Consider the following 105,200-nt stretch of genomic DNA (forward strand, 5'->3'; position numbering starts at 1 on the left):
AATTGACCTACGGTGCTTATTTTAAAATCCACTGCATGTCAATTTATCTTGCGTTTTCCGCTTGTGAATTGTACCTGATTAGTTCTAAAGAAGAACGCGCCAAAACCCGCAGCATGAAAACGAACTGATTTATGCATCAAAAAGTAAAAACCGCACCTAAAAATGCATGGAAAAATTCACGATTAGGTGCAGTTTTTACCTGCAAATTTCCTGCATTTTCCTGCGGTTTTGATTCATATTTTGTGCCGCAAATTACACAATGTGTGCATGTAGCCTTGAAGTGTACTTCCACTTGTGATCTGACATCGGACATTAAACTGTGCTGCCCAGCATGCAGAAGCGTCTCTCTATGCCCAATGTCTGATTGGGTGGCAGAACACAAGTGGAGGTGCACTTAATTAATTCTCAGGTCATATCTATTGAAATTCAAAATAGTTTGCTGTAATTTGATTTAGTGGCCTTCGTCCCTAGTTCCTCCATGAGTTGTCACTCAGATTCTTAGGACAGCCTGCTTAAGACCACTTTTAGATGGCTGTAATATGGCGGCATTTTAACATCCCTATTACAGTCGCAATATATGGACCGCTCATGGTTCTACTAAACCGGACTTTGTTTACCATAGAATTTTATGGTGATCCAAATCCAATTGAGTAGGGCCGTGGGAGGTGTGGGTATTTTTGGCATAATGCAAACACTAAAAGCGCCCATTTCACGGGGATCAGAAAGATCACTTGACAGAGGTTGCACGGTTTCTAGAAAAAGAGCAGACCCTCTTCCATGTCCTTTGTGGACTTATGTGGTGGTATGGTCCTATCTTAGCTGTACAGATTTCTGTTTGTGCCATATTATTTCAAATATTGAGTAATTTACAGCATTTCTTTAATAAGTCTTCTTCCTTTCCAAAACATTATCATAAAATGTTAGAGCATTTTTTTGTTTTCACTTTCTTATCTTTGCCAAAAAAACGAATTACAGGAGTTGTTCTATTAAAATATTGTTTTTAATTAAATCTAGTCTTAAAGAGGCTCTGTCACCACATTATAAGTGCCCTATTTTCTACATAATCTGATAGTCGCTGTAATGTAGATAACAGTGGTTTTTATTTTGAAAAACGATAAATTTTGAGCAAGTTATGAACCATTTTAGATTTATTCTAATTAGTTTCATAATAGACAACTGGGTGTTGTAAAGAGAAGTGTATGACGCTGACCAATCAGCGTCATACACTTCTGATCGTTCCAGCCCAGCTTCTTTCACTGCGCACACACAGCGTGATCTCGCGAGATCACGCTGTTCTGTCATTCACAGCGAGATCACGCTGTGCTGTGAGTTAAGTCCCACAGAAACTTTACTGAAGTGTCGGGAGTTTGAATAGACATCGCGTCCTGGCTGGAGGTGATGTCTATTCACTCTCAAGACAATTCGGTAAAGTTAATGTGGGAGTAAGTGACAGCACAGCGTGATCTCGCGAGATCTCGCTGTGCTGTGAGTACAGCTAATCATGAATGAAGAGAAGTGTATGACGCTTATTGGTCAGCGTCATACACTCCTCTGTACAATGCCCAGTTGGAAAAAGTAAAAACACGCATAAATCTAAAATTGTTCATAACTTTGTCAAAAATTATAGTTTTTCAAAATAAAACCCCCTGTTGTTATCTACATTACAGCGCCGATCAGATTATGTAGGTATCACTTATAATCTGGTGACAGAGCCTCTTTAAATGATGAAAATATTTAAAATTTACACTTATAAAAAAAATTCTTATTAGCAGATATTCCAGGAATAATGTTAGCACAGCGCCAGAGGCAGCCAACTCACTAGATCAGGAATCTTTCCACAGACCCAGTAAAATAGATAGAGAAGCAAGATTGAGCAAGCGTGTCCACCTCGTTCTATTTACTGAGGTGGACACAGTAAAGGCTATTGAATAGAAACAGCAGGTGGCGCTATGCTAATATTATTCCTGGAATATCTGGTGATACCAAAAAAAAAATTATAAGTGTAAATACAAAAATGTTGAGGTTGGATTTAACTATAAGCAATATTTTTAGGGGGACAATTCCTTTAATCAAGCAGGTGACCTTTTTCATGCATTTTGACCACTTTAGGAATTTAGCACAGTAGTCCGATATAAATTTGTGACGAACAAGATTTGAAAAGAAAAAACATTCACACAATGGAGCAGTTTCCAGGGGTTTCTGCAGATGTGTTAAACCACATCTATCTATAAAAGTTTTGTTGATAGAAGTCAGTGCTGAAATCGATGAGATTCCAGTAATGATTTGTGTTTTCTAGTAATGTGGGTAAATAATTATGCAATATATTTCAATTGTTTTCTGTTTAATAATTGTAATGAATGTACGGTAGATAAATCTGTTGAGATTTATTGATCGGGCTCACAAGAGCCTCATTATATTATTGGTTATTACCAACTAAAACTTGGCAAAACTGCAGGGCCAAAAACTTTTCAAGTTGAGTCAACAATTTACTCTACATTCAGGGTATGTGCACACGCTAGCTGGCTTTTACGGCTGAAATGATAGACTGTTTTCAGGAGAAAACAGCTGCCTCGTTTCAGATGTAAATGCTCCTCCTCGCATTTTGCGAGGCTTCTCTGACAGCCGTAAATTTTGAGCTGTGCCTCATTGAGTTCAATGAAGAACGGCTCAAATTACGTCTGAAAGAAGTGTCCTGCATATAATGTATATAAGTGTCCTGCACTTCTTTGGACGAGGCTGTATTTTTACATGTCGTCATTTGACAGCTGTCAAACGACGACACGTAAATGACAGGTCGTCTGCACAGTACGTCGGCAAACCCATTCAAATGAATGGGCAGATGTTTGCCGACGTATTGTAGCCCTATTTTCAGACGTAAAACAAGGCATAATATGCCTCGTTTACGTCTGAAAATAGGTCGTGTGAACCCAGCCTCAGAAAGAATACCTTTGTTGATGAGAGAATAAAATCTATTTATTGGTTTGTTTGTTTGTAACAAAAACAAATATAATATGAAAAAAGCATAAACATAATTCTAACAGTACACAATGAGATATACAGTACACGTGTGTAGTAATACAAGATGATTTTTACACTGATTGCTTATTTAATTTCTCCTAATATTTTTAAAGAGAAGTACATCAGCTACCGCACCATTTATACCCACATGATCATTGTAATGTACACATTGCAGGTCTGATCGCCATTTGTCCAGGAACCAGTGATCACTGTGAGGCACGGCTCGCTATTTATTGAATATTTTAATGGCATCGTTTTTCTTCAAGCTTCATCTTTGTGTTATACAGTACATGTCTTTAAAAGCTGTGTACCATTTTTAAGCCATTTTTTTGAATAGATCAATGTTTTGCTTTATTTTGAACATTTTATTAATTTATTTTTTATTAAAGAAAAAAATACTTTTTGAGATACAGCTTCTATGTATCCTGTATACATAGAAGCTGTACCTTGCAATCAAGGCCAAATCCGTCAGGTCAGCGGAACTGACGGCTTTGGTGAGTGCTGGTCTTGCTGTCTCTGACACGCAGCATCCAGATATTATCGATCACATCTAAGTTCAATAAAATGTATTTAATAAAAACCAATTCAAAAGATGTTAAAAAAAAGAAAAGAAAACATTGGTGTATTAAAAAAAAATACTTACAAAAAAGGGAACATAGAATTTAACTATTGTTATTTATAGCATTCCATTATATCACTTTTATGTCTTATCTATAGATTATTATATGACCTCAAAGAATTACAAAAAACAGGGGACATGGCGCAGTCTCTAATTTTTGTAGTTGTTTTGCAGTTTTTATTTTTGACTACCTGCTTCTAGTTACTGTACTAACATTAAAATGAAATAACAGAAATGAGGTATAAAAGAAGTTGTTGTAACAAGAGCACAAAAAATAGAGGAAGTGTTACTATAAGTTCGCTCACCACATGTCCACCACGCTTCTGTTGCGTTTCCACTGCGTTTTCATTGCGTTTAGTTGATGCAAGTTAGTATGGAGTAAATCCAAATGCTGTAGGTGCTCGCAGATACTCCCAAACTGGTGCTGTGTCGACAGCAGGTAATCAAGGCAATAGTGGTGTATAGTGAAGGTGAATCCAGCACTCAAAATAATCATCAGCTATGATTAAGGACCCTATTGGTCTGAAACGCGCAAGCGTGGTCCCAGGATTTTCTGTTTTAACTTCTTTGTTTTAATATGACCAAATAAACTTTACAACTTTTATTTTAAGTGCTGGATTCACTTTCACTATACACCACTTTTGTTCTAACAAGAGCCCCTTTTTTTATTCTCTTCTCACAACTGAGAATGGAAACCAAGCGCCAGCAATTCTTGGCAGCACTGGGGGGACCTAGGGGTCAGACCAACTAATTTTACTTATATAAATCTGATTGTAACATATAAAAGTAATAAACAGGTTGTCATGGGATAGCTCCTTTACATTGGTTGTTTCAGATTAGAAAAAAAGGTTTGCTGTGCCACTCCTGTCCATGGGCTGTGTCTGGTATTTCAGCTTAGCTCCATTCACTTGACAGAGGTGGCACTGTTTCTGGAAAAAGAGAGCAGACCCCCTACCATTTCTTTTGCGGACCAATGTGGAGGTAGCGTCCTAACTTAGCTATGTATGGCTGCTAGTGTTCCAGTTTCAGTTTATAATCATGATATCAAGCAAATGTAGGAATTTTAAAGAAACTTAGCTACTTATATTCTTTCAACTTGCTGAAAATTAATTAAACAGTACAGCATTGAACTTTGCAAGCATACTATTTAAATACCTACAAGAATTTTGTAGTCATAAGAATTTTATTGTATGGTCATGTCCGTTGCCCAATCTGAATCCCAATGATAATTTTAAATTACTGCAAGAAATACTGAAGGCAAAGAGACCCCCAAACAGGCAGAATTTGTCTGTGGGCAGCAGAATTAAGGCAGTTAAGAATTGCTAAACATTTGCAGAAGTTCTAAACCCAGTTTTATTTTCAGACTGTATCTATCTGCCGGTTATATGATATTTATCACAAGACTGCGTACCAGTACAATCATTCTTCTTCCTGCATATTATCCCCTTTTCTGTCATGTTTCTCATTCAGAAAATGTATGATATATTTAGCAATTTTCTTTTTCTTACTGTTATCAAATTAGAAGGAGCCTAATAATATATTCTCTATTTTTTTCTGTTTCATATTTGTTATAACAGCTAGAATATCTTGTGACTTCTGCATATGTAGCTCATGTATGGAAATGGCAGTGACCTAAAAAAAAGAAGGCATGATAGGAAAACTGAAGTACGACAGTCTGTGTAATCCTAATTTAAGTGGATGCAGTTACTGTAGTGGTGTCTTTTAGATTGCATGAATTTGTCCAGAGTTTTGGTCCTCCTGTCCCTTTACGGTTCATCCAGTAGGGATGTGCAGTACATACTTTCACACTGGAGTATAAACAGGGCAACAAAAAAAATGTCACTATCCTAATACTTACATAGTAAACTGTTAATTTCATTAGGACTGAATCAGTTGCAGAAATGGGGCAGATGTACTATTGGAGTTGTGCCAGAATTATTCTGGCCTAATTTGCGTCTTCTTTTTGACGCAAATAATTTTGTCAATGAAATGTGCCAAAAAGAACAGATTTTTGTGACTCGCCTGACAAGGTGGCTTGGCTTAGCAGAAAAGGTCATGGTTTAGGATGCACCAGAATTTTGTTGCAAATAAAGTGGAATAAAATAAGCCAACCAAGAGGTGGTATAAAGTTAGACAGATATATCATCCAGCATGAGTCACTAAGATAAATTTGCCACATCTTGTCTAATTCTAAGCTGTCCAAATTTAAGACAGTCTTAGTAAATATGCCAAAAATGTCTGCTTAAAGCTGGCCTCAGATGTTAGATCTTCCTTGGCGGATTCCATCAAAAAGCCATGAGATCTGTTGGAAAAGCTATAATCTAATGTAAATCAGGAATGCCAATGGTCCAGAGACATCACCTCTCATTGGAATAAAGATCTGATAGATTTCATTTTATGGTCAAATGCTTATCGAAAAATAATATGCATTTTAGCGAAGTATGGGCTGATTGGTGTAGCCAAACTATCAGCTGACAGCTACCACAGGTCTATGACCATCCTTACATCTGTTACACACTACAATCGCATGAAGTATGTGATTTTATAGTTGTTTTTGGCTCAGTGTATGGAAATACACAACTTTTGGTTTAGTGTAATGTACATTTGTGTGATACAAAAATGTTGTGGTCCAGTAACAAAGCAGAGATTTAATATACAGGATGCAGGAAAGCTATCAATTAAAGATGAGAAATATTAAGAATTTAGGGATCACTTTCTGGGATGCAAATGTTATGCAAAGTTTTCCACCATTATAATTGATCTACTACAGATATAATCATTTCATTATAGCACTGCCCACCGATGTCCAGGATTTTTCCCAACTTTACTTTGTAAATAACATTTTAAAATGTTTATTTTAGCTGCTTCATCAGTAATGTCTATTAGGCAACAAGGAAACACTGTTTTAGTACAGTTCTGCTGGGTTCTTGTTCTCTGGTTTAGCCTTATTAGGCTTATCCTCAGAATATCGTCGCCGCCGGTTTTCTTCATTGCCTTCTCTCTGGCATAGGCCCTCTTCGCTGCTGGCCTGCAAGCTGTCAAAAGTGCTTTCCTTGGTGTGGTCCTTTTTCAGGTTTTTCTGGACCTTATGCCTTCTCCGGCAAAGGCCTAAGCACTTTTCAATGCAGTTTAGTCTGGTCTCTGTGGTGCATGCATACATTCCAGCTGGCACTGCTAACACCATGGCACATACAATAACAATTATATGGATAAGTTTTTCCCTCTGTTCCAATTCACTGATGTCACTACCAGTCATAAACACAATGCATTGTCCTTTCCGGGGTCGTTGACTTTTTAACGTGATACAAACTTCATATTTAGTTACTGGAAGTAAATCATTAACAGAATATGTATAAATTCCAGGACCAATATTTATGACATCCTTCTCCTTGTCATCATATTTGCCAAAATAAATAGTATACCATGTTTCACTTGGATTTACTGTCACGGCAAACCATTCTAAAGATATTCCGTAAACGGTCTGCTTGGCAATTCTTACATCTATGTAGACATTCTCATCTGAAGACAATGATGGACTGAAAGAGTATGAAGGAAACATTGAGGGATCCCCTGCTCCTGGAGACTGGACATGTACAATAATTGAAGAAGTAGAGTTGCCAAGGAAATTTTTGGCTAAACAGTTGTAGACTCCAGCATCTGCAAGGTGTACTATTGGGATCACCAACTCAGATTTTATGGTCTCTTCATCGATTAAAATAGTGGACACTGTGAATAGAAGAATATCGATCACTATACTGGTAAATGTTAAACATTGCTGTCTATTCTTAAAGGAGTTGTCTGGGCACGGGGCGGTTTTTCATGCTGATGACCTCTCCTGTGGATAGGTCTTCAGTATATGATCGGTTGGGGTCTGACACCCGGACCCCACACCGGTCAGCTGTTCCGGGCACAGATGATATGCAGTGGCCGGTGTTGGAAGCAGATGGCTCTGAACACTTGATAGTGTCCGTTCTGCAGCTCTGCTCCTATTCACTTGAATAAGAGGAGATGCAATACTGCAGCACAGCCGCGATACTGTGACCAGAGCCATCTGATTACGACACCAACCACTGCATAATATCCATGCCCGGAGACAGCTGAACGGTGCGGGGTCTGGGTTTCGGACCTCCACCGATCATATACTGATGATGTATCCTGTGCATAAGTCATGTGTATGAAAAACCACTCTGTGCCCGGACAACCCCTTTAATAGACTGCATGACATACCTATATCACATATGTTACAGATCACATTCTATCACAAGTGGCTCTTTTTTTAAATAAAAAAATGTTAAATGGATTACTGGAGAAGTAAAGCATGTTTCTGAAAAATCGTGCTTGTCATGGTAAGTTCACAACAGATCTCGAAAGCATCACTGTCCTTGATGAAATGTATATTTAATAGAATTGATAAATGAGTCCATGTACATGTGGTGTCTGCACATTTCTAAATTTTGCTTTTGATCACATGTCGTTTATTAACACTAAGTATATCTACACTTTTGAAAAACATTTTACAGCTCACATTTAGGAATGATCTACATAAGCAGCTTTGCATTGCTGATTTAGTGCTATACCTGAGTTACAGAGTGAATTATAGCCCAGAGCTGTATTCACTGTTCTGCAGTTTCAGAGCTAAAGTGAGCATGTCCTGCTGGCTCAATGCCTGCACAATGCTCACTCTAGCGATTTGCATTCTGGGAAGTGTAGCCTTTACAGAATGTGCTGTACACAACCTGGTAAGAAAAATGAATCGCCCACTGCATTATAGAAGCTCAGCTAAGCTGTTGACAATGCTGCTTAATGTTTTATGTAGATAATACCTATATATAAACTGTATTAAATAGCGCTTAATGGTGGGCATACACTTCAAAGATAAATGTCTTTACAGAGAACAGCATAAGGGCCCTTATACACCAGCCAATAATGGCCGTACAAACTAGCGCCGATCAACGAGACGGCTCGTTGATCGTCGCTCATACTCTCCTTTCACAAATAGCTATGATCAGTAATGTATTTGGACCAGCGACCATTACTACGATCGCTCGTCCCCATGCATTTCTATCATGTCGGCACATCACAGAGAAATGTGCTGCCAACAATTATAAGATTTTGTGTTGCACAAACGATACCATCAGTTGATGAACAAGCGTTTGCTCGTTCAATGGCTGATCTTTGCTCTGTTTACACAGGGCAATGATTGTGAAAGAGCGTTCATATAAACGCTCGTTTGCCTGATCATTGGCCCGTGTAAAAGGGCCTTAAGGCTGGTGCTGCATGAACCTTTTGTAGTATGACTTTCCAATTTTAACTATCAAGCCACAGTCCAGAGGAATACTCTCTCTCCCTGCTCCCTCCTCCTGCCCCTCCTCATAGACTTGTATAGGCAGGCAGTGAAGAGTCACACTACTGCCTACTGCAGCCGTCAATTCTGCTCTGTAACCACAGATAGACTTTGCTTGACAACAGGGGATAGACAGCAGATTAACCCCTTCCCGCCGCAGCCATTTTACAGGTTTTTAATTTAATTTTTTCCTCCTCACCTTCCAAAAGCAATAACTTTTTTATTTTTCCATCGCTATAGTTCTATGAGGGCTTGTCTTTGGTGGGACGAGTTGTAGTTTTCTTAGCGCCATTTATTTATTTTATTTATTTGTGCCATATAATGTACTAGGAAACAGGGGAAAAATTATTTGTGGGTAGAAAATGAAAATAACAGCGATTCCTCCATTGTTTTTGCGCTTCGTTTTTACGGAATTCACTCTGCAATTTAATCAACATGTTAACTTTATTCTGTGGGTCAATACGATTACTGCAATACCAAATATATATAGTTTTTCTATATTTTACTTCTTTTACAAGTAAAAACCTAAGTGTAAAAAATTTAATTTATTTTGTGTCACCAATTTCCAAGGGCCATAACATTTTTATTTTTCCGTCGATCAAGTGGTATTAGGGCTTATTTTTTGTGGGATAAGCTGTATGTTTTAATGATACCATTTTGGGGTACATGCAACATTTTGATCACTTTTTATTCCATTTTTTGTGGGAGAAGAGGGGACCAAAAAAATAGCTATTCTGGCGTTTACAATTTTTTATTTTTTTTACGCCGTTCACCGTGCGGGTTAAATAATGATATATTGTAATAGTTCAGACTTTTACAGACGCGGCAATACCAATTATGTTTACTTATTTATTTTTTTTACCATGCTCTAGGGGGAAAATGGGAAAAGGTTTTTTTTGTGAACTTTTAATATATATATATATTTTTACATAAAAAAAACAACTTTATTTTACTAATTTTTAAAAACATTTTATTAGTCCCTCTAGGGGACTTCAACCAGTGATCATTGAAATCGCTTGCATGATATACTGCAATACTAATGTATTGCAGTATATCGTCTTTCTGACAGGCTTCTATTAAGCCCTGCCGTAGGCAGGGCTTAGTAAGAGCACAAAGATGGCGGAACTGGGGGCCTTCTTTAGGCCCCCAGGCAGCTATAGCATCCATCGCCACCCCGCTACTGCATTGCGGGGGGTGCAATGAGCTGCTAGAGGGAGTCACCCCCCTTTTTGTAACGATTTAAATGCCGCAGTCGCTATTGACCATGGCATTTAAAGGGTTAAACGAGCGCCATCGCACTCGACCGCGAACCCGCTCATTACTATGAAGTGTCAGCTGTAGCATACAGCCGACACCCGCATCATATTTAGCGGGTTCACTCCGTGAGCCTGTTCCATACTTCCCCTACCCGGATATGACGTATGGATACGTCAAATTTCGGGAAGGGGTTAAAGGAAGGAAGACACCTAGTGGCAATAACTTCACACAGAATTTGTATGGATAAAACAATTAAATGTTAACAGTAAGTAAATTACAAAGATTAGTGTAAGTTGTCTAAAAAGTTTATGTCCATTTAAGTTGCATTGCCTTATGTCTTTTATCTGTATAATGTCAGAGATTTTTAATATTCGACAACCTAATTTTGTTTAAATCTGACTTCACTGTTAAAACAAAATTACAATATGAGATGAGTTCTGATATCATATGCAAATTAACTGCATAACTGTCCTGAATATTTTTTAAATGTGGCTATATATTGATAGAAAATTAAGAGCATGCATAAATATACAAATGTGTCTTCAGATCACACCTATTTTCTTTCAGTTCTCAAATAATAACCGAGAAGCACGGTGTACGGTGACTCAGAGTTTACACTGTGACCTTGCAGGAGCAAGACAGACTTGTTTTTAAAAATTTATGTGACTTCCATTCATCTGAATAGGGCCTGCAGAAATCCATGCACATGCTGCAGAAACAACCGCTTTCAGGTGAACGAAACAGATTTTCAGTCGCAGAAATTTCTGCCATAAACATTTATTCAATTATTTGTCACGCGATCCCCCCTACTTTTCCACCAATCCTTAGCCTTCTTATTTATAATGCATGCTCTCCATTCCCTCCATTTACAATGCATACTCTCCATTCCCTCCATTTATACTGCATACTCTCCATTCCCTCCATTTATAATGCATACTCTCCATTCCCTCCATTTATACTGCATACTCTCCATTCCCTCCATTTATACTGCATACTCTCCATTCCCTCCATTTATACTGCATACTCTCCATTCCCTCCATTTATACTGCATACTCTCCATTCCCTCCATTTATACTGCATACTCTCCATTCCCTCCATTTATACTGCATACTCTCCATTCCCTCCATTTATACTGCATACTCTCCATTCCCTCCATTTATAATGAATACTCTCCATTCCCTCCATTTATAATGCATACTCTCCATTCTCTCCATTTATAATGCATACTCTCCATTCCCTCCATTTATAATGAATACTCTCCATTCCCTCCATTTATAATGCATACTCTCCATTCCCTCCATTTATAATGAATACTCTCCATTCCCTCCATTTATAATGCATGCTCCCCATTCCCTCCATTTATAATGCATACTCTCCATTCCCTCCATTTATAATGAATACTCTCCATTCCCTCCATTTATAATGCATGCTCCCCATTCCCTCCATTTATAATGCATACTCTCCATTCCCTCCATTTATAATGAATACTCTCCATTCCCTCCATTTATAATGAATACTCTCGATTCCCTCCATTTATAATGCATACTCTCCATTCCCTCCATTTATAATGAATACTCTCCATTCCCTCCATTTATAATGCATGCTCCCCATTCCCTCGATTTATAATGCATACTCTCCATTCCCTCCATTTATAATACATACTCTCCATTCCCTCCATTTATAATACACACTCTCCATTCCCTCCATTTATAATACATACTCTCCATTCCCTCCATTTATAATACACACTCTCCATTCCCTCCATTTATAATACACACTCTCCATTCCCTCCATTTATAATACATACTCTCCATTCTCTCCATTTATAATACATACTCTCCATTCCCTCCATTTATAATGCATACTCTCCATTCCCTCCATTTATAATGCATACTCTCCATTCCCTCCATTTATAATGCATACTCTCCATTCCCTCCATTTATAATAAATACTCTCCATTCCCTCCATTTATAATGCATACTCTCCATTCCCTCCATTTATTGAGTGAACTCCTGTCAAACAATGAAAGTCTATGCCTGTATGAAAGGCCATTGCCTCATCAAAGCACTAAACGGAAGCTCGCTTTGTATCTGGGACCCTACAGAAGTTTTAGCAGCTTGGACATTCAATTAGTTCTACAAAAAAATGGAATTTCTTTTATTTGTAGAGCTTGCACCCCATCCAATGTCTTCCTAGACGGCCCTGTTGTTTTTCAGAACTAATGTCCTGGTTTTGAATCCATGTGGTTTCTTTGGATACTTTATTTTCCTAGCACACTCCCACAATTAAATATTAGATTGTGAGCCGCATTGGGGATAGTGTTAGAATCATGGCTCTCCAGCAAATTAATGTGGTGCAGGAGTAGGTTTCCAAGCCAGATAAAAATCTATAAAAGTGCTTGAAGTTTTGAATATATTTATATCAGTAATGTGCTATGGAATATGTTGTCACTATATAACAAAGTAGATAACCACAGATTTATTTCAACTTACCATTATAAGTTTTGATGTTTGATGTTTTTAATCCATGAGTCCATAATATCGATGGTATAGGTCTTGCTGTTATGAAACACACCAATGTAGCATTTAACCCCACCTGGACAGTAATGTTTGATACTAATGAGTTGGTGGTTGGCTTCATGCAGCTGTTTAACTCCAGTTCATGAAAGAACTTGCCAGCTCTAGAATCTGGGCTTGCACAGGTCAAGTATGAATTCATCAATATAATAGGTGGACTGACGGTTTTCACAAAATGAACAAAGCCTTTAAGACGACAATCACACATCCAAGGGTTGTCATGTAAGGCCAAAACTACATTGGTAATTATTTCAGTTCTCTCGGATGCATGCGCTTTTTGATACAAGGGCCAGTTTGTAAAAGCATCTTTGGAGATGATGGTAAGCTGATTGAAGGATAAGTCTAAGTAGGTCAGATTGGACAGAAACTTCATTGCATGTTCTGGAAGAACATCTAATCTGTTGTGCTTAAGGTCCAATATCCTTAAAGCAGGGGTGTCTTGAAATGCAGTCCATGGTATCGATCGCAGTTTGTTTCCTTGTAGTCTTAATTCTTTTAGACTTTTAAGGTTTTCCAAGCTTTTTATATGCATTAGTGTAATGTTATTAAAATTAAGCCAGAGGTATTCTAAAGATTTAACCTCACCAAAAAACCCCCGAGAAAGTTCAGTGAGGTGACATTTTTCTATTCTTACTTTGCGAATATCTGGAGGAATGTCATCTGGTATTCTGTTTAGGGATGATGATGACATGCAAAGTAGACTCCTATAAGGTGGACAACACGATAAAAAGAAAAATGTAAGATAAGATTTTGTTATACGTTCACACGTGCCTGCAAATACTTTACAGTTCTGGATAAAGTTTCCCTTTTATTGGTTATCAATGTAACATTGGTACAACGCTGGTCCATTATTTACCTTATGTGTATCATTTTGTTTTACCGTAACTTTCATCCATGATGCCCAGAGTGTTGCCCCCACCCTCTCTATTATGGTTGTCATTAAAACTAATTTGATGCTTATTTCAAGTACGTAAGATTGGCATTACCCATTTGCCCATTGGTTAGTTTAAAAATAATATGTACACTGTTGTTGTTGTTGTTGTTGTTGTTGTTGTTATTAACCCCTTAATGACCGGGCCATTTTGCACGTTAATGACCAAGGATTATTTTTTGTTTTTTCACGGTCGCATTCCAAGAGTCGTAACTTTTTTTTTATTCCGTCGTCATAGCCGTATAAGGGCTTGTTTTTTGCGGGACGAGTTGTATTTTGTAATTGCACCATTTTTAGATGCTTACAATATATTGATTAACTTTTATTAACTTTATTTTAGGAGAGAATTGAAAATAAGCAGCTATTCCAGCATTAATTTTCACGTTATAAATTTACGCCGTTTACTATGCAGCGTAAATAACATGTTAACTTTATTCTATGGGTCGGCACGATTACGGGGATACCAAATATGTAAAGGTTTTATATGTTTTTCCTACGTTTGCACAATAAAAACCCTTTCAGAAAAAAACGTACTTGTTTTTGCATTGCCGCATTCCAAGAGCCGTAATTTTTTCATTTTTCCATCAATGTGGCCGTATGTGGGCTTGATTTTTGCGGAACAATGTGTAGTTTTCATTAGTTCTATTTTGGGGTACATAGGACTTATAGATCAACTTTTATTTTACTTTTTATGGGGGGGAATGGGAGAAAAGAGAGAATTTTGCCGTTGTTTTTTGCGTTTTATTTGGACGCCGTTCATCCGGCAGTTTAATTAATGTGTTCATTTTATTGGTCAAGTTGTTACGATCGCGGGGATACCATATATGTGTATGTGTGATTTGTTTTGACACTTTTACTAAATAAAACCACTTTTTGGGCAAAAAAAGTAGTTTTATTTGACTTTGACTGTAATTATAATTTTTTTTTTTCACAAACTTTATTTAACTGATTGACATTTTTTTTGTTCAAGTCCCACCAGGGGACTTCACTATGCGATCTGCTGATCGCATATATAATGCTTTGGTATACTTAGTATACCAAAGCATTATTGCCTGTCAGTGTAAAACTGACAGGCAACCTGTTAGGTCATGCCTCCGGCATCGCCTAACAGGCAGATGCTGAAGACAGACCTGGGGGTCTTTGTTAGACCCCCGGCTGTCATGGAAACCCGACGGCGACCCGCGATTTGTTTGCGGGGTCGCCGATGGGGTGACAGAGGGAGCTCCCTCCCTCTGTCAAACACATTAGATGCCGCTGTCACTATTGACAGCGGCATTTAATGGGTTAAACTGCCGGAATCGGAGCGCGCTTCGATTCCCGCAGTTTCGGCAGGAGCCAGGCTGAGTATAACAGCCGTGCTCCTGTCGCTGATCGCGTGGGTACAGTGGCAGTACCCGCGCCATCACAGGACGGATATATCCGTCCTCCTGCGCGAACTAGCAGCTGCTGAGGGCGGATATATCCGTCCTTCGGCGTTAAGGAGTTAAGCTTTGGTCTGATAAAAACTGGGCTTACTACCTCTATAACCTTTGTTTTGCTATTATGGCTTTGTGCTGAAAAAGGCCTACCATATATCCTTCTAAACTGAAAGAATTGTGTGTTTGTAGACAGTCCCTAATGTCTGCATTTATATATCTGTAATGCTGTTGGAGGTTTTGATATGCAGTATTGATACAGTAGTTTTACTGCATAGTTCTGAATGTCACTTGAATTGCCATTAATGTAGTACCTGAAGACAAGGAGATATATTTCAGACTACAATGTAATTATGGTCCATCTAAAAACAAGGAAAAATGTTTCCCAAGAAATGCATGCTATTACTATAACAAAATGCCTCTTATAAGGGTGCCCATAAAGGATGTTGCCGAGCCGCCGTAGTCGTCAGGCGGCAAAACCGCACTCGTTTTTACTGCAAATTTCTGAGGTTTTTGTCAGTGCTACAACAGCATCAGCCACATCGTGTACGGTCACCATAGCACGAATATTCTCAATAAATCGAATTATGCTATAGTTCCCACAGCAGTTATTATAAAATGAGACATTTTGAGAATTATTAATATTATGTAATGTTTTTGGCTCACTGGTTATGCTAGGGATCTACCAGTAACAGTAATTGTTAAGGAAATGGCAATAAAGATTTAAGTTAAATACAGACATTGCATTCTATATTGTTATCTACTCCCTGATAACGAATGAAACAGTTAAAGTAGGTAAACTGTTTACTTACCGCCCAAAAGTGTCATTTGAACAAGAGCATCCGGTTACACAAGACAGAGACACTGAGCCAAATTGTGAGAAGAGAAGTGGCAAAAGAATGAGGTTCCAAGCTGCATCCATATTCTTTCTTGGGTAAATACTCTACTCTTATTCTGAGAGACAAGTAGAGAGGTTCCAAATAGTAAATCCTATTAACAGTAATCTTCTTATAATCAGAGCAAGTGGCTGTTGAAGACATTAACACAAATTTAAAGTGAAGGTTTCGTTTTACTGTCAAAAAATATATTTTTGGTTATATTTTTGTTTGCAATCTTGATTTTTTTCATTACGCTCTGATCATTACCTTTCTAAGATGGCTCCTAAGGAAGATTTTAGTTTGGAACCCAGTGTGTGTTTCCTTTCAGTGATACTTGCCACAAATAATGTTGTCACATAAAGTACTACAAACAGTGTAAGATCATTCACATACGTCTCACCTAGGCTGTAATGTCTCCTCACCTTTAGGGTACGAACATACTAGACGTATACTCTGCATAAAACGACACAGCGTGTAAAATAACTTTTTTTTTTATTTACGTTTTTTTGCGGTGAAATTGCAGCGTTTCCGCAGTAAATCTCGCAAAAAAAACACATAGTATCTTGTTGGGGATTTTACCTCCCCACTGAATTCAATGGGGAAAACCTGTAACAGAAGAGCAGGGATTCCGCAGCATAAATTGACATGCTGTGGCTTAAAAAAACGCACCGCTGGTCAATTTATGATGTTTTTTCAGGAATTTTTCTGCTGTGTGTGGATGAGATTTGTTCAAATCTCATCCACACTTCTGCTACTGTATTACCCTGAAGAATTTTGGCAATTAAATCCGTTGAGGAAATTCTGCAGTGTTTATACTGTGTGTGTTCCTACCATGAGGTTGTAATGTCTCCTCAGTCCTTCCTTTCTCTCTGCTCCTTGCTCCTTAAAAAGTTCTTCTGAGTCACTGCAGCCTGCTATGTGACATCTGAGAAGGAATGCAGCTGCAGGATCAATCACTACTGAGGACAGAGTCTCTGCTGGCAAAGGGTATCTTCTACTGAAAACCTGACTACAAAGGACATTGTTTGTAGTCAGGACTCACCAGCTCAACACAACATTTTATAAACTAGTAGCAAGAACTCCAAGGAGTGAAATCAAACTAACAAGGCATAATTAATAATCAATATATTTTACAAAGTTGTATATTTTTATATGTTATAGTTATCTGCCTCAATTTTTTTTTTTTAATGGTGAACTTTAACGTCTTTAAAATTGTAAACAGGAGAAAAGAGAATTTTGTAGTGATTTTATTTAAGAATTGTAATTATTCTAGTAATCTTCTTATTATTGTAAATATTTCACATTTAAGAACTTTTTTTTTATACTGGTATTACCTTGACTCTGTACATTGCGTACTATAAATTGATAAGTTGGAAAGTATTTGTAGACAACCGCCTTTTTTCCACTTATTTAAGTGACATTAATGTTACACCGTTAGCAAACAGGTTAACCCAAGGATCATGGAATAAAGATGGGGCAAACAAGCACCAGATCCTCTAGTCCTGGTGCTTAGGGGTGTAGTAGTGTTAACCAGCACCAGATGGGGCCCCATTTTAGTCACTGCTTTTGGGACTTCTCACTTATATGTACGCCTCTGTTTTAAGAGAACATATTTAGTATACTTTGACATTTCTTTATCTAAATCTCCTCCTCACTCAATTACTTACATCCTTCCGTGTGTAAAAGGGCACAAATAGTTAGCTATCAGTCACAGGATTCTAAATAAATAAATAAATAAATACATTCTAAGGTGTACTGAGTCTTTTTCCACAAATATATATATATCAATCTGGTCAACTCAGCAGATAGAACAGCATGTTAAACAGGACATCTTCACTTTAAATCCTTCCCAACATCCGCCGCATATATACTGCTCTGTTGGGAAGGTGTTCCCGCCAACCGCTGTACAGTTGCAGCGAGTTGATGGCGTGGGCTCTGATAAGAGTTTTATTATTTATTTATTATTGTAGATAGCTCCACACACAGCCCCCTGTAGATAGCGCCACACACAGCCCCCCTGTAGATAGCTCCAGATACAGCCCCCTGTAGATTGCTCCACACAGCCCCCTGTACATAGCGCTGGACACAGCCCCCCTGTAGATAGCTCCAGATACAGCCCCCCTGTAGATAGCTCCACACACAGCCCCCATGTACATAGCGTCAGACACAGCCCCCTGTAGATAGCCCCACATACAGCCCCCTGTAGATAGCGCCACACACAGCCCCCTGTAGATAGCTCCAGATACAACCCCCCTGTAGATTGCTCCACACAGTCCCCTGTACATAGCGCCAGACACAGCCCCACTGTAGATAGCTCCACACACAGCCCCCATGTACATAGTGCCAGACACAGGCCCCCCTGTAGATTGCTCCACACAGCCCCCCTGTACATAGCACCAGACACAGCCCCCCTGTAGATAGCTCCAGATATAGCCCCCCTGTAGATAGCTCCAGATACAGCCCCCCTGTAGATTGCTCCACACAGCCCCCTGTACATAGCGCCAGACACAGCCCCCCTGTAGATAGCTCCCTGTAGGTAGTGCAACACAACCCCCTTATAAGAGGTAGCCGGCCCTACTGCTGCCATTCTCCGCTCTGCTTTGACTCACCGTCAGAAGAAGGCAGGATTCTTGTGGCGGCGTTCTCACTGGTGTCGATACCGGCCCGGGAGTGGACCAGTCCAGTCACCTGACCTGTCACCTGACCGGTGAGGTCAGATGACAGGTCAGGTGACTGGACTGGTCCACTCCAGTGCCGGCATCGATCCCAGTAAGAAAACAGCCGCAAGACTCCTGCCTTCTTTTGATCGCAGCTGTAGTCGTCTGGCATGCAGGGCGCCTGTCAGCATCGATCAGCTGTTTTGATACAGCTGCCGCTCCCAGCGGTACATTATCAGACCGCCCGGTGGGGCAGCGGTAAGAAACCGGGACTGTCCCGCCGGATCCGGGACGGTTGGGTGGTATGACAATACGTTCTGGGAGCTTTCCTGGTGCATACATTACACGGATGGGCAGGATGTAATGTGAAATTACCTTTAGGCCTTATTTACACTAGCGTGTTAAACATCCGTGTGACGGCCGCTGAAACATCAGCCGTCCCACGGACCTTTGTAATTCAATGTGGCCGTTCACACAGCCGTCGTTTCAATGTACTGTGTGAAGGGTCCGTGAGAAAATAGGACATATCCTATTTTTTCACGCTTCACGCATCCCTCCATAGACTCATCTATGGGGGATGCGAGACATCGCGTCCCGCAGTGCCGAGCACGGATACACCTCAGGCGTGAAAAACGACATCTGAGGTGTGCAACGCTTGTGTAAATAAGGCCTTAGGCTGAGTTCACATGGGGAAGATATGCTGCGTAAAAGAACGCAGCGTAACTGCCCTGTGCGCCACAGGGAATTTGGGGTGAAAAGCCACACCAAACTGTGGGGCAGTTTCTTGCCTGGAATGTCTGCTGCAGCGGAGGTCACATGAGATGAAGCGTCATCCCAGGAGGATAAAACACAGATTCCTAGGTAAATATAATATATTGTTTGTTTTCTGAGTGGCGTTCTTTGCGGCAGGATCGCTGCGAACCCGCCGCAAAAAACGCAACAACTGCTATTTGTTGCAGAATTTACCTCCCCATTGAATACAATGGGGAAAACCTGCAACAAATAAGGTGTGTTTACGCAAATACAAGTTTTTTACGCTCAGTATTTACGTAGAGTGTTTTATCTCATCTACTTTGCTACTACTGTATTTGCTGCAGATTTTCTGCAACTAATTCCGTTGCGGAAAATCTGCAGTATTTACGCAACATGTGAACTGGCCCTTACGCTGTTTACTCAAAGGCTATCTTTTGCAGGGGCGTAGCTAGGGGGGGGCAAGCGGGGCGCAGTTCAGAGGGGGGCGCCAGCGCCCCCTCCTCCTGCACTATAATTGTACCTGTGTCGCAAGGACACAGGTACAATTAGAAGCAATGAATGATCGGGCACGTTCCATGCCCGGCCATTCAGCGCCTTTCCACCAATGAAGCGACTGGTACCTTTTGTACCAGTGACGCTTCCGTCGATGGAAGGCGCTGACTGACTGGCAGGGAAAGTCATCCTGCCCAGCCAATCAGCGCCTTTCATAGACGCCGCGTTCAACCCCCTGGAGACCTGCGCAGAAGAGAGCAGGTCTCCATGGCTGCCGGACGGCGTGGGAGCGGGAATAAGGTGAGTTTGAATTTTTTTGTTTTTTTAATTGTAATAGAAGTGTGCGGCTGTATCTGCGGGGGGGGGGGGACTTTGTCTACACGGAGGACTTTATCTATGGGGGTGTCTATCTACAGGGGGACTATATCTACAGGGCTGGGCTATATACAGGGGGACTATATCTACAGGGCTGGGCTATATACAGGGGGACTATATCTACAGGGCTGGGCTATATACAGGGGGACTATATCTACAGGGCTGGGCTATATATCGGGGGACTATATCTGCTGGGCTATATACAGGGGGACTATATCTACAGGGGGGCTATATACAGGGGGACTATATCTACAGGGCTGGGCTATATACAGGGGGACTATATCTGCTGGGCTATATACAGGGGGACTATATCTACAGGGGGACTATATCTACAGGGCTGGGCTATATACAGGGGGACTATATCTGCTGGGCTATATACAGGGGGACTATATCTACAGGGGGACTATATCCAGGGGGGCTATATACAGGGGGCTATATACAGGGCTGGGCTATACACAGGGGGACTATATCTACAGGGCTGGGCTATATACAGGGGGACTATATCTGCTGGGCTATATACAGGGGGACTATATCTACAGGGGGACTATATCTACAGGGGGACTATATACTGGAGTGGGCTGTCTATAGAGCACCATATACAGGGGTGGGCTATATAGTATATAGCCCCCTGTAGATATAGCCCACCCCTGTGTATGGTGCTCCATAGATAGCCCACCCCAGTATATAGCCCCCCCTGTAGATATAGTCGCCCTGTATATAGCCCAGCCCTGTAGATATATTCCCCCTGTATATAGCCCACCCCTGTAGATATAGCCCACCCCTGTAGATATAGCCCCCCTTCTTACGTCTGCTGCAGTCCCCTTGATGTCAATCTAAAGGTAGGTAATGGTCTAGTGGGTTTGCTTTGAATGCAGAGTGGCCTGTAGTGCTTCATCGTGCTATAAAATGGCCAACTTCGTCTCCTCCAATACTCCCAATCTCTGGCCAGTATAGGGGATGTCTGACTTTATAGAGAACAGCTTCTTTAGCATTGGAGCAAGTGTCTGTCTGAGAGTTTTCCTCATTATAGGAAGGGTATCAGACCCACCTGCATCGTCTAAATGCTTTTGGGAGCTTTCCTCATCTGAATCCTCCATGTGGTCTGTGCTTTGCTTTTCCCAGCAGGGAAGACATACTTCTTTTGCAGGAATTTCTCCATGTTTAACTGTGGTTTACAAGTCTTAGGCATCCCCTGTTCGATCTGAGCATTGTAGTCACAATTGTAGCACTCTCAGCTAAAAAATTAAGGAACTCTGTGCGATGTGCCAGGATCAAACAACCGTTACACAGCAAGGCAAGCTCTATCCACCAGGACCAAATATGTCCCCCAGACAGAGATTAAATATTTCCTTCATACTGTTCCTGAACACAACTCACTATACAAAGACAAATATTATTAACATTATACAAGGTCCAAATAATACCACCACACCATGACCGCATAGTAGCTGAATAAAACCACCATACTTTGTACCACTGTACAAAGACCAATATTACCACCATACAGTGACCATATAGTGGTAGATACCAATCCTACACAGGTGCTCTGCAGACCATATAAGTGATTACTCTACAGTTACATCCAGCGACTCACAGGTGACGTATTCTCTGATTGGAGTTGTTTTACTTTCCCTTTTCTTCTCCAGCCCATGACGACTATGAAGACTTCTTTGAGCCATAACTCATCTCTGCAGAATTTGACAAACAGACATGATGGTTCCTCGCTTTTTTCCACCATTCACCCCACTTTTACCCAGTCCTCTAAAGACGCTTGTCATCCACAGTGTCCCAGAGCGTAATAATGCCACCCTTGGTATGCCCCACAATTAAAGTCACCCCTCAGTAACAGTGCCTTTTGTGCCCACACACAGTAATAGTGCCCCCTTTGTGCCTCAATACAGTAACAATGTCTTCTTTAGTGCCATCTTTGTGCTGTCATACTGTAAAAGTGCCCCTCAGTAACAGTGCCTTCTTTGTGCCCACACACTGTAATTATGCCACCTTTGTCCCTCCATACAGTAACTATGCATCCTTAAGTGCGCCCTTTGTGCCCCAAAATGGTAATAATGCCTCCTTCAGTGCCCCCATACAGTAATATTGCCTCCTTTAGTTGACCTATACAGTAATAATTCTTCCTTTAGTGCACCCTACAGCAAAAATGCATCCTTTAGTGCCCTTGTATAGTAATAATGCCTCCTTTAATGCCTCCATACAGTAAAAATGCCCCATTTAGTGGCCCTATGCAGTTACAATGCCTCCTTTTGTGCCCCGATACAGTGATACTTGCCTCCGTTATTACCTCCACACAGTAATATTGCCTCCTTTAGTGCCCCCACACTGTAATAATACCTTCTTTAGTGCCCCACACAATAATAATGCCCCCTTTGCTCTAAATAAATGGGGGGAAAAATGTGAAACGTAATTAATATTCTGAATTGGATGAATGGAGATATGGTCCAAGCTAAATAAAATAAAATAAATGTACACAAGGACCCCGGGACCAGATGGGTTACACCCTAAAGTTCTTAAAGAGCTTAGTTCAGTTATTTCTGTCCCACTCTTCATAATATTAAGAGATTCTCTAGTGACTGGTATAGTGCCAAGGGACTGGTGCAGGGCAAATGTGGTGCCTATTTTCAAAAAGGAAAAAACAAATGCCAGAGGCAAAGAAGCCCTGTTTCCCAGCTACCATAGGAATTTGTTTTTTCATTGTTGTATCTGGCCTGCCAGTTACCAAGGGTCCAAACCATATCTTCTTGTATTTTCAAAAAGGGCTCTAGGTCTTCCCCGGGCAATTATAGAACAGTAAGCTTAACATCCATCGTCGGGAAAATGTTTGAGGGGCTATTGAGGGACTATATACAGGATTATGTGACAAAAACTAGTATTATAAGTGACAGCCAGCACGCTTTTACTAAGGACAGAAGTTGTCAAACTAACCTGATTTGTTTTTATCAAGAGGTGAGCAGAAGTCTAGACAGAGGGGCCGCTGTGGATATAGTGTTTTTGGACTTTGCAAAGGCATTTGACACTGTCCCTCATAGACGTCTAATGGGTAAATTAGGGACTATAGGTTTAAAAAGTATAGTTTGCAATTGGATTGAGAATTGGCTCAAGGACCGTATCCAGAGAATTGTAGTCAATGATTCCTACTCTGAATGGTCCCCGGTTATAAGTGCTGTACCACAGCGTTCAGTGTTTGGACCACTATTATTCAACTTATTTATTAATGATATAGAGGATGAGATTAATAGCACTATTTCTATTTTTGCAGATGACACCAAGCTATGTAATATAGTTCAGTTTATGGAAGATGTTCGTGAATTGCAATCGGATTTAAACAAACTAAGTGTTTGGGCGTCCAGTTGGCAAATGAAGTTTAATGTAGATAAATGTAAAGTTATGCACCTGGGTACCAACCACCTGCATGCATCATATGTCCTAGGGGGAGCTAAACTGGGGGGAGTCACTTGTTGAGAAGGATCTGGGTATACTTGTAAATTATAAACTAAATAACAGCATGAAATGTCAATCAGCTTCTTCAAAGGCCATCAAGATATTGTCGTGCATTAAAAGAGGCATGTATTTGCAGGACAGGGATATAATATTACCACTTTACAAAGCATTAGTGAGGCCCCATCTAGAATATGCAGTTCAGTTCTGGGCTCCAGTGCATAGAAAGGATGCCCTGAAGTTGGAAAAAATACAAAGTAGAACTACGAAGCTAATAAGCGGCACGGAGAATCTAAGTTATGAGGAAAGATTAAAAGAATTAAACCTATTTAGTCGTAAAAAGAGACGACTAAGGGGGGACATGATTAACTTATATAAATATATTAATGGCACATACAAAAATATGGTGAAATTCTGTTCCATGTAAAACCCCCTCAAAAAACAAGGGGGCACTCCCACCGTCTGGAGTAAAAAAGGTTCAACCTGCAGAGGCGACAAATCTTCTTTACTGTGAGAACTGTGAATCTATGGAATTGTCACCGCAGGAGCCGTCACAGCAGGGACAGGAGATGGCTTTAAAAAAGGCTTAGATAATTTCCTACAACAAAAAAATATTAGCTCCTATGTGTAGAAATTTCTATCTTCCCTTTTCCCATCCTTTGGTTGAACTTGATAGACGTGTTTTTTTTTTTCATTCGTACTAACTATGTAACTATGTAACTTAAACACTGTTCCCACGATGACCTCCTGCACTAGGAGGTGCCGGTGCAGGTGCCATCTGCGCTAGGGAACTGACATCCTCTGCAGCCTGGCTCCTAGAAAAAGATTGTTTTGCTGCCACCGCCGGTTCCCCTTCTCTTCTGGTGCACGGTCACAGTCACAGAGAGTGTGACCGGGCCTGAGAGGGAAAGAGGCCCAACGGTTGCTATTGGGCTGATCTTTTTACACCTTTGGCATGGGGGAACTGTGGGGATAGGGCTAGTGATCACTATCTTAGTTGACATAATGTAACGTTGGGTTCATGGACCCCCTGGGCCGCACCACCTTGACGGTATGGCAGCTGGCCAACAGGGCGCAGGTCACAGTCTATAGTTCGTATAGTGTACCTGTGGCAGCTCGGACAGTAGCATTTCAGGCTCGGCTGGGACAAGGCAGTAGGTAGATGTCAGGCGTGGAGTAGCGTGGAATACAGCACAGCACAACTACAGCTCAGCGTGGCACTTGACAAGGATAGCACAGGATACAGGATACAGGTATGGGGAACACTGGGAACTGGAAAACACTAGGAGACCATTTGCATAGACAAACTTTGGATACGACAAACAATGCTCAGGAATTGCAGGGAGTGGCACAACCCTTCTAATAGCCCAGGAGGCTCTGGGAGCAATTAGCTCAATCTCCCACCTGCATGCGCTCTGGCTTCTTGAGTCTGGACTGAGCTCGCGAGCGCACCCTGGTGGTCACTGTAGAACAGGATGGCCGTATGTGCAGACATCTCTGGAGAGAAGGGCGTCGACTGGATGGAAGGAGTTCGTGGTCAGCGACCACGGACGTTACACATAATTAGGTGGGCTATAAGCAACCTATAGTGGTGAGGGAAGTTTTCAATTCCTTTAAATAGTAGGGCAATTTCTCTGTTTACAGCTAAAGATTGGTTCAAAAGGTCTACTGTAAAGTTTGTGTGCAGGTCTTTTTTACACAAATACATTTTATATGGGCCTCGGGTGCTCATGCATTAATGTGTTCATTTCACTCAGGATAGAATATACCAAGATTACCCTTGGGCAATAATTATTGTGTCTTGCCTCTAAAAAATTTATGTACCTGGATGATTAGCACTCATGTGGAAAGGCTGCAAATGGAGGGAGATGCACCTTAGGGTGCAGTCACACGGCAGATTTTGTTGCAGAAATTTTGTTGCAGAAACAACCCCATTCAGATGAATGGAACTGATTTTCAGTCACAGAAGATTCTGCACCAAAATCTGCCACGCGTGACTGCACCCGAAGGGCTCGTTCAGACGTGGCGGAATTGCTGTGGAATTCCGCTGCGGACAGTTCGCAGTGGAAATCCGCAGAAAACAGTTTGTCCATTGTTTTCCACAACTTTTTAGTTATCTTCGTGCAGACGTGGCAGAAAACTCTGCTGCGGATCATAGGCTGAGGTGCGGAGTTTTCTGTCCGCAGCATACACTGGCTGTTGCGGACTTGCGTTCTTGTGGCGGAATTTCTCCATTGACTTCAATGGATTTTCAAAATTACGCAATGAAATCCGCAGATGTAATGTGTGTTGCGTTGCGGATTGGAACAGGATATTTCATCATTCTGGCTGGACCTATGTGTGTCGAGGTCTATACCCAGACTGGGATGGAATGTTTGAAAGAGAGCAGGTTGTGTTCTGCACCTGAATCCGCAATGACAAATCCGCAGCATTTTACTTAACATTTTAGCCAAATCCGCATCGGAATCTGCAACGCGGATTATGTGCTGCATTGATGCGGACCATGTCTGCAGAATTCTGCCACGTCTGAACATGCCCTAAAACTGAAATGAGGTCTTTGTTCTTGGTAATATTGCAATGTGATATGTTAAGCAATACACACATATTTGAAAATGCAAATTAGAATTAGAGGATTCATTCTTGGGATAAATATTATTGATTGCACCAAGTACCTTAGATTAGAATGAAAAATATTGGGGGGGGGGGATTCTCTAGTTTTTCCTGTTGCAGCTCATTTTTTCCTAAACGACACCTATAGGATCAGGAGATATCAGCTTCAACTTAAAGCAATAAGAAATCCTTATTTGTCATAAAAATAAATTTGGATTGACTAAGAAGTAAAAACAAAAATTACTTTTAGAATTCAGTGCACCAAAAGGTGTAGGATTGAAGAAGCCTCTCTCAGACAATGGAACTCAGGATTCATACTATCTTTGTCGCCCTCTTGTGTACACTGGAAAGAATACAAATTCACAAGTAACATGAGAAAAGGCAACTAATAGCATAACCTACTGTATTTGTTTACATACTAATCAATATTCTTTTTAACCTCAACCCCTTCATGACCAAGCCTATTTTTGCCTTTAGGGCCACAGAATTTTTTTTATTTTTGCGTAGCTGCATTCTGAGAGCCATAACATTTTTGTTTTTCTGTCAACTTAAATATATATGAGCTTTTTTTTTATTTGTGGCATTTTTTAAAGTACATCAAACTTATTAATTAACTTTACTTTTTCTTCTAAAAGTGGGAAAAAACTGCAATTCCACCATTTTTTATTTACCGTATAAATTTTGCGTTGTTGACCACTCGGGATAAATAACATGTTACTTTTATTCTATTGGTTATTATGATTATGGTGATACAAAATATGTGTCTTTTTATGTTTTACTACTTTTGCACAATAAAAGCACATTTCAGGAAAAAAATATATTTTTATGTTGTCGCATTCCAAAATTCCAAAATTTTTCTTTTTCTATCAATGTAGACATAAGATGGCTTGTTTTTTGCGGGATGAGTCATATTTTTAATAGAAAAATATTCTATATTACGGTTCATATAATTTATCAACTTTTATTATTACAGTTTTGGAGGTAGAATAAAAAGAAAAGATGTACAGTTAAGTCAAAATGAGGAAGGGGTTAAAGTATTTGGACATCTTTAAGCTATATGGCTATATGCCTATTAGGCTGTGCCAGAGGCATGGCCTTATAGATTGCCTGTCAGCTTTACACTGACAGGCAGTAATGCTTTGGTATACTAAGTATACCAAAGCATTATATCTGTGATCAAGTTCCCTAGTGGGACAGAAAAAATAATTAATAAATGTTAAATCAAATTTTTTTTAATAAAGAATACAGTTAAAAAAAACATAAAAACATTTTTCCCATTAAAAAGTTGTTTTATTTCGTAAAAGTGTAAAAAATAAATAAAAGTACACATTAATGGCATCGATGCGACCATAATGACCAAAACAAAATAAAGTTAAGATGTCATTTAAACCGCAAGGTGAACGCCATAAAAAAAAAAACTAAAAAAACTATGGTGGCATTGCTATTTTTTCCATTGCCCCCAAAAAAGAAATAATAAAAGTTAATCAATAAGTCCCAAAAGTATCAATAAAAACTACGTCTCGTGCCGCAAAAAAACAAGCCTACATATCACTACATTGACAAAAAAAAATAAATAATTAAAAGTTATGGATCTTGGATTGTGACGATGCAAAAACAAATAGTTTTAGTTCAAAAGTATTTTTATTGTGCAAATGTAGTAAAAAAAAAAGCTATACATATGTGGTATCATCGTAATCGACCCATAGAATAAAGGAAACATGTTATTTACGCCGCATGGTGAACGGTGTCAATTTAAAATGCATAGATCATGGGCGGAATTGCTGTTTAATTTTCTATTCTCCTCAAAAAAAGTTAATAAAAGTTAATTAAAAAATTATATGTACCCCAAAATGGTGCCAAAAATACAACCAATCCCGCAAAAAAAAAAAATTCTGCATACTGCTATGTCGACGGAAAAATAAATAAGTTATAGCTCTTTAATAACAAAAATAGAAAAAAAAAAAATTGCTTGGTCATTAAGGCCTAAAATAGGCTGGTCACTAAGGGGTTAAGGGTGAAGAATAGAGAGATTCCTTAGACTCCACAACTCAGTCTAGCCGGTGTCCTAACCGATTGAGGCTTAGAGGATCCACTGCTTTGCACACGCAAAAGGTACTTATCAGCTCCGTGTCAGCCCTGCCACCATCATTATGACACTCCGTTTGGATGTTTGTAAACAGAAAAGCACGTGGTGCTTTTCTGTTTACATTAATCGTTTTACAGCTGTTGCGCGAATCACGCGCGTCCCATGGAAGTGATTCCGTGTGGTGCGCGTGATTTTCACACGGGTGTGTGATGAACGAAATACGCACAAAGAATGGACATGTCGTGAGTTTTACGCAGCGGACTCACGCTGCGCAAAAATCACTGACAGTCTGCACTGGCCCATAGAATAATATAGGTCCGTGCGAGGCGCGTGAAAATCACGCGCGTTGCACAGACGTATATCACGTTCGTCTGAATAAGCCCTTATACTGAGAACCACAATGAACATATACTGTAGAGCAGTTGGATCAGTAAAGTATGCCTGGGCAACTTGAAAATTTCCTGCCAGCTCCATCGTATCCTTGTCCGCTGACATATTTAACTTTAATATCAAATCCCCAAAAAATTGTAGAATGGTTTCTGCCAATTCACAAATTGGAGAAACTCCTCTGGAACTTCATGTTAAAGAGGCTCTGTCACCAGATTTTGCAACCCCTATCTCCTATTGCAGCAGATAGGCGCTGCAATGTAGATTACAGTAACGTTTTTATTTTTTAAAAACGAGCATTTTTGGCCAAGTTATGACCATTTTTGTATTTATGCAAATGAGGCTTGCAAAAGTACAACTGGGCGTGTTTACAGTAAAAGTACAACTGGGCGTGTATTATGTGCGTACATCGGGCGTTTTTACTTCTTTTACTAGCTGGGCGTTAGGAATGGGAGTGTATGATGCTGACGAATCAGCATCATCCACTTCTCTTCTTTACCACCCAGCTTCTGGCAGTGCAGACACAGCCGTGTTCTCGAGAGATCACGCTGTGACGTCACTCACTTCCTGCCCCAGGTCCTGCATCGTGTCGGACACATCGGCACCAGAGGCTACAGTTGATTCTGCAGCAGCATCAGCATTTGCAGGTAAGTAGCTACATTGACTTACCTGCAAACGCTGATGCTGCTGCAGAATCAACTGTAGCCTCTGGTGCCGATGTGTCCTCGCTCATCCGACACGATGCAGGACCTGGGGCAGGAAGTGAGTGACGTCACAGCGTGATCTCTCGAGAACACGCTGTGTGTCTGCACTGCCAGAAGCTGGGCGTTGTGGAGAGAAGTGGATGATACTTCTCGTCAGAACGCCCAGCTAGTAAAAGTAGTAAACACGCCCAGATGTAACACACATAATACACGCCCACTTGGACTTTTACTTTAAACACGCCCAGTTGGACTTTAGCAAGCCTCATTTGCATAAATACAATAATGGTCATAACTTGGCCAAAAATGCTCGTTTTTTAAAAATAAAAACGTTACTGTAATCTACATTGCAGCGCCGATCTGCTGCAATAGGAGATAGGGGTTGCAAAATCTGGTGACAGAGCCTCTTTAAGTGTTAGCAGGAGGCTTGGTTTGCAATACTTTAGTATTTAGTAAGTGTTAGCAGGAAGCTTGGTTTGCATACTTCAGTATATAGCAGGTCTGCTGTTGAAGAAGTTTCTTTATCAGAACACTGGGTTATATTTGGGTTATATTTGGTATGACTATAGATGGTATAACTGCATTCATTAATTCCGCTAGAACACTAAATCAAAAATTCTACCAGCCAGGATATCTGTTCAAACTTCAAAAACAGCACTTTTCTGGCGCAATGCCTATTCTGAGTCTAAGTCACTCGTATGGTAAAAAATTACTTTTATTTCAGTAACAAACAATGCGTTTTCGGTGTACAGGTGACCCCTTCCTCAGGTCAGAAATAAAGACAGGTGTGTAACACACTAAGGGTATGTTCACATGGGCTATTTTCAGCCATTTTTCGGGCCGTAAACACCCCGAAAAACAGCTAAAAATGTGGGGGCTGAATGCCTCCAAACTTCTGCCCATTGATTTCAATGGAAAAAACGGCGTTCCAGTCCCACGGGCCGTTTTTATGTGGCAATTTTTAAAAACGGCCATGTAAAATAACGCCTCGTAAAAAGAAGTTCATGTCACTTCTTGAGCCGTTTTTGGAGCCGTTTCCATTGACTCAATAGATTAACAGCTCCAAAAACTGCCGTAAATAACGCAAGTTGCTTAAAAAAACGGCTGAAAATCAGAGGCTGTTTTCCCTTAAAAACAGCTCCATGTTTTCAGCCATTTTTTGTTAAGCGTGTGAAAATGCGCCAGAATGCTCTCAGCTGGTACCGCTCCTGCCCTAGGGGGAGTGAACAGTCACCTAAGCCTTGTGCACAACTCTCAGTACATTATATGGTACATTTAATGGTACCATTAAAAAATAATACTCATACCACAAAAAACAAGTCCTCGTACGCGTACATGGGAAAAAAAGTAATGGCTTTCGGAATGCGAGGAGGAAAAAAAATGAAAAGAAACAAAGGAAATTGACTGTGTCCTTCGAGGTTTAAAATAAAAGTATTGCATGCTTACAATATTTTGTTCTGCGTTTTCCAAATTATAGAAGTTTCATTTTCAACACAGGTTGTTAAGTGGTTTTGTAAAATTGTATCCCTGGCATTGACATAAAACCGTAACAGAGCACTCATTTTGTTTTGGGTATTTCATTCAGCTGTAAGGGAAGATAATCCTTATGGCCACATAAAAGTAATCATTGACAACCACAAAATATGATGGTGTATAATGTGTTTGAATTTCTTTCCATTTTTCCTTTAGGGACTTGTCAATCTGAACGTTGACATGATGTATCTTCTTTAAATGGCTTTAAGATGAGAAGGCGTGCAAATGGCTCTTATTTGTTTCTTGTTGTTTTTTTTTAAAAAAAAACTACAATAGCATGTTTCAGACAAAGAAGGGATCTTTTAGTAGTGGATACTGTACTATGCATTAGAACTTCAACAGGAGCGAACAATTCACGATATTTTAAGAAAGGAAAAAAAAAATAGTGTCACTGACCAAATGCATAAAATCAACACTATTGTTGTTTCATATTAAAATGAAATGGTGTGATAGACACAATTTATAGACATGGGCAAGAACCATTTTGCGCTACGCGAGCCTAATCCTGAACCTAGTAGAACCACGCGTACACAGGTTGTCACATTCCGTGGGTATGTGGACTAACTGGGTCATACCGCCATAGCGGGATAGCAGCTGGCCAACAGAGTACCAAGTCAATATATAAAGTCCAAGCACAAGGGTACCTGTGATATTCCCGACAGTAGCAACGGCTAGGCACGGATGGGATCTTGACGACAGGTGATGCAGACGAGACAGATGACACCAAATGTGGTGTAACACAGCAGACGTGGCAGAACTCGACTTCAACACTATAGCGGGCACAGGAACAACTACAACACGGGATACAGGATACAGGTAGCAGGGCATGGGAACAACGGGAACAGGATAACACTACGTGACCATTTGCAAGACTAACAGAGAAATACGAACAACACTCAGGCAATGAGCAAAGGGGCAGTGCCCTTCTTTTAGTCCAGGGTGATCATGGGCTAATTAATGATATTTTACATGTGCGCACACTGGCCCTTTAAGGCCGGGTGTGAGCGTGCGCGCGCACCCTACGGGACACAGCAGAGTGGAGTGGAAGTGAGCGCTGGTGTCTCCTGGGGAGGAGATGCGGGCCAGCACTCACCAGACCATGGATGCGGCCGTCGAGGGGCGAGTAATCCCGACGGTCCACGGCCATGGACGTTACAGTATCCCCACTCTTATGCGAGAGAGGAACTTCTTAATGAGGGTAGGAGGATTGAGCTTCTCTTCTGGCTCCCAGGACCTCTCCTCTGGACCAAACCCCTTCCAATCCACCAGATAAAAAGACCTTCCTCCTACTCTCTTGAAGTCCAGGATCTCCTTTACCCCGAACACATCGGAAGAACCACTAGGAGCAACTGCAGGACTAGGAGTTTTAGTGTAGCAGTTCAGGACCACAGACTTCAGGAGGGACACTTGACAGGAGTTAGGGATTTTAGGAGTGGGAGGCAGCCGAAGCCTAAAGGAGACAGGGTTAATTTGATGCAGGATCTCAAAAGGTCAGATGAACCTGGGAGTAAATTTGTATGAAGGCACCTTCAGACGGATATTCCTTAAGGACAGTGAGACTTTGGTACCCGGAGGATACTGAGGCGGCTCTCTTCTTCTAGTATCCGCCTTTCGCTTCATGCAGTAGACCGCCAGCAGAATAGAGGACCTGGTTTGCTGCCAGATCTGTAGACGGTCCCTGAATGCAGAGTCAGCTGCGGGCACCTGGGATTTAACTGAAACAGGAAGAGGAATTTGTGGATGTTGGCTGTAGACAATGAAGAATGGTGTAGAGGCAGTGGACTCACTTGTGTGGTTGTTGTGTGTGAACCCAGCACAAGGGAGAATCTGTACCCAGTCATCATGCTTAGAGATAAGCGAACCGGGACAACCGAACCCGGTTTCGGTCCGAATCCGAACTTCACCGGGTTCGGCCGAACCCGTTTTGACCGAACCCGGCTACATTTTGGCGCCTGCCACATGTTACATCTAAAATGGAGGATTTCACAAGATCACCTGACATCAGGCTACCCCATAATGCCTTGCAAACGGCTCTCCCAGCCAATCGGAAGGCAGCATAGGGGCGGGCTCAAGCCTGCAATAAAAGTCTATGCACGGAGCTCAGCGGCCATTTTATAGACAGGAGCTGTAGGCAAAGCATCTCTGTGCAGTAAGGGAAAGCTTTAGGAATCTAAAAGGCAGGAATCCAGCAATCGAAGGGGCTCATCCACTACTCACTACTCAGCCAGTGTGTGAATACGCTTTTATAAGGGGCTCATCCCCGTTGCATCCAACTTGCAATACAGGCAGGCTTTGTAGTACTACAACGCCCAGCATTCCCTGAGTCAGTGCACAGTGGCTAATAGAAATTCTCATTCATTGCCATTTGGCAAGCCAGTGTCAGTGTGTGAATACGCTTTTAGAAGGGGCTCATCCCCGGCCGTTAACATAACAAACAAATAACAATACAACTTGCAATACAGGCAGCCTTTGTAGTAGTGGTAGTAGTACTACAAGGCCCAGCATTCCCTGAGTGCACTGCGGCGTGGCTGATAGAAATTCTCATTCATTGCCATTTGCCAAGCCAGTGTCAGTGTGTGAATACGCTTTTAGAAGGGGCTCATCCCCGGCCGTTAACATAACAAACAATCCAACTTGCAATACAGGCAGCCTAGTAGTACTACAATGCCCAGCATTCCGAGTGCACCGCGGTGTGGCTGATAGAAATTCTCATTCATTGCCATTTGCCAAGCCAGTGTCAGTGTGTGAATACGCTTTTAGAAGGGGCTCATCCCCGGCCCGTTAACATAACAAACAAATAACAATACAACTTGCAATACAGGCAGCCTAGTAGTACTACAAGGCCCAGCATTCCCTGAGTGCACTGCGGCGTGGCTGATAGAAATTCTCATTCATTGCCATTTGCCAAGCCAGTGTCAGTCTGTGAATACGCTTTTAGAAGGGGCTCATCCCCGGCCCTTAACATAACAAACAAATAACAATACAACTTGCAATACAGGCAGCCTTTGTGGTAGACGTAGTACTACAAGGCCCAGCATTCCCTGAGTGCACTGCGGCGTGGCTGATAGAAATTCTCATTCATTGCCATTTGCCAAGCCAGTGTCAGTGTGTGAATACGCTTTTAGAAGGGGCTCATCCCCGGCCGTTAACATAACAAACAAATAACAATACAACTTGCAATACAGGCAGCCTTTGTAGTAGTGGTAGTAGTAGTACTACAAGGCCCAGCATTCCCTGAGTGCACTGCGGCATGGCTGATAGAAATTCTCATTCATTGCCATTTGCCAAGCCAGTGTCAGTGTGAATACGCTTTTAGAAGGGGCTCATCCCCCAGGTTTTGATTCAACTTGCTGCACTTCAGCAGTGAAATGTCTGGTAAAAAAAAGGTTGTGAAAGGACGGGGTAGAGGAAAAAACACCCATGCCGTCTCCTCTTCCAGTCCAAATGTTGGATCTGTTGGTGCCAGACCCAGTACCAGCATTTGTGGCACAAGACATGTGCCCAGTTCCACTAGTAGCAGCTGCCATGTGCCTGCTGGTAGTAGTATCAGCAAGCCAGACTTGTCCATCTCCTCCGGTGGGTGGGTTACTTTAGACAATACGGTCATTGTGGACTGGTTGGCTGGCTCGCGGTCATCTCAGCAGGAAGACTCTGACGATCTGGCTTCAAGCCAGGTTTCGTTGGATTCCAGATCCTCTACAGTTCCTTGGCACAGTGACAGTAGTAATATAAGTATTTCTAGCGTTTCCATTCCATCATCTATGTCTTCGCTCCCCCTTCCTAGCGGGAAGCCATCTTTCCTGAGAGTCCTAAGAGACATCTCCTCGGGTGCGAAGGAAGATACTGAACAACATAGTGATGATGATGATGATTTGTTTTCCGCGAGTCAGCCAACGGAGTGTGTTGCGGCGGTGGTGGAGGTGGAAGCGGTGTCCGAGACGTATAGCTGCGGTAGTGGGGGTGTTGGTGGTGGTAGCCGTGGTGGCAGATGCAGTAATGATGGGGGGCATGGAGCCCGCCATGATGTCACATCACATTCATAACACAGTGACAGAAGTGGCGGGGATGATGAGGAAGGCTATGATGATGATGTTGTTTTAGACAGGACGTGGGAACCAGGTGACGAGGTGATGACGGCGTCAGAGGAGGAGGGTAGTAGTGGCGGCACTGGCCGTGATAAACAGCCAAGCCGAGGTAGGGTCAGAAGTCAATCTGCAAAACGTTGCATCGGTAGGGTCAGCTCAGGAGCCGGTGACGGCGACACTGATGCTGGTGTAGGCTCCCGAAAAAAGCCTGCCAGACAAGGGGCAAGCTCGGGTGGTGGACGTGGTACTACCTCTTTACGGTACTCTGCCGTGTGGCAATTTTTCTGTACCTTCCCGGAGGACGAAAACATGGCACAGTGCCGTATCTGCAAGCATAAAGTAAGGCGTGGGCAGGGCAGCAATGTAGGAACTACCGCTCTACGTAAACACATGGAGCGGCATCACAAGGCCATGTGGGACAATCGACATGCCCCACCATCATCATGTTGTAGATCTAATGAAGACCCCTCTGCAGCTGCTGCTGCTGCTCCGAGTTCCTGTCATCTAAGTAGTAGCCAGGCCTTATCCGCCATGTCTTTGTCATCATCATCATCACTGTCATCTAGTGCTCCTCCTACGCCCCGTCAGTTATCCATTACGGAATCGTTGTCCAATAAGCAACAATATATACCCAGTCATCCACTTGTGGTGCGGCTTAATTCACACCTGGCTAAGTTGTTGGTGGTGCAGTCGCTGCCGTACCACCTGGTCGACTCCGCCGGCTTCAATCAATTGATGGCGTGCGCTCAGCCTAGGTGGCGAATACCTAGCCGACATTACTTCTCCAAAACAGCTGTCCCTGCCTTGCAGAAGCATGTGGAGGAAAAGGTGTGCCAGTCCTTGCAATTATCCGTGTGCAGCAGGGTACATGCCACCGTCGACACGTGGAGCAGCAACTATGGGCAGGGACAGTACATGTCTTTTACGGCCCACTGGGTCAATATTTTGCAGTCCGATGCACCACCGCAGCAATGCCAGGCATTACCACCTCCACGCTTGTATCTTTCTGGTTCAACTCCACCAGGCGCCTACCATCCTCCTCCTCCTACTCCTCCTCCTCCTCCTTGCCTTCCTCCTTGGAGGTCTTCCCGTCCCCGACAGGACACAGCGTATCTTCCATTCCTCCTCCCTCCTCTTTTCATAGGTGCAAGGTGAAGCGCCACAACGCTGTCTTACACCTGCTGAGCCTGGGCGAGAAAAGCCACACAGGGCAGGAGCTGCTGCTGTGCATCAAGGAGGAAATCGCACGCTGGCTGTCTCCTCTGAAACTCACACTGGACAATGTTGTCTCTGATAATGGCAAGAACGTTGTGGCTGCACTGCGTCTAGGTCACCTGACACACGCTCCTTGCATGGCACATGTGCTCAATCTGGTCATAACACGCTTCTTAAAGTCATATGTTGGTTTGAAGGGTGTGCTGGCCATGTCCAGGAGGGTTTGCGTTCGCTTTAGACGTTCGTATGCATTTAAGCACGCCCTCCTGGACTTGCAGCGTCAAAACAATCTCACAGAACACAGCCTGATTTGCGACGTTCCAACACGCTGGAATTCCACCCTGCACATGTTGGACCGTCTGTACGAACAGCGGAAAGCCGTGAATGATTTCCTGATGCAGCAGACGGGCAGCGTTTGGAGCCAGTGTAATTTCGAGCTCAGGCACTGGCAGCTGGTTAGAGACGCATGTCGCGCTTTGAGGCCCTTTGAAGAGGCCACACGATTTGTGAGCCGTGACGCTAGCGGAATGAACGATGTTATGCCGCTGATATTCATTATGGAGCAAACGCTCACAGCGATGATTCAGCAAAGGATGGAGGAAGGATCACATCTGGCTATGGATGTTGAGGAGGAGGAGGAGGAGGAGGATGAGGAAACAGGACCTAAAGAGGAGCTGGATTTGGAGATGGAATCACAGGAAGGGATAGGGGACGAGGCAGCCGCACAACATGACAGTGATGGTGATGACGAGTCTGACGACGACCTTGATGATGGACAACCATGGCAGTATGGGGCGGAGATGGAACCAACCGGGCCCTCTGAAACGCTGGCCAGGATGGCGAGCTGTATGCTTCGTTACTTGCACGCTGACTGTCGTATTGTTCGGATGAAGCAAAGAGATGAGTACTAGATAGCCACACTTTTAGACCCTCAGTATAAAGCCAGAATGGGGGAGTTTTTTGCGCCTTCCGAGAGGGAGGCAAAATTGGCTTATTATCGAGAGAAGCTATGCAGCCAGCTTGTCACGGCTTTCAAACGGCAAACACCTGCTGCAAGCATGTCTGACCGGGGGGCCACTCTCTGCTCCCCACTGTCTCATCGTTCCACCGCCTCTGGCAGAGCTACCTCTGCAATAGGCGGCAGCCGCGGCAGCAGCAGCCAACTCAGTCTGGAAAATATGATGACAACATTTTTGCATCCAATACCCCGACCTGACACACATTGTAGTCACCAAAGGGATGTTCACCATCACCAGGTGCAGCACCTAAACAACCCGGTTCACTCGTACCTGGACTGTGCCCTTTCTCCGTCAGAAATGCTGATCCCAGACCCCATGGACTTCTGGGTCAGCAGATTGGATCATTGGCAAGAACTAGCCCAGTTTTCCATGGGTGTACTGTCTTGTCCACCCTCCAGTGTAGCGTCAGAGAGGGTATTCAGCGCGGCAGGGGGCTTCGTCACCCCTAAGCGAACAAGATTGTCCGCCAACAGCTTGGAAAATCTCACGTTTCTGAAAATGAATCAAGCGTGGATCTGTGAGGATTTTAAAACCCCTGTGCCTGATGCCACTGATTAGATCTGACATTGCCGCTGCTGCTGCCGCTGCCGCCTGCTACTGCCGCCTGCTACTACGGGATTCTGTCCTATCCACTCTTTTTTCAATGTGCTGCTGCTACTACCACTACCACCCTTGCTGTCTGTGTTGGCTACCTCTACTACCACCAATACACCTCCACTGCCGCCCGTCTGCTACAAGCAGGCCTGAGGCCTGCCCCACCACAGGGCTTTGTCCTGTGACTGTCATCCAGTCTCTTTTTTTAATGTGCTGCTGCTACTACTACTACTACCACCCTTGCTGTCTGTGTTGGCTACCTCTACTACCAACAATACACCACCACTGCTGTCTGCTACAAGCAGGCCTGAGGCCTGCCCCACCACAGGGCTTTGTCCTGTGACTGTCGTCCAGTCTCTTTTTTTAATGTGCTGCTGCTACTACTACTACCAACCTTGCTGTCTGTGTTGGCTACCTCTACTACCACCAATACACCTCCACTGCCGCCCGTCTGCTACAAGCAGGCCTGCCCCACCACAGGGCTTTGTCCACTCCTGTGACTGTCGTCCAGTCTCTTTTTTTAATGTGCTGCTGCTGCTAACAGTCTACCACCCTTGCTGTCTGTGTTGGCTACCTCTACTACCACCAATACACCTCCACTGCCGCCCGTCTGCTACAAGCAGGCCTGCCCCACCACAGGGCTTTGTCCTGTGACTGTCGTCCAGTCTCTTTTTTTAATGTGCTGCTACTACTACTACCACCCTTGCTGTCTGTGTTGGCTACCTCTACTACCACCAATACACCTCCACTGCCACCCATCTGCTACAAGCAGGCCTGCCCCACCACAGGGCTTTGTCCTGTGACTGTCGTCCAGTCTCTTTTTTTAATGTGCTGCTGCTACTACCAGTCTACCACCCTTGCTGTCTGTGTTGGCTACCTCTACTACCACCAATACACCTCCACTGCCGCCCGTCTTCTACAAGCAGGCCTGCCCCACCACAGGGCTTTGTCCACTCCTGTGACTGTCGTCCAGTCTCTTTTTTTAATGTGCTGCTGCTACTACCAGTCTACCACCCTTGCTGTCTGTGTTGGCTACCTCTACTACCAACAATACACCACCACTGCTGTCTGCTACAAGCAGGCCTGAGGCCTGCCCCACCACAGGGCTTTGTCCTGTGACTGTCGTCCAGTCTCTTTTTTAATGTGCTGCTGCTACTACTACTACTACTACCAACCTTGCTGTCTGTGTTGGCTACCTCTACTACCACCAATACACCTCCACTGCCGCCCGTCTGCTACAAGCAGGCCTGCCCCACCACAGGGCTTTGTCCACTCCTGTGACTGTCGTCCAGTCTCTTTTTTTCATGTGCTGCTGCTACTCACCCTTGCCAATAAAAAGGGTCAATTTTTGGAGGGCTTGTCAAAAGCCATTGCTTGTTGCTTTTACATCCATGTATGGAAGAACCCCGGCAGGCATCTGCCAATAAAAAGGGTCAATTTTTGGAGGGCTTGTCAAAAGCCATTGCTTGTTGCTTTTACATCCATGTATGGAAGAACCCTGGCAGGCATCTGCCAAAAAAAAGGGTACATTTTTGGAGGGCTTGTCAAAAGCCATTGCTTGTTGCTTTTACATCCATGTATGGAAGAACCCCGGCAGGCATCTGCCAATAAAAAGGGTCAATTTTTGTAGGGCTTGTCAAAAGCCATTGCTTGTTGCTTTTACATCCATGTATGGAAGAACCCCGGCAGCCATCTGCCAATAAAAAGGGTCAATTTTTGGAGGGCTTGTCAAAAGCCATTGCTTGTTGCTTTTACATCTATGTATGGAAGAACCCCGGCAGGCATCTGCCAATAAAAAGGGTAAATTTTTGGAGGGCTTGTCAAAAGCCATTGCTTGTTGCTTTTACATCCATGTATGGAGGAACCCTGGCAGGCATCTGCCAAAAAAAAGGGTAAATTTTTGGAGGGCTTGTCAAAAGCCATTGCTTGTTGCTTTTACATCCATGTATGGAAGAACCCCGGAAGAACACCATGTATGATCCTGTCTGCTGGGCACTGTATCTAAGCCTACCACATGGTGGGCCAAGACATAGGGCCCCATTAGACAGTAATCTTATCCTTACCCTCCTCTTCGGCTCCGAGTGCAGCACAGGTCCTGACACAATTCTGCCTCATGACGTTGTGTGCAGCACTCATAGCGTCAAGACGCTGAAAGACGCCCGGAGCACCCGGAAACGAGGACGGTAAGTATACTGTTACTATAGTAAAAGGGGCCCGTGTAGTTTATTACATAGGCCCCATACTATAGTAACTTTTAATAGATGTGTGTCAGGGGGCCGCGGTCCCCCTGGCTTCGTGGCAGGTTCGCCATTTTCGACCCTTATAGCTGCCCCACTGCTACTGTTTAAAAAGTAGTCAATCTCCTTAAGACTTTCCACAAACTGCAAAACAGCTTGGATATTACATTCCTATGCTGGATTTTATTGGGCTAAACATTTTCCTATGGTGTTTTTTTTCTTGCAGATTCTCCTGTTATTGCGCTAAACATTTCTCTGTGACAAGGTAACAGATGGCTGAAGACATTGAATTTTTATTGTTGAACCATCTAAGACTCAGACAATACCCTTCAGATCCTCAGCCTGCCCTATGGCAGGAATCAATTCCACAGTTGGTGCTTGAGTGAGATCCTCTTCCTTTTTTGGCAGATGAAGTTCATCACATTTAGAAATAGATGCATATAATATGGCTATTTACCTACATGGGGTTACAAGTCCAGTACCTTTCTAAAGAGAATGCACATACTAAATAATAGACTTTGCTGTTCTTTCAGGGAGCCTATCGCCTTCATAAGGAAAATTATACTAAAGCAGATTTACAATTGTCTAGCGAACAATTATCTATAAGCATCCTATCATTATCTATATTGTTCAACAAATAAAGCGCGTCATTTATTGCAAGCAAAATATTCCCAGACTAGACCATTTGTCCGCACTTGGTTTGGAGCCCCATATAGCGGCATACGTAGATTGTATGACAGAACACATAGTTCTCTGCAGCTCCGTAATATAGAGCTGTAGGGAATTCCGTCTCCTTTCATACAGCCCCCTGCACATCAGCTATGTACTGGTGCATGTTACTCCATTGGGTGCCATATGTTGAAGAAATCCTCTGCTATAAGCAATGCTGCTAGGGGAAAATAAGTCTGTAAATTGTAATTTACGTAAACATGGAATTAAATGTATTTTTCTATAGAGATATTTGTCACTAAAATCAGAATAAATAATACTTTACAATGCAGCCTAATGTAGTTGCAAATTGTATCTACAAAGTTTTTTCATATTGTCTGGTTCTCCTATGAATGGAGAAGGTTTCAAATGAGGATGCCTATAGGGAGGTCTGGCTGCAGGCAGATGTAGCCACACTCAGTTGTGTCTATTCAGCAGATAACACAGTGGGGTCACAACATGCATAAGTCAAGAAGACTGCTGACCCTTCTCCTTCTATTAACTGTACTATCGAGCAGGAGACTGTGGTGCATTGCAGGGGACTTCTGTAGCTGGAAGGGAAGGTATGTAAAATGCAAGAAATATAAATACTTTACATTTTAATAGACATTAAATTGAATGTGTGAAGTCTGAGAAGACTGACTGTATGTATGAAATGTTTCCTTGCTCCTGCTCCACAGTCAAATTCGTATATACCGTTTTTATAGTATCTATCTATATAATTTCATTAGTACATTTTGCAGATCTTATATTGCATTCACACGTTGGGTCAGTGACAGATAGGAAAAGAGTTGTGTTATACAAAAGTTTTATAAATAAACTTGTTTTATTTCTCATGTGTTGTGTAGTTTTGCATTTTATAACATTAGTTTTCCAAAATAACATTTCTTCTATGGAGCCATTAGATGTATAAGAAAAAAATGCACTGTATACTGTATACTTATCTTGAATGGATGCTGCATTTCAAATCTCAACTTTTAAACCTAAACCATCTGTCTAACCACAACAATTTGTGATCTTACGTTTCCTGAAATGACATTGTTTAGATTGTTTACATTGTTTGAGATTACTTTAGACCAAGATAAAGTTTGTGCTGACTGGCAGAATGTTATCACTAAATGAAGTTGACCCTGGTGTCATAGTGAATGTATAACTGAGTTATTTGGACAAAACTATGCAGAATCTATATTGTACTTAATTTAGCAAACTAGACATTATTAGGAGATAAATGACACTTTTAAATTGTGAGCCGAAATCTGATTGAGTGCTCTACAACTGCAGTAAGAAGCATGCCTTACCTCACATTTTCAGCCAAACACAGAAGTGGACACAAAAGAAAGGAGATGGATCACACACACACAGTTTTGATGCAGTTTTTGAGGCAGTTTTTAACTCAGTTTTACGGATAGAATAAGTATCAGTTTTTTCATTATACCTTTCCTTCCGTTTGGATCCACTTCTGGAAAAAGCTGCGCCAAAACGACATCAAAGCTTTGTGTGATCCTGGGCTTAGACTAGTTATACATGAGGGAATTTTGCAGACCATTTAACAAAAATCCAACCATACTGACCAAGAAGTGTACTCTTCAAATACTGCAAATGACCAAATGCACAACTTAAAGAGGCTCTGTCACCAGATTTTGCAGCCCCTATCTGCTATTGCAGCAGATCGGCGCTGCAATGTAGATTACAGTAACGTTTTTATTTTTAAAAAACGAGCATTTTTGGCCAAGTTATGACCATTTTTGTAGTTATGCAAATGAGGCTTGCAAAAGTCCAAGTGGGTGTGTTTAAAAGTAAAAGTCCAACTGGGCGTGTATTATGTGCGTACATCGGGGCGTTTTTAATACTTTTACTAGCTTGGCGCTCTGACGAGAAGTATCATCCACTTCTCTTCAGAACGCCCAGCTTCTGGCAGTGCAGACACAGCGTGTTCTCGAGAGATCACGCTGTGTCGTCACTCACAGGTCCTGCATCGTGTCAGACGAGCGAGGACACATCGGCACCAGAGGCTACAGATGATTCTGCAGCAGCATCAGCGTTTGCAGGTAAGTAGCTACATCTACTTACCTGCTAACGCCGATGCTGCTGCAGAATCAACTGAAGCCTCTGGTGCCGGTGTCCTCGCTCGTCTGACACGATGCAGGACCTGTGAGTGACGACACAGCGTGATCTCTCGAGAACACGCTGTGTCTGCACTGCCAGAAGCTGGGCGTTCTGAAGAGAAGTGGATGATACTTCTCGTCAGAACGCCCAGCTAGTAAAAGTAGTAAAAACGCCCCGATGTACGCACATAATACACGCCCACTTGGACTTTTACTTTTAAACACACCCACTTGGACTTTTGCAAGCCTCATTTGCATAACTACAAAAATGGTCATAACTTGGCCAAAAATGCTCGTTTTTTAAAAATAAAAACGTTACTGTAATCTACATTGCAGCGCCTATCTGCTGCAATAGCAGATAGGGGTTGCAAAATCTGGTGACAGAGCCTCTTTAAGGTGTAGCTAAACGTTTAACAAACTTATGACATATCATAGTGACATGTCAGAAGTTTTGAGTGGTGTGGTCTGAGCACTGAGACCCCCATCAATCGCTAAAATGTAGCAGTTGAAGCACTCGTGTGAGCGCTCAGCCACTTCGTTTCTGTTCGACTTTTTCTAGAAATCAATGTATTGGAGGACGGACTCAATTGAAAGTCTATTAGCCCGTACTCCGATACATCAGATTTCCGGAAAAAGCCAAACAGAAACTAAGCGGCTGGGTGCTCACACAAGTGCTCACACAAGTGCTTTGTTTTAACGATTAGTGGGGGTCCGTCAGAATAGAGCCCTGACGGACACAAACGTTTGTCTCAGTTGTGCAAGCGTTCCGTCGTTTTGACGGAATCAATAGCGTAGTAGACTAGTGAACAATTGGCACCGGAAACAATTAAATCAATGGTGATGGAAGCGGAAACCTATGAATTCCGTTTGTGTCATTCAGGGCTCTATTCTGACGGAAACCTCAGACGGAACGTCAGAATATAGCCCAAACGGATATGTGAACGAAGCTTAAGATAAGAAACACACCATACCAATCCCAGATCCTTAACAAAATTAATATCATTTCATTAGATCAAATCTTTATCAAATAATGTTTTGGACTTTCTGCACATCACCACATGTATAGCCACTTTTATATTGTAGTTAGTTTTTGCATTATTTTAAATCATTTTATTTGACATAATTTATTTTCCAGTGGTCTTAGTTCGGACTCTCGCTCACGAGCTGTGGAACAAGTTCACCTCCGCTGTACAGAAGGTTCATTGGAATGGATGTACCCAGTTCGAGCCTTGCGTGTTATTCTTGAACCCAACCTGATCAACAGCAAACATACCACTGTCTGCATTAAGCCTCATTCACAATTTCAAGGTGCTAACCTCTATGTGGAGAGGAGTAGAGAACTACACCTTCTAGTTAATGAGGTAGATGGAGTAAGGAAGGTGCATTGCTTTGGCATGGGCAGTTCTCAGAGAGTAGCTCTGTTCTTACAGGCCAGTCCACAAAAGGATCTGAGCAGAAGGACTACAGGGTTTCAGTATGAGCTCCTTAACAACCAAACTTCAGGAGCTGTATTCCAAAAGTTTGCACTAGTGGAAGGTAAGATTGTGCCCATAGGTCAACAAATATAACTATACTATATAAAAAAAAAATCTATTTATTGCTAATGTGCTGTCTAATGGTCCTTTTTATGTGAGGGGGGTGGGCATTTATTTTTGCATTATTTTTGAATTATTTGGTAACGTATGGTTTTATTTTATTTTATGACTAGATGCTTGTCGACCTTGTGACAATGAAGACCTGCTCATGGCTGTTTGTACAAGTGACTTTGGTAGGTGTCCTAGGTTTCTAAACACCATACTTCTCAAATTATGCTCAACCTGCAATTCCCACAAATGCATTAAACTTAGAGGGGTTTTCCAATGAGGAACATTTATAACATATCCACAGGATATGTCATAAATGTCCGATAGATGCAGGTCCCACCTCTGGGCCCCCTAAACCCCGTTCTGCCGCTGTGTTGTCACTGACCATGAAAAAGGTTACATGGTCGGGAGTTACGAAAACAGCGTATCTCTCTGAGCTACGCTGTTTTCGTAAGTCCCATAGAACTGAATGGTAGTTACGGAAACAGCATAGCTCGCCATGCCACGCTGCTACGGTAACTGCCATTCACTACTATGGGAGTTATGGAAACATCGTAACTCCCGACCACATAACCAGGAAGTGGCCGGGAGGCAGCGAGAACAGACATAGGTAGAACAGGGTATAGGGGGCCCCGTTCTAGGGATAGGTGTGGGTCCCAGATGTGGGACCCGCATCTATCTGACATTTATGACATATTCTGTGGATATGTCATGAAAGTCTCTGATAGAAAAACCCCTTTAAAGTACCTGTGGGTTTTTTCAGCCTATGTAACTATGTATTGGCTATGGCTATAAGTGAATTTTGACGGAAAGCCAAGCGAGAGATGTACAGGCTCAATAGAGTCCGTAAACTGCTTGCTCAGCTTTCCGAGGAAAGCCAATCAGAAAGTAAGCAGCTCGCGCTCACTCGACCACTTCTGCTGCTTTGTTTTAGCGATCAGTGGTGGTCTCAGTGCTTGGACTGCCACCGATCAAAACATTAGACATGTCACTATGAAGTGTCAAAAGTTTTTTTAAAGTTTGGTTACCCTTTAAAGATCACATTTTTAAACTAATTCTTATTTCTTCCCATTTAATAAAATCATGATATAATTTGCTTTGTTCTGGATCAAGTGTAGAAAGATACACTGATATAGGAAGTCCCGGAGAATGTATACATGATAAAACGCCCTAAAATACTTAATAAATACACAATATGGAAGTTAAAATATAAAACTTTACTGACCACTGGTTGTGAAAGCAGAACATTAATGGCAGTAGCACCTTTAAAAGAGCTTTTAAAATTCCTTATAGGAAATCTGAAAACAACACGATGGCCTTGCAAGCAAGGATTTAACTCACTTAGCACATCACTTATCCAAATCACATAAATCTACAGAAATGAAATTAGCCCCTACAAGCTCCAAAGTGTTTAGAAATAAGTTCTTTGTTATGAAATGAAGATTAATTCAATGCAGTCAACGGAGGAAATTAGTTTTAGCTTCACTTAATTTTGTTTCATAATGTATCAGAAGAGTAAAAAAAAATCTGCAGCTTTTGGAACAAAACTGTTTTACGCATTGAAATTAATATTTGATCCATAAAGACACTGTCAAAACTAGACTTTAGTTTAACATATTTCTTGATATATAAATTAAAAGACTAGATACCATCATGTGCAAAAAGCAACAAAATATTTTCTGGTATTTCTTATATTAACTAATCATATGTCTGGGAGTAGGCTTCCACAATACTACCAAGAAACCATATGGAACATGGAATTAATATTGAGTCTTTTACAACTAATGACCTTGTTTTTATTTATTTATTTTTTGCTTTTTTAGTGGTTAGAGGCTCAATTATACATGTTTTCCATGACCTGGGGACTCAGATTTCTCAAGTGGACATCAATGCTCTAAGGGTTCACAGACAAAGAAACAGTATTTTCCAGCCAGATGACATCACTGGCACATGGAGTGGACACATCAGAACTTTATTGCAATGCAGAGTCAGGAAAGGAGCTGGTGACTTTCTTTTTACTGGCAGTGAACATTTTGGGGATGCCTGGCTGGGATGTGCCCCTCGATACAAGGACTTTATAGAGATTTACCAGAAAGCCAAAAAGCTGAGAAGTAATCCTTGTGATTTCCAGACATAAACATTGTATTTTTTGTGTTTTATTGCAATATATAACTCTTTTTTATGTTCTTTTGAAACTTGAATTGACTGTTTACATTGCTCTTGTGATTTGTTTGTTTTTAAGTTCTGTATAGTGTTTATGATTCAGAGTTAAAGAAGCTCTGTCACCACATTATAATTACCTTATCTTCTACATAATATGATCAGTGCTGTAATGTAGATTACAGCAGTGTTTTCTATTTAGAAAAATGATCATTTTTGACGGAGTTATGACCTATATTAGCTTTATGCTAATGAGTTTTATAATGCCCAACTGTACGTGTTTTACTTTTTAACCAAGTGGGCGTTGTGGAGAGAAGTGTATGACGCTGACCAAACAGTGACCAATCAGCGTCATACACTTCTCTCCATTAATTTACACAGCACCTAGTGTTCTTACTAGATCACTATGTGCAGCCACATACACACACATTAACATTACTGAAGTGTCCTGACAATGAATATACATTACCTCCAGCCAGAACGGGATGTCTATTCAGAATCCTGACACTTCGGTAACGTTTGTGTGTGATTTACAGCAAGGCAAGCGTAATCTCCCGAGATTACGCTGTAAACTATCATTCAAAACAAGATTACGCTTGCCTTGCTGTAAATCACACACAAACATTACCGAAATGTCAGGATTCTGAACAGACATCACGTCCTGGCTGGAGGTGATGTCTATTCATTGTCAGGACACTTGAGTGACGTTAATGTGTGTTCATGTGGTTGCACATAGTGATGTAGTAAGATTACTATATGCAGTGTAAATGAATGGAGAGAAGTGTATGACGCTGATTGGTCACTGATTGGTCAGCATCATACACTTCTCTCCACAACGCCCACTTGGTCAAAAAGTAAAACACGCCCAGTTGTCCATTAAGAGAGTCACTAGCATAAAGATAAAATCGTTCATAACTCCGTCAAAAATGATCGTTTTTCTAAATAAAAAACACTGCTGTAATCTACATTACAGCACCGATCACATTATGTAGAAGATAGGCCACTTATAATGTGGTCACAGAGCCTGTTTAACAAACGACCATATTTGTCATATTGTTTATATGGATCATAATATTATACCACATTTATACTTGAATGACTAGTGTTGTTTACAATATTACAGGTAAAGCCTCATAAACATGGCAGAGGCCCACTCTGTGTGCCAATGTCTGGTGCTCCGTGCGTCGCCAGAATTATGAAATAATCAATGTTGAAGTCCGACAGAGCATTCCGCAGCTTGTTTTTTTAATAAATTCAAACATGAAATCTGGGGCATTTATAAGGACCCATACACTTCTGCGGATGCTGTTTTACAGCTCTATACACCTGGGAGGTTGTACAGAGCTGTAATATGGCCATGTGCATGAGCCTTAACATTCACAGCAGTCCTATCTTTCCATTTCCTTAAGAGATTTATTTCTTTAATGTATATGAGGAAGTGCAGAGTGTGAAGTACCCATTATGGTGAAACTTACTCATAGAAGCGCAACTGTTTTGCTACATGTGAAGTCCAAACTGTGACGTCTGGATTGAAAGTCATCTTTCTTTCCTGTTATACTTGTGTTGATGAATGAATATAATTACTGTGATTGCACTGACAGAGGAGGACAAATAGTAAAATGTAATAAATCAACAGAGGTCACATAAAACACATTTTGTATTTTGGCTCCTGTTAACATTTCACTATAAGCCGCACAGGAATCATATGTTAATTAGAAATTTGTGGAATCAAAACAAAGAAATTTATTTAGAGGATACCTCCAATTATGTTGTTGACCGCGCCTCTCCCATTTTAAAAATGGCGCGAGATGTGGACAGAAGAGCGAGTGGGGCCTAGGGAATTATATGACGCCACACGTCCTGGTGTTATATGGCTGCTTAAGAAATCAAACTGTCTGCACTCCTGGCCACATCTTACTTTTACATTTTTGCCAGGTGCGTGGTCGGCAACGTAACGTTTAAAGAGGAACTGTTCTTTTTCCTAGGATTTGCTAAAAGTCAGTTTAAATGCATTTTAGATGCCCTGCATCTGTTTACACTAAGTCTTCGTTGTCCTGTGCATCCATCAACCAAATGTTTTTGGCCTTGTTCACAATGGAATATTACTGTAGTTTTTAAGCCAACAAACTGGATCCTAAATATGGAAAATTATGAAGGAAATTGTGCACTTCTCTGTTTGGATTTATGTTTATTTTAGTTTAAAAAAAATACTCCCCTACCAAAAAAACAAAACAAAACAAAGACATAAAAAAACTGCACAGTGTGAATAAGAGGTATTCCTACAGTTATATTGCAGATATACAGATGTAGCGATCATTAACTTTTTAAAATACACAGTGGTAAAAACTTCATCACGCTTCAGAAAGTTATCAGAGTCAAGATAAAGATTGCTACCTATATATAAATAACAGAGATAGATAGACAGACAGACAGACAGATAGACAGATAGACAGATAGACAGAGAGACAGATAGACAGAGAGACAGATAGATGATAGATAGATAGATAGATAGATAGATAGATAGATAGATAGATAGATAGATAGATAGATAGATAGATAGATAGATAGATAGATAGATAGATAGATACAAAAATAGAATCAAGCAGCACAGGCTTAAATGAAAGGGGGTGCAAGCCTTAGGCACTATGCACACAAACGTGCCTTTGCGGCCACAATTCCCACGAAAATCCATGGGACATTTGCGGCCCCTTTCATTCCTACTGGCCCATGCACACAACCGTGGTTTCCATGGTCCGTGCATGGCCCAGGAGAACGGACATGTCTTATTACGGCCATGTTCTGCAGTCCAGGCTCATAGGAAATAATGCACGCGGCCATGTGCACAGCCCGCGATTAGCGGGCGGCTCGCGGTTGACACTCCACGGCTGGCCTACCCGAAAATCACGGCCGTGCACATGGCTACGGTCGTGTGCATGAGGCCTTAAGGAACTGACCACTGTCCCTCTAGAAAAAAAGCAGTAAATAGGCAGCACTCACAAAGGATTATAGTGAAAAAAAGAAGGTGCTTTATTGACCCCAAAAGTGCAACGTTTCGGCTCACACAACCTGAGCCTTTCTCAAGCCTGAAGGCTCAGGTTGTGGGAGCCAAAACGTTGCACTTTTTGGGTCAATAAATCACCCTCTTTTTTCACTATAAGCCTTTGTGAGAGCTGCCTATTTACAGATAGATAGATAGATAGATAGATAGATAGATAGATAGATAGATAGATAGATAGATAGATAGATAGATAGATAGATAGATAGATAGATAGATAGATAGATAGATAGATAGATATTGAGAAAGTGGTATGGTATCTACTCAGTGACCCAAGTCTGGTAGATCTTTGTAAAGCAATGCAATGTTTTGGTCTCTAGGTAATTTAATAGTGGAGGATATTGATGGCAGACAGAAGAGTGTGACACAGAAGGGCCATCTTGTCTTTGTTGTAGTAGGTATTAGAATGCAATAAAAGAGTAAAAATTACCATATCTACATGGCTTTGTGTTGTGCTAGCTCGTGCAGTTCACCCAGAGGATAATTGATATTCATGGGTAATTAGGCATGCATTGACTGCTATTGTAACAGAAGGGGGAAGACAAAGGGCTCATTGGGTGCTGGCATTTCTAGTGAATTTCAGAGTATCTGGTAAGGTTGTGGCTCTTTTGGCAGTTACTTTCTGAGTCTCATTCCCTTTTCTTTTTGAATATGCTGCACTAGCAATAGGGTGAAACTCATGCCCTGAGAGTAATTGTGTCCTCCTACTTCTGAATGGTATCTGTCACCTTAACATTCCCCCCATCTGCTTCCACCACATCTCCATAATAGTCCTCTTTTCAGCCACTAAATATTTCATTAGCAAAAAGGTTTCAACTTCATTTATTTCACAAGATATACGTTTTAAAAGACTGACTCAATTGAATTCATAGACCAAGAAGATGCCCCTCCTGTTGTCTGAGGCAGTTGCAAACTACGATGTCACTATGTGCAGATGACTGTCCTCATGCTGTAGAGACTAATCTCTAACTAAACGTAAAATTGAAAGAATACACAAATATCAATATCAGTTTTATATATATATATATATATATATATATATATATATATACAGTGCTGTGCAAAACTTTTGGATAGTTGTGGCAAAATGAGGCAAAGTAAGAATGCTTTCAAAAATATAAGTGTTAATAGCTTTTTTATCAATTAACAAATGAATGAATGAACAGAAGATAAAACTAAATCAAATCAATGTTTGGTGTTACCACCATTTGCCTTTAAAACAGCATCAATTCTTCTAGATACACTTGCACACAGTTTTTGAAGGAACACGACAAGGAGGTTGTTCCAAACATCTTAAAGAATGAACCTCAATCTTTTGTGGATGTAGACTTCCTCAAATCCTTCTGTCTCTTCATGTAATCCCAGACAGACTCGATGATGTTGAGATCATGGCTCTGTAGGGGCCATATCATCACTTCCAGGGCTCCTAGTTCTTCTTTATGCTGAAGATAGTTCTTAATGACATTGACTGTATGTTTGGGGTTGTTGCCCTGCTGAGGAATAAATTTGGAGCTAATCAGACGCCTCCCTGATGATATTTGGATCATGGATAAGTATCTGCCTGTATTTCTCAGCATAGGGGGACACCATTGATCCTGATAAAATCCCCAATTCCATTTGCCCAAACTTGCAAGGAACCTCCACCATGCTTCACTGTTGCCTGCAAACATTCATTATTGTACATTTTTCAGCACCAAATTCCTACATTTCGTCAGTAGATTATTATCTTGGCCTTGTTTCCACATCAAAGGTATGGCTTTTTGGGCGCAATTCTTCCATGTAGACCACTTCTGGCCGAACATCTCAGAACAGTAGATGGATGTACCTAGATCCCACTAGTTTCTGCCAGTTCTGAGCTGATGGCACTGCTGACATCTTCCGATTTCGAAGTGAAGTAAGCATGATGTGTCTTTGATCTTCTGCACTAAGTTTCCTTGGCCGACCACTGCGTCTATGGTCCTCAAAGTTGCCCACTTCTTTGTGCTCCTTCAAAATATGTTTTTACAACACATCTTGAAACCCCAGTCTGCTTTGAAATCTTTAGCTGGGAGAGACCTTGCTGATGCAGTATAACTACCTTGTGTCTTGTTGCTGTGCTAAGTTTTGCCATGGTGGACCTGTGACATGAAAGGGTCTTCCACGACCTCACGTTTGTAGCAGAGTTTGGCTGTTCCTCACCCAGTTTTAAGCCTCCTACACAGCCGTTTCTGTTACAGTTAATGACTGTGTTTCAACCTACATATGAAAATTATAATCATTATCATCTGTTTGGTATAATTGGTTAATCACACACCTGACTATAATCCTACAAAATCCATGACTTTGTGCAAGTGTACCTAGAAGAATTGATGCTGTTTTGAAGACAAAGTGTGGTCACACCAAATATTGATTTGATTTAGATTACTCTTATGTTCATTTACTTTGTATTTTATTACTTGATAAAAAAAAAACACTAATGCACAGTACTGTATTTGAAAATTGGGAGGTAGGGGTATATTAATAGATTTAGGCATACAGAATACCATTTACTTCTCATGAGAACCTTTGCACAGTACTGTATATATAAAACCACATCACTTTTATCACATGGTATTGCAACTTTTCTCTATTAATGTCAATGTGGAAAAACTACAGCCAACCCATAATGGATAGGTCATGCTGAAGCATTAAAATGTACTTAACGGGGCGTGGCCAGCTATGGGAGAGTGAAGACGTGCTCTCTCCAGCTCCTCTACTAGCGTTTCTGAAATCGGCTGACATCCGCTCCCAGATATGGGGAAGAATTCTAAAAAAGCAAGAGCAGCAGCCCCTACATGTCCCTCATCGCCCCAGCGCGATATCGGGGATTATTTTGGGCGACAGCCCCAGATGCAGCTGCGGGCTGCGACGCGGGCCGAGGCCGGGGGTCAAAATGGCCGCCCGACCTCTCCATCTCCAATGGACCAGTGCCCGGAGATGACAGCAGGACATGTCCACTCACCCTCTGAGGTGCAGACCCTGGAGATCCCCGATCCTCTGTCTCCTTCCCGGGCTGCGATGGATCCTGCGGCCCGGCCGACAACGCCTGCCGCTTTCCAAGATGGCCGCCGGGACCATGAGGCTTGCGGATGCGGGCCTGCTCTGGAGAGCGCGGCCCTCCTTTCAGCTGCTCCGAAAGAGAGCGTGCCAGCGCAGGAGGTACCGGACCCAGAGGCACCAGATCCCCGGTCTTGCTGGGAGGCATCGGAGGCCCCTGTAGCGGCGGACGCGTTCCCCGGTCACAAGACCATGTGGCCTCTCAAGATGGCTGCCACCCTTCTTCGTCACTGCTCTCATGGCCTGCGGGCCCTCTCCTTCCGAGACCCGACTGCGGCCTACTACCATCCCCTGGAGTGAGGGACACCGCACCTGCCCTGCCTGCTGTTCTGCAGTTGGAGGAGCTAGCTAGGAGGCACAGTGAGTACCGAGGCCCTGAGCCTCCCATCACCCAGCTCACCTCACACCCTATGGGACTGATAGCTCCAGTTCTCCCCCTTCCACCCAGGGATCCGGGGCTGGTGGGAGCCTCTCCCTCTTGGTCCTCCAGCTCCGCACGGCACAGCTACCCCAATGCCCCAACAATCTTAGCCTCGACCCTGCTTATGGGATCTCCCCAGCACCCCGGGACTATGCCTGCACTACCTGCAAGTGGCCAAGGTCCTCAATTGCACCCACTCCCGTCGCCTGAAGTGGACACGCCAGCCAGTAGTGGATTAAGTTTTACCGACCCGTTGTCTGGATCTATGTGTGAAAATCGGCCGGCGACTCTCTCAGATATCCGCAAGCTTGTTCAATTGTTGCCTACTAGGGCTGATATGACTTCCTTTGCCAGACAGATCGTGGAAGAATGCAAGCTGGAGTTTACACAGTTTCGTGCTGAACTTTCCTCACTTTCTACGAGGGTGGACACTCTTACGCAGGATCGGGTTGCTGATAATGCCGCTATTGCAGATATCCAATCCTCTATCCAGCAGCACTCAGCTCAGTTGTTCACTTTGCAGCAGCATCTTGATGATATTGAAAACCGTAATAGGAGGAACAACCTACGTGTTCGAGGATTGCCCGAATCTGTTCCTGCGTCTGATCTGTTTTCGACTCTCTCCACCATCTTCAATACTTTACTAGGCCGTCCGCCGAATACCCATATAGAGATCGACTAGGGACCATAGAGCTCTCCGCCCTGTAAGTGTTGATGATCCTCGGCCGAGGGATGTCATCTGCCGAATCCATTTCTACGCAATCAAGGACTCTATCCTCCAAAAAATCAGACGGCAGCCCATCATTCTCCACCAAGGCACGCAGTTACGTATTTTGCCGGATTTATCTCGACACACGCTGGCGCAAAGAGCTGCTCTCAAACCCCTGCTGGAGGTACTCCGAAACCGGGACATCATCTACAGGTGGGGCTTCCCGTTTGCCCTGATGGTCCGACAGGAGGGCCGTACCTTCACTGTGCGATCCCCGATCGACCTGCCTGGTTTCTTGCGGGACTTGAATCTTCCTCATGTTGCATTACCGGAGTGGCCCTCGTTGTTATCCTCTGCTGGCGGGGGATGGCGGGGGAGACGCCCATTCTCGGGGCCCCTAGCGGTGTTGGAGGGTCGCCCTCCACGTGGACCCCGCAGACGATCTAGACGCCGACAAGAACGTGACCCTACTCCACCCATGGAGATCGCCCGTTCGGCGTGATGACCCGGATTGCCGCTCTTGGAATTCCTCCTTTTATTTACTTACTGCTGTCTGTTTTCAAGATTGCTTGTTGCTTTGAGCATTACCTTCAGATGCCTTCCAATGTCTTCCTCTCTTGTTATTTAAAGTGTGCAAATGATGTTAAAGCTGTTAATACTTATATTATTGTACGCTAGGGAGTGCGGATAACTCTTATGCATAGTTGTCACCTTCCCCCTGTAGGTTTTGGACCGCATTTTTGGTCTTCCGCAATTGTGCGCTTAGCTTGTGCGGCAGTTGTTTTCCTACTGCCTTTTTTGTTTGATTTTATGTCTGTGTTTTTCTCTAATGCTCTGTTCTTTACTCCTAGCTTGTTTCCCTCCTCTGCTTCCCTCCTGGCGATCCTGGACTCCGATCCTTCGTGCGTTAGCCGGCATTCCTCAGCGAGCCGTTTAGTCTGCATCCATGGCTGACCTTACTATTGCCTCCTTCAACGTGAAGGGGCTGAATGTTCCTGAAAAGCGGGCGCAAATTTTACACCATCTACACAAGCGTAAGGTACACATTGCATGCTTCCAGGAAACACACTTTAAGGAGGGACATACCCCTACTATCAAGCACAAACACTACACTACGTGGCATTTCAGTAATAACCCCCTTTCCAGATCGTGTGGAGTTGCCATAGCCCTTCACAAGTCTCTCCCCCATCAGGTTGTCGATCTTGTTGTGGATCCCGATGCGAGATACATCATCTTAGTGCTTAATATTGGTGGGAGAGAATTCACGGTGATTAACGCTTATGCTCCTAACCAGGGTCAGGTGCCCTTCATTCTTCAACTAATAGAAACCGCCCTTCCGGTGGTCCGAGGGACTGTGGTGCTGTGCGGAGACTTTAACCTTACTCTGGATCCGACGGTGGATAATTCTACTGGTCGCTCTAGTGTTGCATACGGTGCTATTAGGCGTGTGAGGCGTGCTCTCCTACAGCTTCAACTGTGTGATGCATGGCGCATTCAACATCCCGCGGATAAGGATTATAGTTTTTACTCCCATCCGCATGGCACCTACAGTCGCTTGGATTACATTTTCCTTCAGCAACATGCTCTCCCCTGGGTAGCATCTACGTCCATTGGCAGTATCCTGTGGTCTGACCATGCCCCGGTATATTGTACCTTACATCTCCCCTTCATCACTAAAGGCCCCTGGACCTGGAGACTGAATGAGTCCCTGCTCCTGGATGGGGTGTGCCATGCTGATTTGCTTCAAACGGTGGAACATTTCACTCTTGATCATGCCCAGGATGACACGTCCCCCTTGGTTCGTTGGGAAGCCCTTAAATGTGTTCTCAGGGGGGTCCTCATAAAACATGGGGCGCGCCTTAAAAGGGAAAGGGCCCACTCCCTTAAAATTGCTCTCCAAAAAATTAGCGCTCTTGAACTGGCTCACAAACGTGCGCTGTCTCTTCCGATTTTACGTGAGTTACAGATTGCCCGACAGGACGCCAGACAGCTGTTGGACTCTGCCCAGCAGCGCGCTCTTCAAGTCTGTCGCAGTAAATTCTACGAGTTTGGCAATAAGAGCGGACGTATGTTGGCCAGAGCTTTAAAAACCAGAATTGCCCAGTCACACATCCCAAATACTAAGGCTCCTTCTGGCCAAGTTGTTCACACGACCCCAGAGATAGCGGAGTGCTTCCATAGCTTTTTCTCTGATCTTTACAACCTTGACCCTCCCACCCCGGCCCCCTCCCATCCGCCAGGACGGGACTCTTTCTCATCTCCCTTCACACCGTTGTCTGGGGAGATAGCTGAGGAACTTGATACGGACTTCACTCCCTCGGAGCTCCTCAGGGTTATAACTGATCTTCCTGGGGGAAAGAGTCCTGGCCCGGATGGATACACTGTCAAGTTTTACAAGGTGTTGGCGGACCGGTTGCTACCGCTTTTGTTGTCAGCTTTTAACTCTATTTCCCCGGAGGTCCTGTTTCCTCCTAGCTCCACCTTGGCTCATGTCGCGGTTATCCCTAAGCCGGGTAAGGACCCTCAACTCTGCTCCAGTTATCGTCCCATCTCCTTGCTCAATGTAGACCTAAAAATTTACGCTAAATTGCTCGCCAATAGACTGAATAAATACCTGCCAGATCTAATTCACCCGGACCAGGTGGGGTTTGTGCCTGGTCGGGAGGCCCGTGACAACACCCTTAAAACTTTTGATATCATTCACCACGCCCAGACTAACCGAATCCCGCTCATGATCCTGTCCCTAGATGCTGAAAAGGCGTTTGACAGAATATCGTGGCCTGCCCTTTACCAAACCCTTCGGCATGTGGGAATGGGACCCTCTCTCTTGGCAAAAATTATGTCATTGTATCGTACGCCCTCGGCCCAAATAAAAATAAATGGCTCCCTTTCGGCACCTTTCCCTATTTACAATGGCACACGACAGGGCTGTCCCCTATCCCCCCTGTTGTATGTCCTGGTTATGGAACATCTCATGGCCTCCATTCGGAGCAACACGGACATTAAGGGTATTAACATTGGAGGGAAGGAATACAAGTGCTCGGCATTCGCTGATGACCTATTGGTCTATCTCACAGACCCTCATGTCTCTCTCCCTTCACTGATGTCCGAGTTGTCTCGTTTTGGAACATGGTCTAATTTCAAAATAAATTTCTCTAAGTCTGAGGCGCTAAATGTTTCTCTCCCAGGACCGTTAGTGTCGCTTCTCCAAAGTAATTTCCCCTTTTCATGGCCCTCCAGAGGTATTACATATTTGGGTGCCCGTATAAGTGGGGACCTTACACAATTGTTTACAAATTATTTTATCCCCCTACTGGCCAAGTTTCGCACTGACCTTAATTCCTGGCATAAGACTGAGTTTTCCTGGTTTGGCCGTATCAATATTATTAAGATGTCTCTCCTCCCCCGCTTGCTTTATCTCCTGCAGACGATCCCCATCTCTATCCCATCTTCCTATTGGTTGCGGCTTCAGCGATGCTTCGGCTCCTTCATTTGGCCGACTGGTCGTCCACGTCTGAGCCGGGCTCTTCTGACTCGTTCCAGGGGTACGGGTGGGGTTGGTCTGCCGGATTGTCGGCTCTACTATCTGGCATCAACTCACGCACGGGTTTTAGATTTTTTTCATAACCGTGAATCAAAACTATGGGTCCGTTTAGCTCAACAACTATGTCCCAGTACCCTATCATCCCTGCCGTGGACCCTGTCCGGGAACAGATCGACTCAAGCCTCCTTTGTTGTTTACCATACTCTCATGGCGTTGAGGTCCTTAGGGCCTGGAAGTACGCTTATAGACCCCCTGGGTCCTTTAACTCCTATCACAGATAATCCAGCCTTTCCTGCTGGTAGGGCTGGTCGCTCCTTCCTAGGCAGGCCGTCCACCGGCCCCATGTATTTTGCCCAGGTCCTCTCCGCTTCCTCTCTTCTCCCTCTAACCTCCATCTGCCCCGATGCCGTGCCCCTCACTCGCCATATATATGAATATGCCCAGTTAAAACACTTTTATGGAGCAGTTAACCGACGCGCACATCTTCACAGGTCGTTGACGGACTTTGAGCGCCTATGTGTCTCCTCCCAGCCCCCTACCCATACCATATCCACAATATATAAATTACTCCTTTCACAGCGTTCCCAACAACTCCCCTCCTTCTGCGGGGCCTGGGAGAGAGAATTACATACTACATTTACTGACGCACAATGGAAGAGGTGTTTCTCCCTCTCACAAAAAGCCTCTATAGCCATTAGGGCCCAGGAAACTAGTTATAAAATTGTCTCTAGATGGTATCGGGTCCCGGCTGCGCTTCATAAATGGTATCCGTCTGTGCCTGATAATTGTTGGCGCTGTGGTGCTGTAGGAGGTTCCATGTCTCATGTTTGGTGGAGTTTCCCCTTGTTGAGGAGTTTTTGGGATGCGGTACTTAAGTTGATATTGGAGGTTACTGGAGTCTCTGTCCCCAACTCTCCGGAAGCAGCTCTTTTATTCATGTTCCCGATGCCATTACACATTTATAAAAGCTCCCTAACTAGACATCTCCTTCAGGCGGCAAAGTCAGTGATCCCGCGCAGGTGGAAAACGGCAATACCCCCAACATTAGATGAGTGGTTTCGGGAAGTTGCCTTGATACAGCGAATGGAACACTTGGTGGCTCACTCCCTGGCAGCTGTGGTAAAATACACGTCTACATGGTCTCCTTGGATAGTGTTTCTTTCTTCTCCTTCCTACCTCACGGCTGTAACCTGAGTCGGCCTATGCCCCTGTGAAATGCACTACGGCTCTTGCTCGCTGCTGATTTTTACTCATAATACGCCGGAACTGGAGTCCAGGATCCCTCCTGTCCTCTCCCCTCCCTCCCTCTCTTGGGGCCTTTTTCTATACTTTCTTTCCCCCTGACTAGGGTTATGTGCCTCTCCTTCTCTGTTTGAGTTAAGTGGTCTCGCTGTACCTCCTGATGTTATGCCTCTAGGATTATTCATGCTACTGTTGTACACCGACAATTCTTTTTCATGTCAAGATGTGATGCACATTATTGATTTTCCTTTTTTCTTGTTTGTTTTTGCTTTGGTCCACTGACCTTGTTTGTTTTTTTAGTTAAGGTGTGGAGGCCTTCCCTCCACTATGTTTTGTAATTTTGTGTTCTGAAACTCAATAAAAATTTTTGAATAAGAAAAAAAAAAAATGTACTTAACATTACACAGCTGGAAAAAACATCTGTTAGTTATTTTTTCATAATATGTTCTGTAAGGGCACATTCAGACAGGACAGAGTTTTTCCGCTGCAAATGTTGCTGCAGATTCGTTGCAAATTTGCAGCAACATTTTCATATTTGACAGGTAATTCAGACGTTGCGGATATCACAGCAGACTTGCCGCAGATTTCAGCCTTTGCATTGCAAAGTCTAAAATCCGCAGTGAAATTTTGCTTCTTCCCTGCAACATAATGTGCATGCTGCGGAGGGAAAATTCTGCACCGGTAGCCTAAATTCTGCACTGTTATTTTCCGCAACTTCTGAACAAAGTTACTTAAAAAGTTATAGAAAACAATGGAAAAAACGGCTGCTGCAGATTTCCACTGCGGACTGTCCGCAGCAGTATTCAACAGGAATTCCGCCACATGTGACTGTTCCATAAGACAGTGGACAGTATTAATCTGATGTTAAAAATCTCTTGACCTCTTAAAAAAGTAGGTATGTGCAGCGAGTGCTCACGACTAAAACGGTCCAACGATATTTAACATAAAGAGAGAGAAAAGACAAAAAAAAAACTGTGCCTCATACTTAAATATTTCCTGATGGGTTATTATTATATAAATCGAATACATTGACATTTCAGAAGTGTTGGTCAAGCATCTAAAGCACTACGGTTTACATACTCATATCCCACAGCCTGTAGTTGTTTACTTGTTCAGTTATTTATGGAAAAACACTTTTGTCTTTCCACAATCTTCTGTCCCTGTGTTTGATGCAAGGAAGGACTTAAAGAGGCTCTGTCACCAGATTTTGCAGCCCCTATCTGCTATTGCAGCAGATCGGCGCTGCAATGTAGATTACAGTAACGTTTTTATTTTAAAAAAACGAGCATTTTTGGCCAAGTTATGACCATTTTTGTATTTATGCAAATGAGGCTTGCAAAAGTCCAAGTGGGCGTGTTTAAAGTAAAAGTCCAACTGGGCGTGTATTATGTGTGTTACATCTGGGCGTGTTTACTTCTTTTACTAGCTGGGCGTTCTGACGAGAAGTATCATCCACTTCTCTTCAGAACACCCAGCTTCTGGCAGTGCAGACACACAGCGTGTTCTCGAGAGATCACGCTGTGTCGTCACTCACAGGTCCTGCATTGTGTCGGACGAGCGAGGACACATCGGCACCAGAGGCTACAGTTGATTCTGCAGCAGCATCGGCGTTTGCAGGTAAGTCGATGTAGCTACTTACCTGCAAACGCTGATGCTGCTGCAGAATCAAATGTAGCCTCTGGTGCCGATGTGGCCGACACGATGCAGGACCTGGGGCAGGAAGTGAGTGACGTCACAGCGTGATCTTTCGAGAACACGCTGTGTGTCTGCACTGCCAGAAGCTGGGCGTTCTGAAGAGAAGTGGATGATACTTCTCGTCAGAACGCCCAGCTAGTAAAAGTAGTAAAAACGCCCCGATGTACGCACATAATACACGCCCAGTTGGACTTTTACTTTAAACACGCCCACTTGGACTTTTGCAAGCCTCATTTGCATAACTACAAAAATGGTCATAACTTGGCAAAAAATGCTCGTTTTTTAAAAATAAAAACGTTACTGTAATCTATATTGCAGCGCCTATCTGCTGCAATAGCAGATAGAGGTTGCAAAATCTGGTGACAGAGCCTCTTTAAGGTGGCCATACACATTAGATGAATGTTGGTCGAACCCACCGATTTCAGCGGGATCGGCCGACCAACGTATGTGTATGGCAGTGTCTGGACTCTCCCCAATGTCACATGTAGAGGAAGAGAAGTATCAGGCTGCTGGATTTCAAAACGCCAAATCTTTTTGTTTGTAAGGAGATAAGATGCTGTCAGATTGGTCTGGCACAGGTTCACTATCACTGGAGAACATGATTGGATTATACGTTTTATTTGATGGACCTGTGTTATTTTTCAACTAAGCATGCATGTGTATTGGGGGGACAGGAGGAAGCATTTGACTGACAGCTATCTAAATTACATATCGTTTTAGTAGTTTTTAAAATCTGTTAATTTTACATATCAAACAAAAAAACATAGGATAAAAATTAACTCAACAATTCACGATCAATACTGTTGCTTCATCAGGGTAGATTGTGAGATAGGACTATGTGAACCATGGTGTTCAAGACACTTATGAAATGTGAGTGTATTCAATTATATTTATGCTAATAAGCCATTAGAAAATATTAAACTATGAGGGCAAAGTCTCTTTTTGTCTATTCTTTCTCGATATCCTCAAGTAACTTCCTGCCTGTGTAAAACTATTGCAAATCATATTATTACCTATATATATATGCGACCTAACATAAACTAAATTAAATATTATACTTTTCAATATACAACTTACAATTTCAGTCTGTTCACTCATGCTGGTCTACTTGGTCTCTCACAGTTTTCTGTTCAGGAATATACAGTACATAATGACAAGACAACATGGTGACATCACCACGGACTCAACAAATTTTCACATATTTTCACCAACATGTACAAAAAGATTGGTAGGTTAGCTAATTCATTATGCATATAGCAGGTTTTACATACATTTATATTGACTTTATTCATAATAAAAGTAAAGAAACAAACATAATATTAGTTTTACTGTGGCTATCAATGCCAAATGAGCGCATGCCCAATAAGGCCGGAGTCACACATGCAGTTTTTGATGCAGTTATTGTTGCAACAAAGAGGAGACGTATATTTACACTCTTCTTCTCTCTTGGATCCACTCCTGGCTTTGGCTAAAAAAAAATTATCAAAAACTGCATCAAAAGCTGCTTGTGGGAATCCAGCCTTAACCCCCTTCCCGACACACTTTCCAAAAGCCATAACTTTTTAATTTTTTCGTCGATAAACCCATAGAAGGGCTTGTTTTTTGCGGGACGAGTTGTAGTTTTTCACCGACCGATTTTTCTGTACCATACAATGTATTGGGAAACTGGAAAAAAAACTCTTTGTGGGGTGGAATATGAAAAAAACAGCGATTCCTTAATCTTTTGAGGGGTTTTGTTTTTACAGCTTCCACCGGAGGGTAAAAATGTCAGGTTAACTCTATTCTACCGGTCAATACAATTATGGAGATACCAAATTTATATAGTTTTTTTTATGTTTTACTACTTTTACAAGAAAGAAACTAATTGTTAAAGATTGAATTTGTGTTTTGTTGCCACATTCTGAGAGCCATAACTTTTTTATTTTTCTGTCGATTGAGCGTTATGAGGGTTTATTTTTTGCGGGACAAGCTGTAGTTTTTATTGGTACCATATTGGGCTACATGAGACTTTTTGATCACTTTTTATTTCATTTTTTGTGGGATATGAAGCGACCAAAAAACAGCAATTCTGGCATTCTATATTTTTTTCTTTTACGGCGTACACCGTGCACGTTAAATAATGCTATATTGTAATAGTTTGGACTTTTACGGATGCAGCGATGCCAGTTTTGTGTATTTTTTACATTACTGCAGAAGAAAAATGGGAAAATGTATTTTTTTAAAACTTTTGATATATATATATTTTTTTACACGACTAAAAACTTGATTAAACTTTTTTTTACACATTTTATTAGCCCCCTTGGGAACTTGAACCAGTGATCATTAGATCGCTGGTACAATACACTGTAATACTAATGTATTGCAGTATATTGTCATTTTTACAGGCTTCTGTTAAGCTCTGCCAGAGGGAGGGATTAATAGATTTAGGAAGATGGCAGACCTGGGGGCCTTCATTAGGCCCCCTCTGTTTCTGGCTGTTAGGGTGAGGTGTTAGCTGTAATACACAGCTGACACCCACAGCGTATGGAGTCGGCACAGCGTGTGAGCTTAACAGGGCTTAACAGGAGATGAAGAAAGGCAGTCCTGGGGGCCTTAATTAGGCCCCTGGGCTGCCATGACAACCATAATCACCCCACCCCCAGATCGCATTGTGGGGGTGCCCCTCTTTCTAACATCTTAGATGCTGCGATTGTGATTGATCTCAGCATCTAAGGGGTTAAACAGCCAGGAGCAGCGCAATCGCTGTTCCTGGCCTTTAGTCCCGGGTGTCACTTGTAATACACAGCTGACACCCACTGCGTACAGAGCGGGCTCAGCGGATGAGCTGGCCCCAAACATCACCCCCCCACACACACACACACACACCACAACGTGCTATTATGTCGTAGTACGGAAGGGGTTAAGGCCACTTTCATATAGCAGTAATTTGGTCAGTATTTTGTATCAGTATTTGGAATCCTGAACCCGGAGTGGGTCCAAAACACAGTAGAAGTACAAATCTTTTCATTATACTTTTTGTATTTATTTTCTTCTCCTTCTCTTTACTGAAGCAAAATACTGACCAAAAGACTGAAGTGTGAAAGTGGCTTTATGAAAAAAAATTCAGTTTATTGTTTCAACTCACTTGTAAATGCACCATCCTGCAGTATATATATATTCATTTATAATTGATGTTGTACTTTATTAAGAGATATTATAAATGTAAACAATAAATGAACAGAATTCTCAGGATACCGTATCTATAACATAATATTGATATCAAAATGTATTGATATTTGTAAAACACCAAACATTATTGGATTATATACACAAAACAACACAAAGAACCTAAAACAGTCCATTTTCCCTAAAAACATGACCATACTTTTAGTCCCAGCTCTGATGTACTTGGTAGTTATACATTTGCAGAAGTTAACCAGATTATTAAGGAAATTGTATGCTTCATTATAGAAAATCAATGATTTATTTAATTTCCTACTATTGTAGCAATGTTTAGTCCATGTATGAATCGCACATCTCAAAATCTGCAAACCTGTCAATCACACACTGCTGGCACAGAAATCCATATTAACACACACACACACACACACATATATATACATATATATATATATATATATATATATATATATATATATATACACACACACACACACACACACACACACACGTGTGTAGCAATAATAGGGAAACCATGTGCAAGCCCTTGAACACCGATTCAGTGTACAAACAAGGTATAGTATAATCAAAGAATGGCAGCACTCCGCTCTGATTTAGTGAAAAAGTAAGTGGACTTCATTCACCTATGAATGGGGCTTGAGAAATGCTCCATTGAGTTGAAAAAACGTTGCAGAGGTGAATAAAGTCCACTTGCTTTTTTACTAAATCATATATATGTGTATGTAAATTTTACAAATTCCATGTAAGTTTAAGTGTTAAATTGCGAACAGTGATGGAGAGAGACTTTATTTTGAAAGGCAACACTTAAAGGGCCAATGTATGATATTTTGATATTTTTCCCTTACGTCATATCTCATATAAAAGAATGAGAAATTCTTAATTTTACTTTTCTGATCCGTGCCCCTAAAATACAACATTTGAAATGTTTCCTTAATTTCTGATATCAAAAATTTTGCGATGCCTGTGTTGCGTTTCTTCCACGTTCAGTAGTGCATGAATGCAGAGTCATGACCTGACACAGCTAATAAAAATAATTTCCTACTTATTCCCGGCACATGGTGGATGTACTCTTCTTTATGTGAACGCATTACGTATATGTGAAAAGACAGGTAATCCTAGTCATTTAGTATCAGCAAAAAAACTCATTGGGCTGGCCTTCCGGCTTTGGTATTGCTTCAGAATCTACACTGGACCGTGCAGACAGCAGCCGATTTGATTCATCCGGATTATGTCGAGTCAAATATTCTCCTTCAGTTGCCTTTGCTTTGGAGCTAGTTGCAAGACTTTCAAAGGTGACATAGGAGTCTTGTATGTCTTTAGATTTCCGTCCCAGCCCCTTTTTGCATCTTCTCTTCAAAGCTCCACAGCAAACCACCAAGGTTAAAGGAACCGCAATTACACAGGCGACACTGATCACCACTACATTAATGAGTTTCTGTGTTCCTCCAGCATTAACAGCTTCATCGGTGGAGAAAATGATGCATTGTTCCTTCTTAGGTACGAGCCCTTTCACACAAATACATGCAATGTATTTTGTTTTGGGTATTAGACCATCTATGGTAATTTTTGTCTTGCCAGGCTCCACATTGATCCTCCGCATTTCTCGCTCTCCAAAGATTGCATATAGAACACTGAATACGGTAACATTTTTGGCGAGAGGAGCTTTCCAAGCAAGAGATACACTGTGGTCAGTATCCCCTATAACTTTTACTCCTCTAACCATCCTCTCTGTCTCAGGCTGGTTCGTTGGTGAACTGAGCAAAATATTGCCCGGATTCTTGATGTCTGGTTTCATCACAGAGTTAGGATTAATATTCTGTAGCTCGCTGTCCTGCGCTCTATTACCATTGATTTTAAATCTTTGCATCCCAATGCTTTCCTCTGTAGACTGATATTTTCCTGAAATAGAATAGATAATAGAAATAGAGAAAGAAAATACAAACGACAGAGCAGAAGTTCATATATGTGTTCACCTGTAAAATGTGTTTTTAGAAAACATACATGTTTAATGCAGAAGTGATTGAGAATGGCATGGTTTAAATCCCAGACTCCTTCAGCTGAAAACTTCAGCTGAGGTGCGGAATTTTATTCTGCAGCATGTCAATTGTATTTGTGTAAACGCCGCTTATTTGTTACGGGTTTTCCCCATTGAATTCAATGGGGAGGTAAATTCCGTAACAAATAGCAGTTTTTGCGTGTTCGCAGCGATTCCGCCGCAAAAAATGCAACTCAGGACAAAAAAACTAAAAACTTATACTTACCCAGAAGTCTGTGTTCCTTCCTCCAATGCGCCTCCTGGGATGACATTTCATCCCATGTGACCGCTGCAGCCAATCACAGGTTTTATCGGAGGTCACATGGGATGAAATCTCATTCCAGGAGGACAGCCTGGATGACGTCATAGGGCCGTCCTCCTGGGATGATGCTTCATCCTATGTGATCGCCGCTGCAGTCAATCACAGGTTGCAGCGGTCGGCTAAGTGGTGCAGTTTTATGCAGTGGACATTCCGGACGAAAAACTGCACCACAATTTGGTGCGGTTTTTCGCCCGGAATTCGCTGTGGCGCCCAGGGCAGCGTATCTGCCCCCTATGAACTCAGCCTAACAGTTTGGGGAGCAATCCAGGTATAATAGCACTTGTTTCTATATTGCTACTTTCAGATTAAGCCAATTTTTCCAGAGTCTTTTTCTAATTATTAAATTATGGACATTGACATTAACTGAGGATAGAGTGGCCTGTCGTTCTGTGGATGTTCTTCTAATGAGTCGAGCGTGCAATGTTGGCACTTTTATCAATATGGTCACTCGTGGGTAGATTTACCTCTTTTCGGTTATCCATTTGGAGACAAAGGCTCTTACTGTTGTCTGACACAAAGTATAAGAATCTTAGAAATGGCTTTCTACCTTCTTTTCTCATATCCTCTGGATTTTGCAATATGACATAGTATTCTTGTAAAAACCATGTGGTGACTACATCACTCTCATGGCAAAGTTCAATATAATGTGAGGTTTAGATTTACCAGAGATGTGAAAGACTAACATCAAATTGTAGGAAGTTTATAGTAGCAATCAAAGCTGCTTTTAATGAGTTACCAAGTTTGAGCAGTTACATAGATGATATATTGTAGGTGTTGGATACTTTGTACCTGAAATAAATACTGTAACGATTGGAATGTTTTGTATGATTGTATGTCCATTCAGTGTTACAAATATGCAATAATGGGAGATATCTGGAAAGGACAAAATGCTTTTGCACAATAATTAAAAAAAATCTTAAACACAGTGACTACTTACCACTGTCATTTGGCTCATCGGTTGTATTGGAGTCAGTGACCAGAACAGAAATGAAGGCTTCTGTCATTCCCATGTTGTTTCTAGCTTTACAGATATACTCGCCAGAATCCTTGTAAGTAACAGTAGGCAAGTTTAGCATGGACCAACTCATACCATCGCTTGAAATTTCTTGGTGCACTATAAAAACAAAACAAGCTGCATGTCTACTTTTGAAATTGTATTGACACAGGGGAGCAAATAAGGACAATGTGGCTTTATCTCTTATGGTATATTGGGTATAATTTTATATATATATATATATATATATATATATATATATATATATATATATATATTTTTTTTATATATTTATATTTTAAAAAAAATTAAAACAACCTCTACTAATATCCAACGAAAAACAACAGTATCAACATTTAAACTTTTTATTTTTAAAATTAAAAGTTACAGTACATATGTTCATTATTTTACTTAGACTTTTTTTGTTGTTATTATTCTATTAACTGTTTATTGGTCATATGATATTTGTTATTGCACTATGTAGACGTAAAGGTGTAGAAGATTTTTTAAAACATACTTTTTAAAACATTATGATGTAGTGTAAGTTAAAAATACTGTATTTAGGTAGCTGGAATCTTTATACACCTGTAAAGGATCTGCCAGACACAGCTTCTGTGTCGACGCCTGTGGTTAATCAGCCTGCATCTGCTCCTAGGTCTGATAGAGTGACTCGATCTGCTACCACTCAGGCTGGTAGGCTGAGGAGTGGGAGAACCTATCACAGCCTGGCCAGACAGTTCTAGCTCCTGCCCTCGGTCTATTTATACCTTCATTTGCTGCTTGTCTTTGCCTGTGATTCTCCCTGGTTTCCTGGCACTGCTGTTCCTGCTATTACTGTTGACCTCTGCTTCATATCGACCCTGGCTTTACTGACTACGCTCCTGCTCTGCGTTTGGTACCTCGTACACTCCTGCTTTAACTCGGCTCGCTCTCTACTCTTGTTGCTCACGGTGTTGCCATGGGCAACTGTCCCATTTCCCTTAGCTTCTGTGTACCCTTGTTTGTTTGTCTGTCGTGCACTTATTGAGCGTAGGGACCGTCGCCCAGTTGTACGCCGTCGCCTAGAACGGGCCGTGCAAGTAGGCAGGGACTGAGTGGTGGGTAGATTAGGGCTCACCTGTCCGTCTCCCTACCCCGACATTACAACACCATTAGAATAAAAAGCACATAGGAATAAAGTGTCTTTGTGAGCACCAGAAAACGATCTAACAGCAGTTGAAAGTGTTAATGTTTTTTCTTACCTGTTCCATTAATTTGGTTCCCATCAGCTCTTCTCCAGCTCAGTTCTGGGATTGGAATACCTATGGTGCCACATCGAAGTAATATTGTGCTTCCAATCATAGTCTTGAGCTTTGCCACAGAAGTGTGAATTACTGGACTCTGACATTTCCTCAACTCCACTTGACTAAATTGTACTCCTGCAAGGCCGCGTGGTGAATAGCACTTTAGGCGTGGCTCTATGAATGCTACAGATGGAGATGGGAAGTTGAGGAAATGAACCATTTCATATAGACTGCAATCACATAACCAAGGGTTGTCCTGCAGACCTGAAAATGTAACACATGTTCATTTAGTGATGTTTTATATTACTGGAAAATGTTGAGTTTCTTATAGACTCCTAGTCTACATTCTTATAGACTTCTAGTCTACAGTTCCTATAGATTCCTAGTCTACATTTCCTATAGATTCCTTGTATACATTTCTTATAGACTCCAATTTACATTTCTTATAGACTCCTAGTCTACATTTCTTATAGATTCCTATCCTACATTTCTTATAGATTCCTAGTCTACATTTCTTATAGATTCCCAGCCTACATTTCTTATAGATTCCTAGTCTACATTTCTTATAGATTCCTAGTCTACATTTCTTATAGATTCCCAGCCTAAATTTCTTATAGATTCCTAGTCTACATTTCTTATAGATTCCTACTCTAGATTTCTTATAGATTCCCAGCCTAAATTTCTTATAGATTCCTAGTCTACATTTCTTATAGATTCCTAGTTTACATTTCTTATAGATTCCTAGTCTACATTTCTTATAGATTCCTAGTCCACATTTCCTATAGATTCCTTGTCTACATTTCTTATAGACTCCAATTTACATTTCTTTTAGACTTCTAGTCTACATTTCTTCTAGATTCCCATCCTACATTTCTTATAGATTCCTAGTCTACATTTCCTATAGATTCCTAGTCTACATTTCCTATAGATTCCTAGTCTACATTTCTTATAGATTCCTAGTCTACATTTCTTATAGATTCCTAGTCCACATTTCCTATAGATTCCTTGTCTACATTTCTTATAGACTCCAATTTACATTTCTTATAGACTCCTAGTCCACATTTCTTATAGATTCCCATCCTACATTTCTTATAGACTTCTAGTCTACATTTCCTATAGATTCCCAGCCTACATTTCTTATAGATTCCTAGTCTACATTTCTTATAGAATCCTACTCTACATTTCTTATAGACTCCTAGTCTACATTTCTTATAGATTCCTAGTCTACAGTTCCTATAGATTCCTAGTCTACATTTCCTATAGATTCCTAGTCCACATTTCCTATAGATTCCCAGCCTACATTTCTTATAGATTCCTAGTCTACATTTCTTATAGATTCCTAGTCTACATTTCCTATAGATTCCTAGTCCACATTTCCTATAGATTCCTTGTCTACATTTCTTATAGACTCCAATTTACATTTCTTATAGACTTCTAGTCTACATTTCTTATAGATTCCCATCCTACATTTCTTATAGATTCCTAGTCTACATTTCCTATAGATTCCTATTCCACATTTCCTATAGATTCCCAGCCTACATTTCTTATAGATTCCTAGTCTAAATTTCTTTTAGATTCCTAGTCTACATTTCCTATAGATTCCTAGTCCACATTTCCTATAGATTCCCAGCCTACATTTCTTATAGATTCCTAGTCTACATTTCTTATAGATTCCTAGTCTACATTTCCTATAGATTCCTAGTCCACATTTCCTATAGATTCCTTGTCTACATTTCTTATAGACTCCAATTTACATTTCTTATAGACTCCTAGTCTACTTTTCTTTTAGACTTCTAGTCTACATTTCTTATGGATTCCCATCCTACATTTCTTATAGATTCCTAGTCTACATTTCTTACAGACTCCTAGTCTACATTTCTTATATACTTCTAGTCTACGTTTCTCATAGATTCCTAGACTACATTTCCTATAGATTCCTAGTCCACATTTCCTATAGATTCCTTGTCTACATTTCTTATAGACTCCAATTTACATTTCTTATAGACTCCTAGTCTACATTTCTTATAGATTCCCATCCTACATTTCTTATAGATTCCTAGTCTACATTTCATATAGATTCCTATTCCACATTTCCTATAGATTCCTAGTCTACATTTCCTATAGATTCCTAGTCCACATTTCCTATAGATTCCCAGCTTACATTTCTTATAGATTCCTAGTCTACATTTCCTATAGATTCCTAGTCCACATTTCCTATAGATTCCTTGTCTACATTTCTTATAGACTCCAATTTACATTTCTTATAGACTCCTAGTCTACATTTCTTTTAGACTTCTAGTCTACATTTCTTATAGATTCCTAGTCTACATTTCTTATAGACTTCTAGTCTACATTTCCTATAGATTCCCAGCCTACATTTCTTATAGACTCCTAGTCTACATTTCTTATAGATTCCTAGTCTACATTCCTTATAGATTTCTAGCCTACCTAGAAATCTGTGCAGAGAGTATTTTTCTGTTCATACTCCGAGGTGGCCCATGACAACCACCTCTTTGTCAAGAACAGAGAGAGCAGTCTCCAGCAAAAGCCAATAAGACAATGGTGCAGATATTGTGAGTGCCCAGGTAAGTGAAACTCTGAGGTTTAGTAGGATGTCTAAATTCCTGTGAAGTCTTTATGAAAATAAAATGGAATAAATTAATTTGTTTTTGTTCATCTCTAACTGTTCTTCTACAATTAAACTTGCTTGTTGTCATTAACAAAACCCTCTCTCCTCCATCCCTATTGGGCATCACCATTGTTCTAAATGGTTGTGTTAAAATAAACAATAGCCTGCTGACAATTGCAAAGGTTCATGATAACTGTGTTCTACAAACATTTGCACAGCCTCTTTCAAATGCCCACCTCAAAGAGGATGGCTACTGCCTGGGTATACTTTACCACACGTTTTTTATACAAATCATGCAACAAAATGTAAGGCATAGACTACTAATCTGTTAGTATAAAAAAAAAAGATTCTCAAACAGAAACAGAGAATGAGACAAACAGTAAATATATATTTGCGATTTAAATGTATAGTCTACTAAAGCCTCCAAATTATGATGTGGGAATATAGTGTTTTTTCATAAGGCTGTCAGTAAATGTTACCATTTCTGAATGTACAGTACATTCTTGCAGTTAAATGTGGCCATTAAAATGCAAAAACAATGCTCACCCAAGCTACAAACAGTAGAATACAATATAGAAATAAATCTATTTTTTCCTTTTTTATAAAGAATCTAAATAGGTAAACTTTAAAGATGACTTGTCACCTCTTTTGACATGTCTGTTTAGTAAATACTGGTATTCCACACAAATTAACAATTCTGTAGTATCTTTTCTTCGTCTTGGAAATGTATGATTAAACTGACCACATGGTGTTACTATTCCCCTTTTCAATGGGACGTGTCCCTACACAGGCTAACACTGTCATCCCTAATTGGACAGTGACAAGGGGATTAGTAACACTAAATTGGTAATCTATTCATACATTTCCAGGAGGAGTGATACAATGCAGAGCTCTAAGAATTGTTATTTTCTGGGGAATGTAAATATGTACTAAAACATACATGTCAAGAGAGCTGCCAGGTCTTCTTTAAACGGGTTGTCCACTTTGGACAATCCCTACTTGTTAGAATGATTCTTTAACAATAAGCTGGTCACAAAGTGCCCCCTACTGGGACCCCATGGAAGTCATGTTTCAAGGCTTTATAAGGGGTTGGTTATTGATTTGCAGGGTAGCCACCTAGAGGGCACTAGAAAGACTGTTTTGTTCTTTCTGGATGAGAGCTATTTTGCATACTTTTTCTAGGGAAGCATATATTTTCCTGCTGAATCTCTGGAAGAACAATCTGTACCTTCTAGGATTACCTACCGAGAATTAGAGTAGAATGATCATTTGAAAAATATGATGCGGAATGGAGATTAAGCCAGGATGCAATAAGTTCTTGAGGAAGTGTCAGGAGTTTATTACTGGACAAATCCAGGTAGGTTATGTTTTTCATGTAGCGAGCTGCATCTTTAGGTATAGAGGACAGATCATTATTGTGCAAGTCAAGCAGCCTCAGTCGGGGTGTGCTGGCAAGAGATTCCCAAGGAAAGGATATAAGGTCATTTCCATCCAATCTAAATTCTTGGAGTTTACGGAGACCTCGTAATGTGACCACACTCAGGCTCAACACTGAATTATAGGGCATCCAGAGAAATTCAAGGTTGGAGAGTAGGTGGAAAGCTTCTCCTTGAACACGCCTGATAGATGTCTTTTCTATGCGAAGTTTATAAGTGTCTGTTGGTATGTTCACTGGTGTTAAAGTCATCTCAGGGTCATTACAAAGTACTTCCCTGTAGAGTGTAAAATGTAAAAGATGAACAATGCAAAAAAAGACAATACATATAATATAAGATATCAAATCAGCAAAGAAAATAGTATGTGGAGCTAAACAGTGGTATGCTATAAATTATAACAGATTATTGACGAGTTTATAGAAAGTACGAGAAGCTGTTGAGGAATGCTTAGTGGAATTACGATAATTTAAAAGTCAGTAAGGTTGAAAAATTAATCAAATTGAAATGACCACTATGCACTATCCAGAAGACAGAAACAAATCCAATTCTAGTTAGAAATTGCCCTCACATAAGGGGGAAAAAAATATTTTTTACTTCAAATATAGAATCAGAATAAATCCCTGAATCATCTTTTTACCAATCTTAAACAGTCTAGTACAGACTGTTACGTCTATGGCCGGGGGTCGTCGTTCTGACTTACCTCTTGACGATACCGGCCATGGACGTCTCTCTTCTCGGCGTTCGCTCCCTCCAGGGAGACGCCGGCACTCTCTTCCGGGTCCTCGGACTGTGTCCCAAAGGGCGCGCACCTGCGCGTGCACGGCCTTAAAGGGACAGTACGCGTCCAGCTGCCTAACATAATTATCAGCCCAAATGGCTGCTGGACTATAATAGAGGGCCCTGCCCACTGGTTCCTTGCCTGAGCGTCGTTGTATACCCTAGTTTGTCTTGCTAAAGGTCTCCCAGTGTTTTCCAGTTCCCAGTGTTACCCGTTCCTGCTGCCTGTACCCTGTATCCCGTGCTATCGTTACATGCTGTGAAAGTCAAGTCATGTCTTCCCGCTGCATCCGCAGCGTAACCTGCTGTGAAAGTCAAGTCGTGCTCCTGCCATTGTCTACATTGCCTCAGGTACCCGTTCAGAACTATAGACATTGTTTTGTACCTTGTTGGCCAGCTGCTACTCCGCTACGCGGTACGGCCCAGTGGGTCCACACCCCGCACCGTGACACAGACACTATCGTATCTTCTAAGAAATGCATTGAGACGTTTAAATTCCTTTAAAACATCACGCAAAAGACAACTTCACAAAAAATGCATGCTGATGGTAAAACCTTCTTTTCTCTAGTAGTGGATGTTCCCATGTAACAGCTACTAACCTGGATATAGAAAGATCATAGAACAGATCTCTGTATTGACCCTTGATCTATTTATACATTGTAAATAGGTCACCTCTAAGCCGTCTTTTCTCCAAGCACAAGCGAACTGAATTTTGGACGTGCGTGGTCTGATTAGTTACATAATTAGATAGATGATAAGGTTGAAAAAAGACACCGGTCCATTAAGTCCAACCTATAATCCAAACAAGTTGATCCAAAGAAAAGCTTTTTAAGGTTGATGCCAATTGCCTTATATTAGGGGGAAAAAATCCTCCCCTACTCCAAATATGGCAATCAGAGTGAATCCCTGGATCCACGTCACATCTCCAAGATCTACTATTCATAACTTGTATCATTATATTTTTCAAGAAATGCATCAAGGCCCTTCTTGAACTTCCTCAAAAATTCAACCATTACAATAACCTGAAAGTAATGAACAGTGTCTATGAATATGGTGAAATCTTGTTTCCCCAAAACATAGAGGATGCCCCCTTGTCATGGTTACAGGCCTAGGTGTCAAAAGATCATTAGAAAGATCTCTGTACTGTCCAGTTATATATTTGTACATTGTAATTAGATACAATCGTTTTTCTAAACCACAGGTTTGATATCCTTTCTTGGTACTGCAATCTGCCCATTCCCTTAATTACATGGTTTGCACCCGCTCCAGTTCATGTATGTCCTTCTTATACACAGATGGCAAAAATATTACAAAATATTCCACGTATGATCTGACCAGTGATTTAGACAAAACAATGTTCTTGTAATGAGCATCTATACCTCTTTTGATGCATCCCATAAATGTAATTGCCTTGGCAGCAGCTGCCTGACACTGATTGTTAAAGGTAAGTTTACTGCCCACCAATATCCCTAAGTCTTTTTCAGGAGCAGCTGTATCCAGTGTTTTACTATCTAACCCCTTCACGTACCTGGACGTAACTGCACGTCCTGGGCGGGGGTTGAAGTATGTAGCGGGTTCACACGCTGTGCTGACGCCATACACAGCGGGTGTCAGCTGTATATTACAGCTAACACCTCACACTCAGGTCTGCCTTCTTCCTAAATCTGTTAAGCCCTCCCTCTGGCAGAGCTTATCTGGAGCCAAAAATGACAATATACAGTGTATTTTACCAGCCGTTTGACAATAGTTGGTTAAAATCACCGGGGGGGGGGGACTAATATATTTTTTCAAAATACTTAAAGTTTTTGGTAGTGAACAAAAAATAAAAAAATATTAAAAAGTTAAAAAAACCTTTTCCCATTTTTCCTCTAAAGTAATAAAATGAAAAAAAAAAATTGGTATCGCTGCATCCGTAAATGCCCGAAATATTACAATATAACATTATTTAACACGGAAGGAAATTAAAGCACCAGAATCGCAGTTTTTTGGTCACTTTAGCGCTCAGAAAAATGTAATAAAAAGTGATCAAAAAGTTATATGTACTGAAAAATGGTAGTGATAAAAACTATAGCTCGTCCCACAAAAAAAACAGCACTCACACCACTCAATAGACAAAAAAATAAAAGAAGTTATGGCTCCTAGAATGTGGTGACACAAAACCATTTTTTTTTAAACAAAAAAACTACATAAATTTGGTATCACTGTAATCGTATTGAGCCGCAAATTAAGTTGTCGTTTTTACTGCTTGGTGAAAGCCGTAAAAACGAAACCCAAAAAACAATGGGGGAATCACAGTTTTTTTCTAATTCCACCCCACAAAGAACTGCAACTCCTCCCGCAAAAAAAAAAGCCTTCACGCCACTCCATTGATGGAAAAATAAAAAAAGTTATGGCTCTTGTAAGGTGTAGAGTGAAAAACAAAAAATGGCTTAGTCCTGAAAGGGTTAACATATAATTGTAGAATTTGTTTTCTCCGTACAAGTGCATAACCTTCCAGTTATTCACATTAAACTTAATTTGTCATTTCTCTGCCCACACTTCCAGCTTCCCCAAATCCCTCTGCAATATTATATTATCATCCTCTGTGTCGATTACTTTGAAGAGCTTAGTGATTTTTAATAATATGTTTCTATTTCCTTCTGAATGCCTTCTATGCATTGTCATTTATGCACCAATCTTTTATACAGAACACTAGTAAAGTATTTTAAGAAGACCCAATTATAAGAGACTGACGGTCTTACCCCAATCCGGTTTAGAATCAACCTCTTCATAAAGACTGACCAGATTGGTTTGACAAGACTGGCACCTCTTAAATCCATGTGCTATATTATGTTGTGAGAGGTGCTGTCCATCTCAAACATTTTACCTACACAGGAGGATGAATTTACAAGTTTTTAATTTCCTAACAAAGACTTTTTAAAATATTGTCAACACATTTGCCATAATTCCGGCTGACCCTGACTTATGTCATGTGTTAACTGGTACTCCAAGTATCACATATCGAAGGGGAATAAATTTGAGAGAATTTCTGGTTCATAGTCATTACTCTAAACCATCCATACCACGTAGTTCATGGCTTCCACCACCTATCTCTGGATCTTATCCATGTGGACGATGTACATTCTGTCCTCTTATGCCGAAAACTTTTACTAATCCCGGCAATGGGAGACGCTATGACATTAGACAATTTATTAACTGTCAGAGTTCAGGAGTGGTATACATTGCTAAATGCCCCTGCCCAAAAATTTTATGTGGGCAAAACTATACAACAACTTAGTAGACGTATCTCCAAAGACCTGTTCTATTAACAGAAAAGTAGAGACACCTCTATCGAGACATATTAGGGCAGTACATGATGGTGACATAAGATCCCTACAATTCTGGGGGATCACTTTGGTTAAGTTAGGCCCCAGAGGGGGCAACTTAGATCATAAGCTGCTACTTGAAGAGGCACGTTGGATTCACCGAATTAGCGCCTTAGACCCAATGGCATAAATGAAGGCTTCACTTTTGTGGCTTTCTTATAGTGGAGACATTTCCTTAAGTATCCACGATGCTGTCCTGCTAGTTATTTGTCAAGTGATTATTTAATTTGATAGATTTATCCATTATTCATTTATTTTCCATTCAAGAGAAAGATGTTTACTGATATTGTAAAGGATCTACCAGACACCGCTTCTGTGTCGACGCCCGTGGTTAATCAATCTGCATCTGCTCCTAGGTCTGATAGAGTGACTCGAGCTGCTACCACTCAGGCTGGTAAGCTGAGGAGTGGAAGAACCTATCACAGCCTGGCCAGACGGTTCTAGCTCCCGCCCTCGGTCTATGTATACCTTCATTTGCTTCTTGTCTTTGCCTGTGATTCTCTCTTGTTTCCTGGCCCTGCTGTTCCTGCTAATACTACTGACCTCTGCTTAATATCGACCCTGGCTTTACTGACTACGCTCCTGCTCTGCGTTTGGTACCTCGTACACTCCTGATTTGACTCGGCTCGTTCACTACTCTTGTTGCTCACGGTGTTGCCGTGGGCAACTGCCCCATTTCCCTTAGCTTCTGTGTACCCTTGTCTGTTTGTCTGTTGTGCACATATTGAGCATAGGGACCGTCGCCCAGTTGTACGCCGTCGCCTAGGACGGGCCGTGCAAGTAGGCAGGGACTGAGTGGCGGGTAGATTAGGGCTCACCTGTCTGTCTCCCTACCCCGACATTACAGATCTACACAGAAATATATTTTGGTGGCTATAGAGCAGTTACTTATTATAATAATGGGCAATGGTTTCCATATAAGAATGATAAAAATTTTTTATCCCCCATCGTATTTCCTATCTCTAACCTTTAAACAACTTATGTTTTATACTTAATAGATGTAGTCGTTAGATCAAGTGAGCATATATTTTCTTTTAGTAGAGTGAAAAGCTAAATTGAGTGATATTTCTGGGATTTTGCAACAGTAATATTCCATTTATACATATTGGAAGTCTAATATGTACCTTTTAATATGATATCTATTCTATCACAATCTTTTTTATCATTTGCTCCAAGAAGCTAAGTTCACTATTCATCACAATTCAGGCTTTCCAGAGGTTAAGTCCACTGACATTCGCAATGACGTATAATCTGCACTTATCCTCTCGTCGCTAGTATCTTGCTGGATCACGCAGGCGCTGGATAAGACCAGCGATTGGCCTATTCCGATACATTCTATTGGAGCATACATCTGCCAATGCTGTCTCTGGGAGGCCCTACTGGCCTTGCCGTTTTGATTGGTCGTGACGTAGACCGCTCGAAGCGTCACGAGGATGAAGCTTATAAAAAAGGGGATGTTCTCGTGCTTGCCGCCATAAGCCCCTATACCCCTGAAGATGCCACTGTTGTGAGGACACATGTTGGGGGGGCTATGGGAATTTCTAATTTTAAATTTATCAATGCGTTCTAAATGCAATCATCCTCTAGTTAGAGGACTGCAGCTGCTGCTTCGTTATTTTCACAGCCACACATTGGCTTTAGAACTGGACACACTGTGTGGCTCTGAGATACTGAATAGATTTTACAATTAGAAGTGACATTTTGTCAAATCGATACGATATATACAACTATTAGTCCGCATTGATCGTTTTTAATCACTACGTGTATTGTTTGTTCTCTAATACAAATAAAAGTTACGTTTTATGATGTACATAAATATATGTTGGGTACCGGGGAAACAAGGGCATGTTTTTTGCCATTGGCAATTTGGTCTATTGTTCATCAATTTAGCCCACCAGTTACCTGGGTCCATCAATTGTTTATGTACACATTTGCCATATGCCACCAGTTCTGTAGAACAGTCTGTCCCATCATGTAATCATTACACAGATGCAGGGAAAGGTCATGTCATGTCACATGACAAGGATAAATTAACAGTGTCTGGAAGTAAACAATAAAGCTATGTTCACACACACACACAGCAGGTCCATTACAAACATTTCTGGGAAAATCCATTCTATTAATCTAACTGTGGTTATTTTTGTAGAATTTGCTTGGATTTGTGAAAGTAGCATTCAGATAAATGGGACAGTGGTAGAAATGTATGCAACAAATCGACCTAGTTCACACAGAGTTTTTTGGAGCTCTTTTTGATGCGGAAACTGTGTCGGAAACCGCACAAAAAAACTTCAGAAATCGTCTCCCATTGATTTCAATGGGAGGGGGAGGTGTTTTTTTTCCCCCCGATAGCAAAATAAAAACGCTTGCGGGATAAAAAGTAACATGCTCCTTCTTCCCGCGGTTCCATGTCTTTGAAGTGAATGGGAGGCAGAGAGAGCATTTTTCGCTGCTTTCTTTGCCCGCAGCGCTAAATGGCCGTGGCTAAAAAACGCATCTAAAAACACAGTGAAAACCGCGGCAAAGAAAGTGTAGGCAAGTCAAAATCTGCCTCAAAATTCCTGAAGGAATTTTGAGGCAGATTTCTCTGCCTGCAAAAAACTCTGTGTGAACACACCCTAAGACCGGGTTCCCACAGGACAGATACACAGCATAAAAACCACGCAGCGTATCCAACCTTGATCCCGCAGTACATTCCGTCCAAAAACCGTAACATATTGTGGTGCGTTTTCTCGGACGGAATTTCCGCTGCAGAAAACAAAGATAAATAACGCTCATACATACGTAAGCCGTTGTTATGGCGACGCATCCCTCCTGTGCGGTCCGGCCTCCATGGATGGCACTGCAGCCCATGTGACCACTTCCGCGGCAGTCACATGTGATGTAATGTCATCCCAGGAAGCCGGCCCTCTGATGTCACCCAGGCCGGCCGCCTGGGATGACGTATCATCCCATGTGACCGCCGGTACAGCCCGTAAATGGCTGCAGCGGCGGTCACATGGGATGCAACGTCATCCCAGGAGGCCGGACTGCAGGAAGGAGGGTGTTTTGGATAAGTATGATTTCTTTATCTGTAGTTGTGATTTTTGCGGCGTAATCGCTGCTTTTGGAGAACAGATTTTGCTGGATTGGTTTCTTGACACCATGTCACTTTTGCAAAGCTCCTAAGGTACCAGTACAGTGGAAACTCCCCAAAAGTGACTCGATTCACGAAACTACACCCCTTGAGGAATTCATCTAGGGGTGTAGTGATCATTTTGACCCCACAGGTGTTTCATAGATTTTATTAGAATTGGGCAGTGAAAATAAAAAAAATCCTTTTTCTTCAATAAGATGTAGATTTAGCTGAAAATGTTTAATTTTCTCAAGAAATAAATGACAAAAAGCACCCCAACACTTGTAAAGCAACTTCTCCTGTGTACGGCAATACCACATATGTGGTTTGGGCACAGAGTAGGGCTCAGAAGGGAAGGAGCGCCATTTGGCTTTTGGAGTACAGATTTTGCTGGATTGGTTTCTGGGCGCTATGTCACATTTGCAAAGTCCCTGTGGGACCAAAACAGTGGATCCCCCCCAGAAGTGACCCCATTTTGGAAACTACATCCCTCATGGTATTCACCTAGGGGTGTAGTGAGCATATTAACCCCACAGGTGATTGGCAGAAATTGGTGTTCACTCGATGTTGCAGAGTGAAAATTGGATTTTTTCCATAGATATGCCAATATGTGGCGCCCAGCTGGTGCCACTGGAGACACACACCCCAAAAATTGTTAAAAGGGTTCTCCCAGGTATGGCGATGCCATATATGTGGAAATAAACTGCTGTTTGGGCACACTGTAGGGTTCAGAAGGGAGGTAGCGCCATTTGGCTTTTGGAGCGTGGATTTTGCTTGAGTAGTTTTGTTTGGAGTCTTACTGGTGTTTCCGTTTATAATGTGGGGGTACATGTAAGCCGGGCGGAGTATATAAGGGGCATAGTTAGGTGGTATAATAATGGCATAAAAAAAAACCAATAAAATGATCCATAAATGTGTGTTACTCAGTGACACAATCCTTTCTGCACAGGCCGGTGTCGCACTAATAAATGGTCCTTACTTATTCCCCTTTTGGTCCACACTCAGGATCTTTGCAGTTTGAGGAATTTTGCTGGGAAGTGTTGTCCTGGTATAATATGGGCACCGTCACTTCCAGCAGATATGTTTGGGCCCTCCCCTTCCTGGTTCCCTAATTTTAGGGGCCTTGATAATTCGCCACTTGAAACAGAAGAAACTTTCCCCTCGGACCGGCACAACTGCATATTTTTATTTCCTCACTTATTGGAGCCTTAACTAATTTTATTTTTCCATAGACGTAGTGGTATGACGGCTGGTTTTTTTGCGGGACGAGCTGTAGTTTTTATTGGTACCATTTTGGGGTACATGCGACTTTTTGATCACTTGTTATCCTTTTTTGGGAGGCAAGGTGACTAAAAAAATATGCCAGAATTGCTGTTTTTTGATTATTTTTATACAGCGTTCACCACGCTTTATAAATTACATGTTACCTTTATTCTGCAGGTCAGTCCGATTCCGGTGATACCTAATTTATAGCACTTTTTATGTTTTCCAACTTTTTGCACAATAAAATAACTTTTGTAAAGAGAATGGATTTTTTCTGTCGCCAAGTTGTGAGAGCCATAACGGTTTTCATTTTTTCGTCGACGGAGCTGTATGAGGGCTTGTTTTTAGCGAGACGAGTTATAGTTTTAATAGGCACCATTTTTGGGTACATGCGACTTTTTGATCACTCTTAATTTCAATTTTTGGAAGATAAAGTGACCAAAAAATAGCAATTATGTCAATATTTTTTAGTATTTTTTTATGGCGTTCACTGTGCGGAATAAATAACATAATATTTTTATAGTTAAGGCCGTTACGGGCGCAGCGATACCAAATATGTATGGCTTTATTATTTTTTTCAATTATAAATGACTTGATAAGGGAAAAAGGGCAATTGTGTTTTATTTTATTACTTGAAACTTTTATTGTATGTTTTACAACTTTTATTTTTACTTTTTGAATTTTTTTTTTTACACTTTTATTTAGTCCCACTAGGGGACTTGAATGTTCAATTGTTTGTTTGATGTTCTAATACATTGTACTACCTCTGTAGTGCAATGTATTGGAACTGTCAGTTATTCACTGACAGCAAGCCTATCATGCTCCGCCTCTGGGCAGGGCCTAATCAGCTTACGTAATGGTACAAACCTCTAGGATGCAGCGATCTCAATGAATCGCTGCATCGAAGGGGTTAATGCCAGGAATCGGAGCTAGCTCCGGTTCCTGGCGATAGATCGGGTTGTCCGCTGTAACATACAGCGGACACCCACTGCTGATGACGCCGGCTCAGCTTCTGAGCCGGAAGCTGAGCCGGCGCCATCTTGCCGATGGTACCGGAAGCCTCCTGGGCTCCGCCGACGACGGGGCATAGGAGGATTCCGTTACTGGCAGACCGCGAGGTAAGTATTAGCCCTCCGATCGCCTTTGCAGCCACCGACAACCCAGCGATCACGTTGCTGGGGTGCCGGTGGCTATAAACTCCTCACATGCTGCGATCTCTATTGAACGCAGCATGTGAGGGGTTAACCGGTCGGATCTGAGGCTAGCTCCGGTCCTGGCCGATACCTCAGGGTGGCAACTGTAACATACAGCTGTCACCCGTTGGTGATGTCGCTGGCTCAGCTCCTGAGCCAGCTCCATCTGTTTCACGTACAGTTACGTGGAATTGCGGGAAAACACCATCTCCTATCACGTAACTTACGTGAAATTGCGGGAAGGGGTTAATGGGGAGATGTTTGGAGGCGTTCTGCTTCTGATTTCTCGGCCGTTTAAGAATAAGCCATGTGAACATACCCTTAGTGGAAAGTTCTAACATTGATATCTGGGACTCTGGCAATTATGTTCGCGTAGTATCTTTGATTGGATGTGCTCAGTTTTTCATTGAAGATATTAGTTTGATTGAAGGGCTGACAGATTTTTTTCTGAGCACGGAACATACAGATATAAGTCCTAATTAGATTTATTGAAAAAACAATGGATAAGAATAAGGACACAGAATTTTGAATCAATGTCTACTTAATATGTTAGGGTGGCCATACACACTCACTGAAATAACTGTCGGCCAAACAAGCGTTCCATTCATGTTTAATATAGCAATATGTCAAAGAAGCAGAACAGAAGCTGCCCCGCACAATCACTGCAGGAGCCCGGCTGTAACGGACAGAGAAACATCTGATCCTGATAGTTTAACCCCATAGGGTATGTTCACACAGCTTATTTTTGGCCGTTTTTCGGGCCATAAAAAGCCGAAAAACAGCTGAAAGATCCAAACATCAACTGCAGAGGGGACTCACTCTGTTATACCATCGCAGCCAGGGGCCTATGTCTGTGCAATAGGTATAAGCAATATTGCTTTGGAATACTAAGTATCCCGAAGCACTTTAAAAGCGATCAAAGATCCCCTAATAGAATAAAAAAATGTGAAAAATAATTTAACCCCTTCACGCTGAGCGCGCTCCATACGCTGTGGGTGTCAGCTGTGTTTTACAGCTGTAACCCAGGACTAATGACGAGGAACAGCGATCGCGCTGAAATGATGCGGTCAATCGTGAATGCAGCATCTGAGAAGTTAAAAAGAAGGCGGCGGCCCCCTCTGAGAGCTCATCGGCGTCCCAACAAAGCGATCGAGGGGTGCTGATGTTGTCATGGCAGCCCAGGGGCCTAATGAAGGCCACCAGGACTGCCTTCACTCTGCCTCTGTTAAGCCCTGCCTATGAATCAATTATTTTTCCAGGATTAGGACTTAAAATTGCATTTTTAAGCACACAGGCCCACTGCAGGCCATACGCAGCTGCCAGTGTTGGGCTGCTACCACCATTTACATGGGGAGATTTATTAAAAACAGATGTAAATGAAAAGAGGAATAGTTCCTGATAGCTCCAACGCCAACGAATCCACTGCTTTTCTACGAGTATAATGAACATGCTCATTATTCCAGAGGACTTTTTCGCGGAGCCGAAATTTTTTTGAAGCAGTCTTGTTTCTGCTGCATGTGAATGCGGTATAAAATAGCCCATTCACTATTAATGGATGCAGAAGGTTAGTGGATTTGAAAGGGATTTAGGTGTGGAATCAGGGACTTAGTCCTAATCAAATCCTGATTGCGTGATCATGGCCTAATACTAACGTATAAAGATTGCAAATTATACCATTATACAATGCTAAAATATCACCATACTGTAACTAAATAGTATGATTTAAATTTTATATTCAGCCATACACACACACACACACACACACACACACACACACATCCTGGAAACATGAAGCACAGACGCAACCCAGAAGCTGGACACATGCTGCATTCGTGCCACTCACACCTAGAACACATGTGCACGCACACCACTCACACCTAGGATACATGCACACGCACACCACTCACACTTATGACTCATGCGCAGTACATATATACACCAGAACCAAGCTCAGTACACATATACAGCACCAGAACAAAGCTCAGTACATAAATACAGCATCAGAACCAAGCTCAGTACATAAATACATCACCAGAACAAAGCTCAGCACATAAATACAGCACCAGCACAAATACAGCTCAATTTAGTACAACCCCTGCCGTATAGGTTTGTACAGCGTAAAACTACAGCTCCCACCATGGACCGAACAGTGGCAAGGATATGCTGGGAGTTACTGTTTCAAAAAAACCAAAACATACCACCCATCATCTCGCTGCAGACCATACAGTTACTACCAGCCTTCTCCATTGACTTCACTCTGCCTCTGTTAAGCCCTGCCTATGAATCAATTATTTTTCCAGGATTAGGACTTAAAATTGCATTTTTAAGCACACAGGCCCACTGCAGGCCATACGCAGCTGCCAGTGTTGGGCTGGGACCACCATTTACATGGGGAGATTTATTAAAAACAGATGTAAATGAAAAGAGGAATAGTTCCTGATAGCTCCAACGCCAACGAATCCACTGCTTTTCTACGAGTATAATGAACATGCTCATTATTCCAGAGGACTTTTTCGCGGAGCCGAAATTTTTTTGAAGCAGTCTTGTTTCTGCTGCATGTGAATGCGGTATAAAATAGCCCATTCACTATTAATGGATGCAGAAGGTTAGTGGATTTGAAAGGGATTTAGGTGTGGAATCAGGGACTTAGTCCTAATCAAATCCTGATTGCGTGATCATGGCCTAATACTAACGTATAAAGATTGCAAATTATACCATTATACAATGCTAAAATATCACCCTACTGTAACTAAATAGTATGATTTAAATTTTATATTCAGCCATACACACACACACACACACACACACACACACACACACACATCCTGGAAACATGAAGCACAGACGCAACCCAGAAGCTGGACACATGCTGCATTCGTGCCACTCACACCTAGAACACATGTGCACGCACACCACTCACACCTAGGATACATGCACACGCACACCACTCACACTTATGACTCATGCGCAGTACATATATACACCAGAACCAAGCTCAGTACACATATACAGCACCAGAACAAAGCTCAGTACATAAATACAGCATCAGAACCAAGCTCAGTACATAAATACATCACCAGAACAAAGCTCAGCACATAAATACAGCACCAGCACAAATACAGCTCAATTTAGTACAACCCCTGCCGTATAGGTTTGTACAGCGTAAAACTACAGCTCCCACCATGGACCGAACAGTGGCAAGGATATGCTGGGAGTTACTGTTTCAAAAAAACCAAAACATACCACCCATCATCTCGCTGCAGACCATACAGTTACTACCAGCCTTCTCCATTGACTTGTACTCCCTTGGCATGTGCGGTGCAGCGATGAAGCCAGGCAGAGTACACCTCGCTGATGGAGTACAAGGCAATGGCACAACCAAGAAAGTTAAACGAGACTGGTAGTGATGTATAACAGTCAGGGGGATTTAAACCAAGCATGGAAAGGTGAGTCTGCAGTTAGGACTGTGTGACTCTACAGGATAGCGGCACCAACCCTTGACCCTTAATAGAGTAATTAGCATATAGCATGCACTATTTTAAAAGTTGATTTTATGGATTTTACTGTATCTGAAACAAACATACAGGGGAATGTTTGGAAATATTGTCAGGTCATGTATTACTGCATGGTTGCGGCTCAAGGGATTAAAACTACCAGACAGGGTCCCATTAAATAGACAATGAATTGCAACAATGCCATCTGCTCTGCAATTTTGTATTATAAATATATATATATATATATATATATATATATATATATATATATATATAGAACCAGAACCAAGCCCATTACATAAATACAGTACCAGAACAAAGCTTAGTACATATATACATCATCAGAACCAAGATCAGTACATAAATCCAGAACCAAGCTCAGTACATATATACAGCAGCACAACAAGGCTCAGTACATATATATACAGCACCAGAACCAAGCCCAGTACATATATACAGCACTAGAACAAAGCTCAGTACATATATACAGCACCAGAACCAAGCTCAGTACATATGTACAACACCAGAACAAAGCTCAGTACATATATACAGCACCAGAACAAAACTTAGTACATATATACACACACAAGCACAACATCAGAACCAAGCTCATACATCTGTACACAGTACCAGAACCAAGCTCAGTGCATAAATACAACACCAAAACCAAGCTCACTACAAATACTTTCAGTACAGAGATCATTTGCAAAGTCAGGTTAGCAGCTTCCAGTATGACCTAAACAATGGTAATGCTATACTGGAAGTTGCTTATACCCCAAAAAATAGTACCATCCATCATCTGTACAGATCATACAGTAATAGTTAGGCTTCGTTCCCACCTGCGTCGGGGTACCGTTTGTGGGTTCATTCAGACCTTTACGTCAGGCGAACCCACGAACGGAAACAAAACGGAAGCCATAGCTTTCCGTTTGCATTACCATTGATTTAAATGGTAACACTTCCATTGCTAATGGTTTCCGTTTGTCTCCGTTACGCAAGGTTTCCGGTTTTTGGGTGGTATCAATAGAGTAGTCGACTGTATCCACCTGTAATCTATCACATCTAACTTAGATGTGATGTATTACAGGTGGCTCCTGCGTGTCAGAGACACACCGGACCCGCTGACACTGAACCCATCAGTCCCACAGACCTGACGTGTTGAGGATTCAGCGTAAGATACAGCTGCTCTGTATACAGGATACAGAGCAGGTGTATCTCAAAAAGTAAAACGATTTTTTAATAAAAACGAATTATAAAGTTGCACAAAATACACTGGCTGACATTTTTACATATATATACACACAATACCATTCAAAAGTTTAGGGTCACTTAGAAATTTCCTTATTTTTGAAAGAAAAGCACAGTTTTTTTCAATGAAGATAACATTAAATTAATCAGAAATACATTCTATACATTGTTAATGTGGTAAATGACCATTCTAGCTGCAAACGTCTGGTTTTTAATGCAATATCAGCATAGGTGTATAGAGGCCCAGTTCCAGCAACCCTCACTCCAGTGTTGTAATGGTACATTGTGTTTGCTAACTGTGTTAGAAGGCTAATGGATGATTAGAAAACACTTGAAAACCCTTGTGCAATTATGTTAGCACCGCTGTAAACACTTTTGTTGTTTAGAGGAGCTATAAAACTGACCTTCCTTTGAACTAGTAGAGAATCAGGAGCATTACATTTGTGCGTTCGATTCAACTCTCCAAATGGCTAGAAAAAGAGAGTTTTCATGTGAAACTCGACAGTCTATTCTTGTTCTTAGAAATGAAGGCTATTCCATGTGAGAAATTGCCAAGAAACTGAAGATTTCCTACAACGGTGTGTACTACTCCCTTCAGAGGACAGCACAAACAGGCTCTAATCAGAGTAGAAAGAGAAGTGGGAGGCCCCGCTGCACAACTGAGCAACAAGACAAGTACATTAGAGTCTCTAGTTTGAGACGCCTCACAGGTCCTCAACTGGCAGCTTCATTAAATAGTACCCGCAAAACGCCAGTGTCAACGTCTACAGTGAAGAGGCGACTCCGGGATGCTGGCCTTCAGGGCAGAGTGGCAAAGAAAAAGCCATATCTGAGACTGGCTAATAAAAGGAAAAGATTAATATGGGCAAAAGCACACAGACATTGGACAGAGGAAGATTGGAAAAAAGTGTTATGGACAGACGAATCGTAGTTTGAGGTGTTTGGATCACACAGAAGAACATTTGTGAGACGCAGAACAACTGAAAAGATGCTGGAAGAGTGCCTGACGCCATCTGTCAAGCATGGTGGAGGTAATGTGATGGTCTGGGGTTGCTTTGGTGCTGGTAAATTGGGAGATTTGTACAAGGTAAAAGGGATTTTGAATAAGGAAGGCTATCACTCCATTTTGCAATGCCATGCCATACCCTGTGGACAGCGCTTGATTGGAGCCAATTTCATCCTACAACAGGACAATGACCCAAAGCACACCTCCAAATTATGCAAGAACTATTTAGGGAAGAAGCAGGCACCTGGTATTCTATCTGTAATGGAGTGGCCAGCGCAGTCACCTGATCTCAACCCGATAGAGCTGTTGTGGGAGCAGCTTGACCGTATGGTACGCAAGAAGTGCCCATCAAGCCAATCCAACTTGTGGAAGGGTCTTCTGGAAGCATGGGGTGAAATTTCTCCCGATTACCTCAGCAAATTAACAGCTAGAATGCCAAAGGTCTGCAATGCTGTAATTGCTGCAAATGGAGCATTCTTTGACGAAAGCAAAGTTTGAAGGAGAAAATTATTATTTCAAATAAAAATCATTATTTCTAACCTTGTCAATGTCTTGACTATATTTTCTAGTCATTTTGCAACTCATTTGATAAATATAAGTGTGAGTTTTCATGGAAAACACAAAATTGTCTGGGTGACCCCAAACTTTTGAACGGTAGTGTATATAAAAAAAATCCCTTTCAAATGTGTACATAGCCTTTAATGAAAACAATCAGATCGTAACAACCATTGTCCAGTAAAACACGCAGCACATGACGTGGTTTGCAGCTGTAATGTTGTTTGACAGCAGCTGCTATATGTATATACTGTACGGGTATGTTCACACAGGGCGGATACACTGTGTAAAAGAACACAGCGTTTGCGCCCTGTGCGCCGCAGGAAATTCACGCTGAAAAACCCTACCAAATTGTGGGGCAGTTTTTCGGCTAGGAATGGCCGCTGCGGAGAACTGAGCAGATCTGTGGGGAATTTAAGGTCTCTAAGTCTTCTCTGCAAGACTACAGGCTCTTTTATGACAATGTGTAATCTGAAGTCCGCTCGTGAATGCGTGCTGTATTTTACGGACGAATTTGCAAGACATTGGTGGGAAAATCTTACCAATATTAAAGGCTGTGTACACCTTTGAAATATTTTTTTTATTTTTTTATTTTTTATAAAAATGTCTGTCAGTGTGTCTGGCGCAACTTTCTAAATACTTAGTTGTGTTCAGTAGCAGCTCGATCCTGCGTGTCAGAGACACACAGGACCCGCTGTCACTGAACCCGTCAATCCCGCTGACCTGACGGATACAGGTTTCAGCATTAGATACAGCTGCTCTGTATGTGAGCAGCTGTATCTCAAAACGTAAAAATAATTTTTCATAAAAAGTATTTAGAAAGTTGCACAATAGGGTTTATGTATTAGTGATTACTTACTTATATACATATCTTCTGGGGTACTACACGTGGGTTAAGACTGTGTACTAGGCAAATTATCCTGGGGCAATCTGGGCAATACTATACATTGTAAATGATTAGATATTTTTTGTGCAGTTGGTTATTTGATGGTCTCATCGGAGTTTACATTTTAATTATGTTTTAATGGATTTTTGTATGTATTTATGTGGGAGGGTGTCCATATTTATGGAATAATAAAAGTATACTATTTGGACTATATGGGTCTATATGAATATTTCTTTCAAGTTTAGACATATATTGGTTGGTCTGGCCTTAATTATAGTACATTGTCTCATTATTTTGTTAAGTATAGCACATATTATAAATGTGTATAATGATTGTGTAAAGGCTCTTTTACACCAGCCGATTTTGGCCAGTGCAGCGAGCACTGATCAACGAAAAATCATTATTATCATGTCGGCAGTGGTCGCTACTCCGATCGCTCGTCCCCATCCATTATCATCATGTCGGCAGCGCGTATTCCTGTTTACACAGGGAGATGTGCTGCCGACAACGATAATATTTAACTTTTTTAAAACGATACAATGAGAAGATGAACGAGCGTTTGCTCGTTCATCTGCTGATCGCTGCCCTGTTTACACAGGACAATTATCAGCAACAAGCGTTCTATAAATGCTTGTCTGCCCGATAATCGCTCAGTGTAAAACCCCCTTAGGCTACATTCACACGAACATAACCCACCTCGGACGTGAAAAACTACCGTTTGCCACGTCCGAGGTGCACCCTTGCGGGACGCGTTGTCACGGATCCCCCACAGACTACATTCTACGGAGGGATGCGTGACACGTAGTAAAATAGGACATGTCCTATTTTGCAACTGAGCGTTCACATGCTACGTTGAAACAACGGTTGTGTGAACGGCCCCATTGAAATGCATTGTATTAATGGACGTCACACGGACGAGATTCACGTTCAAGTGAATGAGCCCTTAAGTATTTCTCCTCATTATCAGTTCATCTCTGAGCACAAAGGCACCATTCAGAGTTTACTATTTAGAAAGACAAATTCAGAAATGGTGAAGTGTACATGTCTGAACAAATAAAATAAAAGTATTTTTTTATTTATGTATTCTTATACTCATATGCCCTATAAGCTAAAAAAAAACACAAAGACCTCCTTGTTTATAAGTGGTCTGTATTCTGCCCCATGTATGCAGCTATATCTATGCACAGCAGATGAAAATACTCGATTATGCGCTCCTTATCATATAGTTCTGTTCTGGAATAACATGTTCCTTGATTAGACTTAGGGCACGGCGAGACGTGGCAGAGTTTTTCCGCTGCAGATTTGGGGCAATTACGCAACGAATCTGCACCAACATTTGCATATTTGACAGGTAATTCAGACGTTGCAGATATCACAGCGGACTTGCCACACATTTCAGTTTTTGTATTGCAAGGGCTGAAATCCGCAGTGAAATTCCGCTTCTTCTCCGCGACAGACAGTGCATGCTGAGGAGGGAAAATTCCGCACCGGAGTTTTCCGCAACGTCTGAACTAACTTGCCTAAAAATGTCCACAGCAATTCCGCCACGTGTGAACATGCCCTTATAGGTGTTGCCAGGATTAGAAAAAAGGATCTGCTTTTTCCCACAAAGAGCAACATGTCTGTCCATGGGTTGTGTCTGGTATTGCAGTTCAGATTTATTAAGTTGAATGGGAATGAGCTACAATACCAGGCACGGCCCGTAGGCAGATTTTTTTTGGAGGGGGGTGGGGAAGCAGATCCTGGACAACACCTTTAAGGCCATCTTAACTTAATAAACTTTCAAGTATGCATGGGAGGTTGTTTTATTTTTATGTACATTCAATTTTGGCAATAAAAAAAACTACATTTGCATTATTCATTATTTTGACAGTAAGGGCATGGCCCCACGTGGCGGATTTCTTCCGCAACTGTCCGCATCAATGCCGCACAGAATCTGCGTTGCAGATTCTGTGGCGGATCTGCCCAAAATTGGCATTAAATTGATGCGGACTAGCCGCTGCGTATTGAGGTGAAGTATTTCCCTTCTCTCTATCAGTGCAGGATAGAGAGAAGGGACAGCACTTTCCCTAGTAAAAGTAAAATAATTTCATACTTACCGGCCGTTGTCTTGGTGACGCGTCCCTCTTTCGGCATCCAGCCCGACCTCCCAGGATGACGCGGCAGTCCATGTGACCGCTGCAGCCTGTGATTGGCCTGTGATTGGCTGCAGCCATCATTTAGACTGGAACGTCATCCTGGGAAACCGGACTGGAGGAAGAAGCAGGGAGTTCTCTGTAAGTATGAACTTCTATTTTTTTTACAGGTTGCTGTATATTGTGATCGGTAGTCACTGTCCAGGGTGCTGAAACAGTTACTGCCGATCGTTTAACTCTTTCAGCTCCCTGGACAGTAACTATTTACTGACGTCGCCTAGCAACGCTCCCGTAATTACGGGTGCACACACACGTAGTCACCCGTAATTATGGGTGCACACACGTAGTCACCCGTAATCACGGGAGCCCCATTGACTTCCTCAGTCTGGCTGTAGACCTAGAAATACATAGGTCCAGCCAGAATGAAGAAATGTCAAGTTAAAAACCAATACGCTCCGCAGCACACATAACATCTACATTACATCTGCGGATTCATTGCGGAACTTAGAATCTCCATTGAAGTCAATGGAGAACTTCCGCAATGAGTCTGCAACCAGTCCGCCACACCTCCGCAACAACCATTGTATGCTGCGGACACCAAATTCCGCACCGCAGCCTATGCTCCGCAGCGGAATTTTCTGCATCGTCTAAACGAACACTACTAAAAAGCAGTGGAAGGCAATGGAGAAACGGGTCCGCTGCGGATTAACGCTGCGGAGTGTCCACAGCGGAATTCCAGAGCAATTCCGCTACGTGGGACCTTGCCCTTAGGGTATGTTCACACCTGAAAGATGCCGACAAGATGTTAAATGTATGGAGATTAAATAATAATAATAAGAAATAATCGCTCATCTCCATACTTCCGGTCGTTGCTCTGTTTGAATGGAGCAAATGAGCACCGATCTACAAGCTGCAACGTCGGCACTCGTGAAAGGTGGTAAATATCTGCCCATGTAAAACCACCTTAAAGAATGAGTACTAGGATTTACACTCTTAAAGGCACATTCATATAGTCCTGTTTTCTATGTTATGCCTTATGCCAAAAACAGGAGTGGGGAAGGATCCTTTTAGAGTAAAGCAGATTAGAGTTCCTGCATTTCTGTCATGGCATCGAGTTTTTGAAAAAAATCTTTTGCAGTAACAACGACTAAAAATATGATGAGATAAATGTGTCCTTATCGCATGGTTGGTAAGACATGTGCCTATTTTTGGACTATACACTGTTGCTACACCTAATCCCTGATCCTACCCATTTCTAAGAGAAATGAGAATAATTGTGTCACTGTATAAGTTTGCAACATGCTGGAGAAACTCAAACTCTCCTTTTCATCAAAAACACTAATTTGATCTTGCACATACAGATTTTAGGCATCATAGCCACATGGGGCCAATAAACCGGCCCATGTGTCAGGGGCGTAGCTAGGGGGGGAAGGCGTGGCATGTGCCACGGGCGCAACTTAGAGGGAGGCGCCAGCGCCACCTCCTCCTGCACTATAATTGTACCTGTGTTTATAGGACACATGTACAATCAGAAGCAATTCAGCGCTTTTGCATCAGTGAAGCGACTGGTACCTTTTGTACTAGTGAAGCTTCCGTCGATGAAAGGCGCTGACTGACAGGGAAAGTCATCCTGCCCAGCCAATCAGCGCCTTTCATAAAGGCTGCGTTCAACTACCAGGAGACCTGCGCAGAAGAGAGCAGGTCTCCATGGCTGCCGGATGGCGTGGGAGCGGGAATAAGGTGAGTTTAAATATTTATTTATTTATTATTCTTTTTTAATTGTAATGAAAGTGTGGCTGTATCTACGGGGGGGACTTTATCTACGGGGGGGCTTTATCTACAAGGGAGACTTTATCTACGGGGGGCCTTTATCTACACGGGGGGGGGCTTTATCTACAGAGGGGGACTCTACACGGGGGGGATTTATCTACACGTGGGGGGCTTTATCTACGGGGGGTGTCTATCTATAGTGGGGGCTATATACTGGGGTGGGCTATCTATGGAGCACCATATACAGGGGTGGGCTATAGCTACAGGGGGGGCTATATAGTATATAGCCCCCTGTAGATATAGCCCACCCCTGGATATAGCCCACCCCTGGAAATATAGTCCCCCTGTAGATATAGCCCACCCCTGTATATAGTCCCCCTGTAGATATAACCCACCCCTGTATATAGTATCCCACAAATAGCTCCCCCTATAGTGCTCCACAGAAAGCCCACCCCTGTATATAGCCCCCCTGTACATATAGTCCACTCCTGTATATAGTGCTCCACAGATAGCCCACCCCTGTATACAGGGGTGGGCTATCTGTGTAGCACTATATACAGGGGTGGACTATCTAGTGGAGCACTATATACAGGGGTGGACTATATGTACAGGGGGGCTATATACAGGGGTGTGCTATCTGTGAAACACTATATACAGGGGTGGACTATATGTGGAGCACTATATACAGGGGTGGACTATATGTGGAGCACTATATACAGGGGTGGGCTATATCTACAGGGGGCTATATACAGGGGTGGGCTATCTGTAGAGCACTATATACAGGGGTGGGCTATATCTACAGGGGGCTATATACAGGGTTGGGCTATACGTGGAGCACTTATATACAGGGCTGGGCTATATCTACAGGGGGCTATATACAGGGGTGGGGTATCTGTAGAGCACTATCTACAGGGGGCTATATACAGGGTTGGGCTATACGTGGAGCACTATATACAGGACTGGGCTATATCTACAGGGGGCTATATACAGGGGTGGGGTATCTGTAGAGCACTATAGGGGGAGTTATTTGTGGAACACTATATACAGGGGTGGGCTATATGGGCGCACTATCTACAGGGGGCTCTATGGCAGACACTATCTACATGGGGCACAGTGTGTGTGTGGGACACGGTGTATGGTGCTATTATAATTAGAGGTGCAGTGTATGGCGCTATTATATTTAGGGGTGTAGTGTGTGGTATAATGATACCTTTATATTTATTTATAGGTGCAGAAATGTTGGAAAAGTGAGAAGCTGAAGACATCTGAACGGCAAACTGCAGAAATGGGCTGTGACCGGGAGAATTCATCATAGAGGTCTGGACCGGATGGAGAAAAAGAACTAGAATCTGAGACGTCACTTAATGTAAATGTTTATTCTGCCTCTAATCAGCACTGTAGTTACTGTATGATCTGCAGCGAGATGATGTGTGGTGTGATTATGATATGATTTATTTTTTGTGAAACAGCAACTCCCAGCATATCCTTACCATTGTTCGGGCCATGCTGGGAGCTGTAGTTTTACGCCGTACACACCTATACGGCAGGGGTTGCACTAAATTGAGCTGTATTTGTGCTGGTGCTGTATTTATGTACTGAGCTTGGTTCTGGGGCTGTATATATGTACTGAGCTTGGTTCATGTGTTGTGTATAGAACCATATTGCTTGTAAAATGTACAAATGTTTTTATGCTCGCGTTACATAAAAAGAAATGTGGAAAAGAAATGACATGTCGATTGGTAGAGAAAACAAACACGGCGAGGGGGAAGGAGATGTCGGGAAAGAGGTTGGGGGGGGCGCCAAACTGAATCTTTGCCCCGGGTGCTGGAGAACCTAGCTACGCCTCTGCATGTGTGGCCATCTTTAGCAGGAATAAGAGAAAATGCTAACAAATACAATAAACATAAGGCCACGTTCACACGTGGCAGAATTTTTCCCCTCAAATATTGGTGCAGATTCGGGGCAATTACGCAACGCATCTGCACCAACATTTACATATTTGACAGGTAATTCAGACGTTGCAGATATCACAGCGTACTTGCCACAGATTTCAGTTTTTGCATTGCAAAGGCTGAAATCTGCAGTGAAATTCCACTTCTTCTCCGCAACGTAATGAGCTGCTGCGGAGGGAAAAATTCTGCACCGCAGCCTGATTTCAGCACAGTTATTTTCCGCAACGTCTGAACTAACTTTCCTAAAAATGTATAGAAACAAATGTAAAAAACGGCTGCTGAAGAATTTCACTGTGGACTGTCCACAGCGGAATTCAACAGCAATTCCGCCACGTCTGAATGTGCCCTAAAATATAAACAATTCCTTATTTCCTAAAATGTTATGTTTACATGATACCATACGATTCAATACCTCATCTCTATAGTAATAAAGTACAGTATGATAATCAGACTCTAATAGTCGACACTGCTGGGCTCAGGGCCAAAACAGCCATAGCCCATAACGTGCAGATGGGTTAACAGCAATCAGAATTATTGGCAGCCCGGGCTGTAGTGACCTTCTCTCCTGTCACTATGATAATTAAATGAACGGCTGTCTTGTTTTTAATTGCAGTAAAGCACCTTTTGATTGAATTAATGGTTGTTACGTGAACCACTGATTTCATCCTTTGTTAAGCCCATACATATAGATACTGGCAAACCCAATAAAGCTGATATCGCGTATAGTCCTATGGCAAATCAAGCTCCTAACATCCACCTATCAAACTATAAAGAACTTTCCCATTGTTTATAAAATCAATAATACTCAAAGCTTTAGTAAAAATATTCACTGTGAAAAATAACTGGACCCCAAAACAAGCAAAATAACATTCAATTTAAATTGGACGTCTTCAGCCACAAAACAAATCAACCCGTTTCTTCTTTATTCCGGCACTACAACACTCTTTATTTAAAATATCAACAGAAAAACGTATTGAGACTAAATTATAAAACAAACTGAGTATCATACACTCTCAGACAACGAACCACATATGGAATTTAGATTTTGAATTTATTATTTATGGTGTTTAATTGCCTTTTTTGCTTTTTAAATGTTCAAAGCCAATTCATTCTTACCTTTACGCACTTTCTGGCAGGGCATTGTAAAAGCTTATGCATACGAGCGTATTATGGCTCTGCTCGACCTCAGAGTTGTACGATGTTGTAAAAGGGTACCCACAGACTTCTATGGGTCCCGACTGTACCTATGTGTGCCACTAATTTACTTAAAAATTGCCTAAAAGTGAATGCCTGAAGGCCAGTTAGAACGTTTTACAAAACATGGGCATACAATAGGATGTAAACTCAGGGGAGATTTATCAATACAGTCTCAGCAGTTTTCTGGTATAATTTCATTGAATAATATGGCACGCGGCGCAAACATATTTATGAACACCCTAAGCTTTTTCCTGACATAAACAACAATCTTGTGTCAGAAAATAAGAGTGTGGCCTTTGAGTAGTGCGTAATTATTTCTTATCCTTTTCTGTAAAAAGTGATAGAACCCTAAGTATTTCATTCCCAAAATTGTTGTATTTTATCCTTAAATTAATCAGTACAAGAAATATTTATGGAAAACAAGAAGGGCTTATGCATACGTCCATTTTATGGCTGTGTTTTGTAAGGAGCGGTAATAATTCTCCCAAAGAGGCCATTTAACATCTCCCATGAAGCCTCTACCATACCTCCATATGCCTCCGATTTCATATAGAGGCATACAGAGTTATTTTTCTGGCAGATTTCAAGTGAATCCGATAGAAAAACAGATTGTGCCACGTTCCATTGGATTTGATATGTACGAAGGTATTCTCCCCTAAAAGCATGGCTTCTAGGGAAGACTATCCCCAAACATACAGCGCTGTATGGCCCCAATGCACTGCAGTACAGGCGATGTGCCCATGTGCATTAGCCCTAAACCTCATGATAGAGACAGCAAGCAATATTTAGGGAAATAGAAAAAGCAAATGAATATAGTATACATGTAATATAGTTATCTAAAATTGCATTTGTTGCTTGTCATAATAATTTATTGTATTTCTAAATAAATCATTTATTTGTTAAATGAATACACGGTTACTGGAAGATAGGTCATTCGGTATTTCATGTACTTATATTTGTAATGGTGCCGGCATTTTTCCTGATACTTGTGTCACGTAAATATACAGTCGCTGTGCAGTACAGAAGGCATTCAATGCTTTCTTTGAAATCAGATTACAAACTGCTCAGAAGTTAATCCCTTGGCCACAGGAAGTGGCAACACAAATTGAATGAGGAAAATAATAAATAGCAAAGAAGTAATAACTGCCTAGGGTAGAAGGAAGGAGAAAGATACGGGATAAGTGTATGGGCATAGGGCACGGGTGGCATACCTGGATTTAGATCCATCGCTGAGTGAGTGGAAGGTGCAGCTGCACTGAGATGGACAAGACAAACAAAAGAAAGGAAGGCTTCCAAACACGAGGCAGCCAAAGATGACCAAGGAGACACACATGGTGATCTAACCATGAGGAAGGAGCGCCTTTGGGTACTCGGGAGATATTCGCAGGCTGCACCTGGTCACATCTTGTTAAGTGTCTTCCTCTTACAGTCGCAGACTGATGCTTTAGCTGCAGCTCAGTCCATCAGATAAACTAGGATAGGGGATTAGCGAGGGGACTTGATATTTTCCTGTCGCTGCCTATTGCTTCCTAGAATGTCATAGGAAAGCGTCTATCTAAGCTGCCACGAAAGAAAGCCACAGCGTTACTCAAATTAATAATAGGAAATATCTATAGGACATTATACGTTTATGTTTTATCAAAAGGTATATAAAAAAAGAGAACTGTAAAGGGTGGATTCACATGTGGCAGATTTTGTTGCTAAAAACTAGAAATCAGTTTCATTCATCGGAATGTTTTGTTTTTTTGCATTTGTTTCTGCAAGTTCTATTCAGATGAGCGGAGCTAATTTTCAGCTGCAGAAATTTCTGCAACAAAATCTGCAGCATGTGAAGCCACGCTAAATCACTGTAGGACCGATTTATGAAAAATCGCTTAACTATAGATACCCTAAAGCTAATGGTGCTGGGCTGAAGGTGCGCCAAATTTTTCAATGACATGAGCGCTGTTTGATGGATTTAGCACATCTTGGCGCATGTTGGACTCGTTTTCCTTCTCAACAGCACCTATTGGCTGGTATACTTTAGACCAGTATTTTGCGCTACAAAACTGGCGCATGCAAATGATAAACCTGGCGCATTTCACGACTCAACAAACCCACAGCCATATTCTAAGTATGCGATCCAGTGTGGCGAGTAGGTCACAAATCAAGGTTCTGTCTGGCGCACGCATTAATAAATGTGGCCAACGATATATGCACCAAGAAAATAGGCGCACGAAACCGCATAACCAAGGCGCAACGACAATAAAAAATCTGCCCTTTTGTTTAAAGTAATGAGAGAATTGGTTTCATCGGGTTTCAGATTAGCAGTGAGCTGGACTGATTCACTTCCAGGGATAATGAAGAGGAGAATTTAAAATCCTTCTATTTTCTAACAATCAGTGAAAAAAACTGGTACATTATCCCCATTTAGAGAAAAACATGGTTTACAAGAAAATCAGCATGGAACATCAGAAAAAAAAAAGGATGTGCTCATCGCTCCTTCTTCTTGTCCATAAGGACCTGTCCTAGATCCCTTTCAGGGTCCACATCAAGCCAGAGCCCAGTGACAGCAGCAGAAGGTAGTATAGGGGTCAAGGGGCCCCATTTTAGAGCTAGATGGGGGTCCTGTAGATATGCCATAAATGTCCAAGGTGGAAATATCCATTTAAGGTCCAATTGTTTTTTTGCTTTTATCCCTTTGCATTATAGAAGAGTACATAGCTATTTAAGGCCTTGTTTTTTGTGAATGTGTGATAGACATCATCAATTTATTGTTAAGCTCATTACGAGTGTGGGAATACCTAATATGTATATGATTTTAACCACTTATTGACTTTTATTAACTAAAAATAATTTATTTAAAAAAATTAAATAATGTTGCGGTGTAATTTTTTAATGATTATACAGTCACCCTAAGAGTCACTAATACTAGACAGTCCTGGGGGCTTTAATTAACTGTCAGCCTCAGCGATTGCGATGCCCGGACTGACAGGGACAAGACAAAAGGGAGAATTTGGGGTTAAATGGCTGAGATCAGTGTTTTCTCTGATCCTAGCTGATACTTCAGGAGTTTCACTGCTATACTCTGGTAGGAATTACCTTTCGCCCATGACCAACATATACATCATTTTGTGGCTAAAAACCACTGCAAATTTTCCTGCAAACCCTATTCACTTGTATTGCAGAATATGCACAAAAAATCTGCAACAAATAGAAAAGAGGTTTTCCGGGACTTTGCTATTGATGACCTATCCTTAGGATAGGTCCTCAATATCAAATACAGATGTAGCCATCTTTATCTTGACTTTTAACGCATTAACTTGACTTTTCAATGGCTTTTGTTGTGTGATATCACACCGTAGCAAGTTGTCAGAGTCAAGATAAAGATGACTACATCCGTAGGTGGGGGTAATCAATAGCAAAGTTCTGGGAAACCCCTTCAGAGTCTAGTCACACATTGCGTATTTGCATTAAAAATATGCTGCAGAAAACTGTACAATGTCCAATGGTAAAAATATTCTGCAACTTGACAGTGTTCCCAATTTCTTGCATTGCAAATATTTTTTCCATACTTTCTGAGGTTTTCAAGGCAAATATGCCACGTGTGACTGCACCCTTAAGTATTGCGCCACCTACACATTACACCTACTGGAGCTTTTATGAGATCCTATTCTAAACCCATATGCATTCATTTGGATTTGGTCCTAACCTTTGTAGCTAAAACAGCTCGCACTCTTCTGGGAAGACTTTCTACAAGATTTTGGGGTGTCTGTGGGAATTTTTGCCTATTCATCCAGAAGAGCATTTATGAGGTCAGACACTGATGTTGGATTATAGGGCCTGACTCACAATCTAAATTCTAGTTCATCCCAAAGGTGATGGATGGGGTTGAGGTCAGGGCTCTGTGTGGGCCAGTCAAGTTCTTCCACACCACAATCTCCCAACCATGTCTTTATGGACCTTGCTTTGTACACTGGGGCACAGTCATGCTGGAACAGAAAAGGGACACCCCAAACAGTTCCCACAAAGTTGGAAGCACATAATTGTCAAAGTCCCATAGTATTCTCCCTCCTCCACCAAACTCTACAGTTGGCATAACATGGCATGTGCCAAACCCACACCCGCATTGTACTTGGTAGTGTAAAGCTTGCATGCAACTGCTTGGCCATAGAAACCCATGCCATAAAGCTCCCAGCACACAGTTTTTTTTACGGATATTAATGCCAGAGGAGGTATGGAAGAAATTTCACAAACTGACTTGTTGCAATGGTTTTATTCTATTACAGGACCACGCTGGAATTCAGTGATCTCTTTAGAACGACCCATTCTTTTACAAATGTTTGTAAAGGCGAACTGCATGGCGAGGTGCTGGATTTTATACACCTGTGGCAATGGGACTGAATGAAACATCTCAATTCAATGATGTAGAGGTGTGTCCCAGTCCCAGGAGACGCCAACACAGGTGTCCTGCATTCTCCTGCCTCTAGGGTGCACGCGCGCCCTCGTCCCCAGCCTTAAAGGGCCAGTGAGCACACCAACAAAATGTTCCCTAACCTATCCCCTTTTATCCTGGACTATAGAAAGGTCTCTGCCCTTCCACTCCTTGCCTGAGTGTTGTTGTTGTTGTTGTATTCCCATGTTAGTCTAGCAAATGATCCCTTAGTTGCATCCTGCTTCTAGTGTTCCCGTATTCTACTTCCTGTATCCCGTAACTGTGCTTGTTCCTGAGCTGTATCTAGTGTTGGAGTTGTGTTGTCACCTGCCACGTCCAGTGTCATCTAACACGCCAAGCATGGTCTGTGCCAAGAGTCTGCTACACCACATGCCTGCTTCTCCGAGTATCTGCCAGATCATCTTCCCAGGTACTCTACCCCAGAGACTGTTACTGACTGTTGTTTTGGCCAGCTGCTACTACCTCGTGGGTCCACATACTCCACAGGTGTGACACTTTTCATGAGGAATCACTGTTTCTAGGTCATTATTTGGTTACAAAGTCCTCCCTGTTGTTACATGTCAATAATAGTTGCAACGGCTTGTCCCATTTCACATCACCTATTTTAATATTACCATTATAGCAACAGTGATATTTCCTAATATCCCTCACATATCAGCATGTGTTAAAGCAAGCTGCTCATGCTTTGATCCACATATTGCTTGTGATAATTATTGCTGTAAATCTTTATGCTCAGTTTATATACATAGCGAATTGAAAACATAGGCAGAAGGTCCAGGTCATCATACTTTATGATGAAAAGCAATTAAAATGTCGGACTTGTATTCATTTATTCATGATACTTATAGTTAGGACATAGCAGGAAATGTAGTCATGTGTAAACAATGCATGTGCGCTATATACGGAAATTCAAGATGACCTACTTGTATGAACTGTCATGCAATATCAGCAGTAAGATCTTATAGTGGAAACGCAAACCCCACTGAAAGCAAGGTCAGATTTATGTTCTAATTTACATAGTGGGCAGATAATAAAGTGCTCTACATCCAGAAGAGTTACCATTCTGTGAGGCACACGTCTCCAGCTCAGAATAGTAGCAGCAGAAACCACAGAAAATGTCATGAATATATGTCATTGTCACGAAGGCAGTAAGGCAGCTGGCCAACAGGGCGCAGGTCAATGTCTATAGTTCGTATAGGTACCAATGGCAGCTCGGACAGCAGTAAGGCAGCAGGTAGACGTCAGGTGAGATGAAGCAGGTCAGACGTGGGATACAGCACGACACGACTTTGGCACAGCACAGTGCTCGACCAGGATAGTATGTAATGCAAGGAACAGGAACAGGAACAGGAAGATACTAGGAGGCCATCGCATAGACAAACTTGGAAAACATCAACAATGCTCAGGCAGGGGGCTTGGCCCCTCTTATAATCCAGGGTACTCACTGGTTCAAAGTTCATCAAACCCTACGCGATCCGGCTGAGGTGAGTGGAAGCGAGCGCTGGCGTCTCCTGAGGAAGAGGCTGGGGCCAGTGCTTGCCGACTCGTGGCTGCGGCTGTCAGCTGCTGTCATTGGAGCTGACGGCCCGCAGCCACGGACATTACAGTCATGACATATATCTCATGACCCTATATTCATTAGTTTGCCCCCATCCTTTATAAAGCAATACACCATAAATAAAACGCCTTATACATTGTATACCTTCTTTACGTTGTCTGGAATCCCTGGATTAAAAACCTTGTGGCTACCTGCTAAAAAATTATTGTTATTTATTCCGTAAAGGAGAACATCAATAACACAGAGAACACTTGTACGAGTACACAGACAAATATCACATCATAGGAGTACATGGAATATGAACATCAAATAATGCATAATATTGAGAAGCTGAAGCTCCAAGGCCCCAATATCAAATCTGTACCAGGGCCCCCCAACTGTCGCATAATTTATAGTACTACTGTATTCTTATGTGACAAAAGTGTTTCTAGGCCCATCGATTATGTGACTGTAACGCCTGGAGTTAAGGTTTAGTGTTCCAAATCTGCCAATATAAAAAATGGCCAATTTGGGAATAGTTAGTAAAATTAAATTACAATTTACAGATAGGAGCCCGGATAAGGAGTCCAGCGACAACGGGCACATAAGCATTGCACACATGATGCCAAGGATAGTACACCTTGCTTCTCTGCAAAAGTGCAGTGTATGGTTCTCTTCTTTATGTGCGCAATGTGCATGCGCCCGTTGCTGCTTCGGGGCTCATCTCAGTAAATAGTAAGTTACAAAACTAACTATTCGCGAAACAGACGTTTTTGATAACTGTATGCAGTTGGTTTAGTGGCTCCAAACCTAATGACAGGTTCCCTTTAAATGTGGTACTTTACACTAATTTATATGCTACTGTAAAATTACTACTCAATTAATAACCTTATTATTTTCATTATTCATTATTTATTTAAATGTATTTATATGATTTTCACTATACATAATTATTTTTATTTTTATTTTTATGTTTATATATATGTATGTATTTTTTTATAAATCTGTGTTTGTGCACATATACATATAGATGCATGTATGCTTGTAAACAATATGTAATATTTACGTCTTAAATTGTGTAACGTTTTTTATGAAATGCTGAAAATGAATGTATTCTGCCATTATATATGAACTTTCTTGATTGGGTGTGTTTATATTGTGTAGGAGCGCTGAGGCACATCCTTCACTCCTCTCCCCCCCTTTTTGTTTGGGGCGATCTGGGGTGGCGTGTCTGCCTCAGCGCTTTCCAGCATGTCCCTCTTGCTCATACTTCTTTTAAAATTTGTACTTCTGGCATATATGCCAGTTTCCAAAATCTCTCTTCTTCACCTTATGTGCGGGTCGCACTGTGCTCCACTACCGGCGCTCCTGATGATGCTGGCGCGCATTCGCAGCACGCACCATCATGGCGCCCGCACATGAGTGAGGGTCTGGCTAGTCATGTACTCCACTCTGAGTTTATAATCAGGGTATACACAGTCTACATGTGTTATGTTTGTGATTGTAATGTCTACATGCTGTGTATGTCGTGTGTTTATTGGATATCTTCTGAGTCTCCTCCCATCACGTCTTATATTTATAATGACTGTTATCCCATCAGTCAGTACCCCTTGAGAAAGCTGACGGCGAAACGCGCGTCGGGGCAATACGTGTGGAGATAGGCGGTTTGTGACTCACCATGCAAACGGGTCGGTACAGTTCTTTGGTCCTTTAGTTTGGGTGATTCTTTCCGTGACCTATATAATCCTGTATTGGATTTATACCTATATACCTCTGAATAATCTCTTGTGTTACTGGCCATTTGTGCAGTTTATCCGTGGCTTTTTGCCCTATGATACGTTTTTCTGTGCACACATATCTCTTTTGAACTTAGTTTTCTGTACATTACCGCATCACATGATGTTTATATGGTACTAGCATGTCATTTGTGTAGTCCTCATCGTATCACCACACTATTTTTAATCTGTCTGTATAATTGTTTTTTAACTCTAGATGGTCAATATGTTCTTATGATTATTGTAATATAGTATTTCTATTTTTTCATGGTACATATTATGTACTTTGTGGTATTTATTCCATTTTGGATACTATATATATATATATATATATATATATATATACATATATACATATATATATATATATATATATATATATATATATATATATATATACTATATGTCCTCACGTATCTTTATAGGTGTTCATCTTTGTCTTTTGATATGTGCGGACGCCTAACTTTTGACGTTTGTCTAGGGTCTATATCTGTATAGGTATTTATCAATTAATAACCTGATGGGAAGATACTGTAATTGGTGTAAATATTTTCAGTCAGTTTTAACAAAGGTCAAAATTTGTCTCATTCATCCCAGCCCCTAGCAAACGCTTCATACAAATACAATGACATTTTTCCTGAATATCAGCTCTTTAACCCCTTTATGTTCCTTTTACTAAAGGTTAGGCCCCATGTATACGAACGTAAAAACGCCCGTAATTACGGGCCGTAATTACGGCACGTTTTTACGGGCCCATGGACTTCTATTGGCCACAGGTACCTCCCCGTATGCTTATGGGAATGTGCCCGTGCCGTTGAAAAATATAGAACATGTCCTATTTCAGGCCGTAATTACGGCAGAGGCAGGCCCATAGAAATCTATGGGGCTTCCGTAATTACGGGTGACTACGTGTGTGCACCCGTAATTACGGGAGTGTTGCTAGGCGACGTCAGTAAATAGTCACTGTCTAGGGTGCTGAAAGAGTTAAACCAGTTGGGTGTCCAGCACCCTGGACAGTGACTTCCGATCACAATATAGATCAACCTGTAAAAAAAAAAAGACGTTCATACTTACCCAGAACTCCCTGAT

At 41.8% G+C, this 105,200-nt stretch overlaps 3 protein-coding genes across 3 annotated transcripts; 1 reads left to right on the forward strand and 2 right to left on the reverse strand.

The window, feature by feature from the left end:
* Positions 1-6,542: 6,542 nt before the first annotated feature.
* LRIT2 (leucine rich repeat, Ig-like and transmembrane domains 2) lies at positions 6,543-16,082 on the reverse strand. The gene is made up of 3 exons (XM_075842803.1): positions 15,973-16,082; positions 12,731-13,518; positions 6,543-7,363 (listed from the first exon to the last, which is right to left on the reverse strand). The coding sequence occupies exons 1-3, from the start codon at positions 16,080-16,082 to the stop codon at positions 6,543-6,545; spliced, it is 1,719 nt and encodes a 572-aa protein (XP_075698918.1).
* A 25,266-nt stretch (positions 16,083-41,348) lies between these two features.
* Positions 41,349-46,768, forward strand: LOC142662967 (meteorin-like protein). The gene is made up of 4 exons (XM_075841261.1): positions 41,349-41,506; positions 44,184-44,584; positions 44,757-44,816; positions 46,455-46,768. The coding sequence occupies exons 1-4, from the start codon at positions 41,403-41,405 to the stop codon at positions 46,766-46,768; spliced, it is 879 nt and encodes a 292-aa protein (XP_075697376.1). The 5' UTR covers positions 41,349-41,402.
* Positions 46,769-63,777: 17,009 nt separating this feature from the next.
* LRIT1 (leucine rich repeat, Ig-like and transmembrane domains 1) lies at positions 63,778-97,748 on the reverse strand. Its single transcript, XM_075842804.1, has 5 exons — positions 97,576-97,748; positions 72,221-72,687; positions 68,305-68,610; positions 67,007-67,183; positions 63,778-65,611 (listed from the first exon to the last, which is right to left on the reverse strand). The coding sequence occupies exons 1-5, from the start codon at positions 97,695-97,697 to the stop codon at positions 64,842-64,844; spliced, it is 1,842 nt and encodes a 613-aa protein (XP_075698919.1). The 5' UTR covers positions 97,698-97,748; the 3' UTR covers positions 63,778-64,841.
* Between the last annotated feature and the right edge of the window lie 7,452 nt (positions 97,749-105,200).

The sequence above is a fragment of the Rhinoderma darwinii genome, chromosome 11 (assembly GCF_050947455.1).
Source record: "Rhinoderma darwinii isolate aRhiDar2 chromosome 11, aRhiDar2.hap1, whole genome shotgun sequence".
Lineage (NCBI taxonomy): Eukaryota > Metazoa > Chordata > Amphibia > Anura > Rhinodermatidae > Rhinoderma > Rhinoderma darwinii.

Excerpts from the sequence above, each read along its gene's own strand:
- LRIT2 (XM_075842803.1), bottom strand. The coding sequence starts at position 16,082 with ATGGATGCAGCTTGGAACCTCATTCTTTTGCCACTTCTCTTCTCACAA. Across the intron at positions 13,519-15,972 it reads TCAAATGACACTTTTGGGCG|GAGTCTACTTTGCATGTCAT; the intron begins GTAAGTAAACAG and ends TCCACCTTATAG. Across the intron at positions 7,364-12,730 it reads AAACATCAAAACTTATAATG|TGTCCACTATTTTAATCGAT; the intron begins GTAAGTTGAAAT and ends TTCTATTCACAG.
- LOC142662967 (XM_075841261.1), top strand. The coding sequence starts at position 41,403 with ATGCATAAGTCAAGAAGACTGCTGACCCTTCTCCTTCTATTAACTGTA. Across the intron at positions 44,585-44,756 it reads AAAGTTTGCACTAGTGGAAG|ATGCTTGTCGACCTTGTGAC; the intron begins GTAAGATTGTGC and ends TTTTATGACTAG. Across the intron at positions 44,817-46,454 it reads TGTTTGTACAAGTGACTTTG|TGGTTAGAGGCTCAATTATA; the intron begins GTAGGTGTCCTA and ends TTGCTTTTTTAG.
- LRIT1 (XM_075842804.1), bottom strand. The coding sequence starts at position 97,697 with ATGTGTGTCTCCTTGGTCATCTTTGGCTGCCTCGTGTTTGGAAGCCTT. Across the intron at positions 67,184-68,304 it reads GAACCAAATTAATGGAACAG|TGCACCAAGAAATTTCAAGC; the intron begins GTAAGAAAAAAC and ends TTGTTTTTATAG. Across the intron at positions 65,612-67,006 it reads CGATGAGCCAAATGACAGTG|GAAAATATCAGTCTACAGAG; the intron begins GTAAGTAGTCAC and ends ATTCTATTTCAG.